The sequence below is a fragment of the Micropterus salmoides genome, unplaced genomic scaffold (genome assembly GCF_014851395.1).
Source record: "Micropterus salmoides isolate LMB-PRFRI ecotype aquatic unplaced genomic scaffold, ASM1485139v1 Ms_hic_scaffold_10, whole genome shotgun sequence".
In the NCBI taxonomy this organism is placed as follows: Eukaryota; Metazoa; Chordata; class Actinopteri; order Centrarchiformes; family Centrarchidae; genus Micropterus; species Micropterus salmoides.
This window is the reverse complement of record NW_024040041.1, coordinates 16328626-16468377: the sequence shown is the minus strand read 5'-3', so window position 1 is coordinate 16468377 and position 139752 is coordinate 16328626. Positions and strand designations below refer to the sequence as shown.

The 139752-nt window shown below is 41.0% G+C and overlaps 10 protein-coding genes, 1 long non-coding RNA gene and 1 pseudogene across 23 annotated transcripts; 6 read left to right on the top strand and 6 right to left on the bottom strand.

Moving 5' to 3' along the window:
- Positions 1-21050: 21050 nt before the first annotated feature.
- Positions 21051-48658, top strand: tnrc6c1 (trinucleotide repeat containing adaptor 6C1). 4 transcript variants are annotated; one of them, XM_038699111.1, is made up of 18 exons: positions 21051-22842; positions 29263-31779; positions 34150-34335; positions 34891-35057; positions 35164-35241; positions 35649-35867; positions 36483-36632; positions 36974-37093; positions 37366-37449; positions 37679-37919; positions 38015-38179; positions 38666-38842; positions 39359-39508; positions 39985-40095; positions 40498-40716; positions 42308-42381; positions 42478-42617; positions 42704-48658. In XM_038699111.1, the coding sequence occupies exons 1-18, from the start codon at positions 22833-22835 to the stop codon at positions 43098-43100; spliced, it is 5205 nt and encodes a 1734-aa protein (XP_038555039.1). In that variant the 5' UTR covers positions 21051-22832; the 3' UTR covers positions 43101-48658. The 4 variants fall into 4 exon arrangements, with proteins under 4 accessions (XP_038555039.1, XP_038555031.1, XP_038555022.1 ...); XM_038699103.1 differs by lacking the exon at positions 21051-22842 and adding an exon at positions 27238-27360 and having other exon boundaries at positions 36486-36632; XM_038699094.1 differs by lacking the exon at positions 21051-22842 and adding an exon at positions 27238-27360.
- A 7016-nt stretch (positions 48659-55674) lies between these two features.
- LOC119888530 (zona pellucida sperm-binding protein 3-like) lies at positions 55675-58772 on the top strand. The gene is made up of 10 exons (XM_038699132.1): positions 55675-56110; positions 56194-56309; positions 56387-56490; positions 56566-56740; positions 57251-57368; positions 57459-57541; positions 57633-57787; positions 57912-58073; positions 58236-58325; positions 58401-58772. Exons 1-10 carry the CDS (start codon positions 55718-55720, stop codon positions 58613-58615), a joined length of 1611 nt encoding a protein of 536 aa, XP_038555060.1. The 5' UTR covers positions 55675-55717; the 3' UTR covers positions 58616-58772.
- Positions 58773-58898: 126 nt separating this feature from the next.
- On the top strand, positions 58899-61698 carry LOC119888546 (zona pellucida sperm-binding protein 3-like). The gene is given in 4 exon segments (XM_038699152.1): positions 58899-60105; positions 60107-60136; positions 60212-60297; positions 61225-61698. Coding segments are annotated over 4 exon segments (309 nt in total). The 5' UTR covers positions 58899-59967; the 3' UTR covers positions 61280-61698.
- A 1830-nt stretch (positions 61699-63528) lies between these two features.
- LOC119888503 lies at positions 63529-66756 on the bottom strand. The gene is made up of 2 exons (XR_005441892.1): positions 64116-66756; positions 63529-64012 (listed from the first exon to the last, which is right to left on the bottom strand). It is a non-coding gene; the product is annotated as an uncharacterized LOC119888503 (long non-coding RNA).
- A 4435-nt stretch (positions 66757-71191) lies between these two features.
- On the top strand, positions 71192-73417 carry LOC119888494 (sterile alpha motif domain-containing protein 9-like). The gene is made up of 2 exons (XM_038699074.1): positions 71192-71291; positions 72116-73417. The coding sequence occupies exons 1-2, from the start codon at positions 71267-71269 to the stop codon at positions 73273-73275; spliced, it is 1185 nt and encodes a 394-aa protein (XP_038555002.1). The 5' UTR covers positions 71192-71266; the 3' UTR covers positions 73276-73417.
- Positions 73418-73576: 159 nt separating this feature from the next.
- LOC119917759 lies at positions 73577-76263 on the top strand (annotated as a pseudogene).
- A 1948-nt stretch (positions 76264-78211) lies between these two features.
- LOC119888477 (BUB3-interacting and GLEBS motif-containing protein ZNF207-like) lies at positions 78212-85462 on the bottom strand. Of its 4 annotated transcripts, XR_005441889.1 has the most exons (13): positions 85315-85462; positions 84833-84959; positions 84597-84735; positions 84156-84338; positions 83482-83557; positions 83301-83371; positions 82975-83129; positions 82711-82779; positions 81346-81573; positions 81005-81143; positions 80498-80685; positions 80159-80239; positions 78212-79574 (listed from the first exon to the last, which is right to left on the bottom strand). XR_005441889.1 is itself a non-coding variant. In XM_038699048.1 (12 exons), exons 1-11 carry the CDS (start codon positions 85353-85355, stop codon positions 80522-80524), a joined length of 1392 nt encoding a protein of 463 aa, XP_038554976.1. In that variant the 5' UTR covers positions 85356-85462; the 3' UTR covers positions 78212-80239; positions 80498-80521. The 4 variants fall into 4 exon arrangements, 3 of the variants coding, with proteins under 3 accessions (XP_038554976.1, XP_038554968.1, XP_038554990.1); XM_038699048.1 differs by having other exon boundaries at positions 78212-80239; XM_038699040.1 differs by having other exon boundaries at positions 78212-80685.
- Positions 85463-90443: 4981 nt separating this feature from the next.
- Positions 90444-96613, top strand: cunh17orf75 (chromosome unknown C17orf75 homolog). 2 transcript variants are annotated; one of them, XM_038699005.1, is made up of 10 exons: positions 90444-90808; positions 91294-91368; positions 91735-91860; positions 92384-92512; positions 92594-92654; positions 92749-92868; positions 93866-93930; positions 94457-94596; positions 94678-94781; positions 95119-96613. In XM_038699005.1, exons 1-10 carry the CDS (start codon positions 90666-90668, stop codon positions 95332-95334), a joined length of 1179 nt encoding a protein of 392 aa, XP_038554933.1. In that variant the 5' UTR covers positions 90444-90665; the 3' UTR covers positions 95335-96613. The 2 variants fall into 2 exon arrangements, with proteins under 2 accessions (XP_038554933.1, XP_038554941.1); XM_038699013.1 differs by lacking the exon at positions 91294-91368.
- On the bottom strand, positions 96294-99198 carry LOC119888464. Of its 2 annotated transcripts, XM_038699022.1 has the most exons (10): positions 98982-99198; positions 98818-98895; positions 98581-98613; positions 98136-98222; positions 97934-98022; positions 97521-97756; positions 97347-97436; positions 97153-97239; positions 96980-97045; positions 96294-96865 (listed from the first exon to the last, which is right to left on the bottom strand). In XM_038699022.1, the coding sequence occupies exons 1-10, from the start codon at positions 99042-99044 to the stop codon at positions 96828-96830; spliced, it is 867 nt and encodes a 288-aa protein (XP_038554950.1). In that variant the 5' UTR covers positions 99045-99198; the 3' UTR covers positions 96294-96827. The 2 variants fall into 2 exon arrangements, with proteins under 2 accessions (XP_038554950.1, XP_038554958.1); XM_038699030.1 differs by lacking the exon at positions 98818-98895.
- A 115-nt stretch (positions 99199-99313) lies between these two features.
- Positions 99314-120565, bottom strand: rhot1a (ras homolog family member T1a). Of its 4 annotated transcripts, XM_038698996.1 has the most exons (21): positions 120186-120565; positions 118117-118175; positions 117845-117926; positions 117659-117702; positions 117512-117565; positions 117336-117388; positions 116488-116596; positions 112450-112551; positions 112004-112102; positions 111663-111771; positions 111349-111469; positions 110026-110110; positions 109776-109921; positions 109482-109582; positions 109139-109269; positions 108510-108593; positions 108213-108335; positions 107908-108110; positions 105756-105878; positions 104611-104697; positions 102083-103695 (listed from the first exon to the last, which is right to left on the bottom strand). In XM_038698996.1, exons 1-21 carry the CDS (start codon positions 120220-120222, stop codon positions 103629-103631), a joined length of 2019 nt encoding a protein of 672 aa, XP_038554924.1. In that variant the 5' UTR covers positions 120223-120565; the 3' UTR covers positions 102083-103628. The 4 variants fall into 4 exon arrangements, with proteins under 4 accessions (XP_038554918.1, XP_038554903.1, XP_038554910.1 ...); XM_038698990.1 differs by lacking the exons at positions 102083-103695; positions 104611-104697 and adding an exon at positions 99314-100477; XM_038698975.1 differs by lacking the exons at positions 102083-103695; positions 104611-104697; positions 105756-105878 and adding an exon at positions 99314-100477 and having other exon boundaries at positions 108510-108605; positions 120186-120563.
- A 110-nt stretch (positions 120566-120675) lies between these two features.
- Positions 120676-126295, bottom strand: adap2 (ArfGAP with dual PH domains 2). The gene is made up of 11 exons (XM_038698968.1): positions 126006-126295; positions 125435-125559; positions 125227-125318; positions 124864-124952; positions 124472-124584; positions 123504-123653; positions 123314-123397; positions 123049-123111; positions 122648-122725; positions 122295-122523; positions 120676-122097 (listed from the first exon to the last, which is right to left on the bottom strand). The coding sequence occupies exons 1-11, from the start codon at positions 126091-126093 to the stop codon at positions 122069-122071; spliced, it is 1140 nt and encodes a 379-aa protein (XP_038554896.1). The 5' UTR covers positions 126094-126295; the 3' UTR covers positions 120676-122068.
- A 280-nt stretch (positions 126296-126575) lies between these two features.
- Positions 126576-139074, bottom strand: atad5a (ATPase family AAA domain containing 5a). Of its 2 annotated transcripts, none has more exons than XM_038698956.1 (22): positions 138677-139074; positions 137995-138058; positions 136065-137872; positions 135452-135536; positions 135146-135304; positions 134608-134752; positions 134261-134521; positions 133448-133596; positions 132925-133075; positions 132345-132656; positions 131854-131962; positions 131591-131673; positions 131363-131499; positions 131100-131277; positions 130762-130929; positions 130407-130649; positions 130240-130304; positions 129879-130068; positions 129033-129190; positions 128044-128915; positions 127727-127885; positions 126576-127495 (listed from the first exon to the last, which is right to left on the bottom strand). In XM_038698956.1, the coding sequence occupies exons 2-22, from the start codon at positions 138043-138045 to the stop codon at positions 127417-127419; spliced, it is 5562 nt and encodes a 1853-aa protein (XP_038554884.1). In that variant the 5' UTR covers positions 138046-138058; positions 138677-139074; the 3' UTR covers positions 126576-127416. The 2 variants fall into 2 exon arrangements, with proteins under 2 accessions (XP_038554884.1, XP_038554892.1); XM_038698964.1 differs by having other exon boundaries at positions 131854-131950.
- Positions 139075-139752: the final 678 nt, after the last annotated feature.

Below are 139752 nucleotides of genomic sequence, written 5' to 3'. Positions count from 1 at the left end.
ATTTCCAACACAGGTAATACCTTTAACTGAATCAATAGATGCAGTTGGGTACATTTTGACTTGAGTCTTGACTTGATAAATGTGTTTTAATCCCTGTGGCAAATGGAATTATTATCTTAAATGCCCTTTTTCTCAAAAATAATGTTGGATGACAGGCAACCTTTGCAAGAAATTATCTCATAGAATATTTGGTGTTTTGGGGTCAAAGGGACTTGCCTCCTCCATGGCATGAAATGACGCTTTCATTGACCCCCATTCTCACCATTGAACTTTACCCTCTTTCCAGACAGGTCAGGTGGCTGGGGTCATAATTTATCATATCAGATTAACATTAACTGGCTGCGTGCGCTGATCAATGCTGATAACGTCCACAGCAAGGGTAGATTTTCTTGCCTGGATCCCAGCAACTTAACACATAATGCCTCACACACACATACACATTTGAGATGCTTAATTTTAAAAGGCCACTTGCACTACAACTATACAGAATTCACATATTTAGACATTCATTTATTTATACATTCTTTGAGACTTGATGGTAAAGAAAGCTGCTATCTAGCTACTTTTTTTTTTCACGGTTGTAACCGAACAGTCAGTTTGCAGACACGGCCAGGGTTGCCAAATATCAGTATCGCTAATATACGTATATTCATATCTTAGCTCACTGACCAAGGACTGGTACTCCGTCCATGTACAGGTTAAAGCATAGTCTGTCTCTAGGATTAAAATCTCTCTTCAGCCTTTGTTTGCAAAACACAATATCAGGAGCTAAGAGAACAGGTCCATGAGATATTAATCCACGCTGGCATCAATTGGCATCAAAGAACAGCAAATACATTTACAGGTGTAAACTGGTTAACAAGTTAATCTACAAACCATTTTTAAATATAAATGCACACGTCCCCTACTGCCCCTGCACTGTGTGGCTGCAGACACTTGGTTGCTTTCTTTCTCAGATTTAATATCACCACTTGATCTAAATCTACCTGCTCAGAGTCACGAAAAAAGGCGCTCATCATAACTGAAGTACAGTGAAGAAGAGGACAGCTACCAGTGACCCATTTGTCTTCAATTTTTTTCCCCATCACTGTCCCATCCTATGAAATTATATGCCATGACCACAGTCCAATTCCCAACGACCACCCAACCAGGGTAAGTAGAATTAGTTTTCAATGTATTACAGTAAGCTCAATTTTTATTAAGTAGCTCAATACTCAGCACAACATCAATTAAATATATAGTACATTGCATCACACAACAAGCTGAATTTACAGACAGACAAATAATCAAGTTACAGTTCAGTCTCTACAGCAGCAATATTTCCTAAATACATCTTGAGCAACCCATTTCCGAGCATTCACTATAAGTCATGTTGGATAACATTTGTTGAACAGATCTTTTAATCACTATGAAGAGAGGGCATCAGCCAGAATGTGGTCAGAGGAACACCGTGGAAATGTAACACACACAAAGTCTGAAAAGGATGCAGTCAATAGATTATTTATATCTACTGCCAGGACACACAGAAGATTCATCACCAGGGTGCGTGATTAGTGCCTCCCCTCCCCTCCCCTCCCCTCCCCTCCACACACTTCTCTCCTTGCACTCGATCATCTTGTAGACTGAATAATTGTGTTTTGGCACCGTCGCTGTGATGCATATCTGTGACAGTATAATCCATATGCCCGTGACACCGAGTACAGATGGTTGTGTAATTGCAAGCACCCCCTGCTTTGTGATCAGATTCATAGTTATTTCTTGTGTGTGTTCACCATTTGATGTTTCCAGATTAATTCCGCCATCAGATGCCACTGACGTCTCATTTAGAGTGGGATTCAGTGTCTGCTAATGAGATACAGACAATGGTATTTATATACAGTAGCTCCTGATCTGGGTCATTGAATGGTGACATATTGGCCTGGCAGGCACTCCAATCCTACCTGTTGCTCCTCAGTTCTCTACATGTCCTCGTGGATTTCCCCTATTTGCGCTGTTCCTCCCTACATTACAAAGATACATGTATAGGTTAGGTGGTGACTGTAAATTTTGATGTTGTCGCTGGCAGAGGCGGAGCTAATTTTAATTCACTTAGGAAGTTTGGACCTGTGGTTCCCAACCAAGCGGTCGAGCCCCCTGCATAAGGCTCCAAGATAAATGTGAGGGCTCGTAGTTGATTAATGGTGTAGGACACAAGAAAAAAACTAAATTCTGCTACAAGAATTTATATTCCTTTCTCAGACTTTTTCTAACCTTTGCTTTTTTTTGTGAAATATTGATAGTTAATACTCAAGTATAGTAAGCCTACCTGTACTTAAGAACAGTAGCCTATTTGAGTAAATACTGAATTACTTTTCACCACTGATTCAGCATCACAGCACATTTAAAGTGACACAAACATGAAAATGACACCATAACAGCAGCACAGTGTGGAGTAAAGCACTAACATTGGTTTACAGTAAGGAGTGTGCCCTCTATCGGTGTAAAAACACAGCACGGGTTCCATGTTGCACAAACTGCAAGCTGAGATGCTGCTGTTTAACTTATCCCCACAGGACAATAGTCACTTCACACACGTATCTTTGTTGACTTTCTTCTTCAGCTAGCCTATATATCGTTAAGAAAGAGGGAGGAGGCACGAGGCCACACAGCTGCAAGCTCGAGCGCATCACCGCAGAGAGGGGAGTGATGGAGGGGCTGCAGTTGTCATGGAAACGAGGGGGGTGGGGCATTTGGGAAGTGGGACCAGTTTGTTTTGTTATTGAAGGTCACGTGGCAGCGTGAAGCGCCTCCCCCCTTCCCCCGTTACCACCGATTCAACCGTCTCGAGCTGCTGCTCCGGTCAGTTACTACAAAATGGCTGCAGAGGCTCCGCCGCCAACGAGAACCTCCTGAACCCTTCATGGTAGGATTTATTAATCCCTTTGGCCGCTTTGCACGACAGATTTGCACCATGTCGCTTTCTGCCTTCGCTAAGTATGCGGAATTTAGAAGTTACATACGGCGAGTGTGATGGGAAAGGAAATATTTTCATCCCAGCTCACTTTGACATCAATGTTTTCTTCGCTGCGAGTGCTCTTTATCGCAGTGGTCGGTGTTTATTTTTAGTTAGTGCATGGGTTGCTGACCTTAGCACGGGTTTTCTAGGTTTTCTTACGTGGCAACCTGGACTAGTTGCTCTAAACACAGCGGCTTCACAGCTAAAATGATTCAAGGGCACCCTTGTGTTATTGCTTGTTGAGCAGCTTGGCAGGCATTGGCTGAACGCTCGCTGTTGCATTGGTGTGTAGGAGAGTTGACATGGATATTGTTGCAAACCATGCTCCGTGCTGCAGAGAGAGCTGCCTGGATCCAACATACATCACCTGATGGGCAGTAAACGCATTAGCAAGCTGGGGTTTAATTACTGTACTCACGTCCACGTACGGTTGCTGGCCTTTGCTTGAAATGAATTGTTGGAGAGGCCACCTGAGGTTTGAGATTAGAGATCTGTCTTAACCAAATATTTCATTGCTTTGACATTATTATGGAAGTTGAAATTATAGCCGGGCTGTTTAATACTTAAGTATTTTTTTTATTTACGCGTTTTTTATTCCACACTTGCTTTGGTGCTGTTAAATGTATGTTTCTCTTGCCAATAAAGCCCCATAGAAATCAGTTGGAAATCTAACTTGACATGAGCATTAGAGAGTTTTGCAAACTTTGAGATATGATATGTCACTGATGGCTTCATGCATTCCCATCACCATAGAGAAGGCCATCATTGCCCTGCTCCTGCTGTAGCTTGATGTCCTCAGTAGTACACACTCCTAATGGAGAAGGCGGTGTGTACAGGCAGGGACTGCCTGCACCCTGATGCATGCAGAGGGCAGGCTGACGTAAGCTTTGAGGTCCACTAGTTTTACTAATGTGTTAGGGTCCCTAATTTGGGCCTGGTCCTGGCAAGGGATGAAGAGATTGTGGTGGAAAAGGAAAGGGGCGTGGGGGTCATTCCTGTCCCTACCGGGTCAGGGGCCCCAGTCAGCACCCAAGCCTCTGAAAGAGGCAGTGTGTGTTCACAGAGAGGCGCCAAAGGGGGCTTGACAACAAAAACAGTTTTCTAAATGCTGCGATTACTATACAGCTTAGGTCATAGCCTCACTTTCAGTTAAAAACTCTCGATGGCTTTTTGTTTAGCGCTGGGCTACAGGGCTCAGGGGCATTTTGCCAGATTGTGTCATTTGGTTTGGCGGGTTGTTTGGTGTCAGTGATCAGATGGTTAGCCGTACTGCTCTGTGGAAATGATGAGCTTGCATTCTCTAAAAAAGCAGTTTATTGCTGTCAAAGAAATAAGTTTCTGTTTCATTCCATCCTGTTTAGGTTATTTAGTAGTTGCTGTATTTTTTTGTACAGTTGTCAGTGCACCTATCTTTTTCTGTATTAAACTTAATAAAATTCTCTCTAATGGGGTATCAGACTGTTTCTTTTTGATAAATGCAAGTTAAAAGCATTTTCCCAATCATCCTCTACAGAAATGAACATCTGTAACAAACAATCGGTCTTTCTGTAGCTAGGTATGTGAGCTCTCCCTTGCGTACTACTTCACACAGAGGCTTGATTTTTTTTTTTTTCTCTAGATTTATGAAGACAAATGTGGAAACAGTGGGAAAACTACGTGATTGGACTTTAATAAGACATTTGTTAGTGATGTTCTTTGATCTGTTGGACCAATAAATTTTCATGCGGGCTCGTGACAGTGTTCCCATTACTTTTTGAGCAGACAACTGACATTGAGACTAGAGGCAGTGCTTTTGGAGTGTGTCCATACGAGTTATTTTAGGGCCAGTTGAGAGTGCCAGGAGTGCAGCAGAAGTTTTTCTTTTCCTTGTCGTCAGGCCGGGTCAGAAAGCATTAACATGACCACACTGAGAATAGCTTCAAGTACTTTAGAGAGTGAAATCCTCTTTGCAGAGCACAAGGACTTTGTCTGTGCTTACCCAGCAGTTTGTAAGCCCTCACACAATTTGAAAGGTAGTACTGCCTAACTTGGTCTTTTTGCATTCAGAAACCTGCTGAATACTGTGACATCCCAGATATTTTTCAGGGTGAGTTGAAAAAGCTGCGATTGCGCAGAAGAGCAGAGGAGGCTGCACATTCTGCCGTGGCTGTGGCGGCGGCTGCTGCTGGGGTTGCTAGCAAGCGTTCTCCCAAGGGCTCGCCGTGCTCTTGTTTGGCTTGCAGCGATGGCATTCCTGGCTCTGTGCCCAGCGACTGCCGTCTAGCGCCCCTTCCCCCATCTCTCACACATACACACAAACCAGCCCCATCAATTGTAGCCCCCCTCATGCTCCGGTGTGGGGCAGCTAGGCATTTACATGTCCACAATTCACCTTGCACACATTGACTCTCCTTCCTCTCCATCTCCTCTCAGTGTTCCACACATTTACACCTGCTTTTATTAGGCTGTCTTTCGTCTCTCCCCAGTCCGACTGTATACCCCCCACCCTGTCTGCAGAGTGTGTGTCTGGTTTTAAGAGGGACACCAAGCTCTAATCCTGTTGTTCTGACAGGACGGTGTAATTCCACAACAGAGCTGAGCCCATTGACCTGCGTCCTTCATATCAACACAAGCTGTGTTTCCTCATTACGGCTCAAACGGCTGCTCACGATGCACCTCAGCCCACTACTACGCGTAAACATCCAACGAGAACTGCATTGTTGTAGCCTCTGATTTTATTTTTTTATAGAATCATGGACTTTATGTTATTAAGTATTAAGCCAATGTTCTTATCTAATGTTCTTATTATCTGTTTAACAAAAGGAAATTTGCTTTTTTTGTCAGTTGTGTATGGTGCAGTTCTGTCTTACGCCTATTTACATAGAGCCATTATTGTATATTACCAGAGGTGCTGCAGCATCAAAATGGGCAGGAGGTACCATCACTGCATCCTCCCCATCTCACCATCAGTCAGCTCACTGAGTCCAAGGGACGCACATCTGTCCAAGCCAGGCAGATGTTTGGCAGCTCTCACTGAGAGAAACTCTCTCTCTCCCGCTCAGGGACCAAATGTTTCTTAAACTGAAATCATTTTGACGCTTTGCTCGGCACTCACTCTCGTCATCCGGGTTGGAGGCCGACAGCGGCTCACATTAACTAGAGCATCTCTGTTATCCTCTGATCCTACATGACACAAGCCCCACTGATGCCTTTGAAAGGAGCAGCACCAGCTATATTTAGCAGGGCAGCTGCACCAGTAGGTTCCATATCCAACCAGTGAGGGTAAAAATAAGTGCTAATGATGGTAGATTGGTATATGGGGGCGGTATGTTTATGTGTTGATGCAAATACCAAACAACCTAATCTCAGGCGCACAATCTGGACTCCCTGTTTATCATGCGGCGTCTTCTCATTGCTGCTCTTTACAACCACCAGGCCTGGAGTGTTGCAGGATTGGCTAAATTCAGTTTTCAGCTTCTACAGGCATTCAAGGCATGTGCTGAGATTGCCCAGGAGGCCCAGTGTGCTAGTGAGGGATAATGAGTTAATGTCTAAGCTTATTGATAGTACTTAAAGTGAAATATTGAGTTCAACTTAAATGTAAATGTGCTGAAATAGCTAGTCACAGGTTGTTTTTTGTTTGTTTGATCTGTTAGCAGTGGTAGCCTACAGGTTAATGAACATAACTCCAGTTGATATACAGTTAATTCAGATCAGCCATGGATGGTTCTGGTTTGACACTAACTAAATCACATCTAGACTACCAGAAATACAGTAAAACATTAACTAAACTATCTGGGTACATGGTAAGTTAGGGATGCTGGGTTGATTCCACTTGCCTGTTTATTTATTTAGTTGTTTATGTCTTTCTTTCACTATGTGATTTGTGCTGATCCATTGGCTGTTGGAAATGATGCAAAGATAGACTTTTCCACTAAAAGTGTAGCTTGATGTACACAGAAAGCTGAGAGCACACATTTCCCTTTTCAGCAGTGCTCTCATTTGATTCCCGACTTACTGGACCGTGTAACAGTTTCTCCACATGTGACGGCAGCGTTAAAGAGGATCTAAAGAACAGAGAAATAAATACTTTGGGGTCGATCTTTGCAGTGAAAGGGAGGCTTCCCCATGCTGACCCTTTGCCACCTGTTTGCTAGCCACTCAGTCTGAGAGCAGGGGTGACCATGGCCACTGCGGGACGGTGGGAGCAGCTGCTGTCGTCAAGTTCACAAAGCATAGCTGCACATTTTGCAAGATCAGATTGGGGTCAGCTCTTGTCTGCACAGTCCAGAGAATAGGTATACCATGATGCAATACTGGCATCTTGTTTGTTGTTGGTTTTTAGATAATTGATCACACATTTCTGCACACTTTCAGTCAGACTGCAAATGTTATAATCTATGCAGAACGCATTAATGTGCAGTGAATATGCACAATTATAAACTTCAGGGTCTGATAATCATACATTAGTATCGTCTGACTTATTCACCTATTTACACCGTTTTATATACAGTCTATGATTTACAAGGACTGAGGATACTGCACTGCACTGACACATGACTACTTAAATTTTAAACCAACCCTTTGTATTGATCCCCCTCAGTCTTTTCATAATATTCACAGGAGCTCCTTTCAGAAAACTTTGAAACTTAGGTGACACTTTATTAATTATCTTGATCAGGACCAATGACATCTTGTTAGGAAGCTCTTTCACCACAGCTGAAAAGTTTTTCTATGTTATAGAAAATGCTGACATCTTGTTAACAAGTAAAGCCGACTTGACATTCCCAATGCCTAATATAATACAACACTGCCTCCTCCTCAGACACTGTCTTAGAAATGGTTCCAAAGACCATACTGTGTACTGAATTGACATGATCGATCAGGGGTATTTAGGTGGCAGCCAAGTGATTTCTTTAAATGCTTGGTGTGCATTTCTGTTTTTGTACCTCCCTAATTTCTTTAGTAAAGGGAAGAAAATGACACAATGCTGGTGTCAGTAAAAAAAACTATTTGTCATAATAACATAGTTATTAATTGTCTTGCTGCCGAGGTTATCAACTTTTTATGAATGGTCTTTCATGTTTTTGATTGAATGTTTTACATTTGCCTTCAAGGTCAAAGAGCAGCCAGGACAGGGCAAAATGACATTGTTTTCAGTTCTATATTTCTTCTTTAACAATTTAAAAAGGCTCTCTTGAACCAATGCTTTTATGACACACCCCAAGCCCTGACTCAATTGCTTAATTATAAACTCAGATATGCGCCTCAGTTTTTGATGCTCATCAAAGTTCACCTTTTATCCAGTTTTTCCAGTACCGTTATTGAACCTGTACTCCACAACCAAACTGATTTCAGCGCAGTGCTTCAGGGCGCTGTCTGTCTCTACCTGACTGCTCACCAGGGCCTCGGGGAGTGCTTGTTGCCAGGCAATGGCACACACCAGCAGCAGCATAGGCATGGCAGGAGAAAAGGCTGATGGTGGTTTTATGTACAATTTCACATTTAAGGTTCAAGGAACTTGGTTCCGATTTACATATTTTTCCAAGGTAGTTCATCTCCCCTCGGTCCTTAAAACCCCGGCTTCTGGCTCTTATTTATTTTTTACTGTGTGAGGGATTAGGGGGATTGATATACAGTAGCTTTTAGGGATGCGCCGAAATGAAAATTCTCGGCCGAAGCCAAAACTGAATTTAATGAAAAAATATACCAAACACTGAACAAGTACATTCACACTTTTTCCATTTATTTTGCCTTTTTTTTACCATTGCATAAATTAAATAGTCAAAATGTGCTTTTTACTCAGTGTTTCCCTCAGGATTTGTAGAGACTATGGTGGTGGGTCCGAGGCCCGAGAGGGTCCGGTAAAGTAAATTACATGTTTCCATTTACTTTTAATGTACACATGTAATATGTTTATACTTTCTGTGAATATAATTCGATTAATCTTATTTCCATCCTGTATAGACACATTATTTTGAAAACTATATATTGTGTATCCTTGCGCTAAATTTATCAAGTCCGACTCAATTTGATAAATAATGTTGTATGCGTTTGAAGACTTCACAGCCTCTCTTCAGGTAGGACTCTCATACTGCAACACTTGTCTTTGTAAAGAGAGAAAATGACAGGATAAAGTCGCTAATCAACTCGCACGGGTCCGTTTCATTGGATTTACCATAAAGGCTTGAATACGTGTGCACTCCAAATTTAAGTGCGATTAAGCCATCTCAGAAATAAGTGACAGAAACACTCAAAGCGGGTCAGACCATTTGTTGCCTTTTCTAAGAAGTCAGCCACAGAAGAAGTAGATGTGCTAGGAGACAATTCAGCAGAACAGTGTCTGCAAATGACGATTATTGCGTCTTTAACAACGTAATTGTTCGGTAAATTTTGTTGACTTATTAGGCTGAACACCGAAAATGAGCTTCTTTTTTTGCTATTTTCGGTCGATTAATTTCGGAGGCCGAACATTTGGTGCATCCCTTGTAGCTTTACAGTAGCTGGATGCACTTTTTACATGAAACAATGGGGCATTGTCAGATGTTTTTTAGCTATTTTTTGCTATTACCAAGTAGTAGGTGAATAGACAATTAGATTAAAGGTGTGCAAAATGTCGTCTGTGTTGTGATCTGTGGACCTGAAAAGCCTCCCTAAAGGTTTCCAGAGCCAAATAAAACGCACACACACGTGCATGGTTGGCATGGTTTAAAACATCAGTTTGTCAAGAAATATGCTAGTTAAGAGGGAAGCGCAAAACAAACTGACATTCTCCTGCCCGGTGGTTGCATTAGTACTACGTATGTAGTCTTGTGTGTTTACAAAAGCAGCCATTGACAACAATGATTTTACCTTGAAGAGCAACAAATACAACAATGCGACTGAAAAAAGGCAAATAAGTCACTTTTGCAGGTGTTTACCTGTTGAGGCACAGTATCTTTCTCCTCGCATCAAATTCTCTCTCTCTCTCTCTATTTTGTATTTAAGCTGTGAGAAGAAGCAAAAAAAAACACAAGAAGAGAACCATTTGATGGAAGATAAGAAAAAGAAAAGGCAAGAAGAGAAGAAAAAGAAAGAAGCTGCTCAGAAAAAGGTAAGCTTGTGGAGGGCCCTCTCACTGGATTGACACGCACATAAACTCTTTAAAACTAAAACTTTTTGCTTAAATTGCCTCTGCCCGCCGTTTAATCAAAACATACATGGTCAGATACTGTAAGCCCCAGTTCAGTGTTGGTTCATGCGTGGCCAGCATCCTCCAGCAATGAAAAGAAATGCCGCCCAAGACACTTTCACTTCTTTTTTCCTCTGCCAATCTTATTGATGTAACTGTAAATGTTAGGCAGTGTGCAACCAAGTTCAGATCTCCAGTACGCTCAGGTGTTTTTGCTGCAGATTGAGCATGTGCTTTTTGTCACGTTCGTTTCCACAGGAAGCATTAACCAGAACTTTATGTTGTTCTCATCTTTTGTCTTTACCCTGCAGCCCCCCCACCTCTACCCCTCCCCATTTACTTTTTCCTTCAGGGGATCATCTGTTTTCAGCGTTAGCTTAACAACGTAGCCTGCTGCTCTCAGTTATATGTTTTAGATATCCTTGACCCTTTTTTATCAGTGCTGGGGAAAGTTTGTTTGTGTGTGTTTCTTAATGTATGAGACGAGCATTCGTGTTATCTATTTTACTCCCTCTCCAGCTACAATCCCGATGAACTCTTTCACCCCGTTGAGCAGTGGGAATGAACATGGACCTTTTTAGCATTTCAATAGATGAGCAAAACCAGCCCCAGAACATTTTGTTCCGATTGCCCTGGCTAGTTGCTCCAGCACTGTCGTGCAGCTGCCGAGCCAGTCAATGCGACTCAGATGTTGATACAGCTTTAACATATCCCATAATTTTCACTTAAATATTGAAAATATACACATTGCTTCATTGTAAGTTATTCTGAGTTTTCTCTCTATTGCTAATATATATTTTTTTGTCTTCTTTTCAGGCCACAGAGCAGATAACCAAAGGTGAGTTGTGGCTACTTGTAGTAAACTTGTTTATTTGGTGTATTCTGCCACCCCTATACATTTGGTACTCCACAATTAATCATTTTAGCAATAACACAACTTTTCTTATACTTTGCCAGGTTTGTCTGCCATGAGTTTGTGATACGATGTTTTTAAACAGTAGGGAGACTTATTGTGTGGGTGTATTAAATTGTGTATCCCCCTAATTAGATGGATAACTCCTATACAGGAGCCTCAATTTGCCTTCTGTTCACCGCTGTGCAATTTGGATGTGAAGCATTAGTTTTTATTGTAGTTAAACAGCTTTAACTGAAAACATTAGCAGCAGCCAGGTGCTTCATACTACTACCTGAGCCAAAATGGAGGCCAGGTGCCTAAGACTAATAAGGAGGCGTAGGGATGGTGCAGCTGCTCCTCAGGCCTCCCCGTGGGCTCCTCGGGCATACCTAGGAGGGTAGAGGTGAGGAGAAATCTCAGAGAGAAGACAGGAAAACGGAGCAAAAGAACCACAAAACAAAAACATAAGAGAGTTGAGTAAAGTTGACTATAAGGTGACTTCTGCAGGGAAGAGTGAGCTTAACACATTTTGAACTCCTTCTCTGTGGCAGCTGCACACCCACTCTTCTTCACTTTGTCTCCCCAAGCTAATTCTCTTAATGACCTGAGAGAGGCGGGTAGGCAGTGTTGGACAGTCAGTTAGCCCAGTAGCACATCTCCTAGTCGAAATGAGCAGGCAGATGGGAGAGGGACTTAATGTCTCGCTAGGGATGGGCAGGGCCAAATCTGATTAGAACTTCTGGTAGACCTTGGCAGCACGGACTTAATGACGGCAAGAGAATGGACACCTAATTACAGTGTGAGTGTTTTTGTGCCCGAAGCTGTGTCCAGACAAATGTGCTTCTGCGAGTTTGGTGGCTAATTTTGTTTAGATCGGTAAAAAGGAGTAAGCTTAGTTGTTTTCTCTTCTTGTGGGTGCAGACAACTGTGAACTCGCTCCCGTCTAGGGTCAGTACTTTGACCTCCCACTCTCTATCTGAAGGATGAGTTAATGAGACTGTAATGTCACAGAGGTGTCGCCTCCCACTCCTTATTTCTCATGTCTGAGTCACACTCAGTCCCTCACAGTTTGCTGCACTAAGGAATGTGATCTGCGTTAGCTTTGTTAGTATTTTCTTTGTCTCTTATCTACTTTGTGTTGTTTCACAGCATCCACAAATTGACCTATATACTGTGCTTTTCTCATCTTCAAACTAGGCTGTGAAATGCACAATTATTTTCCTGGCTGCTGCTCATAACAGGAACTCGCCGTGACCTCATTTTATTGAGATGATTACCCCCTTAGATGTCACATTTGGCTTTTTAGCACATTGTACATATTTGTGTACTCTGATGTGCTCATATCCATGGTCTTGGGTCGTGTGACACTGTGGTCAGTTTTCTGTTTGTTGGATCTACTTGAGTATTATTCATAGGATTTCTTCGTCTAATCAGTTGATTTAGTTAAAAAAAAAAAATGGTATTGTTTCACCACAGATACATTACTACAGAGATGCATAAGGATCCCCTAAAAATTTAAGCTCATTTCAAATTGAATAATATTTATAAATATTATTGTGAGGCCAGAGATGTTATTTTTATGACTGTAGATTAATGGTGCATTCATACATTCACCATAAAAATAATAAAATCCCATTTTTCACATAATGAGTGATTTGTTGACTAATCAACTAAGAGAGGCAGATTGTCTCTGATACTAGGCTACTGCAGGGAACTAATTAAGAGAAAAGGGCTCGCGCAGAGGCTGAATAAACAGGCATCCATACACTGGAGATCTCCAGGAAGACCCCGAGCACCATAGTAACACTACACCACCTCCTGTCTAGTCTAGCTGAGAGGCCCACCTTGGGACCAGCAGGAGGGGAAAGGGAGCAGAATGAGGTGGTCTGTAGGGAAAGAGATGGGATGAATAATTTTGTGCAAAGTGCAGGGAGGCGGCTGCTGAAACTTGGTGCCTTTGGTTGATTTGAGAGAGCTAGAAAAAGGCGTGCAAGAGCAAAAGAAACAGACGGAGCCATGTGAAACTGCGAGAATGCCTGCCAGTTTCCTGTTTGCCGGCACAGCTGAGGGGGCCCTTTTGTAGGTTACTTCTACTGGCTCACTTCATTGACACACACTCTCACTCTACAAGTCCTCTTTGTGGCACCGGCAGCATATGTAAATTGTGTGCTTGTGCAAACACACACGTGGTTTTACTCATATAATTTTACATTGCTACTCAGAAGTTCTACACAGACTCCCCTGCCTCACTAATCCTCACTGATCATTTCGGTTAAAACAATCTCTGTGGTGTTTGCGCAGGTGGTACGGTTCGTTTGGGGCAGGTGTCAAAGCTGTCTCTTGAACTCTGGTGAGGATTAGACAACAAGACTCCCTGAAAAGGAGCGTCTCGTCCACTCCCATGTGGACTCCGTTGTTGTTGTTATTCTTTTTGTGGTTTAAAGCAAAACGGACCAACCACAGGATTTTGTTATAGTAGATATGTGATTTTTAGCACAAATGCAAAGTATACTACTATTAAATCTATCTCCTGACCACAAACTGTTCAGGAGTTGATTATTTAGGAGATCTGTATGAGTGATGTATATGAGTGATGTATATATATTTATGCAGATCATTTTACACGTATGTGAAAAGAAGTTGAAACAGCCATGTTGAGCTTGTATGTTGGCATTTCATTAAAAGTGAGTGAAACATAGTGACCACTCAGTAACCACTTGTAATAGCACAAATAGAAAAAGATGACTGTTGTCGTCCTCTTCCTACCTGCCTGGACTTTATTACTCATTGAAGGAGGCGAAGTAGCAGTCTCAACACATACTGAACTACAGGTGTGAAAGCAACCTAAAATTATGCAAGTATCTCAGCATAACATGTACATCTAGTGACGCATAATATTTTACTTTTAACGTAGTGCCACTGACCAGCCCTCCTCAACAAAGTACCAGATAGATGAGTGTAATGGTAATAAGTATTCCCCCCCCAGCTATTGTGTACCACAGCATAGGTCTTCTGCCATCCTCAAGCTGTACAAGAGTTAATTTCTAATGGTTAATGGGCTATTGTATTTCTGTTCATGCTATGTGTTGTTTTTTTCTTGTTTTTTTTTTACCCCTATCAAAGATGGGGCACAACATACATAAGCATTAAGGCGGACATTTACATAGTGCAATAAAAGATAACATTATTCCAAAGTAGTGTCATGGCAGTAATTTCATAACAGATTAATTTGCCGTTTCACATTCACTTAATTACGCCCCGCGCTTTGTGTTGGAGAGTCATAAATTGCGGTGTGATCAGGGGGGAATTTATAGCAGTGTGTCTCCTGTTGTCATCACCGCCTCTGCTACATGTCTTATCCCAGGGAGCGCAGCTTAAATGGATGCAGCGGTGGTGATGATAAACCACATTTTAAAGAGCAACAGAGGTAATGTCTGGATTGTGCTGGACTGTGCATTTATAGTGTAACACTCCAGTGTTACACTATAAATTGTGCGCCTGAGCTTATTGTCATTACATGTATTGTCACTTTTTGTGGACGTGGTTTTGACATATGGTCTTTTCAGGGTGCAGCGTTCTCTGACAAAAAAACAGTTTTAAAGGCCACACAGATTTTTAAGTTAGGTTAGTTTGGTGCCTTACAATGATGGCCTATTTTTTCTTTTCTCTGAACATGGAGGTTAAGCAGGTCAGAAATGTGTGTTTATATTACATCGAGTGGTTTTAGAAATTGTGAATTAAAGGGTGTTATGAGAATTTCTGGAGCTGGCCGTAAAGGGATCTGTGATGTGGAGGCTTTGATGGTTGTGGCAAATCTGTGGTTATCCACAAAATGTCTAAAAATATATTTTGGATGAATTGACCTCTTTTTTATTTTTTTTAATCATGTTGAAAAAGGTCAACGAGATATTCCCACTCAGAAATTTCTAAATTTGAATAAACTGAAACTTTTAACCGGTTTCTCATAGAATGTGGTGTGTGGCATTATCGTCTCGCAGTTTCTGTATGAGGCTAATATTGCAGCTTCAGTGACTTGCATTGGCCCAGCAGGAGCTGCCCAGGTCAGGAGGACAGGACGTTCCACTCTCTTTTGCACATCACTTCCTCTAAATCATAACAGAGAGTGGAATCTGGTCTGCCTGCAGCTGTTGGCACAAAAGGCCAGGGAGAGGGGAGTGATAAGTCTAGGAAAGCTGTCTGTCTTCTGAGAGCAGCGGGCATGCAGACAACCCTACTCTTGTCTGTCACCCGGCTCTTATGGTGATGCTTGTGTGTGTTGATTAGTTCTGGCTAGAAACACTTATTAAAAGACGAGAGTGATTGTTGCTGGCCAGTAACCAGTGTTGACTTACAGTATAATGTACCGCTCAGGTGTGTGATTATGGTGCTCCATTCAGATATCTGGTTGCCATGCGATAAATGCCCTGACCTATATAGCCTTGTGCTTTCAGACATTAAGCTTTTAAATAGCATTTTTGTCTGTGTTGAATGTGATGCAGCAAGGGAGGGTTTTCCCTCTTAACTACAGTGTCATATTTATTCACTTCTAATTAAGCCCTTTAATCTTCTCTCTTGTGAGGCTCGCTGCTCGCATTTTGAAGCCCACAGGAGGAAAGAGATGGAGAACCCTAAAGACATGCCTCCCTTCCTCACTCATGATTTGTTGATACTCTTGCCGCCGCTGCCTCCTCTTTATTAGACATCTGATAGGGATCTAGTAATTTCCATGTTTCCTTTTCTATTCAGTTAGAGTAGATTACTGTGACACTTTGGCAGCAACACCAGATATGCGATACACTTGAAATAACGTGTGCTAAATAGATTCCATGCAACATGGAGAATCTGTAAAACTTGGATACACATGGATGAAAGCGCATGGATAGTCACCTTTTTACTGAAGAATTGATTATTATTATTATTATTATTATTGTGCTTACGTATGGGGTTTTCATCAAGTGTGAGTAACTCAATCTGCAGCCACCAGATTCCTCTAGATATTCTTTCTTTGTCCAACTATATTCTATTGCTCTGTTTATACAGAATTTATGACTCTGCTGCCATTCTGTGTCTATGACTATGTCTGTTGTTGAAGCCAGCGAACCTGCCCGCGTCCTACTGGACATTGAGCAACATTAACCTCGTTTAGATTAACAAGATGTTCCTTAAGTAGTTTGCAAAAGCTTCATTCAGGTCTTTACTTGGCCGATTAAAGGCTCAGCTGTGGAAAGCTTATAATCACTCACAAACTGAACTTTTGTGTGCGTATCAGCACACTACACACCAAAAGCAAGGTGATCCACTTTGATGAATGGAAAGCGGAGTCAGAATGGTGCTATAATTAAACCTCTAGGTAGAAGTGCTCTTGATGGTATTGGAATCGGCAGCGATCCATCTCTCCAAGAACTTTAACTCGGCTCCACATTTGAAGCTGTGCCAGTGTCAGTTGTTAAATGGCATGCACAAAATAAACTTTTCCCAGCAATCGAAAAATGCCCCCGACTTGAAAATGTTGAAATGCTTTATGGCAGTGGTCGGCAATAGGCGGCCTGCGGGCCAATAATATCTGGCCCGTGGCCAGATTGCTTTAGCAGAAAAATAAAAAATAAATAAATTGATAGCGGCTGGTGCTGAAATAGATGTCAGTCATGACAGCAACAGTTACTCACATAATCAGATCTTCTTAAGTGATTATGTCTACAAAATAAAAGCACAAGAATGTTTTTTTTTTTTTTTTCATGGTGAGTTTATTGAGCGCTTTTACTTTGAAAAGTTATGAGGACAATTAGTCTCTGGCTTGCTTGACACAACTCTGAAAAAGCCATCAGTAAACATGGGATTCCTCTGAATTTCGTCAGTGAAATGAAAATAAGCATCCATAGGTTTATCGATGCGGATCAAACGCCGGGACACGCACACACACTGCAGGACATGCTTTATTGTGAGCATGTGCAAAAGTGTCCTTATAATCAATTTGTTAAACAAGGGAGACAAAGAAAAGTCCGCCAGATGATGGGATCGATCACACAACTTTCCCAACTGGAGGCTCGCACTCTACCGAGCTTAACGTGCACATGTTTGCAAGGTTTGAAAAAAAATTGGCCTGATGCCAGACTTATTTCCCGACCCCTGCTTTATGGAGTTCTTATTAGCAGCACATTATTTTACAATTATCAGTCAACACTGAAATTTGAAGGCCTGTGTGCAATCAGGAGTGTGTGATCTGATGAAATTCATGTATTTAGCTTGTATAATTGTTGCTTTACCTGCCAATACAAGTCAGCATGACTGAGCTAAGCACCTCAAATGGTACTTGTATGGGCCCATAGGTTCTCCTGTGGGTCCTGAGCAGTTGCTATGTATGGACCTCCATTCACAAAACTCACACACGGAAGGACTCTTTATCCTCAAGGTCATTTGGCCTGTTTTTCTCCTTATCCCCGCGAGGGAGACAGAAGAAGACCTTCAGTGCTCTGTGCCCTCTCCTTCTCTTCTACCTACCGTCAACTCTCCGGTATCTTTGTAGATAACCTCTCCCCAACCTCTAGGTCTTAAACAGCCAGGCAAGCATGCTATCATCTTTTCTCTCTGAAAATTAAGAGCCCTTGTAAAGAGGAAAATGAGATGTCTCCCTCTGCGTGAAGTGCACACAGCCCCAAGGCCACGGTTTGATGTGCATCTTTGATGAACTGGGAATCTCCTGTGTAAGCACACAGCTGAGGACTCTGTTTTTGCAAGTGGCTCTGATCTCTTTTTACTCTATTTAACTTTTTTCCTGCAAAGTGCTGCCTTGTGAGACTCGTGCTTAATAAGCCACACCTTGTTGATGGCAGAGGTTTGTTGCTTTGTTTTTGTCTCTTGAGTACCTTCCTTAGCCTGATTGTAATCTCTGATTTACATCATCAGCGGAATTGCAATTATTAGAAATTCTTGCTTTAATGCGATGTCACTTTGATTTTACTAAATATGTTGTGTGTCATCCTTTTGAAAGAAAAATCCGGTGCGGCGTGGTATACTATAGATAAATAGTGTTCTAATTGTAAGCAGATTTAGACCGAAGCTGGTTTCAGGCAGTGAGACTCGAGTACACAGTGGAGCGCGCAAGGGGGTGGAGACTGTCTCACACACACACACACACACACACACACACACACACACACACATTCTCTTCATCATTTACCCTCCCTGCTCTACCTCTTTCCCTTCCTCCTGTATGTCAGCTCTCTCTTTTTTCACTCCCTCTCCCTCCTCGTCTCTTCCCTCTGATTGGCTGACAGAGCAGCCAGCCAGCTTCCCCCTTCCCCCAGCTTCCAGAAGAATCTACGTCACACACCAGAGAGTCCCAACTGTATTATTATACATCGTGGCACAACCACAAAGTCCTCTGTTTTTAAGAGGAAAAACGGCTCTTAAAAGCAGCGGGGAGAATTAGCCGAGACTTATTTTGTCATCTGCCGCCCCTAATACATAATGACAAGAGGATAACAGTGGATCACAGTAAATGAAGGGGAAAGAGAAGGGAGAGCACAGGAAGGTGGGGAGGGATGAATCACAAGAACACAGAGGAAATGGAGCAGATGTAGAGAAATCCGATGAGAGGCGAGCTCGAGCTCTAGAGCTTCCCCACTGATTCCTGAGCTGCAGAGGGAGACGCACAGACAGATACGGGGGAAACTGGATCAGACCATGCAGTCTGTGGTTGTAGCCAGTAGAGGGGCTCTGGCACTGGGGGCAAAAATGACATAGGAACCCCCCGCCCCCATCCCCCACACATGCATAGCAGATATAAACACATACAGAAAACTGAGGAAGAGGAACAGTTGGTTTTTATATGTGACTGAACACCTCTGTCAGTATTTACAAAGCTGTGTGAATGTATATTGTACGACACCATCCCGTCCTCTCCCCCCAGTGTGGGCCTCAGCATTACATAACTCTTTGTTTTTGTGTGTGTCAGGCTGGCCGCATGTGTGCGAGTTATTCATTGCTTCACTGCACACACTCGGGATGGCAGCCAATGCTTTATAACTCATTTAGGCCACACAAAGATTTTCTTTTTCTTTTGGTTGCCCTCCCTCTTTTTTTTTTTTTATTGCCAGCAAGAACTCAAATACCATTTTGGCTGAGTGCACATTATGTCCGGTCAACTGATGTTTGGGTTTGTTCTCGTACAGTATCTGTAGGTTTAAACACATTTTTTGCATCCTGTTTACATTCAGCAGCTTATTCTGTTATGTAATACATAACGGATTTAAGTGTCCTTTGTGTCCCATAATGCATCTCAAACAGCAGCACCTCTGTGACCCAGAGCTGATTATCCTGTTTGACTTAGTGGTTACCTTTAACCTTCCTCATTCAGCTACAGTATATTAGCCTGCTGAAGACGTCATCCGGTCCAGACTTGGCTTCTTTTTCTGGCATTGTTTACAAAAGAAAAAAAGTCACATTTCTTGTTCACATTTCTCTTTAAAATGGCTAAAATCGATATTTTTATAATAACAGGTTATAAAATTAATATGGGCAATGTGAGTGGCATCACATGTAGTGATGAACCTACAGAGAAATATCTCTCAAATCTACATGCCAATTCAAAGTTATAGTAATTGCGCCTCCTATTGGCAACAGAAAGTAACCCTTGTGTGATAATCATCATTTGATTTACATGAAATGTTCATTGTATGGTCCACACTTGATGTACTGAAACATAACGTATAATTAGTGGGTGTTCTCTAGCGCCACAAGGTGGACATGAAGTGGCATTTAACTCCTTTGTGCAGTGTCCAAAACGCCTGAAAATTCAGAGCCACGTCAACTGACTTCCAGTAATGACACCGTGGTTGCAGCACACCTCAGTTAATTATTATTCTTGTTGTAACGATTGTCATTATTAGTTTTTTTAAGCTATCGTTAATACTATTATTATTTTTAGTATTTTGTTTGCTTTAGTAATTTATAATCCCTGTCTTTTTATGCCAATAAAGCTCATAAAATTGGAAATTGACAGGGGAGAGAGAAAGGGCGCACTCTGTTGCTATGGGTAACTAAAGGTAGTGGGACATGTGGACTTGGCCTCAGCAGCCGTACAAGCAGTTAATAACTAACAACTTCGATAGAGCACTGAGAGGTGATCATTTCAGGGGCCATAACCTGCCACAAACCATTAATAGCTTAAGTTGATGGGGGTAAGTGCTCTTTACAGTACTGTCCTGATGGCGACAATAGCGCGCAATAATGCAGCACGCAGAGCTAAATCCATTACCTGGTACTTGATCTCCTCATCACTTCTAATCTGTGACCTGGCACCACGGCAGACTGTTAGAGTCTTGTGTCTTGGCCATCCCTAAAGGCTAAAGGTTTATTACACTAGCACCCTGAGAATATTACAGTTCTCTGGTTCTCCAAAGAGCATCCATGTGTTTAGACTGACCACTGCGTAGAGTCCAGCTTCAGGCAGCCAGGAGAGACGGCCAATCTACGACATTTATAGACTTCTCCTCATTTGCCTTTCTGAATTTAACATTATGGTCTACTTTCAAAAGTGACCATGGCTTTGAAAAGAAGCAGTGGAGGAAAAGCTCAACCACAGCAGCTTTCCAGAAAAAAAAAATTGTTTCTTTTGTATATGCGCTTAGGCAGCAGCTAACTTTTTTTTTTTTAATTGTCAAATACAATGACAAATGCAATTATTTTTGTGGCACTAGTGTGCACTCAACAACTCTGCTTTGCCTAATGCTCCTTTACCTTCATCCTCCCTGCATCTCTCTTGTTACCTGTCCCCCCACCACCCATCCACTTCTGCAGTGCCAGACTCTGCCAAGCTCGACCCCGCCCCTCCTCTTCCCCCCGTCAACCCCAGTGCCGTCCCGTCTGTACCCCCAAGCAGTGGCAATGGCAAGCGCGCCCCCTCCGGAGGCCAGCCGCAGACAGCACAGCAGCCCCAGACTCTGCTCCAGCAGCGCTACCCGCCCAGAGAGGTGCCCCCACGCTTCCGCCAGCAGGAGCACAAGCAGCTGTTGAAGAGGGGCCAACCTCTACCTTCCGGGACCCTGCCTCTCACCACAACGGGACGTCCCGCCACTACTGAACCTGCAGCAGCAGTAGCCATACACTCCTCTCCCTCCTGCTCCTCTTCCTCCACAGCCAGCCTGCCTACAGGTCAGCCTGGTTGGCCAGTCACTATCTTTTACTCACCTTTTTTGAGAATGCAATTAATGTATATTGCAAAACTGGGTAGTGTGCATGGTTTAGTTACGTGACTTTACGTTTACTGAGAGTTCTGAGTGGAATTCAGTAGCATATAGAGTAGTTGTAAGCTGGCCAGACACTGTGCATTTTTATTAGTCTTGTACGTTGTGTTAACTCGCACTACAAGTTTTAATCAGCCTTTTTCCCACTTTTATGCTGACACTGTGCAAATCAATTGACTGACCACAGCTTGAGTGCTCACACTGAGCGTAAGCATGGAACCCCCCGGTTGGTTTTGTGCGGTGACAATTCCAATAAAGTTTATTCAAGCAAGACAACTGTGTACTCGTCAGTGTTGACAAACAGAGAGAAAGGCAGTGTTATTTTGTACAATTCTACTATGAATGGAAAAACATCTGTTCTGCAGCAGATTTCAGTTTTTATATCACTGCAGTCTCAGTCAAGTCTATAGCTTTAGCCACAAAATGCTACCTACAAAAATATTAATATAGTTCACTACAGTTTATAAAAGATTTGTAACACATGTAACAGACAAACAAATCAAACTGCGAGACACTGATAGTTTCTGACATGCCCAAAATCCAACAGATCGTCTGAGAACCATATCGTTCAGGCAATTAATCAGGCGCTGCAAACAGCAACCAATATGGCAGAGATTCAGCCCAATTCTGATTATTCAGATGACCAATTTGGGCTTAAAATCAGACTTAATCCGCACAGTGTCTGCCAGGCTTTTGATGACTCCAAAAAGAAAATGTCAAAACACAATTTGCAGATACTTTTATAAATATGTAGGTCACTTGACAAAGGTCTTGCATAGCGTATATAGTTACACATGTTGTCATTTTATTTTTGACAGCTGGTTGCTAGACTAATATCAGCTCTAATTTGATGATACTGGCATTAGATTGCCACTCTTGTTTTTTGTATGGCACTGTGATTATAACTGTTCGGTGTACCTGTGCGACGGCACTTGCATCACAGGTGCTGCTAACTGTTGTTTATTTTCACTCTGCCTGGGGATTAGAAATGGGGATAGCGGAATCCAGGGGTAGAGGATGGAGAGTAAACACAGCTGGCTATTTCTGTACATGTGTGTATTTTCCTTCCTGAAGCTCAGCATGTCGCAGTAAACCAGGTTCTCATGTATTTACAACTGGTAAATGTCTATTCAGTCTTAATAAAGTGTCATCTGTTCTTGGAAGATGATGATGTTGATAATTCTTCTTTAGGGCACTTCTCATTGTCTGGGAAGGAAAGGAAATTTTACCATAAGTGTGTGTGTCTAAGCATCATCCGACCCCTCTGAGTGCAGTTCTGTCTCCATGGCGATGAGATGTTTATCCTGTCCTCCTTTCTTTCTCCTCCTCCCTCCATCATCATCATCCTCCTACTCTTCGTTGAGCATTGCTGACCAGCCCTACAGTATTTCCTGTTTTTGGAGGAGGAGCCATATGAAGCGAGCTAGTTGGCTGGGCGCCTCAGTGGGCCTGACCTGGCACTGATAGAAAGACTGAGTGAGGAGGAAAGAAAGAAAGAAGGAGAGAGCGAGCATGGCAGAGGTCCAGTACTGTGGGCTGAAGTGACTCATGGCTTACGGTAAAAGCTGCTGCTTCTCTCCGCCCCTCTCTGGCAGGCCCACTCTGCTCTGCTTTTGCTCCGTGTACATCTTTGAACTGACTGATTACATTAGGACAGACAGGCAAGAGGACCTTCCAGACTTAAAGAGAGATAGGAGTCCAGTGGGAGGTTTTCGCATATATACCTCTGCAGATATTACATGCTGAGCTGTAACATTAAAGGCAACTCAAAGGTGCTCAGAAGTTTTGCTCATGAGCATGACACTCGACTTTTATCTCCCTTTTACAGTTCTTCATGTGTCTCTCCAACAACCTAATGTCTCATCATAAAAAACTTGTCATCTTAGTTTCTGGTTTGTAAAATTCCCACCTGTCCCTAAAGCCTTGTCTGCTGATTGTCCCTCTCCCTACTTTCATTTCTTGCCTATAGCTAACAGTAGAAGCACACTAGCTGCATTCATTCCCGCCCCCCTCCCTCTTCTCTCCATCCGCTGACTCCCCCTCGCCTCACCCCCGTCTTTCATTACCCAGTCACATGCTGGCTCTCTTGAAAAGTAGGGCTGATAAACGTGGCCTGTGTGCCTGTATGTAAACACAAACATTCTCTTCCTCTGCAGACTACACTGTATGTGTCCACTGCTCAACCTTACACTTACAGTATTATTCTGTTGTAAAAGCAAGAAGCAGCAACCACTCGCATATTTTAATGGTTCAAAGTTCAGATTTCATATCAGTATAAATAGTAATAATATAAATACCCTTAATGAAGATTAATTGAAATGAAATATTAAACATTAACCTTATTAAAGGTATATAGTTAAATGGCATATGTAAATCCCTTTTTTAAGCATGTAGTTGTGTCAAATTAGCTAATCAAACCATTAGCTACTCCCTTTTGTATTTGTCCAACACCTCCTAGTTAAAGCCCATAAAGTAATTATCAAGGTTTTATGTACCAGTAGGTATTGTACTTGCTAAGCACAACAAGGGCTGAAAACCCCAAAAAACAAGGGAAGTAAAAGAACAGTGCAGCTAATGTGCTAATAGCTTGTCTAGTGGAGAACAGAGAGAGAGAGTGTATGCATGCTAGACTGGATGTGCTCTTTAAGTCTGCTGATGATGCTGTAAATGAGCCTTGGGAATCCCCTCAAAGAGGACTGGGACGTCTTGTGATGTGATTAAACATCAGCTCTCTGTTAACCACAAATGTTCGGCGCTCGCTCTTTTTTTTTTTTTTTTTTCTCTATCCTGTCTCGCTCGTCTATGCCCCAGCTCCTCTCGCTCTCTGCCATGTTAGTTGTTCGCATTTTGCACATGTGTTCACCTCCTCCACCTCCGCTGCACCAACACCTCAGCTCACACATACCCTCGCTGGCCCCAGGGCCAGCTAGGATTAGTCAGGCTGCACATACTATATGTATGTATGTCAATCTTCCCTTTATTATAGCCTTGTCCCTTGCTTGGCTAACAAACCATATTCCTTTCATGTAGAGGAGGCGTGAGAGAGCAAGCTATTTTAAGACTGGCATGCTGGAGAAAGCCCTTGACCTGGTTTATCCTTTACAGGAGGAGGAGAAAGGGTATACTCGCAGGCAAGCATGACAATCAGATGTCTGTGTATTTTTTTTTTTTAAAGACAGCCCAGTTTTGTCCCTCTGTTAGTCTTTTCCCTAGACATAAAGTTGAGATAATAACATTGCATTAACAGCAAATCAGCTGCAAAAAAAGCATCCATATAACACCGAATTTCTTGCATATATTTCTGTACAGCTTCCCTGTTGAATGATGATTACAGTTCAACCAACAAACCACCTGTGCCACTTCAGCATATTCCCAACAGTAGCAGAAACAAATAGCTGCCGAGTGTTCTGTGTGTACTGGGCCCACAAGAGCGCTCCTGGTTCGGCATACAGCTGATGGCAGCTGTTCTGCTTTGTCATTTTGCATCACAGTAGGAAGGCAAACAGGAAATGCTTAAATCTTTGTAACACAAATATCAGCTGGTTCAGTAGAGCATCCTCAGCACTTGCTTATACAATACCTCAATGTTTCACATTTGTGGTTGCACAACGTAATAATAATTTTATTATTCCATACTTTCATGCAGTGCTGCAGATTAACAGTCTTCAGTAGAATATACTTTTTATAAGAACTAATTGGACAATTAGATAATTTAAGTTGCTCTGAACAGAATTTAAAAATACTTTGTAATCAATTGTAGTTTATGCTAATACTTTTAGGCCTGCAACTGATTAATATATCTATATCGATTAATCTGCAAATTAATTAATGTATTGTTTTGTTAATTAAATGTCAAATGTCAATTCTTTTAAATTTCCCAAACCCCAGTGTGACTTTTTCAAATTGCTTGTTTTATCTGCTCAACAGTAAAAAAAATATATATATACGATATTGAGTTTACTATTATATGTGACAAAGAAGAAGCATCAAATCACCAAATCTGCGAGGAAAGAACCACTGAAGGTTGGGCATTTTTGGTTGAAAAATGACAAGCAAAATGATTAATGAATTATCAGTACTTATAGTTGCAGATTAATTTTTCATTAAAATAATCAATGAATTGTTCCACCTTTTCATGACATATTTGTAACAAATTAGAAAAAGAACTGTTTTAGTGCTGCAAACGTCAATGGATCTAAAACCACAATTGCCCTCTGATGATCTCTGTTGTCTCCTTAAAGAAAACTGCATCCATATATTTGGCCGACGTGGCCCTTGTTTTTTTGTGCTCTCCTATACAGTTATGTGCTGTTTTCAGTGCACCAAATCAGAAACAACTAGGATGTGGCAATTGAGACTGTTAAACACAGAGGTAGCACATTCCTGGGGTGTGTGTGTGTGTGTGTGTGTGTGTGTGTGTGTGTGTGTGTCATAGAGCTCGTTCATCTGGTTGGCAGCATGCATTGTCAGCTCTGTACCATCCTGCCTCTCTGCCCCTCGGGGACTTCATTAAGCCAGGATCAGTCCAGCTGAGGCCCACACAGCCCTCCTAGATTACTTCCTCCTTCCATCTCTCAACATCCATCTCTGTCCTTCATTTTCTGTGTTCTCTGTATTTTCATTCCTTATTCCTCTTTACCTGACCCTTGTCCCTCCCCTCGCTCCAAAGGCAAGCATGAAAGGAAGGTTTACTTACTGATCTGAACATTTAGGAAGTTGTTGCCAGTGTGTATGCATCCATACTGTAGATGCAGTGTCTACAATGTGTGTATGTTAACACACAGGGAGCGAGTGGCCATGCAGTAGTGGCATGACCTCACTGCATGTTAGGTCCTCACAGTGGAGAGGCACAGTGGGCTGAACCTCAGCCATAAAGGCACTCTGTTCTCTAACAAACATTGACTTATTGTGTTGTTGCGTGGGTGCCGGGATCATTTGTAAACAATACCAGCCTTGATCCAAGGGACTGCTGCTCTTTTTTCTTTTCAGTCTCCCAGCCCCTGCTATCCTTCTCCCTCCATGCCTTCTAATAAGTCCCATGCATGTCCTACTCTATTATCTCTGTATGCAACCTCTTTCCTCTCTGTTTGGAACTGGAGCTTCAGAGATCACAGATTAGGGACGGATCACCCGGTCTGTAATCGTGAACTATGACCAGATCCAAATGAACTTGCTCATTTCACGTCCATGTCCTGTGCCCAGAAAGCACCCCAATGAATTGGCAGTTTTCGGTCAAAGACTTGGCGCTGCTGCTTATAATCACGGCATTCCCGGGTAGTAGTCATACATGTAGACAAAAACAGACATTTGTGATCCTGTGGGATCAGATGATTTGCTTGTTCATACATTAACACATGCATGTGTGAGAAAATGTCATTCCAGAACCGGGGGTGCAGCAGGCTTTTGTGGTTTTTCTTTTTTGTTTTTTTTGCTTTCTTGCCTGCCACTGCTATTCAAGAGGCTTTGCATTGTGGGCGGCAGTACTAATTGTAGGTGGAGTGGTCTTGGTTAAATATTCAGTGACAGTTTTGAAAGGTTGAAAGATGTGAGGGTGGGGAGAGGTTATAAAATTCTTCCTTTTGTTTTGTTTTACCTCGTGCCTCATGAGTGCATAATGAGAGTCTCCAGCTTCATCGTTCAGCTGTTAACCAAGCCCCCACCACCACAACTTCTGAACTCCCCCCCCCCCCATCTCTCTAATACTCCCATCCCCTCCCCCAACCAGCCTTCTTTCAGTGCTTTTCTAGAGAGGGAGAATATCCTTCGCCAGGATAGGAATAGAGCATGATATAAATAAAGCCAGAGGGAGGCAATAGATAGAAGAGGAGAGACCCAGCAGCAATGTTGGTGGGAGGGACCAGGCACGAGGGGTGAGGAAGGAAGGGAGGGGGAGGGGAGGAGGAGGGGGGGGGGGGGTTGTCTCATGCCGCGCAAGAGCTGTGCAAGTTCTTGGCAGCATTTCAGAAACGAGCCTCAGAAGCTTGGCGAGCCGAGCAGACATATTGAGACAAGGATGGTCGCTGCGTCGCACAAAACCTAGCTCTTTACAGGATGGTTGGGAGGCACCTCTCCACAGGTATTTTCACTACTGTGTTTCACATCTCCCCTTCTTTCTGCTTCAATCTCCCTGATTTTTCTCTCTTCTCTGCCTCTTCTGTGTTGTTTTGGTGGCTTGTTTTTACACATTGTGTGGATGAGCACTTTTAAACATTAAAGCTGCAGCAACAGTGCATTGCAGGCATGCACTGTTGAGTTCTAATGTTTAGTGTTTATTATTGAGAGGGAGACATGCATGCTATTAAAGCAGCAGTGGTGGAGATACAGACGGTAGCTCAGAGCCTTTTTGGCTATAGTTCAGGACTGAGAAAATGGCGGTCCTGCACTTCTCAGCAGAGTGACGCTACAGAACGACAGCACTGTGTGTGTCAAAAACACAGTGCCCTCTTTTTCCCCCCTATTCTCTCACTGCCTCCACTCTCTCCTTTAGTTGTAAGCCTTGAAGTAAGCTTGAAAGTGGGGTGGGACACAAATGCTGTTACTTACCTCATGTAGTTGTGACACAGTCACTCTTTGCATACAAACTAAGCATGCATGTGAAGGCATATGTAAACAACAAGCCCCTGCAGCACGAGGGACAGTAGAAGTGAGGCAATGAGGTGAAGGCAGGTTGATCAGTGCAGCAATCGTGATCTGCAACTGGGGTTAGTTTGTTCCAACACAATCCATATGCACACTGGAACTCCAGGGAGCTCGCTCAACTCACTCCGAGGGGATCTACTGTAAGAGAAATAAGATAAGGCATTACTTTGGGTTGTCAGAGCAGTTGCCCAGGCAGAGGCCTGATGTGTTGGTGAGGAGACAGGGTGCCTAGGGCTAGTGCAGGGTAATTGTGCTTCATGTCAAGCAGAGGTCATAACTGCAGTGGTTAGCAGGTCAGAAGGTTAAAGGGATATTTCACCACTGGAAATATGGTCTCTTCATAAAACTGGGCTGTCTGTACAGTAGAAAGACGGACGTATTTTTGACATTGGTGCTACATGACCTGAGAAAAGTGGCTTTTGCTCAAAAGGTAGAAAACTTACAACAGACAGAATGCACTGGGCCCGTTGCCTTCCAAGGCCACTCCTACTCCCAAACTTGATGTGAAAATGTGAATTGTATGTTTTCACACATGTAACATTGACGCTCTAGTAACAAAGCACTGTTGCTATTGCACTTACCCTATGCTCAGATGTCTGCTGGTTTTGGTTATTATTTTTTGCAGGTTCTTTTTGGGATTCTGATTTATATCTGAAGCATTCCCTTGTTCATATGTTGCATGAAGCTTTGGTGTAATGCACAGCGACTCCACCCGCTGTTTCAATTGGCACATATTATCTGCAGCAGCACCACCAGTTCAGCTCAATGTAAATCGACTGTACTTTCTAGTCCTGTGACCACTCAAAAGGCTCACATCATCCATTCATACACATTCATACACTGAGGAATTTGGGGTTCAATGTCTTGCCCACCTCGACATGTGGCCTGGAGGGAAGCCAGTGATCAAACCGCTGTTCTACCTCTAAGGTACAACAGCTGCATTGTGAATGTCTTCTCATCTTACATCGTGGAGAGCACTGGCCCTGTCTTGAGTCATAGTATATTTGGAAACATTTGTAAAAACTATGCGTGACCTATAAAAATGTATAGTGTTCAAAAAGAGTGCACAAGTGTTTTAATTTGTTTTGTAATAAAAGCTCTCTCTGCTGTCATATTAGTCATTTTCCTCTCTGTGTTTACATTTTCAGAGTGGGTGGAATTTTTGTTAATAAAGCATCTTGTGAAGTCTGTGTACACAAAAATAGCCTTACATGTTGCCATGGTATTTCAACCTTACGAAGTATATGTGGGTGCAATGACGTACATATTACCTATACCTCTTTTTCCTTATCCTTATGCACATTCTCACATCTTGTTGTTTTTATTTCCTTCTATACAGAACTGCCCCCACAAAGCGGCCAGGGAGCCCAGTATGATAATCCCCTCTGGGGACACCTGCCAGCTAACAGGAGTGCCACAAGTGCTGCATCTTCCACCAATCTCAGTGGCTGGGATCAATTGATCATTGACCAGAAAGACACAGAGGCTTGGCCTTCTATTACCCTCAGCCAGAGCCAGGCCCCTCCAGGAGGATGCCCTTTGGACACTGACCCCGGTCTCCTGACCAGCAGCAGCAGCAGCAGCAGCAGTAGTACTAGTAGTAGTTGTAGTACAGTGAGTATGGCCACTGGGGCCAATAGCCAGACAGGCCACTTCTCTGCCAACCACCTTAGCAGCAAGGCCAACAGTGGGCCCAGCCCTGCCAATCATACTGGAACCAGCATGCTCTCTAGCCAGGTTGCAACCAATCGCAGCTGGGGCTCTGGGCCTGGACCCTCCCATTGCCCCCCTCAGTCCTCAGTGGGGAGTGAAGGGAAGAGTGACAGCCCAGTGGGGGGAGGAGGCAGCAGGGGCTGGGGCTCTTCTTCATCATCCTCCACCACCAACTTTAACTTGAACCTAAACCCTAATGCCAACCCTTCTGCCTGGCCCATGTTGGGGCATGATGGGGGTGGCTCAGGGGGAGGCAGCTCAGGGGGAGGCAACACCACTTCACCTCCTCAACCTACACCCAACCTCTGTAATCCCCCTGGCCCCCCACCAGCCCAGACCAGCACCTGTACCGGAGCCAACACTAACAGCAACTCCTCTGGGATTGGCAGCGCCTGGGGTAGCATAATGGCCTCTGACACATCAGAGCCACACTCCTCCCCGTCCACGAATGTGTCTTTCAGTTCAGAACCTCAGAACCTTAAAACTGATGGACCAAATCACACTAATAAGCAGGAACCCCCCAGCCCCATCCGCAACTTACCTGGCTGGGGTAGTGCACATGCAGGCTTGGGTTCCATGGGCCAGCCCCCACCAGGTGGCCCACAAGTAAATGGAGAAGATGGTAGCTCAGTATGGGGTAACAGTGGTGACTCAAAGGCACCTTCATCTAAGGAGTCACCTGGCTGGGACTCTGGCTGGGGCCGTGGAGGAGGTGGAGCAGGAAACTCTGGAGGATGGGGTGACCAGTCAGGTGGAGGCTGGGGGAAGCAGCACACTGAAGAGGTCCAGGGAGGCTGGGATGCTCCCAGCTCTCCTCCCCAGGATCCGCAGGCTAGTCCTTGGAACAGAGCTGTGAGCACAGCTGGTGCCAGTGAAGGGAGCAGTGACAGCATGGAAGGACATCCCCGGCACAGAGATCACTCATCCAGTGATAATCCAGCTCCTCTGCTGCCTGCCCAGGATCTGGACCCCAGGGTGTTATGTAACACTGGCTGGGGACAGACTCCTGTTCGCCAGCACACCTCCTGGGACATGGACGATACTAAACGCAAGAATGATGTAGGCGCTGAATCATGGGGCTGTGGCCCAACCACTCCAAGCGATGCCCAGGGGCCCTCCAACACTAACATGGGCCCTGCTCAGAGGACTGACCCTGGGAGCAAAAGTGATGTGCCTGGTTCTCAGGGAGCTTCAGGTTGGGGGGGAAGCATAGCTGCTACCAACCAGCCTAGTTCTGGCTGGGGAGAGCCACCCAACAACATTAAGACCCCAAGTGGCCCTGGTGGCTGGGTGAACACTCCAACAGGAGGCCCCCCCGCCACTGTACCGAAGAATGGGGGTCAGTCCTGGGGAGAGGAGAAGTCAGCTGGGTGGGATGATTCTCAAGTCAAGGTAACATCCCAGGGCTGGGGAGATCAACCCAAAGCATCCCACAGCTGGGGCAATCGTGGAGGGAGCAATAATTCAGGAGACTGGAGAGAACCAGAAGACAGCAAAAAGAGTCCCTCCAACCCTGGGTGGGAAGGAGAAGCAGGAGGCTGGAAGGAAAACCCTCGCAGCTGGGGAATGCCTTCTTCAGGACCTGGGATATCTGGAGCTGGAGGAAATGGGGGCTGGGGAGAGCCAGTTAGCCAGCGTCCCAGTGGCCCTCCCCAAGGTTGGGGGGGCAAGCCTCAGGAAGGGCCCAGTGGTAGTAGTGAAGGAGGGGCCATTAGCTCTTGGGGTGGCTCAGGCTCAGTGAAGCAGGGTGGAGGCTGGGGTGGCAATAAGCAAGAGTCCCCAGTTGAGGGTGAGCCTACAGGCTGGGAAGAGCCCTCTCCACCTTCAATCCGACGTAAGATGGAGATAGATGATGGGACCTCAGCTTGGGGTGACCCAGTTACCCATAACAAGGCAGTCAACCTGTGGGACAGGAACAATCCAGGAATGTCCCAGGCTAAAATTACTACTGGAGGCAATAACCCCCCAGGCCCCAAGAATAACCATCCCCCTTCTCACAATCACCCCTATCACGGGCCGCCTGCACCTTTACAAAACCACACCCAAAACTCCCAAAACCCAGGGCCCACCAGTGGGCCCATGGATCCTGTTGTCCAACACCAGTCTGTGCCATCTCACAACCGGGGTCCCCTGATAGCTCAAGGTAAGAATAGATAATGCGCAGATTTTGCAATGTGTAATAGTGCCACATTGCCCACACCTGTTGGTCAGATTTATTGGCTTATAGACAACAGATAAATATAATTTATCTGTATTCTGCATTCAGATTTTAAAGTAGGGCTGGACAATATGGCCAAAAATGTTATCACGATAAAGATTTTCATATCTTTCAATATCGATAATTATCAGGATATGTATCAAATTGTTATTTCTTTTGAGTTTAAAGGCTGATTTTTGCTCCTGAGTGGAAGTTGAAGAAACCTGATGGTTAATTGTGATTTAAATTATGTAAATGCTCTGTATCGCGCCTTTCTAGTCTTTTTGACCACTCAAAGCGCTTTTACACTACATTTGCATTCACCATTCACTCATGGAGTGCTCAAACAGAAACCAACAGTCACACACATACATTCAAAACAGCATCAGAGGCCAATTTGGGGTTCAGTATCTTGCCCAAGGACACTTCGACAATCCTGGAGGAGCCGGGGATTGAACCGCCAATTAACGGTTAACCCGCTCTATCTCCTGAGCCACAGCCGCCCCAACATGGTGGATACTAAACCGTTCACTTCACAAATCTGAGTTAGAAATCTTTGTCAACAAATATACAAATATGCATGAATCAAATTAAGTAAAAGCTTTTTTCGGTCCCTTTTCCCCACAAAATAAACATCTAAAAAAAGAAGTCCTAATTTGTGTATAATTCAAGAGAATAAAGTCAAACATTTATTGAATATTTATTGAACATTTGTTATATTGTTATTGAGAAAAATTATAATACGATAATTATTGTTATTGTTTTATTATCCAGCCCTATTTTAAAGGTGATTTGATTTCAGATATTCAAAATGTAACTCAAGGTAAATCATTTCTCCCCGTTTATCTTCTTCTTTTTAACTGTTCAAAGTAAAGGTGTCAAACATGAAAGCTGGTTGGCTAATTAGCACAGTGCACTGTTAAGATCCAATCTGTTGATCCACTTAAAGGTAAAATCTTGACCTAGTTTACCCTCTTTGGATTTACATCTAATCAACTATCAAAATGACTTAAGCAGTACCAGCCCTGTCCCTCCATGTGGCTCCTCACATTTCACAACACTGGACACGTCTGTGCGGGTAACACTGGCAACTTCTCATGGGTACCCAAAGCAGAAGAATGCTGTTTACAAAGTGCCTTGTGAAAACAGCGATTCACCACAAACTGTTTGAGACGGATCGGAAGTGTGTGATTATATGGGAGCCACCATCTGTCAGTAGTTGAAGGGAGGAGGTGGAGCAAGCCCCTTGGAGCTGAGAATGTGCAGACGCCCCCTGCTGTCCCTCACTTGACCCTGCATGCTGACTCCACATTGGATCAATTTGCTTTCCAAATAAAACCTAATGCTGCCTTTTGCTGGCATAATGGTTGTTGAGCATGGATTGGGTTAAAAAATAAAGAGGAATAACTGCTCAATGCAATTCATAACTAAGGACAGAAAGTGGGGAAAACATTATTATGTCTCTTTGTCCCATTATGCTCTTTGTCCCATGTTTATATCAGTGTAGCACTTCGGCCAGTCATACAAGAAGGTTGAATGTTAACTAATTTTGAAGCAGCCTTTAGGACTTGACCTCTCCCTGGCGAGAGAGCTAGGCTGAGCCTGGCACTGCCACAGGCTCAGAGAAAGCACTGTCTCTCATGCCAAATGGGGCCGGACTGCGCCAAATCTTAAATGGGCATCTTATCCATCTGTCAAACATCCTGCTAAGCCAAGCCCAGGTTTCTGCGTCCGTGCATGAGTGGCATATCCCACTCCAAAACAGAAGGATAAACCGGGTGATATAAGTTATATGCATTGCAGTTGAAGCTGTACAGTTATTCAAATGATTACAATAAAAATGTAAATCTAATTTTGAACATGTAGACATTTGTGTTTTGCATACATCAGTTTGATCCTTCAAGCTTCATACTTTGGCATTAAAATTTGTTTGACAAATGGCATGGCCAGTAAATTCAACAAAACACTTACAAAGCACCAAAAGGTCAGACAATGAAAAGGGCATGTGAATAAGCTTTTTTTCCCCCGCTGTATTTCTCCAGATTTTTCTAGAAAATGCAGAACAATTACCATTTGGAAAAAAATGGCTAATTTATTTCTCTCACTGTAATTGTTTTAGTTTGTAGTAGTTATTTTAGGTTTTACTAATATCTGTGTCTACCATCTTATAAGAAAATCTAAAAACAAAGTCATATGAGACAAAATACTGAAGGTAATATTTATGATTGTATCCAAAGTGTCTTATTTATTTATTTTAGGATGTTTGTACAGTGAAGTATTTTTATAAAAAGGCATTTCTCCTTGTGTGTCCCCCAGGTTGGGGAGAGCGACCCACCTCCCACACAAAATCAGAGAGTACTTGGGGGGAGCCTGCACCCCCTCCAGTCAGAGTGGACAATGGGACCTCTGCCTGGGGAAAACCTACCGGGGGCTGGTCAGACAGCAACCCAGACAGCTATGGCAGGGGCAACCCAGCGATGACATCTGCCTCTTGCAAACCTGGTAAATAGATTAACCCTGTACGGTTTCATGAATTATGAATTAGTGTGCTCCACTGCTGAAAAACATTAAATAATTCTTTCCTGATCACTGAAGTCAAGGGCATCAAAATGGTTCAAAGGAAGAAAGAGCATTGGAAATGTTACCCAGGAATCCACACTGACTCCTAGTGGTCATCTAATATTTTAGAGTTTTCAGCTTTGTTTCTGTAGTAATGTGAAACATGTTATTTTTCAGTTTATGTCAACTGTTCTTGTTTTCGCAGGTTTGAATTTTGTCACATTTATTGTCCTTCATCAAAGAGTTGTCTTAACCTTATATATATTTAAAAGCTCACGAGCAAGAGGGCAACCAGCTGAATGCTTAACTTTAACTTTAACCAGTTGGACAGAGTTAAATCTTTTTAATGAAAACACATCATACAGTCAAGGTTATATTCCTATTTTTAGACATACTGAGGAAAAGAAATATAAACATATACAAAATTATTTCAGTTAAAATTATCCAACTAAACACAATTGAGGCTTTCATTAATATGTGTGATATCATATTCTCCAGCCCCCAAACCTATGCAAGACGGATGGGGAGGTGGAGGTGAAGAGCTGAACTTGTCGGGGGGTCAGTGGGATGCTGAGGAGGGAGACATGTGGAACAGCGCTGCCTCCCAGGAGAGCAACTCCTCCTGTAACTCTTGGGGCAATGCATCTAAAAAGATCCCACAAAAGGTGTGAAGCAGAGCTTATTACGTACAGAATAGTCCCTTACATTTTCATAGTAATATATTATTAAGTGAGTGTAGTAATAATAATTTGCAATCATCGTCTCTCCCAGGGAAAGGTCCCAGGGAAGCAAGAAGATGCTTGGATCATGAATCGGCTCATCAAACAGCTGACAGACATGGGCTTCCCGGTGAGTTGAAGTGACACTAAACTGCTGTTAGTCAAATTAGGAACCCTAAATTTATGATTTATTTTTTTATCTTTTTTTAAACTATTAAAATATTCCAACAGAGCAGAATTAATGTTTGTTTAAAATAAATCTGTGTGTTTTGTTACTTGTCAAATTGATGGAAATTATTTCACTCTGGCAATGATTGTAATAAATACTCCAATGATTACTCAATTAATTTATGAGTTGGTTGACAGAAAATAAATCTGCAACTATTCATCTATTAATTGTTTTAATATTTATTAAGTTATGAGTTATTTGTGTCATGAAACATGATAAGGGAAGTTTGGAACAGTAAGATGTTTATACCGGACATTTTGGCATTGATTTGCTTCTGCAATGCTGATGCTTTCTGGTTTATTCTCCAGAGGGATCCAGCTGAGGAGGCTCTGAAGAGCAACAACATGAACCTGGACCAGGCCATGAGTGCCCTGCTGGAGAAGAAGACGGAGCTGGACAAGCGGGGGATGGGGATAGCCGGCCACGACTACAACAATGGGCTCATCAACAAGCCCATGAACTGCCCTCGGCCTCCACTTCTTTCCAAAGAACCCTCAGCAGACCCCCGCTTGCCCTTCATGGATAAGGTAATTCATTAATTTACATAAAAATATGCTGTACATGAAATAGTTTTTAATGTTATTGCTGGTTAGCTACAAATATAAGGTAGGGAATATTTATCTGGTGTGTTTGAACTGTATCCCTGATAAAATGTGTTGATAAAAACGTTTCAAGTTTGTGTAAGACAGTAAGTTGTAAGAAGTTTTTATTCCACATACAAACAAGCTGCACATAATTTTCATAATTCCAAAACAAATTAAACTTTAAATTGGCTCTATTTTCCCAAATGATCATTACCATTTTAATATAATAATAATAATCATTATTGTTAATGTTGGTACTTTTCAAAATCCATGTTACAAAATGCTTCACAAAGGAGGTGGAAAATTATATGTCATAAGACAAGTCATATGTTTAAAATAAAACAGGAAAAAAAAGGGGGGGGGAAAGACAGTTCAAAGAAAATGAAAACTCAAGTAAAATCAAGACAGGCTCTCCAATAAAAGTATGTTTTAAAAAGGGACCTAAAGGACAAAAGCCGAGACTGATTTCTTCGGGCAGGCTGTTCCAGAGCCTTGGGGACGTGACTGTAATCTAAAGCACAAGTTGACTATCTCTCTTTCGACTCTTCCTTTATCCAGCAGATGCAGAGTGGAATGTTTGGTGGTGGTGGAGCAGCACAAGCCCGGGCCATGCAGCAGCCGCAGCCGCCTCCTCAGCCGCCAGTGCCGCCTCTCAGTTCCTCTCAGCCTAGTCTACGTGCTCAAGTGCCTCAGTTTCTCTCCCCTCAGGTACACAGACGCACGTCGCCTCATTTCTCACTTACTACACAAACACATTAGTATGCAAAGTGTTTTAATGTATGCAATGATAAATATTTTACATTCAGATTACAGTCTTTAAAAACATCTCCACTATGAGTTTCTCATTTATTATGTATCAATTTAGACCTCTTTGATCTTTCATATATCAGTAAAGGGGCTGCACAGACCTTAAAATAGCATATTAATATCGTAATATAAGTTGACTTCATGTTCGTATAGACAGTGCATGTGCTAGCCACAAGTTCTGTTTTATATTTTAACTTTGTTAAAACATTGTCTTTTTTAACTTGTCGATACTTTGCCCACAGGTTCAAGCACAGCTCTTACAGTTTGCAGCAAAAAACATTGGTCTGAATCCTGCACTTTTAACCTCACCAATAAACCCTCAACATATGACCCTTCTGAATCAACTTTACCAGCTGCAACTGGTGAGCCTCGTATAGCCTTGTCTGCTTTCGGTTTTATTAGATGTATTAAATATCATTGCCTGTAGTAGAGCACACACGTCAAATAGCTAGGACCCCAAAACTACAAAGACCAAACTTATTTTTTAATTGCACTGTAAATGTGTACTTTCATGTTTTCAGTATACATAAATTAAGACATTTTTATTATTTTTCCGTCCTACTGAGTTATAACTGGATTTACAGACACAGTGACGTCTTTTAACATTGGAACCATGCTTATACCTGATACACAGGCATACCAGCGTTTACAAATTCAGCAGCAGATGTTGCAGGCACAGCGCAACGTTTCTGGTCCCATTCGACAGCAAGAGCAGCAAGTAAGTTTCCATCTTAACCTGCAGTTTTCTTTTTTTTCCTGCTCTCTTATTACTCACTCTGATCACTGAAAAATCCTAAATTTACCGAGTTACATGTATTTTACCTAAATAAAGTTGATTGAAGTAAAACTAATGTAAAAACAGTCCGGCCTATGTATTTTTCAGTTGTTATACCTAATACCTGCACATTATAAATCCTAAATGTTTCTCCATTGTGATTTCATCCCAGGTTGCACGTACAATCAATAACATGCAGCAGCAGATCCAACAGCACCAGCGTCAGCTGGCCCAGGCACTGCTGATGAAGCAGCAGCAACAGCAGCCATCCCACTCCCACTCGGGCATGCATCCTGGTGGGGCCAAATCCACCCTGGATTCATTTCCTGGTCACCCCCAGGCTCCAGGCCTCCCCGACCTGCAGACCAAAGAGCCGCAGTCATCTCCCAACACCTATAGCCCCTACTCTCTCTGTGAGTGGCATTAACATTTCACTTTGAATGGAAAATAGATAACGCAGCACTAATCCTCATAGGCTTGTGTAGTAACATCTGTCTTTTCTCCTCAGCTGGACTGAATCCAAACATGAATGTAAACTGCATGGAGGTTGGTAGTCTGTCTATGAAGGAACCACCCCAGCCGCAATCACGCCTGTCGCAGTGGACGCATCCCAACTCCATCGAAAGCCTCTCTGGAAGCACCTCTCCTCTGGAGCCCAACCTGGGCAAGCATGGTGAGAAGAGGAAGGGAATCCTGGGTATTAAAAATGAAGTCCCCACTAGAGAACACTTTGTTTTAGATCTCATGCAAAGTTTGTATTCATGATAATTATTTGCCTTAATTTTTAATATTTGCCTTTTCTAAATTAAATCTCACTTCCAGTATAAACAGCAAGACCCTTTTATGCCAAGGACCTGTGTTCAGCTTGCAAGATGCAGATTTAGGATGTGGGTCAGACTGGGAGTTTCTACTTACTATGTAGCAGACACCATAATATATGTAAGAAAGATGCTAAATCTGTTCAGAACAGAATGATTTAAAATTTAAAGATAATATAATTTAAATATAATTAGACTAATAAATGAAGAGTAGTGTGAACAAACAAAGCAAGATTAACATGAAAACTACACCTTTGATTGTTCACTTGAATCCAAAACTTTTCCAACATTTTGCTGATATAAGCCTCTACATTTTTTTGTTTTAATATCACTTCTCTCAGGTGGCAACCTAGGACCCCCTGGTAAGCCCCATCAGCTGGACGATTCTTACAGCCCCTACAACCTGATGTCCAGCTCAGAGTCTCCTACCAGCCCCCTGGTCCCCCCAGACAGCTGGGGGCAGGGCAAGAGTAACAGTGACAAGATGGCAAATGGGACCAATATAAACTGGCCACCAGGTTAGGAACACTTGAAGTACTCAATATTGATTGCCAGTTTGCCGTCGGGAGCCAGGTCACGGTCAACCAGTTTGTATCATCTAGTTAGCCATGTTTGTGTATCCCTCGCTCTCAGCGGTGCATTTTCCACCTATGTGAAAGGCACTATCATTGATTTACTTTGTTGGAAATAGGAAAAAATAGGAATAAAAGAGTGGCAATGTTAACAGAGTGGGGACAGCATGATTTGGAAAATGAATGCAGCAGTTCTGGATACTGGCAAAAATATTTAGCTGTGTAACATTTCCCATTACTGAAATATGGGGTATAATTAAACAGGACTACTATCACTCAGTGCATAAAGAGTCAAAATATAGTAACCATCCAGTTAAACTTCCGCAACCAAAAACTGATACCTGATTACCAGCTGGTTGGTAGCTGTTAGTTAAGATTTTATATCATCAATGGATCATCTTTAATATTACGCCATTGTGCAATTTTCATTGTCATTTTTAACATTTTCATTTTGATTTTTAGAATTCTGCCCCGGTGTTCCCTGGAAGGGCCTTCAGAATATCGATCCTGAGACAGACCCAAACGTGACCCCCGGCAGTGTCCCCAGCGGGCCCACCATCAACACCAACATCCAAGATGTCAACCGTTACCTGCTGCGGGACAGGAGTGGAGGTGAGAACATGGTCAAAGAGTGAGAGAAATGTCTGAAAAAGAGTCTTAGTAAGATACTAAGAAAAAATTTTTTTTGCTTGTATTGGTCCTGGCCAACAAGACAAGTTCCATGTCACAGTATAGTTAAACACAGTAAATGCAAGCAAAGGTCTTGGAAATCTGTTTTCCCCACTATCTGAAAAATACACTTACAGAACAAGATGTGTCCCTATCTAATGTAAGTCCACTAAAATGGTCTTACAGTATCATGCTGCTGCCACCAGAGAGCCCGCTTCTTATTCTTTTGTTCTTCATTTTCCTACTTTTAACTGCCTCTGTAATCATTCATTTACCAGTTTATACTTTTCTCTTCTTAATGAGCTGACTGTCGTCATTTGTAGTGCATTTTTCCTTTACTCCATTTTCTCTCTCTGCTATTCTTTTTTCCTTACTTGTTTGTGTCTGTCTATTTGTTTGTGTTGATGGCATCGGCTTAGGCTCCTCTCCCACTTCATCTCAGAACGAGGCTCTGCCTCCCTCCACTGATTGGCCAGTCAGTGCCTACACTAGCTCGTTCAGTCTGTCGTCCCCGGAAACGGACGATGCAGGTACACGGTTTATCCATAATGTTCTCCACCCCACATTGCAGTGGCTAACTCGCTGCAACACAACATTATTCTGTCCCTCTTGTTACTGTTAACAACCAGAGCCTCAGACGCTCACTGGAGAACCACATCTCTCCTTTCCATTCAAGTCACTGCTCCTGATTAAATATGATCCTCATTTGAGCTCTCCCCCTGTCAACTTTGCCTCTCCTGCAGTGCATATTTCCCCTGTGGTGTTAGTGTATCTCCTTCCTCCTTGTGTGTGGCATGGGAAGCGTTGAGCAAATATGAAAGAACTTTTTAGTCGAATCATTTTGCTCTGCAGGACTCCCTCCTATGGGAGCAGCTGTCTTTCGGTCACTTGGTTCTGCAGGCCAAACTTTTCTGTCTCTCTTTTCCCTCCAGGTAAACTGTCAGAGATGAAGTCTACTTGGTCTCCAGGCCCCATTTCTCACAGCCAGGCTTCTCTGTCCCATGAGCTGTGGAAGGTCCCCCAGGGCCCCCGGGGTAGCAACACGGCCCCTTCCCGCCCCCCGCCTGGCCTCACCAACACCAAGCCTTCCTCAACCTGGGGGGGCAACTCCCTGGGTCTGGCCCAAGGCTGGAGCAGCTCTTACACCACAGGTAGTCTTAAAGCGTAATATTTGGGCAGCCAGGCACCAAAGTTTTTGATTCTTCTCTCCTTAATTATTTCCAAATGCCATTTTCGTTTTTGTCAGAATCTGCTTATTTTATTATTATCTCTTATTATCACAAGAAATAGATTCAAACCCCTAGGACAGCAAACAATATATAAGAAGATAATTTTAATAAAAAAGCATGTATTCTGAATTGAGAGTGCCTACAAAGTCCTTCTAGGAAAGTCATGCAACTTGGCAGCCATCTTGGCAACGCCTCTGGGCAGCTATTTCGGACTAACAAGACCAGGCTCCTTTCTGAATGAATGGGGAGAGAGCCAGAACTAAACTTTCACTGGTCACCGGGACATAAAAACTACATTAATAGAATCAGCAGTAAAATCTAATAAAAACTGCTGAAAAAGTTGGAATGTTTGCCTCAAAATAAGGTTACACTTGTACTGCTGTAGGCCCCTTACATCAGGGGAACCACACGATTGGCTGAAATATGTTTCCCACCTCGGCTGTTAAAAGAAGACGATTGGCTTTCTAGCGGGAGGGGCGGGACAACCGTCATCTTTGGCGTTACGGGTTTTCCCTATAGAGTTGTATTGAGGATTCTTAAAGTGGCGTGTCTCTTCTATATAACGCCTCTGGTGCCTGTATTAATTACAATAATTATTTAATCAAACAGTGCAGTGGTTAGCGCTTTCGCCTCACAGCAAAAAGGTTGTGTGTTCAAACATTGGTCGTTCCGGGCCTTTGTGTGTGGAGTTCGCATGTTCTCCCCGTGTCTGCGTGGGTTCTCTCTGTGTGCTTAGGCTTCCTCCCACCGTCCAAAGACATGCGGACTAGGTTGATTGGTGACCCTAAATTATATTGAGTATGAATGGCTGTTTGTCTATGAGTGGCCCTGCGATGGATTGGCGACCTGTCCAGGGTGTACTCCGCCTTTCTCTCGATGTAAGCTGGGATTGGCTCCAGCCCCCCGCAACCCTGTACGCAGGATAAGCGGTTGACGATGGATGGATGGATGGATGGATGGATGTAATCAAACAGGACAATTAAACAGGCTTATTGGTTTGTTTTAGTACACAATGAATAGATTTGACATCCTTGCAATTCTTTGCTGACAAAACACATGTAAGACATATGACATGCAGTAAAAACTAATGTTTTTGTCCTTGTCCTCCTGAAAATATTAGACAAAAAAACACAAAATTAGTTAAGACATACTGCACAAAGTGTAAGCCATTTCTTCTGCTGTCGTGTGAGTTGTCTAAAGGTTAGACAATGGAACCACATTGTGATGGTTCGATGAAGTTTGCAGTGTGAGTGTACTCGTAGAGCCAGCACCCCTTTGATGTGGCATACAACCACAGGCCAATTCTGGAGGTAGAGTAGGCAGGACTGACAACGGCTTAAGAAAATCTTGTTGTGGTTGTCAACTGACACTGGGTGGTGGTTCTTTTCTCACTGTAGGAATCAACACCACCTACTCAGTTTTAGTAACTGACTCTGGTTTCAGTCGAGCTTCGTAAGCATAAACTTCACGCTAAGAAATCTCTGCCACCTTTGTGTCTCTCCCTTACAAACAGCAGGTACCACGTGGAGTACGGACAGCTCCTCCAGGACCAGCAGCTGGCTGGTTCTGAGGAACCTCACTCCACAGGTAACAGCTGTCTCTTAGCCTTTGAGCATTCAGGCCTCACAGAGTATTAACTGTATCTGTGCACTTACACTTTCTGCGGTCCTGTTTGTGTCCCAGATTGATGGTTCGACTCTGCGTACGCTGTGCATGCAGCACGGCCCCCTCATCACATTCCACCTCAACCTGACACAAGGCAACGCTGTGGTGCGCTACAGCTCCAAGGATGAAGCTGCCAAGGCTCAGAAGTCCCTGCACATGTACGCCTCTTTACGTTTTTTGGCTCAGTTCATTTTTAAAAAGTTTTGACCATTTCTCAACTTTTTTTTCTTTCATCCCCATCCAGGTGCGTGCTCGGGAACACCACCATCCTGGCAGAGTTTGCTGGGGAGGAGGAAGTGAACCGCTTCTTTGCACAGGGCCAGTTGCTTGGTGGAACAACCAGCTGGCAGGCCACTCCAGGCACCAATCAGACAAGGATGGGTGGGGCCGGGTCCGGAGCCTCCCATCCCATCGGACACTCGCCCCACTGGAACAACAACAACAACAGCGGCAGCAGCAGCAATAGCAGTGGTCTGGGAACAGGCGGAGCAAAGACGGGCGGAGAGTTGCTGTGGGGTGGCGTGCAGCAGTATTCCAGCCTGTGGGGACCCCCGAGTGGAGAAGAGGGACGGGTCATGGGGAGTCCCACCCAAATAAATACGCTGCTGCCTGGGGACCTGCTGAGTGGGGAGTCCATGTAGGACAGAAGAGCCCAGGCATAACGAACACCAACAGGAGCAAAAACATTGCAAATCATTGTGGAGATAATCAGTGTGGGTGTAATGGTGGAAGAAGAGACGAGAGGAGGGCGAGGCTACATCCTCGCTGCTCACCCTCGCCAACCTCCTCGACTCCTTTTCATTTTTAATGACATTTCAATTGCAGTTCTTTTGTGAATCTCACTGAGAGATTTTGGTCACAGTGTTCAGCTCTTACTTTTGGAGACAAAGGAAGAAGTCTTTCATTCGACAAGAAAGAGAACTTTTTACAGGAATGACCTTTTGAGAACTCGTCCGTGTGAAACATGTACTTTAGTCAAACTGACACACAGTGACGAGCTGCCATCTTTAAACTTGCGTAATCCCTCTCGGCCTTTTGAGGCAATCATACTGCACCTCAGAGATCCATCAAAAGGCATCATTCCCAAAGTTAAAACCCTTCAATCAGAGTGGTTGTCGAACTTTCAGCTGGTCCAGACTCAACTTTTGTTTCTCTCAGCACTAATATTAGCCTTAACCTCTTTCCTGCCCTGCTATCCTCACTCACTCTGTACTTGGTGAAGAAGCATACGGACACTTGCACACCCTTATTTCTGAGCCAGTGAAACCTGAGTGGAGAGTACATGCTGCTGCTGCTGCTTAACATAAGCAACTACAGCTCACAACTTCAGTGCATTTTTTTGCAAGCAGATTGAGTTCCCCACAGAACGCTCAAAAGGAATGATGCAACTCTGTTCGACCCGTGTTCAAGCCATTTCTATTTGTAGTGGGGTTTTTTTATTTTTCCTCTTAAACCATTGCAAACAAAGCTAAGAACTGATATTATTCAAATGTGTCTGTCAACCTTACCCAGAGGGGGGAAGAGAAAGTTTTTGGGGGTCGTCACATGTACAGTTATAGACCTGATGGATGACTAAATGAACCACTGCTATTACTATGGAGCTGTAAAGACAAATACTTCAATGCACCTCAACTCATCTGCGGGCAACTCGCAGTTTGGTCTCAGTCTCGGACCCGCTCACTGATGTTGTGGAAAACCTCAAGTCGTAAATGTTTCCCACCGGCGTCTAGTCAATGACCCCACTCCACCCGCAAAAACACCATTTCAAGTGACGTGCAATATAAGCCACAGACTTTACCGTCCAAGCACCCTCCCATCATGACGAGAGGAGACTATAAGGAAGGATTGAACTGCAAAAGCTCTATCTGCCCTGTAACCCCACCCCCACCTCACCTACAACTGCCACTACTACCCTTCACCCCCACCCTCCCCCCCCCCCCCCCCCACACACACACACACCCCAAGAGTGTGTGAGCTCAGGAGAGTGGCGAGCTGGTGTTCAACCTTCTGTCCAAGATACTAGGACGTACACGCAAAGCACTTCTTCAGCCAGCCTACTCTCCACACTTATGCCAGTGACTAGTTTTTGGGGGGGAGGATAGTTTGTGTGTGTTTGTTTCTGTGTATGCGTGTGTGCTTGGGGAGAAGGCATCAAACCAAAGTGAGAGAAGCCTATTTTCCTTTTTACCCAGATGACCCTTTTTTTGCCCATATTTGCGTATGTAGAAAAGTATGAAGCATTTGCAACATTTGTGAATAGGTGGTCTATCATAGCACTTAGCAAGAGCGTCGCAGCTCGTTATACCCTTAATGCCAACAACTAGAAGAAAGGAGAAGCAACACTGGCAAATAAAAAAAATTTAAAAAAAAAGACAAAAAAGCAATCTGCTTAGTGGCTTCTCTATACATTTATTTTTTAACTTAACATGGATGTGAAGATGCTTTTTTTGTTGTTTTCTTTTTGTTTTTTTTTCAATCTTCCTTCCCTCAAGTCGGTGAGACCAGGAAGGATGTCAAACATGGTAGCAAAGTGAAGGGAAATACAAAGAAAGAACTAACTCAACTGATGATGGGTGCAGGAGGGAAATACCCCAAAGCACTCATCTTTATCAAAGTAAATATCACTGTTACATTACATACTTCGAAATCTTTAGCCTTGGTGTCTGGAAACGCTCGACATGTTTATGTTCTACTGGGTCCAGCAGGGAGGATCGCCATCTTTCTTGTCCTTATTTTTTTATTTTTTTTCTTCTTGGCCCTGCCAACCTGTGTGATAGTGTGGCCACTGAGTGCCTGCCTGCTGCAGAGTGCAGTGCTCTGCAGCAGCCCTCACCCCACCCTCCCGCTCGCTCGCTGCCTCCCTGCGGATCCCTACAGACTGGCATCCCTCTTCCTCCTCCTTCCCCTCCCCCGGCCTCCAGGCCAAGAGCAGCTCTTTCAGAACTGGCCCACCTGTATTAAATTTACTACTACTGCTGCGCCAGAGTCTGTCCTCAGCAACCTCCGACTCCACACTCTCTCTGTCTCTCTCCTGCAAAGATCACTTTAGCCAGAGATGGAGGCATGTGATGTGTTTTTTTGTTTTCTTTGTTTTTTTCTTTGTTTCACTTATGGAATTGCCAGTGTGCATTTTTGTTGTATTGTTGTCATAAAGTTTGCTGATATTGTTGCTGTTATCATTGATGATATAGATAATGATTGTTTCCTGATGGTGATTTCACAGCTTTTTTAAATATTGGTCTTTATGCAGTGTTCAGCTTCTCTCCTGCCCCTCCCACTGCCTCCGAGGCAGAAGCAGCGTGTAGTTTAGAGGTACGCCTCAGCCGTGCAGCAAAGGCCATATGAAACACTGCAGATGTCAGTAGAAAAGGCTGGTGGGGGATATCTTTACGTGGGGTTGTTGGAAAGAGTCAAGTCAAGTGGGTAAAGGTAGTGTAGTCAAAGGTTCTCCAGGATAGTGAGCCAACTGACTCTGTTCATCCTGGAGTGCCCAACCTCTGCTCTATGTCGTCTCATAACGCACACACACGCTTTAGTGTTGATGGGCTTCACTCACGCTGGTGCTTTATGTTTAACTCTGGGAGCACTCAGTTACACTTAGAACCACCTCAACTGATGACAGCCTTCCATTTCTATGCAAAGACAAGGAGGTGTTTGTTCACAGCCACCCCCCCCCCTCCCCCTACATCTGCCAATCTTCACTTATCGCTCAACCTTTACTACCCGGCAGCTTCCCTTGAAAACCTCCCCAGTTAAAATATAAGTGGCACCGAAAGAGCCTCTCTTCAAGGGTTAAGTCTCCCACTGTGTGGACAGAGCTACTAGATAACACTAAATGACCTGCTGGAGGCACTAGTGGTTGGCCGTCTCTTCTTCAGTCTTGTGCCAACTGATCTAATATTATCTACTTCCACCTTGTCATATCCTAATTCATCTTTAATGTGATGAGACTTAAGTTTCTTATATTGCTGCAGGGGCGTACACCACAAGCTCCAGCTGTAGGAGGCTTGAGGAGTAGAAGGGCAGGACGGACGAATTGTGCTGTTTATGGGGGGTTTTTTTACCAACAAGGGACTGGAAATTTAGTAGAGAACCAGGCTGCAGGAGAGGGGTGTGTGTGTGTGTGGGGGGGGGACGTTGTTGGTCCCATGTGTCTGTGCACTGTTTATGGGTCACATCGGGTACATCTCTTTAAAAACCAAAAACATCTTTTTCTTTATCATCAAGGTTTTTCGCAAAAACTAGAAACTACAAAAAAAAAATGTCAGTTTCAGCTGTGCACTCCAAGGCTGAGATACCTGTGTTCTGTTTCTCTGCAAGCTGCCGCCTTCTCACCCCGTCTGGGCTCATTCTCTGGGCCACATGTGGGGAAGCTGTATCCAGGTGGTTCATTTTGGACCTCCAACCTGAAGGTCGACAGGTCATTTCTGCACATCTGGCTTTGGGGGCAGGGTCCAAGCAGGGACCCTGTGTATCAGCAGAAATAGGGACACACCTCAAGTTTGGTACCAAGTCTTAAAACTTTCGGGATTTGCCCTCTTCCAGAGTCGCTTTAGACTCACGTCATTCAACAAAACAATCACTATTGCCTGTGTTGTCTGTCTGTGTGTTTGTTTGTTCCTGAAAATCTGTATTTACTCCACACTGGACTTGAATCAAAGAACTGGCGTTGAAGCGGAGAGTCGAACAGGGTGGGCGGATGGGTGACTGGGACGGAGGTCGAGTCTCAGATGTGCCCCGGATTTTTTGGCGCAGCACCAGCACTGAGAGCCCCGGCCCCTCCCACACCCCTCCACTGCACTCTTATCTACCTGTCTAGTGTTGGAAATCAGATGCTCTCCTATTTTTTAAAGTCACAGGGACTCAAAGGCAACTGGATCTTGAGCAAAAAAATGCTTCTCAATCATGGATCAGACAAGGGTGTGGGGCAGGGGCCCCAAAAAGAGTTGAATTAGCAAATCTCTCTTTAAAAAAACAACAACAAAGGCCTGGGTTGAATATGCACATGCTAGTCCATATACATAATACAACCAAGAGTACATAATGGATGTATGTGTGTAAATGGCTAGAGCTCTCTGTTTTCCACTTAGCCTAAGCCCCCTCCCCTGCCCTGGCTTCAGCCCTTACCCTGTGTATCCTCCTCAACATTATATTTCCCAGAAGACAAGATCATAAACATATCAGAGTAATACAAAATAATGAAAACAAATACTTGAATCAAAAGAAGCGCCAATAATGTAATGTGAACACTTTTTTGTAGTGGTTTTTTGTCTCATTCACTTCAGAGATTTTTGATAGCATCGGTTCAGAGTGAATTAAATTTGAAATACGAGTGTTGTTGAAAACAGAGCGATATAAAGGCAAATTTACATCTGTTGTATTTGAGTGTTTGCACAAGGCTGCTTGTACTGTATGTTGTTTGAATGAATAGTGTGTGAGGTGAAGATACGTGTGAGAGCTCGTGATTACAGCGGAGGAATTTCCGCCTTGTGATTCTTTTCAAGTCAGTATACTTTTGTTGTTGATTTGTTTTTTTTTTTTTGTTTTTTCTTTTTGCTTGTCAAAAATATATTCTGATGTTAATGGTTACTAGCCTCTAGCGTTGCACTGAGTGTCGGCCTCACCCCTCATCCAGCTAAACGAACAACATGATACAAGTACTGAGGGGAGACGGGGACAGTTCATGTGTAAATGTTTACTCAAGGACTAAAATAAGTGTGTTTTTAAAATGTAATGTTTATCTACCTTAGTGGCTTTCATTGTGGAATAATCCAAGAAAGTATGGATCATAATTGAGTATTGCACCATTTTTCAGACTGTAAACCTAAAAAAACAAACAAACAAGAAAACAGAAAAAAAAATCACATATGTATAAAAATGCAGCAAAAAAAAAGTATTTTGCAGACCTGTGGCCATAGATTGGGGTAGAAGGACTTCAGCTCTCCCAAATCTGAGCAACGGAGAGAGTGAAGGACAAGACATCAGACTGAGCCTTGGCTTCTAGGGCTCACTTCAGAGGTGCCTACCTTTTTGGTTTGTTAGCTTTTGTTCTGTTTTTCACTTATGTTCAAATCACTCATGTTGTCATTTGTTTTCCTGCAAGGCCACTGACAGTTTACAAACACTTAGTTTTTTTCTGGAGTTCAGAAAAAAAAAATCAGCAACACAAAAGAATTGAACCATGGGAATGTTGGAAAAAGAGAAAAAAAAAAGGACAAATGCTTCCATTAAAAAAAAAAAAACAAAACAAAAAAAACACTTCACCGAATGAAGATTTATTGTGCTACTTTCAGAGCTCTGGGATTGAACAGTGTTGTCTTGTTCTGTTTAACCTTCTTTGTTCTGTGTTAATGTTGATTTCATGGATTATCTGAAGCCTGTATGTTTTATGTTGATTATATATATTTCCTTTATATAAAAAAGAAAAGAAAAAAAGAAAGACATAATTGCTCACTATCTTGCACACACACAAAAAGTGGATCTTGTCTCAGGAAGGCCAGGGTTCCAGAGTACCAACTCCACGCCATTTTAATGTACATTTTTATGATGAGTAAAAAAAAAAAGAAAAATGGATGATTTAAAAGAAACAATTCTAAGCACTGAAAGTTATGGATTTCAGAAGAAGAGAAAATACCTTTTGTTTCTAAATCCGTAGCAGTTACATAATAACCAAATAATGGACTTTAAATGAAAATGGAGTGCTTTATATATAAATCTATATATTAAAATTGCTTTACATTTAAAAACAAAAAAAAACGGTCAATGGTTTTGATTGTTTTAAAAAAAAAAAAGAAAGAAAGACAGACCGTGAATAACATGCAAAATGCTGTATGTTTGAATCTTTATTGTGTTTTCTTAATGAGGTCCCGTCCTGACTGAATCAGGAACATTGTGCATTACTCTTTCTTTCCTCTTTCTCTCTCTCTCATTCTCCCACAGCGGATATTATCAATAGATACATCAGACTTTTGTGGAACATTTTTTCACATTTTTGGAGGATGTTTGTAAAACATGAGCTGGTTGTAAAGGATCATGAAACTATGCACAAGTGTTTTTGGGGGTGGGGGGTTGGGGTGGAAGATGGGGGGGATTATATGGCCTACTTCTAAGTGGCTGATCTATTGCAGGGGTTTTTGGGATCCAATGTGTTTTTATTTGTCTTTGATTTTATTTTTTTGAAGGGGGCGGAGAGGTGACTCATGTTCGAGCCTCCCGCCTCCAGCTTCCTTCCCCTGATTCAGATTGACCTAGCGCTACATCGCCATGCTGTGTATTCCTAAAACCAATGAGCGTCTCACTCTTTAGCACTGTGGGATTCTAGCCTGTCACCCTCAAGGGTTTTTTTTTCTCAGTTAAGGTTTTCTTGGAGGGTGGGGTGGGGGGGTATGGGATTAGGGCTGCTCTTTTTTGGGCCTTTTTTTGTTTTGTTTTTGAAATATTAAGTAAAAATGTCTGTACTGAGATTTAATGAAAAGTCAGTGGCTTGTAATGTTTTATTTTTCTCTCTGTATAGCTCTTTCTCCTCATAGAATGTGATTGCTAAATGACATGCACCGAAACAAATGTTTTCATGAACTATGGAGCTTCTTTCAAATATTAATAAAATAGCCTTTTTTTTCTTGGCTGTTAAAAATGCATCATTTCCTTATTTGGTGTTTTAATTCTCCGCCTTGTCTGTCTTGTTTCCTGGACAAGAAGTCACCTCTCGCTTTCATATCATGTTGTTGTGGTAGAGCGGGTGTCATTTCCTGAACACATTTGTTGCGCCATTAGCTCAATGCCAGAAGTCACGTCAGGCTCTGAGGGCGAGCTGTCTGGGGCAGGCGTAGTAGTTGTCCTGTGGTTGTCGGATGTTTGGGTTAGCGTACACTGGGAAGTTGACTTCCTCCAGGTGTAAGGGGGCCTCGTGGTTATTTTGGGGGATCCCGGCGCTCTGCTGCTTCCTGGTCATTTCTTCATAGATAGGAGCAGAAGGTTGTGGTCTGTGATGATGCCTCGCCTTCACCTACAACACATTATTTCTGACTTTTAGAAATCAATTTATGTTGAGTATGGAGTATTAAAAAGCTTCTGCAGTTAATATTTAGGCCTGCTCCTTGTTTTTTTATGCTCAAGGCCTCAAGCCCCAGTATGTATTTGTTACTTTAAACTGTGTTTACCAGCTAATCTTCTGATTGTTGTCTTGTGAAAAATGTCCATAGTCCAATGTCCACAGTTTCCCAGAGTCCAAGGTGACGTCTTTAAAAACTTTGTAATCTTAGTAACCATCTTAGTAATTTGGAATGGAATTGATTGCTCTAAATTGTGTGAGATTTTATTCCTGCAGAACAGCAACTTCATTGTATCAGATGAGAAAATACGCGCAGAAATTGTCCTCAAAATTTGCAACCTTGCTACATAATTTAATGATTACGCTAAAATTAATGACAAGAGGATAATAAATTCTAAACATGTGGATGATCCTCATAAAATTGTCTTGCAGGCTGGATCTGGTTCCCAGGCTGCTAGGGTGAGTAATAGATGTGACAATAAAGTAGACAGACCATAGACCCTACAATGAACACTGATTTTGACTTCAGAAGATGTTGTGATTGACCTTGATGGTCGTCTGAAGGTGTAGTTCACTATATATCTGTCGGTATGGGTGAGAGTCCACATGTGACTGCTGATCCTTTGTGCTAATTCAGATTTCCTTTTGGATATTTCATATTGATTTTGAGAGATGTCTCTTGGCCACTTTACATAACGTGACAGATTTGGTGACTCACGCGCAGACAATCCCAGCAGTAATTATCAGGCGTCATCTCACTTCAGTTGCCTTGAAAACGCACTAAAACCGATGACTGTCAGGCCTCTATTAAAGCTGACACATTTATTGATATTCAACTTAATATGACTCACTTGCATAGCTGTCTTTGTACTTTTGAATTACAAAGCTCCTGAAAAGCTAGTGCGTCTGTCAGAAATACTGCAAAATGGTGTGACAAGAGGAGCTCAGCAACATTTACTGAAAAACACTCAACAGTATTGTTGCTTCACAACATAACAAACCTCAGAAATGAGCCATCCCTTATTAGTTTAAGTGTAAATACTCACACATTTCTTATGGCCAGCCAGCTGAGTATGAACAGAAGCAGCCCTGCTGTTGTAAAGACTGTCAAGAGCACCGGAGGGTAACTGGGAGAGCACTGGCATGACCTCCCTGCATCACAAACGCCAGTACAGGTTAAAGTCTGATAAGAGGCACTTGGGTTTAACGTGTAAGTACTGTATTGTGAGACATACCTGTCCTCTCAACCAACAAGAAAACCTTCTGAGCGCCGAGGAGGATCTGGGGAGAGCTGTTGTCCCCTCGGTAGCTCAGCTCCCACATGTACAGTCCCGTGTCACTGTGCTGTAAATGGGATATGGTCACATTGACCTGCAGGGAGTCCAGTCCTCCCCAGAGCTGCAGACGCCCCCTGTGCTCGGGGTTGACCCTGATCTTGACGTCCTTAGCCATCGACAGCAGGGTCGTCTGGCTCTGGGCACTGCGGTGGTAAAGGTGGAGGCCCTCCAGGCTGCCATGCTGCTGCTGATGGAAACAAGAGAGCTCCAGTGACTGGCTCTCTTTCAGTTGCCTGAAGATCAACTCTGCATAGGCTGGAGGAGAAAAAAACACTTATGACTTTTTTCCATGACTTTGGTCCCAACTGAAATATCTCACTATTGGATGGATTAAGATGACATTTTGTACAGACATTCATGGTTCCCAGAGGATGAAACTCCCTGGCCCAATCCCAATGTCCCCCCTAAAACCTAAGCCCTGAACCCTCACAGACTTTACTGACGTCACTTGGAAAGTGATTGAGTGCAAGAGGCTGCAAGGGCTCAAAATGCTGTAAACAGGAAGGGGACAGCACTTTGCCACTTTATTATGTTACCTTGACAACGCTGAAACACCTTGCACACTTTTTATTTTATGTTTTTGCCTGATTTTTAAGTCCTGCAAGCTCTTGCCCTGCAGAGTAGAGGAGAGGTAAAAGTCAATATATATTTGTCAATAATCAATACACTATTGTTGGTCAAAACAACATCATTAAGCAAAAACTAAAATAAATAGTTTGTAATAAGGTGTTTGCATTCATCTGACTTCATGTGATCTATGTACCATCATAAGTTAAGGAAACTTTCAACAATTTTAACATCAGCGTTGGTGTCGATGCTTGTTTGTTTACCGTTTTTCTTCTTTTCTTACAAGGATTTGCCATGATTTTTCTCTTGCTTCCGGGCTTCCCTTGGTAACCCCCCTGTTTCACGCATGGTTTCACGTCATACCGCTATGAAGTGTGGGCAATTCTCTCAGCCAAAGTCTGCAGAAATGCGGACTTACGAAAAGGTGTATAAAAAGGGCTCAAAATGTCCGCGAGAGAGCCTCCCGGGAACGCGGCTCAAAGTCTGTGAGGGTGGACATTGGGATTGGGCCCCTGACTTTCCCTCTAACGCCAGTGTGAGTGATATATCTTCACTATTGAATGGATTGCCATAACATTTTGCACAGACATTCATGGTGCCAAGAGGAAGAATTGTAATGACTTTGGTGATCCCTTAACTTTCCATAAAGCACCATCGTGAGCTTCACATTTGAGCAATATATCTTAACTATTAAATGGATTGCCATGCTCTCCTCAGGTTGAATTGTGATCATTTTGATGCAGTGGTGAACAATATATTATTATACATTTTATATAATTATTATGTATTAAACAGCAGGTTAGCATTTAGCTCAAATCAGCACTGTGTTAGTGCTGTCACACAGTGCTGTAACCAAAGCCACAGCATGGTTCCAATATACCTCCTCAGTAAATAAAAACAAATAAGACTGTATAACCTGCACATTATGCTGCAGAAATAAATGCTTAATGCCAGGATAAAGAAGTAACGAAATCAGCAACATTCTGACTCTGTCACAAGCAGAAATAGTTGACTATTACAAAACACTAGTAAGTAAAATGTGAATTTCTCTTACCTTCAAAGAGCTGAATGAGAATGCATGCCACGCTCCTCCTCATGGCCTTTTCAGTTATAAAAGAACTGAGATATACCGAAGCTAAGTCATACTGTACTCCTCCCTTCCTTCAGTTTACTGTGATACTTTGGGGACAGCCTCAGTGTATTTATTGTTCTTCACCTCAAAGCAGGAAGAGGACTTCAAAGCAAGAACTGCCTTAAAATACTGGTCTTGTACACACAGAGATTGTCAAACTGAGTTTTAAAATATTTCTCAGACTCAGGATGTTAAGCATCAGGCTTTAGAGCCTTCAGTCACTAGATACAGTATAAAATTATTTAATATATATTTATTAAATATAAAAACATTGTTCCACCACCTAAAATACTAATTTTGTACCGAGGGGTGTGTTGCATACCCTGATAGTGAACAGAATTGTGCAAAAGACTGGTTGATTTCAACAACCAGATTCTCATTTTATCAAGTCAGAAAAGAGGATATAAGAATCAAGTATCATTCTGTGTCACCGGATATGTCTGGTGTCTGGTTTCTGGTGTGTACACGATCAGTGTGAAGTGCAGATCAGAGACAGTCAGATGGACAGTCCTCCACTGCAGAGAGGATTGTTGTTGGTCGTATATTCAGTGGTTTTTACATAAACCACAGCAGCAGTCAGCACTAATACATCCTGTGAACACACACATGTACATAGATAAAAGCACTGTCTGTAAAGGACTTGCCAGTTCATTAGGTACACAAGTGCAAGCCAATACAGCAGCCCTGCAATAAATTATAAATAGATAAAACTTTGTAAAGCTTATAATGTTCATTTTCTTGTTGACAGTATGTCTTGGTACTTGTTGATTCAACCCTGTGCTCATTTTTGAGTTTTTTCAAGCACTTATTTTAATTGAGTTTTTAAAAGACAGGAAACAACTCTTGATGAGTAAGACAACAATAGACAACATGAAATTACAATAGGCAGTATAATGTGATACAATTATGTTTTTAACTGATATGAACAAAAGACAAAAAATGAAACTAAAATAAAATAAATAAATAAAGATTAGCTAATCAAGCAAATATGTAGTAAAGATAACCATCCAAGATAAGGACTTTATTTTCTCATTCTAAGTGCATCAGTACCTCTCTTATCCCGTTTCTGTGGCTACGAGCTGTTGCGCGCTTTTATGTTAAAAGTTAAAGTTGGTGGTGTCAAAATTTGTTATATTGAGAAGTGTTTCTAATGTCTCGTGTAAGGGTGAGGTCCAACACAGCACCACCACTATGAGATTCATAGGATTTCTTCATACATTTATTGGAGGAATGTTGAGTTGGATTTTTAGATTAACTTTAGATTGTAAAAGCAAATAAACTGGTCAATCTGTATACAACTTCTATTGGTCTCAAAGTGATGGAAATGTCTGTTTCATACACAAACAAAAGTAAATGACTAAATGCAAGTTGTTTAAATATCATGCTGATTTTTTATTAAGATATATTGAGACACAAATAGTCAAACTTGACCATTTTAGATGTGAATGCTCACTGTGATTTATACAGGTTAATGCTGATGGATCCTTTTATTGTAGTTCATAGAAACAAAACATTTTTCAACATATGATACATTGATACCACTGTATGCAAAAAATATGAATACGAAACAAAAATAAGAAAACAAGTTTTTTTCTCATTTTACTTTCTATTTTTGTAAATTTTTGTACCAAATTTGAACTTGTAAAGAAGAGAAAAGTAAATAACTGCTGGGTAATTTTGGTCTAGATACTTCCAGAGAGCAGGGGCCAGGAATTAATTTTCATTTTACAGCAGCATAGGAAGCAAAATGAATATCTAAAGTGGAGTTGCCATGACAGTAAACACTCACGGGATCAAGACTACTGTTGCTGTGCACAATATGGATTTATATTTTTAAGAAGTGACTAAATTTACTTAGCATTTCTGACTTTTAGCTAACATTTTGATAAACGGTAGCACTTTTTTTTACACTGAATTTAAATTTCTACAAAAACAAGCAATGAAGCAAATATGTGTACAATTTTAAACATATCAACTTCATATAAATCAGACTTTAGTCTCGAGTGTCAGTGGGCGGGAAACCAATTGTAAGCTGATTAGCAGTTGATTAGACTCAGGTGTGCAGTGTCTGCATAAAGTTTAAAATGCCCCACGGCTCAGATGGTTTACTGCCTAGTGGGTCAGATGGGACCTTTTGCAGTCTGAACTGGGTTGCTGTTTTGAGTGGCATTCATGGAGACCTTGTATTTTTGGGTTTATGTCCTAGTTGGACTCTTGTTGCCAGGGATCTGCCTCAGGCCATCTTTTGCATTTCCACACAAACGTCACAGACAACATGATTCCTTTCTAAGGGCTCCCTTCACGGGGCACTCCAAATACACTGTGCATGGGCACCAAAAGGCTCCAGCTGAGGAACGAGAGCAGGTGAACACTGTCAGAGTGACCTGCCACCCAGACTTGCTGGAGATCGTTATCAAAGCTGACCTGTTTGGAGTCGGAGCTCCTGTTGATGTTGATGAGATACGCCTCGGAGTGAAGCCCGATGAGTTCTGTAGAGCTGCAGCATCTTCAGAAGATGAGTACAAGATCGTTGTTGGATTAGTGGACTGCGGGACCAAACACTGGGTAACAGTAATTGTTATTGCAATTCAAATAAATTTATTGTGTATTAATACTTTTAGTTCTAAACCTATATACCACCCACACAGATGGATGAATCCGTTCTGGCCTACACAAACCTCCTCATATACTCTCCTGTGGCCTCCCCAGGTGGGGTGACTCGAATGGATGAGGCTGTAATTCCAATTGAGTGTTATTACAAAAGGTCTGTTTAACTTATCTATATCTAGAGATAAGATCTGTGGGCAATGCTTCACTTTTAAAAAAAAATACTTTCCTCAGGAAATACAATTTGTCTAGTTCTTCGCTCCTGCCTACCTGGATCCCCTTCATGTCTACCCAAGCTGCAGTGGAAACCTTGGAGTTTAACTTGAGAATTATGACAAGTGAGTTTTGTTCACCTCTGGCATTGTGGGTTTTTTTTGTCATGTCTGTTCTTACTACTATTGTGTTGTGTGCAGATGACTGGCAGTATAAAAGAAGCTCTAACGTGTTTTACTTCGGGGATCTCATCGGCCTCGAAGCCTCTGTCAGAGTTGGGTATCACATGGGGCTCAGAGTATTTGTGAGCAGCTGTGTGGCCACACTTGACCCAGACATAAACTCTGTTCCCAGATATGTCTTCATTGAAAACGGGTAAGCACTTGAAATACTTCAAGGCTCTGTGTTGAATTAAAGGGTAAAGTACATACATTTTTTTTTTTTCCCCCTTTAGTTTGCAGCTCTTGGAGTAACGATGCATACCACTGCAGCTAGGCTAGTATCCATTTTAGCAGGACTAGTTTTTGTTTTTGCTCTCCAAGTCTAGCTACTCCTTTTGGATATTGAAAGTGGATATTAAAAACCAAATTACTCAAGCTGACAATGTGGGTAATTGGTGAAGGCTATCTTAACAACTTGACAAACTGCACAACTTTTATATAATAAAACACGTCAGAATCTTCTGTCTGACAGATTAGCTGTAGAATAACATGAATCTTGGTTGGTGGTCAAATTGTAGTCTGAGTAATGTAGACACTGGTTTTGCCAAGTAAGAATGTGTGGAATAAATGATGATACCTGTGGTTCGGCATTGTTGGTTAGCATAGTCTTTTTGCACGTGTACAGTTGTTGTGTCGTCCCCCCCCCCCCCCCCCCCCTTCATAGGTGCTTGGTTGACTCCATGGTTCCAGGTTCAAAGTCTCACTACTTAGTCAGGACACAGGATGACAAACTCCACTTGATGATTGATGCCTTTAAATTTCATAATGAGGACAGAGCAGAGGTGAGGACTGACTTGAATTGGCTCAAGTCATAACTTGCACATGGACAGTTTTGTGTTTTATCCCCACACCTGCCTTTTCCTTTCTCACAGCTCTACATCACATGTCAACTGAATGCTGTGCCAGTAAATGATGCAGAGGCACCAAATAAGGCGTGCACTTTTGTCAATGATAGGCAAGTGCTACCACATCTGAAATGTGCTAAATTACATTTAAACAAAATGAGTAAATGTGGAAATATATGCTGAGATGACAATCCTTTTCAGATGGAGATCGGCAGATGGTAACGACTACTTATGCCAGTATTGTACAAATCAAAATATAGGTGGCCAAACCCACCATAAGCCCAGCAGCTCTGGCAAGTTTGGTAAGGTGGCTGAATCCAAAACCTTCTGGGAGAGCGGACTGAAGCGCAATGAAGGTAGGGTTGCTTATAGAAACTAGAAAAATGGGAGCCCTACAGTATTGGCAGTGTCCAGCCAATCTTTAGAGGTGTGTGTAAATAAGTCAGACTTCACACTTGGCTTGTCTGTATCATGTCTTAGTGTGGCATCAGGAGGCAAGACTGGGTCCAATGCTGGTCTTGCCAGGTAAACAGAAGACTGAGCATCTACCTGTAGAAGAGCTTCCTCCCATTCCCAATAAAAGCAGCAGACCTGCACTGTATGGCAGCCAGTGGAGAGGTGGAATAACTTTCAGAAAAGACGGTAAGAGCTGAACTCTAAATCACAAGAACAAGATGATTAGCGTTGATCATTCAGAGCACTTCTGAGTCTATGAAGATGATTTTTGGCCATAAAGAATTTTCTGCTAAAAGGTAATTTACAATGGCTCAGCAAAGATCTTGAGGCTAAATTGTTTCCCCTTAGAGATGGGACTGCTTCCACCTACACCAGACCAGGTGGCTGAGACGTTTTCTTCTGAACAGAAAGATGTCAAAACTGAAACGGATCTAAAAGGTAAAGTGTAAACTTGACTTTTATTTTAAATGTCACTCTGGGCTTTTTTAACTAAAAGTTGTTTTCTAATTATAGATGAAGATGCAGAAAGTGAAGTTGCTGCATCTCTAGAAAGGTTGGGTCCTGAGGTTGACTTGAAAGCGATAGAGGCAGCACTGGACCCTAACGGCACAGCAGCCCTCAGTGATGTCATCCCCACGGCTCAGTTTACGATGGATGTGACTAAACTGTCAAACACAACTGCTACAGAATCTGACCTTTCAGCTGCAAATGACCCAAAGAGTGAATGAACAATTAAAAATAGTTTGCTTTCTGAGGTCTAATTGGCAGTAAAGTCCTGATGTTGCACAGGTTTTTTTTTTTTTTTTTTTTTTCCCTGTTTATCTGATGTAAATCAACTGAAACTTTAAAATGCCACTCTAAAATTAAACTTTGGAGAAAGCAAAATGTTTGCATTTATGAGCCACTGACTTTTATTTGAATGTCTTTGTTTTTAAGTTCAAGTTTTCACTTAAATTGGCAATCTCTAGTATGCATCCTGTCTTTTCCAGTGTGAACACACTTCATACTCAACCTGCCTAGAATTGGTAATTATGTGGGACACAACAGTCATCACTACTATGGAAAACTATAAATACAAGCGTTTGCATGAAAAATGGTTCTATGGCTTAAAGCATGTGCACTGAGTAACAGTAAAATGTAAATAAACTTGTCTGCTGTTTCCACCTACTGGGAATGTACATTAGTGAAACCATTATGCTTTAAAGTTATGGAAGTCCTGAGATGTTCAAAATGTTTGACTCTCATACTAAATGTGCATTGTCTGTCAGGTGTGCTCACAATCTCCTGAATGATTTTTGAGGCAGTGAAAAATGAGGAAGGCCAGATTGCAAAGACTAAGTGAATGCAAATAGACGGTGTCCTTTGTGTCTGTGTTCAGTAGATTAAAAGCTAGTTTAGCAGATGGGACTGTTTAGACTTCCAACTCCCGTGTGTATTGCGGACTCCTCCATGATTGTGGTGAAGGCTGGCGGTACAACAACGGATGTTACTCCTAGAGAGCTTTTCTTGGGAGAAGCAGAACAGTCAGTGCTGGTGATGCTGAGTACGTCATTGAAGCTGGACTGCAAGACTGTGGCTCCAGACTAACTAAGCGGTTTATGGATTTATTTTTACTTGCTGTACATTTTTGTTTTAGATATTTGTCTCTAGATATCTGAGGACTCTGATTTACTCAATCTGATCTCTCCAGCTGCTAGTTACAATGGCATCACAAGGATGACATGCTGTAGTTCGTGTTTCCTGCCTCTCTAAAAGGTGAAAGTTCATCACACTCTTGTACAGTGAGGGCAATTTCACTGTTGTAGACTTCTTCTGACCCTCTCCTATTCAACAGTCTGCCTTCTCACTCAAGCTGATGACAGGTATGTGGCTCTTATGGTTTGTCTTGATGAAGCGTGCATGCAGTGATGTTTGTCTACATGTTAGATGATTGTTCAAGTGAGATGTTCTCCAGCGTCTTCTACCTCAGCGCATCTTACTCTGGTCCTGATTCAGGACAAAGGCAGCTGTGCTGACACCTGACGCAACATCAGTGCCCACATAGTACTTCACTGATAACCACAAGTAAGAGGAACTTGGTATGTGGTTTGAAACTACATATTGGCTTTCGCAGTGCATGAGGAAAAAGATTTTTGTCAGGCGTCTCGCTGATGCAAAAGAAGGCTCAAATGCACTGTGCCAACGCAGAACGAGGACTTCTTCGCTTCAGCTTGATGCTTTTCCTGTTTCAGTGGGATTCAAGGAACTCGGTGAGCCACTTAAAAACCTGCATGAGTTCAAATGTTTTATAATGAGAGATGTGCTTCTTTTTTCCCCCCTTTTAGATTTATATCACATGCCAGCTGAAAGCTACCTCTGAAATGTGGAGCAGCAGTCCCATCAACAAGGTCTTCAATTATGTACATTCAAGGTGATTTAGTTTTTCTTCTGTATTTTGTAACTCCTTGCTACAAAGCCTTGTACAGGTTTGGAAAATTTTGACTCTACTAGACTTCTAGTGGATCATTTACAAAGGCACGTCTTCAAAACATGCCACCAAACAGTCTTTATGGACCACACCTGGTTCAAATTTCATAGTCATAAATTATTCTAAATGTTTAGAGAATCAAGTGGCTTAGGTTTACTCCATCAGCATATGATGTTTCTTGTAATTCTCTAACTTGTTTCTCTTCTAGGCAGATATTCTATTTTGCAAGAATTTCAATAGATTCAGTATCATCAAATTTGCCGTGATGCGTCAGTCGGTCAATACAGAAAAGCACTTATAAGGAATGCTATTTTTATCTAATTTTAACTCGGAGCGTTTCAGGAGTATGTTATGCATGTATGTTATTGTTTGCCTTTAATCTAACATTTTGGATTTCAAATGAAATCTTCAAGAGTGTTTTGAGAGAGTTAACAGATTACTCATGAGCCATATGTTTAAAAAAAAGCAGCAATTTCAGATTTGTGTGTAAATGGCCTTAAATTAAAGTTTAAAGTCAGCCCTCTAATGTTTGTCATTGTTTAATCTGAAATCTAATACAACACAGCTTAGTCTGCACTATATATTTATTTAAATGCTGACTCTAGCTTACTGCAGATGGAAAAATGTCCAGCCCTTTGACACTGATTTTTTTGTCAATCTAAAGTGATTGAGATAGAGTTCCTAAAGTACATTTAGATTAAAAGTTAAATTAAATTTTTAATTCAACTTTTAAAGTATTGTTTATTTATTTAAACAATACTTAAATTGAATATGCCAAATCACAACTACTGTCTACTGCAAGCATATTAAAGCAGATGGTCAACTTGTAAAGCTTTTTATAAATTTTATATCGCCTACTTTTCTCATCAGATGGGAAAATGTGGATGGGGGAGATGATGTATGTCAATGTTGTCGCAACACTTAGAAAGATGAGACAAATCTGAGACGTCTGATCCCTGAAGGTATGTCATGCTGTAGGTCCCGGAAAGAATTTCATTACTAGTATAAACTTGTGGTATTTCTGTGCAAAAGTCCCAACAAAAATGCTCTCCTATTAACATTTTGATTCATGTTTCAGATACCATGGCATGTGACACCGTAACCCTTTGATTTTCCCCAGCAAGTAGACAAGATTACAGTCATAAACAGTCAATATTTGAATTGTCATTAAAATGTTATTGACATGTGAGTAACATTCAAATCAACCATCCTGACTGAAGAGTCAGTTTAAATACTGACTAAGGTCGGTCTTTTACGGCAGATCAGTAATATGATTGTTCACTACCCTCCAGTGGTCACAGTGAGGAACTTCAACACTGAATTAAACTGCTTAATGTTTCAGTATCAACTTTTTACAAATTATGTAAAACTACTACCTTAATATACTAATGTGGTCATTACAAACAGCCTTGCCAACAGTAATTGTAATATTATTAAAGGGCTGTTTTATTTAATACTGGTGTAGAGAGACCAGTTTACCCAAAACCAACCTACCAAGCCTACGTTTCAATAAGCTCCTACTTCTGTGTGGGCTGATTTTTGTGTCGGTACAGACTGAATTTGAATCATTTACAACTGAATTTGAATTGCTCAACTTGAATTTGAATTTATTAGTTTGAAACTGAATTCCAATAAACTCGAAATTGAATGTGATATTATGAATCTAAACTGAAATTGTATTCGAGCCTCACTAAAAGTCTGTGTGCTTTCACTTTCAGTTCTCTCAATTCAAATTCAGTTCTCTAAATTCAATTTCAATGCACAAGCTTCAGTTTTAAGGTCACAGGCAGGTCAGATGCACAGAGCGCTTTTTCGGCCAATCAGCAGACCACTTCCTGTAATCCACGTAGGTAGTTATCCTCAGTGTTTCCCCTTTCAGACTGTATTTTCAACTTGCCAGAAAATGTATCCCCATCCATAACGAAGTTGCTAGGCTGTCTGAAATAATTTGTATCCCACTATACCTTTTGCTAGGAAAATAGAAACATCTCCATATTCACCCCTGTTATTAGTCATGATGTGAAGAATACACATAATTAAATACTTGACAGTAGGCCATCATCTGCATTATAAAGAGGGGATACATTTTATGGCAAGTTGAAAATACAGTCTGAAATTATTTGTATCCCACTGTAACTTTTGCTAGGAAAACAGAAACATCTCCATATTCAGCCTTGTTATTAGTCATGATGTGAAGTATACACAAAATTAAATACTTGATGGCAGGTAGGCCATCATCTGTGCATTATGGAGGGGGAAACATATTTTGGCAGACTGCATGTCCAGCCTGGTAGGACCAGTAGGCTACGGTTATCGCTTTTTGTGTATGAAAAGTTCTGTTTAAATGCAATGCATTATTAAATTGTTATGATAATAATTTACCCTTTAAGGAGGGGGACAATGTCCAGCAATATCAAAAGTCCATGCATTGCTGACCATTGTTTAACACAGGTAACCCCTCTGTAAATACCAACACAACCAGTTTGGACCAAATACTACGGTCTAACTACCTAGAAATGAAATGCATAGTATTATATAACAAGATAGATTCAAGAGTAACTACGGTGGGTGGGTCATTTTGGCATTCAAGACTAAATGTATCTGCAGGTATACATGACTGACCTGATGAAAAATAACAGTATAATGTTCAAATAAAAGTGACTGCCATGTTTTACAGCTCATCTGAGTGACATGGTGAAGCTCGCATTTGATGAAATGTTCCTGGACCCAACACACACTACTCACACTCTCAAAACTCAGGACGATATTACTGGGCAGACGTCATGCTTCAGTCAAGCACCTGAAGTGAAGACAACACAGCGACCAGCAGCAGCAGAAAGTCTTTGTATCCACAGGAAGACGCCTCAGGATGACCGCTGTGATCTCAGAGCTCCGTTACCAGCCGTCGCATCTTCAGTATACAAGAAACCCTCGATTTGTGTTTCCATTTCATTGGCTATGAATAAAGTGATATTTTTTGAGAGGGTTTTGGTTTCCTTAAATTTAGTGTTAAGCGACCTGGGGTTTTAGAAAAATGTAATTCTTCACAAAGGTTTTCTGAAAAATGTATTTAAATCCATGCATATAGAAGGCTTGAAAAACCTGGTCCATCTCAAATCTTTACCATGAAAATGTTTTGCAAGTAATTTAAGTAGTGACTCAGTAAGCCAGACATCTCATTTCATGAACTTTATTATGGCGTTGACAGATCACAATATAAATTATATTCTTTGTAACAGTTTGATAAAGTATTTTTAAACATGCCAATGATTGTCTGACAAACTTTAAGTGAAAATATCCAGGTTAATTTGAAACATACACATGGTTCAGTAGCTGCAGATACTTTGATTACTGAGCTACTTTTCAAGTAAATAGTACACAGTAGCACATTACTTTGTAAGCTCAGTAATTCAGCTATGCCTATTCCGTGCATGTTTCTGCCTCATGGTAAGTGTTAGTGGTCCAAAGCAATAATCATAATCACTATTTATCATTCTGATGACTTTGCACATTTATGGGGTATCTTTTTACTAGAAATATTTACATGACTAATGTTTCACATCGGACATCCTACCCTGACAATTACTATCGGCCTCAGTGAGTGCATGTAATCTGAGAATCTAAGCTCTGGAGGTCACTGCTCACAAAATCAGGCCACCTGTAAAGACAAATGTAAGACAGGTTGTATGCTGGTTTAGAGAGTTTTGCATAATTACTAAGTTAACATTATGTGCCAGAGAAATTTCAATAGCAATATCTACCTGAGGTTAATAGTTAGAAATAGTTTGAAGTAGTCCTCATATATTATACTGGAAACCTGTACTTCTGATTCATCTGCTATCCTGGTGGTTTGTCTCTGTGGTGGGTCTGTCTGGTCATCTCAAATTTGTGATTATGGCAACAGACATACAAACAAACATTTGCATTTAAATATTTATGCTGCACCATGCCATATTCTGCACAATAAAGGAAACACTACTGAGCAATAAAGATATTTAAAGTTCCATACATGTCTCTTGCTCATTTAGCCAATTCATAACATCCCATTACTCAATTTACAATTTGGCCTAGCGGAGCTAACAACAACCTCTTATGAAGGTTTATTTATTGTAACAATTCAAGGTTGCAGAGCTCTTGTAGCAATGGCTACAAAAAGTGCAAAAGAATTGTAACACATAATTTTTATCAAGTATAGATGGAAAATGAATTACACAGAGCATTTGAATCTGGCTGTAAATGGTGGTGTGACTAACCAAAAGCTCATTTATAAGTAAGTGAGACTCTTGTTTATAATGCACTGCCAGGCTACAGGAATGTAGCAGAAGAGCAGTTTTCCCATATTTATTACACTGGACCTGTAACAGAGCTGCAGCATTGTCACTGATACTAGTATCACACACACCGTGTCATTTCCTCAATTATACTGTCGATATCAAAGCACATATTGGAACGCAATTACGTCTTTGGAAACATCGAAATCACGGTTAAATAGGCCATTAGTTGTTTTTTTTTACCCAAACATGATCTTGAATATGACGCTTTTATGATCAATCTGTCATCGAGGTATGGACAGAGAGCTGGACATTGTACATTTAATTTCAGCACAGAATAAAATATATAAACTACACTGTCCTTTATAATACAGTGACTCTGTGGACATTAAGGTAAAACACTTACCCTGCGCTACAGTAATGACTGTTTAAAGTAGACTGTATAAAACTGATCAATGAACAGTAACCTTTCATCTTAAGTTGTAGTCGCACTGATTGAACATTCCTATCGTAGTTATCAACTGGATATGATGTGAATATTTCTGAGTGAGGATGACTGTGGTGCAGCTGAAATAATAAATAAATGTAGTTTAAAAGTGAGTTTTTTATTATCTGCTGTCTGAATTTGTTTTGACAGCATTTCATAAAATACAAAATGAGCACGATTTTATTATTCGAACATAGATGTCTAAAACTTCACAGTCAGTTTGAACCTAGACACATTTTACATTGCAAAAAAATCATTAATAGGCCTACTGAGTCTGACTGTCACTTTACAATCACAGATTAGAATCTGTTCGATTAATATTTTCATCTTCAATTATTCCCACCAGCATTTAGTCCCGTCAGGTTACAGCTGAATAAACAGGCCTGTAGCTGTTTAAAATGTAATATTGTTAACGTATCGATCTTGCGTTTTGGAGCATTATGGTCCACGTTGGCACGCATTCACATTTCTAGCTCCACCGGATTAAAATGGAGTTTCTGCCTTTATTTACCCGTTGTCGTGGTGAATCGCAGTATCGGAGCTCCATTGATGATGGCTTTTTTCCATCAGACTCAACATACTCAGAGTTGACTGAACTTTCTGAAAGCTCAGAGTTCAGGTTTACACTCAAGAGTTTGTTGAACCTGCTTTCTGAAACAGGGCCAGAGTCGATCAGGCGACTTACAATTGCTATACATGTCAGAGGTCGGAACACAATGGCGGCTGGGTCACAGTGGGAGATTGAACCCGGGTCTTTCACACCAAAGGCAGGCGTCTTATCCATTGCGCCATCACCATGCATATCACAACAGACCCACATAACGTTACCAGCGAACATCGACAGCTTAATAAGAAGAGCTAACGTTAGCGTTACAGTAGTTCCACAAAAAGTAACCGACTACTGTGGTGTTTTGACGGGCTTAATGCTAACATGGCTAACGTTAGCCGTGTTAGCCGCGGAGCTAATGTTAGCTTTGCAGAAAAATCCCACTAACATTTACCACACCTACTAACGTTACTGTGGTTATTTAATTTACTTCATACAAGGCTCAACATTCACACAATTCCTCCATAGTGTGTGGAACAGACACTAACCACATTAGCCTCGCAGCATGCTAGTGGCAAGTTATACATACTGTATAACAGTAAAACTGCATATAAAGTCCACAACTTACATGTTCCAAGTTTGAAGTGGGCTTCATCCCATCCCTGTCCTTCAGTCCTGAAATTAATCCTGGTTTGTTATGTCACTGGTGCTCTTTGTGAAATGGTTAGTAACTTCAGTAACTTACAGAGGAGGTGCTGAGCAGCCTGTTACAGCAGATGTGTTCAAACTTAGCCTAGTTAACTTACATAAAAACTAAGAGTTAAAATCACACAGGCTAGGTGTAGAGCTGTCACAGCATTATACTCACTAATGGTAAAACTGTCGTTTTTCTGCCCCTCAGCATAACATTTCATTAACTGCATGTCATATAGCTACACGGTAATCCAGTAGAGACCGAATTTATTGATATGATATTTCAATATCGATCTAGCTTACTATGATGTGCTAAGATGCCAAGTTGCTACCTAGCCAGAAAGCTAATGCACACGGCCAGTTGCCATAGTTATGACTTTACGCCCAAGTTAATCTAGTGAAGGTCTGCCCAAGTAATTGAGGTGCAACCCATATTAGTAGCTGATTTAGTTACAAAGTAGTAGTTACGTAACCTCTAGTGTGGGCTTTAGGAGATAACTTACACACAGCCGGGGTAACAGGCCACCGGTGTGGAATACAGGAAGTGGTCAAAAACTAACGTGCTGATTGGCCGAAAAGGCGCTCTGTGCATCTGCACTCAATTGCTCTTCCTCAAGGACCCTGACCTGCCTGTGACCTTAAAACTGAAGCTTATGGATTGAAATTGAATTGAGAGAACTGAAAGTGAAAGCACACAAAGACTTGAATTTTTAGTGAGGCTCAAATACAATTTCAGTTTAGATTCATAATATCACATTCAGTTTCAAGTTTATTGGAATTCAGTTTCAAACTAATAAACTCAAATTCAAGTTGAGCAATTCAAATTCAGCCTATACTGACACAAAAATCAGCCCATACCTTCTGCCAAAATGTATCTAGTCATGAGTGCACTGCCCTCTTGTAGTGACATTGAGTAACTGCATCTGCCCTGTTCTCACATCTCCATCCAGGTGAAAAAAGCTCAAAAACAGGCTGTATTTCTTAAGGAAACATAAGTTCTTAACTTTTACAGATGAGCAATAGCAAAGCATCCTGACTAGAAACATCACCAACTGCCATGGGATGTGCACGGACAGAGGGCTCTGCAGCAGGTGATTAAAACAGCTCAAAAGACCATTTATACCCATCTACCCAGTGGTCAGCAATATCGGTGAGGTGAAGTGCCTGCACAGAGCCAAAAGTATAGCCTACTAAAATACAGGACCCACCCCAGCCTGTTCACTCTGCTGCCGTCTGGAAAGACACAGAGAAGTATCTGCTGTTGTACCACCAGACATTAGCACTGCATCATGTCAATCAAATTGTTTATTTCTGTATATAACATTTTCTTTGCGAGTAGCATAAAGTGAGCTATTAACGTCATCTCAATATACAACCGTGTTATAAAATGACAAATGTACTGTACCTTATCTCTGCACTGACTAACAATGATGTCGTGTAGCTTTTGCTGAAACAGAGCATTATTGCTGTTCTGCTCAGCCTAATAATTTCTTCTAATGCAGTCCATAGGTCCATTTTATTATAGTAGGCCTGTTTAATAGTGAACAACAGGTGGTTAATAGCATATAGATTATTCAGTGACACAGCATATGAACATAAAGGTGGGATTCATAAATCTTATCTATTGGTGTGTTTTCTCTGTTTCCTGAGGGCTGTTTCACAAAAGCAGAATTTATAAATCCAGGATAAGAGATAAATCTAGGCTTGACCTAGTGTGATCAGTGTATCCTGGCTTTATCAATTTCACAAAGGCCAAACCAGGCTCAGGAGGAGCAACAATGTCAAGCCAGGTGTAAGTAATTCAGATAACTGGGTGTCAACGTCTTTCTTTACGAGACCACACGGTCGATCACAGATTCATTGATGCTGAAATGGAAAAGATTTATTTGTGTTGAAAATGGTGGGGTCATAAGGGCTCAGATTAGGGGTGTGCACAAAAGAACAAGACGAGAAAAATATTTTAACACTATTTTGAAGTAATATTCAATGCTGAAATATCTGAGTGGGGAGTCTGGGGGTCCTCCCCCAGACGTTTTTAACGTTAAACACTTAATTTCCCCTGACTTCAACAGAAATATTCTGCACCAATTTATGGTGGAAATTTCTTTATTTATATGAAAGGAAAATTCAGCTTGCAGGTGACAGTTCAAATACACAAATATAACGCAGTAATCAGTAGCTTGTTCTTTTAGCTTTGTTACTTTTTTTGGACAAGGCACATTTGTTTCTTCTAGGTTTACATTGCATTGCACATTTTCTTATTGCACAAATAAACCTTTCTTAAAGCATTTTCAATTATTTAACATTTTTCATTGCAAGCAACATTTTTAACAAATGCTTTCAAAATGTATATAGGCTATATATAGTTGGCCTTGGCAGAGAGGCTGGAGGTATGTCAATTTTGTGTGAAAATAGTGTACTTGTTTAATCAATATGAATAATTGATAAGAAGTCAGAGATATGGTGCCCATAGAAAATGCTGTATCATATTTGCAACTTGACCCTGAGGCTGTAGTCCTACAGTCTGGCAATGTAGTAAGTATACATCCACAGGTGCACAGTTCATGCTGTGCTAATTCATATGTGTTTTACAAACTGCCAGATGTCTGAACTGCACACACTTGGAAAAAATTAACAAAATAAAATATCAACAAAAACCCCGGCAGGACTTGGACCTAGATATGGAGATAAAAGGAGGCACTGAGGAAATTGGAAATCCAGCAACTAGAAAGAGAAGTGATCATCGCAAAGCACACTGTAAGCATGACTGTAACACAATGTAGGCCTATTAATCGTTGTTTTCTCTCCCAAGCTCGCAGCAGATGAGTGATTCCAGAGAAAAAAAGGTTGAAAAAAACATTGTGGTGTCCTCTCCCTGTTGTTTCTATTTCAGCCCCTCTGTCCGGCCGGGTGGCAAATATATACATATATATAATTAAATAAATAATAAAGAAGCACTAAATAAAAACTCCCTTGTCAGAGCAAAATCTGTCAGAAACAACATGGTATCCAGCTACTCATACTGCATACCAGGCTGCTGGGCAGGACAGAATTAAAAAAAAACAAATCTTATCCACTGAATTGTAAAGCAAAGTGAAAGAGGCGAAACTAAATATACAGGAAAGGTATTGATTTAGGAACCTCCCAGTTTCCTTGTAATCTAGTGACACACCTTGACAATAAAATCAGGAAATGTGCACTTGTTCTGTACAAACCTACACCTGCATCACAAATGAAGGAAGTGGTGTGCTGAATACAGTCTACCAACGAGATAACAAAATTGGTAAGTACAATAAGTTAGCTTATATAAGCTTGGAATCTTAAATTACTTAATTTAAAACAAAAAGTGTGTTTAATTGAAGTGAAATACTACATAATGAAAGTTTTGAAATCTTGTCTTTCTTTATAGTTATACTTTGATACTATTTTTTATACTATAATTGTTTTGATGTCCTTTGAATCTGTATGGCCTTTATGTCCTGTTTTAGACTCTGGAACACTGACCACAAAGTTATCATTGAGAAACTCACATAGGCGCACCCACATAAAAACAGTGAATCGGAGGAAAGCGATTCATGTTGTGTATGTAGTTTGCAAATTAGGAAAAGAAGTCTAAAATTAAGGTTGGATTATGCCACCTGAAACTAATTACTTTCCCTTTGCAGTAAGGTACAGTCAAACTGTCAGTTTCTATTTAGTGTCAGTAGTTTTCAGTTTTAATTCTCTGTCAATGTTTGGGCAGAAAGATTGGAGGGTAGAAAGAGGAGTGTAATTTTCATGTAATGTACTATCGAGAGAACAACACTCTCCTTAACCAGCCATCTGAAGAATGTTCATCACACCCCTCCTCTCCTCAAACCACGCCTCTCCACACCCAAACAGTGATGGAGAATTGAAACCAAAAGTAACTGGATGTGAATAGAAACTGTGAGTTAACAAAAACTGCAATGAAAAAAAGGTTAAGAGTAAGATCCATTAAGTAATGGATGAGAATGCAAAAAAAATACATAAATGCCCAAGTTTTATTTTTCAGTGGAAATGTTCTCAGTGCCGGTAGGCCTACACCTTTTTCTAGTGTTTCAATAGTAATATTTCCCTTTTCATTTCAGGTTTAGTTGTCAATGCTGAATTTTATTGTTGATGAAAAAAATTGTAATTACTGTTATTGTTACTGATTAGATTAGAGGTTAAGATTGAATTGGAGAATGGTTGCATATACAGCAGTTGGTGAGAAACTAATTTAACTGACTGACAGATCAAGGGCAAAATAGACTAGTTGCTCTTTTCATGTCTATGCCATTCTTGCCATTATTGAGTACTTCTGTAATATCAGCAATATCAATTCCCTTGTTTGTTAATTGATTATTTTCAGCATTTTTCCACCTTCTAATGTGCTTGATTTACAAAGAGAGACACCCTGGTAAAATGGGTTTGGCTTAAAGCAGCATACCAGTGCACGCTGTAGTTTAGTGAAATAATAGGTTGAATGACAGAATCACAGTTAGTGCCCAGACATTCACACTAAGTGTTGTTTTAATTTGATTCCTAGAGTCAAGGTTTTTCATTCAACAAGAGGTGATATGAGGTAATCTGTGGTAGAGTTTTGATACATAGACGTTCATTTAGTCTACTGATCCTACTGATGAAGATGAACTGTAGCCTGAATAAAAACTATGCTTTAAAATATGCTAAAAATATAAATATAAATTACCTACTAAAATAAACATTGTCATAACATTCTGTACACACAGTAGGTGTTTGGGTTTAATTTAATAGTTAAAAAACTAGTGAGCATAGTGTTACAAAGTGAAGGTGTTCTAACACTGCTTTTTCACCAACAGAGACTCTGAAAGACCGAAAAATTATCAACAACGATACCAGTGCTCTAGCGATCCACACAAACACCCATAAAAAATGGAAAGCAGCTCCTCAGAGATGGGTAAGTATGAAATGTTGCCTATCATTATAGTATACTAGAAATAAAGGCATGGTTTGTTGCCATTAGGAATGAGTGACAATTCAAGAAGATATAATTATTTTTAATCTGTGTCCAAGAACTCTCAAATAATGTTGATTAAACCAATGTACCACTTCTAATTGTTGTTTGTTTCACATGTGAATGTAAAACCATCACAAAACCTTGTGACACTCCCATTTCATAAAGATGTACATTTCTTTTTATCATACTGTAAGGTTACTTTTATATTTTATACTGTAACATTTATATTATACAGGCACACACACAGCCACATTTACAATCAGTGACAGTGTGACAGATTTTTTTATTTAACCTTTATTTAACCAGATGATCTCATTGAGATTTAGAACCTCTTTTTTAAGAGAGACCTGGAGAGAGAGAGGAGTGCAACTCAGATACATATCTTATTCCTACATACACCCAGGCACCGAATTCTGCCATAGCAGTTTCTATGTTTCACAGTAAATGATGTTCAGTGCTAACATCACAGTTAGGTGTGGGCCCTAATAAAACAGTATCAAGTGTAATGGGCTTGAACCTTTTAAGTAAGTGCAGCAGTGCATTTCCTCCTACCTTTTACCAGATAGCAGGTATACTGTATGTTATATTTGGAGTACAATCAGAATAAATGACAAAGCAAACATCATAGCAGAACATCAAAATAGTTGAAGCCCACCACCAGTAATTTACCACTGTGTGTTGCAACAGTACAGTTACAGTGAAACGGTCAAAGATGCATTAAACTGATTTTATATGATACTTGATTTTAACATCTTGTTCTGCAGGATGGCACGATCTGTCCTGTGACAGATGGACAGAATCTCATGTGAGCTCCTGGTTGAGATTCATTGGAATAAAAAAGAAGTACATAATAAAACTGGAGGAGGAGGAGGTGACAGGACCAGTTCTCACAACTCTACAGAGGAAATATCTCAGTACTACAATTGGAATGAAAAGTGGCCAGATTGAACACCTGCTGACGAAAAGAGATGATCTTTTTAAGTCAGAACCGAACAAAATGGATACAGGAAGAGATTTAAGTGCTAAAAGTAGAGATGACATAAAAGAAAATGTGTTATGTCTAGGACAGGAACCCAACCCTCCTTCACAAAAACCTTGTGACATAGCAGAAAGGGATAATATTCCCATGGAGTGCAATGACAACTCAACTTCTACAGAAGTATCTTCATCTTTCTGTGACTATCAGAACTTTGACCAGCATGAAAAAAACTATAGATATGTCAAACACAATGTGCTGCCTCCAGAGACAGGAATTGAAAACATGATTGTTCCATGTCATGAATATAAGTCGCTGGAGATTGCGCACAAGCTAGACTCAAAAAGGCTACAAACGAAAGTAGCATGTGAGGTGTTAAGATTTGCTTGTGCTTGCATGAATATGCGAACCAATGGGACAATTCATTTTGGGGTTATGGATAAAGTAAGAGGCAAACATCAGCATGGTGAAATTATAGGAGTACCTGTCAGGAGTCAAGAAGACTTTGTCAACGCGCTAGACTACATTGAAAAATGCTTCAAAGGATCAAAGCAACAATGCGATGCTAGAAGTTGCATAAGGAACCCCCGATTCATTGAGGTCTTTGACAAGGAAACTACTGAGAAAACATGGGTCATTGAATATGATGTTGTCCCAAAAGCAAGCATTGTAAAAAATAAGCTGTACTTTGTTTGTGTCCCAAAATTCTCTGAGAAGGACAAAAAAGTCAAATGTGAGGAGAAAGTTCCTTATAACAGAGTAGGAGCTAGTACACCACGCATACCTGATGATGACCTTGTTCCATTCATTCAACGACTGAGAGAGAAAGACCAACAGAGAGAAGAGGCAGAATCTTCAAGCAGTCAAATGGCTGTTGACTGTAGAGAGGATCAAAAGAGCAAATTCTCTATCCTCTTAACATGTGGCACAACTCTCTGTTTTACATAATAGTGACCAACAAATTTCAACCCGAGCATCTCGACAGTACAAGCTTCTTGTTTCATATGAATCTATTCTGTGTGTTTGATTTTGACACTGACCCAAAGACATCTGGTCTTTGTAGTAGATCTAAAGGGCAGGTTGCCTAAACCTTCACTCTCTTGATAACTTCACAAATAATGATGATTTTAAAACTGATGACTTTGCTGAGTCTTTTAAGCTTTTTGATAGTACAAGCTGGATTTTCTGCAATGAAAGAAAAAACTTCGCTGGTGGAGAGGAAAACTGTGATGAAAAAATCTGGATCAAAATGAGAAAGAAGAAACTGAAAAAGGTGGTGTCTCATCTGCAATGACATCCTTCCCAAGAGTTCACTAAAGCTCTACATGGCCTCTCGCCTTTTTATATTTCTGACCTTTTAGTCCCATACACACCAGCACGTACCTTGAGATCCTCGGGCAGAGGTCTGTTGTCTGTTCCAGAGTCTCGACTGAAAACTAAAGGGGACAGAGCGTTTGCTGTCAGGGCCCCGAGGCTCTGGAACAGCCTGCCCGAGGAAATCAGGTCGGCTGAGTCAGTGAACTCTTTAAAGTCCCTTCTTAAAACATACTTTTATAGGAGAGCCTTTCCCGATCTTATTTGACTTTATTTTATCCCTTTTATTTTATTGTATTTTATTTATTTTATATTTATCTTAAACGTGTATTTTAGTCTTTTCAATGTTTTCTTGCTTTTATCTTGTATTGTTTTTGTATCATTGTCTTTTGGGTATTATTGTCTTTACACTTGTTAAAGCACTTTGTAACTTGTTTTTGAAAAGTGCTCTACAAATAAAGATTATTATTATATTATTATTGGGAGTGTGAACATATACCATGAACCAGGCAGTGGTGGAAGTACTGTAGTAAGACAGATCCTCTGGAGTTGGAGAAAGAAAGTACAATGTACAGTTGTTAAACAATGTAAGGAAATCACAACTGTGTGCGAGCATGCAGTGAGACTGAGAGAACTTGATGAGAGAGACAAAAATAACTGTTTGCCAGTGCTCTTGCTCTTGGAGGGCTGTAATGCAGATTACATAGATGATGTCAGACGAGAGCTTGGCAATGTCATTGCAACAAAAAATAAGTCCCTCTGTGCTGTGCTTTATCCTCCTCATCTGCAACAGGTCAAATGATCCAGGAAAAATGTGCAGAGCATCACCATCTCAAACAGTAGCAGTCACACATAAGCTCACAAACATAGAGAAGCCTTTATTCTCAAAAAAGTTGGAGCAACTCAAACTGCTGTTTCATCCAGAATTCATCCTCACTTTTGTGCTGATGAGTAAAGAGTTTCAGCCAAATTACATTGAGGATTTTATGAAAAACCCTCTTAGTAACATTGATTATTCTTCACCTATCACTCGCCTCATCAGATTTATGGCTCTCTTGAACTGCTATGTTGAAGACATATCTGTCTCACACTGTGAGGCATCTCTTGGCATATCCGCTACCGAGCTCAGTACCATGCATTTGAGGATCTTCTCAGTGACAAAGCTATGCTTATTTTCATCCACCTCAAATAAAGTTCAACACACATCTCATCAATACGGATTATTCATCCACTGGTGGCAGAGGAAATTCTGAGTCTGCTGTCTGCAAATTCACCTCAGAGTGATATTGCCATGGATCTCATCACCGACAAGGTACTTATCAATCATAGGTTTGACAGAGACGAGTTCCTGAAGTTCATCAGAGCTTTTTTCATCAGATGCAAAAAAAAGAGCAGAGGAGATCTTGAAGACACAGCTTTTTCACCCTTTATTGAACATGTCTGCACCCAAATAGGTGGTGTTCAGAAAGCTGTTGATCTCATGAAAGCTGCTTACATAGCTCTGGGAAAAGATCCATTTGTCGCACAACAGCTTGGCTGGCTGCTTTACACATATTTGACATTTTATGTGAGTCCTTAGAATGGGCAGAGGAAGCAAAATCTCTTCTTCCAAATGATATATTTGTCCATGACACCTTGGGACAAGTTTACAAGAGGTGGTTTTACCACTTGTATGACCAGCTTGAGGAAAAAGAACCATCCCCTGAATTGGACATTGAAATTATAAGCACAGCACTCAAAGGAATATCTGCCTTTTGGGCCTCAGAGAAAACACCAAAGAAAGAGACTGTCACCCTAAGCAGTTCATACTACGGGGAAGTGGATTTTGGGTGCAGGCTGCTAAAATTCCTGTCAGAAGTAGATGTTTTTTCAAACAGTACTGGGAAATCAGAGTTGATACAGTACTTGTTAACACACTAGAGGTCAAACAACCCTGGCAGAGGTTTCATCAGCAGTTGAAAGGATTACAAAAGAGCTTGAGCCATGCACTTGAGTGCATTTCTGAAAACCTCAGCTACACAAAAAGAAAAATCTGGAGAAATAAATATTCTGATGGTTTATTTTCTGAAAGCCTCGACTGAAGCTGGACAGACTGAAAGATGTTTTTTCTTTTGTCCACAAGTAAAATATGCATTGGAATCGACTCAAAAGATATTTTAAATGGACCATTAGACTTTAGATTTTAATTATGCACATCTTTAAAAGCACATATACTGTGTATATAGAAAGATGCATCCAGTGTCACAGCTTTTACTACAGTATGATTCTCAAAAAACACAACTTGTGGATCTGTTGGTACTAAAATGATGGTGAAGACGCACATTCGTATCTCAAATTATGAAACACAAGATTAAGGGTCTGATCTAATGCAAGTAGTTATTTTTTACACAGTATTTACATTTACAAAATTTTTGTTTAATATTTGTTTTTTTCTGAGAATTGTAATTGAATTGTACCAGTAAACAGAAAGTCTGCCTCATGTTTGTGTATAATAAAACAGGGTATATACAGGAATCCTGAAGTAAAATTCAATACCTTTTTCAACATATTTTAAGACTGCCACGCCACTTTGAGCTGTAACTGATTAAATCAGCCACACACCTTTAAAAGGGACATTTTAGAGTTTTTAAAAGGAATTTAAGTATATTTATAACATATTTATTGCCTATATGTCATCAGGTTGTAACGCCACCTAAACATTGAGGCATTCACCAACTTTCTCAGTTGCCTATAACAGCCTGTATGGGCCAACAGTTTTCTATGTGAAGGACTGGTCAGATTTCCTGCGAAAAGCAACTTTCTTACATAAGCTATGACGTTTATGTACGCAACATTACAGCAAATCATGTGAAACACAGTGTAATTTTGCGTTTTAGTTGGTTTAAACTATAAACCAATTAATAATAATATAATGTGAGTTTCATAATGTGAGCTTGCCTGCAATGATGTGTGTGATAACTTTCACCGTCCACTTGATCAATAAAACAAAATTCAAATAGGCCAGGAGGGAACAAAGATGAAGAGAACAAACTGAGTGATGAATAACCTAAGTAGTGTAGGCGGTGTAGCACAGGCACAACCTGGAGGAGGAACTAGTCTAAATGTGTAACATTAAATTGAAAGCATATTGTTAATTTAATAGTAAACTGTAAGCTTGAAATTAATATATTCATTATGTTACTATATTCAATATAATTTCATATAATAGTATATAACATACCACCAGTATATTAATTCAAATTACAGCTGCTTCAGTTTGGGGTTGTTTTTTATTCATTAACTTTGTGCAAGAAAAATGCTCTAGGCTACATGACAGTCTCCAGCCTTGATTTTTGGCTACTAACTCGTCAATAATCATAACCGTTTATGCAGAGCACTGAGTTCAACATTTATAAAGTTTGTTGCAGCACATCAAGCTTTTTTTAAAATCCCTCTCCATCCAGGCTGTGAATGATTTGTTCACAAAAAGTGACAATAATCAATAAAAAGCACCTATTTAGCTAAATAGCCAGCTAACGTTAGCCAAACCCACACGCTCCTTGGATTTTCCCTGTTTTCTTCTGTCTTACCGATTCAGCTGCTTGCGGCGCATCCGCTCTTGTTTTTCAGGAACGGGGCTGTTCAAAGTGGCCACAGAGCGACCGGCCAACCGGGTTAATCCAGTTACTCCTGATCGCCACTCCGACTATGTTTTGGACGATTAGCATTGCGGGTCCGGTGGGGTGGGAAATTACGGGAAATAATATTTACTTTAGCTGACATGCCTGAAGATAATGTCAACAACACAAACATTGACATTCAACAGCACGTAAGAGTGAAGGCCCCTGGTAAGTAATGAGAAGACAGAAAATGGGACTTTCCACAGGCTAAAACAGGACTACACAGAGACAGGGCCTTGGAAACACTTAGGTGTACAGAAATATTTATTTACACTAACATTTCTAAAAAATGTATTTATTTTGCATTTACAAACAGCTTATAAATATCCACTTTCCTATATGCAATGTTTCATTAACGCATCCAGTGATGTGGCCAAGGTCTGATTGTCAAAATTAGATTGTGGAGGTTTGTGGAATCAGCTCAATACTCGTGGACATACAGTATATTGAGCTGATTAATTACTGAAAGAAACTAAATTAGCTCAAAAAACAAAACAAAATAATTGTGAACAGCCGGACATGTTATATAAATAAATAGCTCATAATGTGTATTTATACTCTGTAAATTGCATTTTTTTTTAATGGTGCTGTTAGCAGTTAACTTAAATACTAGTTTGGACATGTGAGACACAGTGAGATGATGAATATGCCAGATTTCTGTAGATGAGCATAAAATAAGGTTTTTCTGGAAAAACACGACACCTATGTGCCATCAAGGATTTTCACATACAGTTTTCCTTATTGAATTACTACTAATATGATCAGGTCAACTACTGAACGTAGGAAGACTGCCTTCCACTAATTTGCAGCTCTATAAATTAAATGAACTACAGAGGATTTTGAAACTTGAATGTCTCATCTCACTACCAGAACTTTTAGACAATGTAAAGGAGATACATCAAAAAGACACATTAGTATTTACAAACTGATTTATTAAGGAGAAACAGTAAACATTCAGTCATTGGCACAGAATTCACAAATAAAATCATTTAGAGTCCTTTAAGGGACAGACCTAAAACAAATATTTATGATTAAGCTTCAGTTTTTGACTCGGAGCAAAAAAATCTCTCTTCAAAAGCTTCTAAGCTGTATGAAATAACTACAAGTAGAGGAAAATGTATGAAATCTTTTTATTAATTGTAATCTTCAGCAGGTAAAAGCTTTCTAGGCAAGTTTTTTTGTGTACTAATAAATAAACAGTTTCATCTTGGTTCTATATTTTCTTACACAGCAGAGTTTAAGCAACAAATTGTTGAATATTAAGTGGATTAGCATATTTAACAGAGGTGATAATGAGCCCATACTTACCAGTGTAGACTCAATCATTAGTTTTGTTTTTGGTGTGAATAATCTTGATTTGCACTATGTTGAGATGCTGATCACATGAAGCAGAACTAGTGGGGGGGGAATGTGTTGCACACTCAAGTACTAAATATCATTTTTTAGAGTTATTCCTCAAGATCATACTGAATGATTGGCTGCCATTAGTGTAAAATGCTTAAGAATGGTTGTTGTGGATTAAAGACCTCCAGGTGACAGACATTAAGATCCCAATATGTGTGCACACAGAATACAGGCCGACGGAAATTTAAATTACAGCAGTGGTACTTACAGCTTTAACTGACCTGTTACTGGTAGAGATTCTCCTTCATGTAAGTAGTTAAATTCAAATGATCAAGTGAGGAAAGCTGATGAAACAAACAGGATTAAGTGGTAATTTTACAAGCATTTGAAAAGTCATTTGTTAATCACAAACCTCCCAACAAACATTTAATGTACATATGGCTGCAGGTGACAGTTAATGGTGTCTGTATGTGGGGGTGTTAACAAATGATTTGACTTCTGACCAAGCAATCAGTGTTTCGGAAAATAAACTGCTGTGGACTGTACTAGTTTATATCACAAGCTTCTAAAGGAATACAGTTTTATTTAATAGCTCTATACTTTCAGTATAAAGTTATTAGATTAAAACAGAGCTTCCTGATGCTCTCACCAATCACCAATGGAGGACACAGGTTCAATAGCACATAAGAGCTTAACAATAAAGAATATAATTCACATGAGCCAACATGCCTGAAAAAAAAGGTTCCTAAACGCAACACAAACAAGGGCCTTCACCAAACTTGCTGCAAGTTTGGGGACATTGAGATCCAACAGCGTGTAAGCTGTGAGGGCCCCTGGTAATGAATAAGAAGACAGAAAATGGTGAGACTTGCCTCAGGCTGAAACAGGGCTACACTGAGACAGGGCCTCAGCCAGTCCCCCATGGCATTGCTACAGGGAGAAGAGAAATCTGGGTTTTAGCACTGCAGCCACCAGCGACCCGGGAAGTAATGCAGCTGTACACAATGCACTCAGTGGCTAGTCTGCCTGTGCCATGTACAGCGCATCAATAAAAAAAAAAAAAATGTATACTGCCTGTAGCCAAACGAAAACAGTTACCAACATTTTTAATTTTAACTCAACAAACGCAAAAGCATAGATGCACATTTCTGCTAATATTGTTCATCTTCAAGACAACAAAAAAACAGTGAGTATGTAGGTATAACTGGAGTACAAACCTGCTGTGACGTCTCTTTTCCCACTAACATCCCGCAAAGAAGAGTCTTACATTTTTGCCACATTTTATTACAATACAGTTTTACAACAATACATATACCATTTCATTTAGTGCTTCATCTATTTAAGGTTGAGGGAGTATTTCCTCATTAAAACTATGAATAAAACAGAATAAATGCATAAACAGTTGTTTGAAGCCCTCACCAAACAATGTTGGGGACACTAAGTCCAACAGCACTACGTGCTGTGAAGGCCTCACTGTTTAGTTTAGAACAGAAATGGATTTACATAAAACTTGCCTTGATTAAGGGTGTGTACTGCCCATGTAACTCCAGCGCCTTCACAACACTACGAACCATATCTACTACACTTCTATACACCTAAATGAAACATGAGAAGGAAAAAAAGCCACAGAACAGAGATGGTTTGAAACAACAGTTCAAAGTCTTGGTTAGGTACAGTGTAAATATTTCCCATGCGCTCTGAGATGCTTCTATAGCTCTTTTGTTTGCTGTTTATTCAGTGTCTCTTCCTCATAGCTCAGTAGTAGAATAAACAGTATGTCGTGGTACTAGCATACCAATACTGGTGTGTCTACTAGCAGCTGAGGACATTAGAAAAGGGTTGAGTGTCCAAACCTATTGAAGAGAGGAAGGCAGGCTTCAGTAGCGACCTCCTGGAGACATGACAGGAGGTCTCATACCCATGGGTGGCCGTGGAGGAGCTCCCTGGTAGCCTGGGGGGACCACAGGAGGGGCCTGTCCGTATGGAGGCATCCCTCCTGGCATGTAGCCTGGCATCCCCTGGGGTGGACCACCATACTGTCCTGCGAGAACACAGGTTTGTAGGCTTTTTATTCAAAATTCAGTAGCAAAAACAATTTACTTTATAACAAGAGTCCACAGCCATGCCTCTGTGAGGCTGTACTTTCATGTCATATGGGATGGAGGGCAGTGATGGGAAAGATTCACATGCTAGCTGGTTGTGTTAAGATTAAAGTACTGTGTATGCTGACAATATAACACCATATCCATTAAATTTAGGTTTAATTACATTGAACGACACACTTTGGCTGATGTGAGGCCATCAACAGACAGCTCTGGTTAACAGATCATGCATAAAATGTAAAGGCAGGCACTGTATACCAGGTATGGGATGCCTCATGCCGGCCTGCTGAGGAGCCATCATGCCACCCACAGGACCCACTGACGGGGCAGCAGCGGTGGTCTGGGCTTGGCGGGGAATACTCCGCTGGTACCTGGGCAACTGAGCCCGCAACTCTTCCTACAGGACACACAAAGCAAACCAGGAGGAGGAATTATTTGACAGTGAAATTCTGTAGAAATGAAAAAAGAACATTAATAAATCACTTTTATTAAAGAAAAGCCATTTGTTGACTTTTTCCATTATTAACAAACAATTTTTATTAAAATGCTACTTACTGTAAAAACTATAAAGAGAGGACAGTTGCAGCTGTACTACTTACCAGTGAGATATCCTCATCAGGGTGGATCAACTTACTGGTTGCACTGGTGGTGGTGAGGGTGGCGGGCTTACTGGTCACAGTAGAGGGAGGTTTGGAGACTGTACTGCTGCCAGCGTTGGGGCTGGCCACAGCTACGGTGGCCTGAGTGTAGGCCGGGAATGTGGGCTTTGAAGGATCAGAGGAGGTAGAGGGGGGAGGGTGGGGGGACCCTGACATTGGCTGCTGACTCTGAGGGAGGAACAGAGGAAAACAAATTAGAGAGACTCTGAAAATGCTGAAAGGCATGTAAATTTCTCAGGGGGGACACTTTTAGTCATACTTTGAGGTTACTCCCATTATTGAAGTTTATATTTAGTCAAATAATTTAGTTTAAAGCGAATATTACTGTTTGTACACAGGCTCATCTCATCTTTCCCTTAATATTTGCATTGCCTAAGTCTCTTTCTTTACAGGGTCAGTTCACCAAAATCAGAAAAACATTCTCACTTGACCCAAATGTGATGAAATTATTCAATATTAAATAGGAAGTCTCTTAATTTGCAGGGCTCAAATAATTGAAAAATGAGCAGCATGTCTTTCCAGAATGTATTTTTTACTGTAGAAATAGATTCAAATCAATTTTTACTGCCCTAAGTAGTGGCTGCAAGTGTAACTGCCAATCAAAAGGTAGAGCAGCCTGGGAGGTGAAACCCAGGGCTAAAATAGAAAAACATTATTTTTATTTAACATCTCTCTTTTCTCATCTGGATTAGACAGAATGAAAATGGTGTTCAGAGAGATTTTAGTGAGTAGAAAGTGAGGGGGACATGTCACTCGCATCCCAATTGGAAACTACGCCCTTGTCAGAGCACATCAGGCTTTAATTGTGCTGTGCTCTGCAAATTTGTATTTGCACTGCATAATGACACGTTACCACCACTGCTGTTACACACATGGGAGCGTAACCCTGTAACGTATGACTAAAGTAAAAACCTATTTCATCAACCCTGCAAGAAAATAAATCCAAAACAGCATGCTGTGCTACATTGCCCTATAGCAGTTTAGAAATAAGAAGCCCACTTTACAAATCTGCATAACTAATTTTTTTATTTTGTTGCGGTCATGAAGTAAATCTTTTTTGGAGTATTCTATAAATGCAGATTTGTAGGAAAAGAAAAAGCAAACAAAGGCATGTTGCTAGGACTTACAAAATATTTAAAAAGTATTTTCTAACAACATAAAAGGTTGGATTTCATCATCTATTGCTAAAATAGATTTGGCAAATAAAATAGCCCAAGCGCACCACAGGCAAGCTATACACAATTGTGTGCATGCCAATTGTAAAGCTGCAAGTCGTTAGAGTAGAACTGGCAGACAGCTGCGTACTTGTGATGCGACAGACTGAGAGTCTGCACTTGATGAGCCTGCACTTGTACTTGCAACGCGACTGCCCATCTGTAGCACAGGAAAACAGTAAAGAATAGGAGATGTAAATAAACTCTTCACTTAAAGGCATTGCTCGATAAAGTCTCCTTAGAAATCAACCTATGTGAGCACATCGAGCTACTCAAACATTCCTCATTCATCAGGAGAAGGCCCCGTCAAGACTGCTGAGACAAAAAGTGTTAAGTGGTGTCAGAAAGACTATACCTGTCCAGCAATGGGGAAAAGAGGCTTAGTGACATCAGGCTGGGCTGAAGGGGCTGCTGCAGCAGGAACAGCAGGTCTAGTCAGCATGTTTGCAGCAGGGGGGACCTGAGCCATGTGTGTGATGCCTGGACGGTGGCCCACAGGAGGAGGCATGCCTGACACCAGCAGAACAAATTCATTATAGAAGGGAAACTGTAAATGCCTCACCACAGCGGTGATACAACATATAAAAAAAAAAAAAACTTAACTTAAAATTAATAATTCACATCAAGGCAATGATATGGAGGTAAGTGCATTCTGAAGGCGTACACTGGCAGGGCATTTACCTGGTGGCACACCTGGCATCATTGGAGGCATCCCTGGACCTGGAGGCATCATCCCACCCATTGGGATCATCCTAAATGCATGAGGAAAAATATCCATGTTTAAAATACAAGATATAATGAGGATGGGATTAAAAAACAAAATGACTGATTAATCTTTTGATTAACAATCCAAAGCATTAACCCTGGAGGCATTCCTGGCAGTACGGGGGGCATTCCTGGCATCATTGGAGGCACACCTGGCATCATTGGGGGAATTCCTAAAACAAAGAGATTCATTTTTACAAACTAAAGTGTGTTACCAGTTAAAAAAAATAGTTTATGTAATTTATGTTACGCATTATGGTTCTTTTGACATTAATATTCCTATTTAACATGACATAAACGGTGCCTAAATGTATATATTTATATTTTATATTATTTAATAAAAGGGAGAATTCTTCATTTTAATCACAGCATTTAAACTTGTTTCCACCTTGATCAAACTATGACTATCACAGTCTTTGAAACATTTTAGGACACATGCTGCAACACAAAGTGCAATCAATGTGCTAACAAAAACATCTATTGTCTGAATCTGAATGAAGTCTCATGTACAGCTGTAAAAAGAACAGCCCGAAGCAGAGCAACTACGAAAATTACAGCATTGGGGTCAACCGTGTAAGCAGTGGGTTTGAGGTTAAATACAAGACAAAAAACTGAGGTTCCAAAGATACAGGGGGCACTTCTGTTGAGTAGCATGACCATGAATATGAAAACTATAGCTGTATAATCTTTGTAAACAGCGTGACACCAATACAGTGTTATTCAGGATTAGCTCAATATTTGACTTTCTCAAGTAAAGTCACTGTTTCCCACCTGAGTAGCTGCCCGGTGGTATCCCTGGAGCACCAGAGCCAGGAGGCATGCCGTGCTGGGTCATAGGGGGGATGTAGCCTGCCTGGGGCTGGCCCACGGCAGGCTGCTGGAAGGAGGGACCAGGCTCGTCATCCTCATCGTACTCATCAGAGTCATCCTGGTTCTGCTTCTTCTTTTGAGTCTCTGAATCCAGAATCAGAAATAGCTTTATTCTAAAGTTTTCACACTTACAAGGAATTTGCTTTGGTGACTAGGTGCTTAACAAGAAACATATAAAAGTATAAAATTGACAAATTATACATAAGTTACATCACAGCAGAAAACTTAACAAAAATATGACAAAACAACCTGCACCAAACACAGAAGCAGCAATCCTCCGTATAATAGCAGCATACAGACCACTAAAAAAAGAAGTACATTAAGGTGTTTTGGTGTCAGTACCTTGGTTCTTTTGTTCTAGCACTCTTCTTCTCTCTTCCATGTCTTTTTCAGGAATACCCTCCATGCCATATATTTCCAGCTCAATATCTGTTCTTCCAGGTATTGCATTAGGAACCCCATCAATGGTCTCTTTGTGTACCTACAACAGAAGTGATACAGTGAGGTGTGTTTCTTTATATATAAACAAGTCATTTAGTTTGATTTTATGAAGAGGGTTCGCTTTAGTGTTTCCTCACCTGCATACAGTGGATTGCAAGCCCCGGGCCCGTGTACAGCTTTTTATGACATATGTGGCACTTGAAATGTTTGGCCTTCTGATGCTGAATGAGTATCTTTTCATCATCAAAGTCTCTGTTACAGTACCTGAGGTTACGGTTTAGGAAACTCACTGTAATGCCAATGTAATGTAACATTAACGTAATAATAACTTTGCAGCTAGTCGTGTCCTGCATTAACATAACTCAAAAACACCTTGCTAATAACAACAACACATCACAGGATGTCAAAGAGCGACAACGCCTGTATTTAAAATCCTCTCAGTATTTTCTTCGGAGCTGGTCATTTAACTAAAGCAACTCTTTCTGGCTAACATAACGTTACATGTGAGCCTGCTAACGTTAACGTAACTGATTATTATAAGCTAGCTGAGTAAACAGAGGACAGCGATGCTGCAACACATAACGTTATGAAACTAAATGTAACATGTGGGAAAGGATACCAGCACCAAGGCTTCATTTGCTTTTTCTTCTTTCTTCCCATGATCGCTGTACTGACAGATCCCTGCCTGCTCACATCCAGTAAAACAAAACAGCAGAACGGAAGTGAAGCAGCTGAAGATGGCGTCGTGTCTCTCCAGCACCGGAGCAGACTCTGCGGCCTCAATGCGCCCTCTGGGGTCCAATAACAATAAAACAAAAGGAGCAGAAAACACATTGTATGAGGGAGATAAATTAATACATAGCCTATAAATTGACTTTTTGCTGAGTAATTTTCCAATTATGAAAGAAGTATGGAGAGCTTTTTTGTTTAACAATAATTATAATAATAATTAAAATAGACAGAGTCGAAGATATGTTGTAATTCAATATAAAACAAGTGAAAACTAGGAGGGGTTTAAAGCGTTCTATGGGTGTGAAATTTGCCAACAAGACATCATAGTTTTAGAGTCAGTTTAAAAATTAAGAAACAAGACCATGTCTTCCAATATGGGTGTTAATGTGTTAAAAAATTTAAAAATCAATAGAGCAACTTCTACCCAGAATTCTTGAGAATAAGTACAATTAAAGAAAAGATAACTAATGGATTCAACTTCGAGTTTACAGAAAGAACATAAAGGGGAAAAATCTGTTTTAAATTTGTTTAATAATGTATTACATGAATAGTATGTAAAATTGTCATATGAAATTTATTTGTAATGAGGAGTCTATGATATCTTGACCAAATATTCTCTGCCTAGAGTTCAGAGTTTAGTTTCCATACGAGAGCCTATTTGGGAAAATTATTATGACCGGAGATCAGTAGGGTGGCCTACTTTTCAAATATGGCGATAATTAGGGTACATATACGGTTAAAAAGATATTTTACCACCAAGAGAGAGAGAGCCTGGGGATCTCTACTTTCAAAGTACCATATACCAATGCACAGTGCTGGTGTAACACCAAAATCTGTGACCTATCAGATTCTGTGACTATACCCAAACAACAATGTTTTCCTAACCATAACCAAGTACTTTGTGTACCTAAATCCAACCAACTAGTTTTGGTGCCTAAACCCAACCAAACTGCAACCGCTTCACACCTGACATCTTACATCGGTTTTTGTGAGGACATGTGTGTGCCGACTAAAACCTTCCACACATACAACAACCAAAAACCCTGGTTCACAGCAAAACTCAGGCAGCTTCGTCAGACCAAAGAGGAGGGCTTCAGAAGTGGGGACAGAGTCTTGTACAACCAGGCCAGGAACACGCTGACTAAAGAGGTCAAAGCTGCAAAGCTGAAAAGCTAAATAACAGCTTTGCAGCCAACGACCCTGCCTCAGTGTGGAGAAGCCTACTCACAAACTACAAGAGACCATCCCTCAACACTGCTGGTACTCAACTACTGGCAGACGGGCTGAATGGTTTATACTGAGGTTTGAAAAGCCCAGAGTCACACCTCTCCCCCACTCCAACGCCATCTTCAAACAGTCACCTTCCCCCTCGGACCTCTCACCTGCACTCAAGATCTGTGAAGAAGACGTGAGCCACCTCTTCCAAAGGCAGAAGATCAGGAAGGCTCCTGGCCCCGACGGTGTGTCTCCATCCTGCCTGAAAATCTGTGCGGACCAGCTGGCCCCCATCTTCACTCACATCTTCAACAAATCACTGTGTGAAGTTCCCTTCCCCTGCATCATATCCTGCAACACCTCGACTCTCCAGGGACATATGCTAGGATCCTGTTCGTGGACTTCAGCTCGGCGTTCAACACCATCATCCCGGACATCCTCAGCACCAAACTCACCCAGCTCACTGTGCCAGCCTCCACCTGTCAGTGGATCACAGACTTCCTGACTGACAGGAGTCAGCAGGTGAGGCTGGGAAACATCACATCCAGCTCCCGGACTATCAGCACTGGCGCCCCCCAGGGGTGTGTGCTCTCCCCACTGCTCTTCTCCCACTACACCAACGACTGCCCCTCAGGAGACCCATCTGTCAAACTCCTGAAGTTCGATGACGACACAACGGTCATCGGCCTCATCCGGTACGGTGATGAGTCGGCCTACAGACGGGACGTTGATCTGCTGGCTCTCTGATGCGGCCAGAACAACCTGGAGCTTAACACGCTCAAAACTGTGGAGATGACCGTGGACTTCAGGAGGAGCCAATCCACTCTGCCCCCCATCACCATACTCAACAGCCCTGTGTCTGCTGTGGAATCCTTCAGGTTTCTGGGTTCCACTATATCCCAGGACCTGAAGTGGGAGCCCAACACTGACACCATTATCAAGAAGGCCCAGCAGAGGACGTACTTCCTGCATCAGCTCAGGAAGCTCAACCTGCCAAAGGAGCTGCTGATCCACTTCTACACAGCCATCATCCAGTCTGTTCTCTGCACCTCCATCACTGTCTGGTTTGGATCTGCCACCAAAAAGGACAGGGACAGACTACAACGGACAGTCAGGACTGCAGAAACAATCATCTGTGCCAACCTGCCCTCCATTCAGGACTTCTACATTTCCAGAGTCAGGAAACGTGCAGGAAACATCACTGCAGATCCATCTCACCCTGGACACAACTGTTCCAGCTCCTCCCCTCTGGTAGGCGCTACAGAGCACTGTACGCCAAAACCAACAGACTCAGGAACAGTTTCTTCCCACAAGCCATCACTCTGATGAACAGCTGATTTCTGACTCACAGTGTCAGGAACAATTCCTGTGCAATAACTCAGTAACTCTGTCTCTAATCAGCACCTGTTTACTGGTTTCCACTTATTATCTATTTATTCACCATTCTCTATTTCAGTGCTGTTCATACTATGTCATATTGTATATACTGTATACCAATACACCTACCTCAGGTCATAAGGTCATAGGTCTTATTTATTTTTTCCAGCATCCTTTGCGCTATGTTCTATCACACTGTGTACATGTGTACATGTATGCATATATGTGTATGTGTACCTGTATATCATATCCACCTTCTACATGTTCATAATGAGAATAGTTTACTCTGCATCCTTTGCACTCTGATCACTGCACTATTTGTCAATATGTCTATATTGTTTTGTTCATAGTGTGTATGTTAGTGTTGTCTATTCTGTAGTTTGTGTCTGATTTTATTTTATTATTATTTTATTATTGTGTTATGGTATTTTTGTACAAGTAAGCACATCGTGAGCCGAGTCGAATTCCACGTATGTGTACACATACCTGGCAATAAAGCTGATTCTGATTCTGATCGTCAACAAAGCCTCTGGCACTTAACTTGCAGTTTCGGTCACAGAATCTGATAGGTCACAGATTTTGGTGTCTCACCTGTATGGCCTGTGGCATAGACAGCTGTGGCGAGTCGTGTCATTGTGTAGAGAATATAAACATCTAAAACCTGAGATGCAGCCTTGCTCTGTTTGGGACTGTGAGCTGCACTTTACCGGAGCTGCTGAAGTTAACGTGTGTGTGAATTTGTGGCGAGTGTTTTCTAGATGGCAACATGCAGTCTGTACACTGTCTTGGTCAAAAAGTCTAAAGGGGATTATTCCTGCGGAGCAAAGAGTAGCCTAATGCACAGCAGCGTATAGGGCAGGTAGAATTAAATGATGTTATGAATTCTCATCAAATGACGTTAGTCTCTTAATATTAGCCTGCTCTTTTGTTCGACATGTCAGAGAACACAGATGTGGGAGAGATTCTGAATGTGCAGCAAGTTTTGAACATGCTAAAACACAGGAAGTCCAGGAATATATAACTATAAGTTATTTGAGGTGAAAAGGTGCCACATGCATGCACATCCCCATGCAAAAGACACAAAAGAGGAGGGAAGACTGAATCATGCCTGCATGTGTGCTGACTCAGCAGGGATTTTATTAAATTAGAAAAGTTGATCTACAGGACAAATATAGGCTATTTAAAAGCAATAGCTACAGAATGTATGAAAGCCTTACTGCATTATATTCAATACATTTTTAATATTTTGAATTGTCACCTGCTGCCCAAATTTTATATTCCCCTTTACATAAATGAATGACTTTTCCTCCATAAATTGAGGCCAAAAAGGCAGAAATTTTCACCAGAATGCAGGAAATGAAGTCCTCGATGCTTAAAATATTCTGGACCCCCGGACCGTCATCTTCATTTGAGTCATCTCCACCATTGAAACTAAACCAATGCTCTTGCATTTCTAGAAATACTCCAAGAAAACAGTCTCTGGGTTGACTCACAGTTTCTGGAGGGGAAAAGGTTTGGTCTCCCAATTTAGGCTATGATGTTGAGGTTGACAAGTATGCTGATTACAATTATTCAGTATTGACCATGATTACTGACTTGGCTTTTCATCTGTACATTCTGAAATTGTGAATTTGGCTGCTGAATGTTTAAAATAATTCTTGAGGATAGGGGAGCGATGGCTCCAACCCCTGAGGTGCACTTTTTAGGCTTGGGCATAGGGGGGGACTCCGATTTAAAATCTCGCCTAGGGCACCAACATTGGCAGGGCCGGCCCTGCCAATGCAGTTTTAAGCAAGAACAGTTACTTTGTTACTTTGGAGATATGCTTTTTAACATTATCATATTCTTCTCGAGAAGTGTCCAAGCCCAAGCCCTTGTTACGGACAAGATCCTCAAATTCACAAAATTCCGCCTCTATCAGTGGGTACAAGAGAAAAAGGACACACCTTTCTTTTATGTATCTGGACCATAGACTGTATATAAGAAATCTGATCTGCACTTGTCTCTAAATAACAAATGTTGGTTGTTCCACCAGCTCGTTTGTTTGTTTGTTCAATAAAACTGCCATATACTGAACTTCTCGCTTACTACAATCCTTAAATGTTTTCTTTTACTACTACTAAATGGACTTCCACATCTACCTTTACCACTTTTCTGCCATCCCGTTCTAGAGGTATACAATTTTTTACACAGAGATTTTAAAGACGAAGACGTCTTGACAACAGAGTTTAAATATAATATAATAATGAATACACACACACATATATATATATATATATATATATATATATATATATATATATATATATATTATATTATTACCTTCAGTGACGGAACGTTTGGCCCGGGAACAGACATAACAAATGAATGTCATAGTCGAACATTATTGAGAACGCACACAGATGACGGTTGATGATGCGCATGCGCACAATGCACATACACGAGAACGGGGATACCTTTTGCCCTGGTGCAGCTGGTGCAGCTGGTGCAGATGCACTTTTACAATTTAAATAACAGCCAGAGATATCCCAACGTCAGTAACACCGATCTACCAACACAGCACTGCTAAACAACAGAAACACGTCTTTGTTATCTGTTTATCCGGCTGCTAGCTTTGTGCGTGCAGCGGAAGGTAACGTTAGGATCATGTTTACCTCCCAGACCTCGTCCTTCCAAGACTCAATTGATGTGGAAGAGAGAGATGACTTTGACAGCGAAGAAATTGCTGGATACAGCCAGAAAATTCAGCTGAACTGTTACTACACCATCTATCTTTATCAAGGCACAAGGTAATGATCGACATTACTAGTCCAAGTTTCTGTTGCAGCTAGATGCACCGCTGTGCCACAACTTTCTGTTTATTATTATAAATAATGTGAATTTAAAGGCAGTGTATCCTTACGTGTACTACGAATATTGACATTATTATATAATAATTAATTTATAACATGAGTTTAATGGGTTTTTTTCTAATTATAGATTTTTACTGTTGGATTATTTATTATTGTTCACACAATATGTAGCACTTATCCTACAGGACATCACACAATTGCTATTCTTTTGTTCCTAAAGACAACCAGGTCCCTGGTGTGTAATGAGTGTTTCTTTCTGTATCACTGTTTAAATTATTATGCAGTCTAAGATTCTAACCCTAAAGCACTCTTTAGTTTTTGTAGTCCCTTCTGAACCTCCTGACAGTGACACTCGTGCAGGTAAAACCAGACTTATACATTAAAAACTAATCGGATGATGAGTAAACTGTCAATTGTCTTAGATCTGAAGCTTCTGGGGAAAATGTGGCATGGAACCAGAGACGAGCAGACTCCACAACCAGTCAGGATGACGTTAGGTAACAAAAGGAGCCATCCGCCTACCTTCTCCTTGCTTTCAGTGGTCGTTTATACTTGGCTTTTCACTGTTGTTCATTGGTGCAACCACGGGCTGCCACAGGGAATCAACATGGGCTCAGTGCTGTTTTCATTCGTGATTTTGGTCATTGCATTGCTGCGCTGAGTTACATGGTCTTTAGGTCTCAGGTCAAGTTGTCGAAAAGTGGCACAGTTGCAGCTATGTGACTCCGTTGTGTGTTGTGTTGGTTGTGGCTAATGGTCATCAGCTTTCTCCATCTGTTCTCCATTGACTTGAGTGGCTTTCAAATTCCCCATTACCCGCACTGGCTGCCTGTATCCACACTGACTCTCTGCACGCCCCACAGCCTAACACTAATCGACAGCAGCCTGCCATCAGAAGCCGAGCCTGAGCTGCGGACCTACATTTCAAGGAGGCTGAGCAAAGGAGCCCTGCTGGGAGGCATGGGCAACATCGCCACTGTGGAGCTCAGGTAATACTTTTACATATTCCCTCACAACGTAGTAATGCTAATACTAACCAAGAGGCATACAAAGTCAAGTCATCATGACAAAACAATCTAAGATCATGTTTGACTTCATTCTTCTTGGACTGATGAGGATCAGGTTTGACTGGTTTAAGAGATGGGAAATCATATTATCAAAACAAGGGAAAGTGAAATTGTGATTATTCATAACCCATTATAGAAATTACAAAACCATCAGAGTTATGGGTGAACAAATAGGTATACCGGGTAAATTAACCTGTTCTTATTTTCTATTTGACTATTATATTTCCCTATATTGCTTTTATGTTTTATGTAAATCACTTTGAATTGCCTTATTGTTGAAAAGTGCAGTTAAACTTGCCTTGCCTTGATGCAGCACATGATTCATTATTATATAAATGTTATCATCATGGATGTATCCTGTTTGGTTCCATTGCATTAATAAGATGAATTTAGCTGGAAATGAACAAAATAAGTAAGTTGATTAACACTAATGTGCTCTTCCCAGCATCCCAGAGCAGGCAGTCGGCTGCTACTGCTGTCTCCTGGAGCAGGAAAGGTCTCCTGAACAGCCTGATGCTGATGGAAATGGATATGTCATCTGCTTTATGGGCGGCTCTGAAAAAGGACTGAACCTATATCCTTTATGAACAATTTTCTTTACTGCATAGCGTCCTCATTAAATTAACCTTACTTCCAATTCCTTAACCCAATACACATTTAGATTAGAGCTTGATAAATACGTCCAAGGCCTGCATAGCAGCCTGCAAACCCCAGAGGTATGAGGATGTAAAGTGATAACTCTGTCATATGAAGTTACATATGTCTTTACATTAATAATGCAATATTGATTTGTCTGTATGTGTGTGTCAGCTGCAGAACCTTGAGACAGAGGTGCGTCCCTATCTGAGCCGGTGGTACGAGGAGTCTGTGATGCACATTCATCGGGTGGTGCAGCTGGTCCAGAGCAACATCAGCTTCTTGCTGCATGCTGTGAGTCAACTGTCCACCTATAACCGCATCCACACAATCTGATCTGTGCAATATTAATTTCATAATGTATAAATCAATAGGTGATTGTCCTACGGATTGGAGTGTGCAAATGCTCTTTTATATCGTTCCACCTCACTTTTGTAGCAGCAGTTCCTTTAGATAATCTGTTCTAAAGATTGTAAATATTATTGTTGTAAAACCACAAAACCTTCAAGAATATATAGTACAGGAAGTTCCCTTTATACTTGCTCTAAAATATAGGAAAAATAGGATGATTTAAAAGAAAGCTAAATAATGAGAAGCAGAAAATCACCTCAAAGGAAAATCTTATTTTTTCAGATAGCTACGGTGTTATTTGCCTATGTTTGGAAGCTCATTTTTGTTTGGTTTTGCATGTTAGTTTTCTTAATTTTTCTATCATATATCTTCCCTACTCAGAAAGCTTTAATGAATTTCTATTAGTTAATTGTGGTATTGCCTTATGTTATAATTCTTTGTTGTTGTTTTCATATTCTTCTATGTTTTTGTAATTGACTCGATGTCATGGTAAATGAGGGTCACCACTCAATGATCCCCCTAGTATATAGCAATAAAGTTGAATGAATGGTTTGCAAACCGCTAAAATTATTTAACATTTGATAAACTCAACACCAGTTTTTTTTTCTTTCAAAATAATATAACAGTTACTTGCACTCATTGTGAACAGTTTCTTTTTCCTGTAAGGAAGTAATAGAAAGTGTCAACAAAACGTCACAATGAGGTCTGAAGAGCATTGTTTATGCTGTTCATACGGTTTGAGCCACAGCAGAGAGGTCCAAGCCTCAGTAAGTTACACCAAAACTATCTGGATGTATTGAACCTGGGTAAGAGGAAGTATCACAGTGTAAACTGTGCATGTATTGAAATACTGCAATCCAATTGATTTATTTTGTTATCACTCAAGATGAACATTTTCTCCAGAACAATGCATCTCAAACATTACATTTTCTGTGTGCAGGCTCTGAGTCACACACATGTGGAGGTCCATAATTCAGATGAAAGGACAAAGGCTGATGTGTCCAGGTGAGTTAGGTAACCCTAACCCTCATAAGTACACTAAACTATCCATAACTTTTGGGGGGGATGCTCTGTCATGCGAATTCTCTCCTGTTGATGTCCTGATAACTAATTAGTAAACAGTAATAGATTCTGGAAACTCACAAACAGTGAGGATGTGTCTCTCTTCCAATGATTTGTGCTGCGCGTCGCGGACAAAAAGTTCAAGACAATTCAACTCTGGCAGCGGGCGGGCGTGTGCGTGAGACGAGCACAACCGTGACAGTTTCACGGGAACACACCAGCTTGTCGCTATCCCCGCTCCTCGCTTCCTACACGCTCGCCTCTCGTTGAAAATTAATTACGAGGTGCGTTAATCGCTTCCTGTGTGAAAAGGCCTTAAGGCTGCTTGTGCCTGTTCTTCTGGCACAAGAATTTCCTTCAGGATAATAACAATAAAGTTTTGTCATATCTTATCTCATTTCCATGTAGTACAGGATGTAATTAACCATCTGTTTGTTAGCTGGTAAATGTCTGTTGTACTCTGTACCAGGTTCATCAAAGCAGCCAGTTGGCAGGGCCTGTCCCAACAAGACACTACAGCAGCGTCTCTGTGTAAAGCTATCTCAGAGGACACACACTCTGACCTGATCATAGACTGCTCCACCAGTCCACCCACACTCTTTAACACTGGTAAGTCATGCTCCATGACATAGACTTGATGAGGAAAAAATATTTCGTACAGAGTCTAATAAAGATGATATCTCCCCCCAGTCAGTAATCGTTTCTGTGATGACTGGATTCAGGCATTTCTAAACGCTGCAGAGCGTTGTAATCCTTTCCTGCTCAGACAGATTTTGGAGAACTTCAAACTCAAGGTGAGAAAATATACAAATATATACACTATAATTGGATTTCCAAGCTTTTTGGGGCACTGGATCCTATTTTCAGATCCTAAAATTTCCAGGACCCCAGCAGTTAGTCTTATATTTGTAAATTTGCCATGTTAATTCGAGTACAGCATACTTTTGTATATTGTGTATAATTGTTATGTGACTATATATTCCTTAAAAAAAGAAACTTATTTATTTAAAGAAACTTTGAGCAATGCCTCTCAGTTCCTCCTGGCAGACTAATTTTTTTTCTCATCCTGATCTCTCTTCCCTTTTAAAACTTGTTTCTTCCTCTCTATCAACCACTACTCTCACTCCGTAGGCCATCCAGGACATGAACAGCCTCAAGCGTTTTGTGCGGCAGGCAGAGATGAGTCACTACGCCTTATTTCGCTGCTGCCAGTTCCTACAAGGCTGCGGAAATGGGGACGTGTTGCTGCAGAATGCCAGAGCAGAGCACAGTGACCTGCCTGAAGCCTGCAGCATCATTGCTGTCCTGGAGGAGTTCCTCAAGGAACAGTCCCAGGCCCAGGCCTGATTCCATAACAACACTTTACTCCTCCCTACTTCTAAACTTAGCACTACATCTTATGTTAAACATCAGTTAGCTGGATGAAAATTTGGCAAAATTAAGTTGAAGTTATAAAACATACATTTCCTCTGCTGGCACTAGTGCTGCTTCTCAGCTGGAAGAGTGGTGGTCAGATCTGGAACATGTACAGTAAAACACTAACAATTTACACTCAGCTTCACTCAAACTATTTTTGTGGCTAATAATAGTTTGTTGACTCTGTATCATCAAGGTAACTTGTTACTTGGGGATGATGGTAAAATACTGGCAGACAATAAATATCAGTTTAAATCTAGTTGTAGATTGGCACTGTCCCAATCTATTCCTTTAGTTATTTTAGTGTTGCATGAGTGTGTGTAACAATACAATGAACCAAATATTATTACTAGTATTTTGCTAACTGACAATGATCACAACACAGATCCAAAATTAAATCTTCTACTCATTAGAGTGGAAATATCTATTGCATTGTTGATGTCCAAATATGATTTTATTATTTTGTATTTTATGTGATTGTACTAGTTTTCTTTTGAGAAGAAACATTGAGAATGCACAAATCACTTTTATGCATTGCTTATAATATAGGCCTTGTTTTTTTCTTATATTTCAACCCAATACATGCACTACTATATTATTTTTGTCTAATAAATACTGCTACTGTGTATATGTATGTCTGTTCAGTGATACTAGATGTCAGTGTAATCCTTCTCTGGGAATTCAATACTGTAGGTGAAGTGTAATTTTTGGAAATCATTTTTTGTTTACGTACATTGTCCCAGCCTTCACCAGCTCAAGACTTCATGAGAAAAAAGAAAACAGGCACTATATGACCAATCAGTCACTCACTACACTTTCTAAGCATTTGTTTGTTTAAAACGTTCTGCAATATAAAAAAAGAGAAGTAAGAAATTAAAATGTAATAAAAGTAGATGATATTCAGTTTTATTTCCCTTTCATTGTGTACCTGCAACAAGACAAGTTTCTATATTCCATTAAACCCAAGCTCAAACCAGTCCAAAGTGTGTAATACAGCAATATCAATGTTTCAATGTTGGTGGTGTTTACTTTCAAACTGTGAAGCAGGTGACATGTAAAGGAATCATTGTACTATTCTGAACTATATAGTGTGACTGACCCACAGTGCGTGTGTAGATATTTCCTGTACAGCGTGCTCTCTATAGTTATAAATGGTTGTGTGGTTCTCTTGTCTTGTATAAGAGCTGAAATAAATACCACAGTTGAAACATTTTTGTTGTGCATGTTGTCTAGCATATAGAAGTTTAACAAAGCTGACAAACATTATTTAAACTTGTTTTATCCATTGAAATACCACTCGTTTCGCTCAAACCTGTGAGAGAATGAAAGACAGCTACAGATATTAGGCAGCGACAGTCTTCTGTACAAAGAATTGTGTCTTGTGGGTCTAAGAGGCCCATCACTCGTGTCCTCAAAACCGGACCTCATATCCTCCAGTAGAGTCCGTCCTCCTGCTGGTCATCTGCAACCACACACAAACAACAGAAAGCTTAGGACATACAGAGTGTTGCATGTGTGGCTTCTGCGAAATTAATCAGTCTGTGTAAATTCAGGTGACTAAGGCAAGAAGATGTACCTGACATTTCATCAGACAAATTCCTCAAAAGAGAGCTTGGTACGTCATAGATGCTCTCTGTGGGATCTGAAATGGATTAAAAAAGGCACACCAAACAACACATTTATTTTGGTGCAACCAAGCATTTAAAAGCTAGTCCCTGGGAAAACAAAAAAAACAACATGTAATCTCACCCAGAGCATCAGAAGCCCTCCTGTAAGAGAGAGGAAAGTCGTACACGCCCTCGTCCATCTCTGGTGCAGTGTTGCTCTCACATATATCTAAAGAGTTGTAACACATGATAGGGCAAGTTTGGACATTTACCCATCATCATCCTGCATGTTATGTTATAGCAGATGATACATTTTAAGTATATTTAAAATCATACTTTTTCTAAGTGGTAAAACATCGTAGTCTCCTTGATTTCCCTCTGCATTGCTCAACCCACTGGACCATTGAGCACTGTTGAGACTGTCACCTGAAAACAGTTGACAGTAGTTGGCACCATGTACCTGAAACTTAATTCAAGACTTGATCAACAGTGAATTGAAACAAAAGGTACCATTGTAATGCTGGTAGTTACAAACTGGCAGTGTCATTTGGAACGTAGCCCCCTCGCTGTTCAGCTCCTCAGACAGGCAGCTCGGGGGGGTGACGCTCCTGACTTCGTGGTGTATGTGGCCTGTGGGGGCCGGGGCAGAGAGGGGCCGAGCAGGCAGCAGCTCCATCACACTGTCACTGTAGGAGCAGATGGGTGCGCTGCTATTTATTCTCTCTCGCTGCTCGCACACTTCATGGCTGGGAAGAAGAGACATGGTCAGTGCCCGCCTGCCATCAAGGAGACTATGTGCAGCTGTTTTGTGGAAATTTCTATAAATATCACCCAAATGCACGACAAGACTTAAGGTCCAGTTGACAGAACATGGATTAGTTTAGATCAGATCTATCATGAAAAAAAGCCCAGTCCTTACTCACTGTGTGTCTGAAACCCCAGAGCTAGAAAGATGCATGGCTTGCCAGAGGTATCCTATCCACTCCTTTCTGAGAGCTGCAGTCTCTGCTGCCTACACACACACACACACACACACTGGAGGCAGTTGACCAGTAATGCCATACTCGCAGCCGGCAGATTGACAAGCTTAAATGAGAACACAGTCAAACCACAGAGGCGACTTACCAACACCTTTCTCTTTCCATTTGTCATGATGATCTCAAACATGAAGCGCTTGCTGTCACCTCTATTGACCTCTCGCACCGACTGCACCTGGCCCAAGAGGTGGACAGATAGACAGAATGATTTAGTATCTATCTATCGTTTCCCAACTAGCCTGACACACAGTGAGAAATACTCTTAAGAATGAACATGTTCAAAACTCTATTTAAGTCAAAGTCCATTAGTATTAGCATCAAAATATACTTAAAAGTACACATAATGCATTGTGCATTTTCTGATTATACTTTGTATTGAAAAGTACAATTTGTAGTAGAAGCACAAAGTAGCATGAAACTGAATTACTGGAAGTATATCCTCAAATATACAGTAACGCAGTCATTTAGTAAAAGTTGTTCTTTACACAACTGCAATGTCTCATTTCAACTGTAATACATGGTGGAGGACTTACTGTGTAAATGTAGTAATAGCCTCTCAGGTGTGACTGTGAAGAGAACAAAGTCAACAAAACAACTTTTAAATCATTGAGATCTTTTAAAAAAAACTAACTGGCAAAGTCAATTTTTGCCTGCACTGTAACCATCCTTTAATGGATTGTTTCAGGCTTTAGAAATAAGATTACTAAGCAGGACATGGACAATAAATTTGATAGACTGAGTCTGAATTAAATTCACTTGTGTCAACTTACAGCGCTGCCGTTCTTCTTTGTATAGAAGAACAAGGTTGTGTTTTGAAGCCTGAACCAATACATCACCCACCTTATTTTCTAGACAGCAAAGAAAAAGAAAGCAACCAAAGTCACTTTTTAATAAACATATTCTCACATTAAATACCAAAAAGGATGTAACTTACCATAGTATCTTTTCTTTTCTGCAGGAAGCCCTCAAACAATAACTTTGTCCCATCTATAGACATGTTGACCCTTAACGGTTATCTCACACAGTGGGTCCCAGCTGATGTAAGTCTATCTACCTGTATGTGTGGTGCGACTTCCTCCTCACACAGGGTAAGAGCAGTATAATTCACAGCCACATCATTTACTCACTTCTCTATTCTGATATGCTAAAGTCCCAGTTGTTCACAACAACAGTTGATCTTACACACATTTCACACATCTACTTTTGAAATGAGCAATCCTAGTACGGCTCTTGTAGGACAAGGACACACAAACACAGTGACATCATTGGGTGTAAATGTCATTTATTACAGATATTTAAAACCATTTTATTTTCATTGCTGCTGCTAAATTAGCTGTCATTTCGCCCAGTCACACACACCTAACAGCTGTGCCAGATCATACAATTTTTATTGTAAATGCTGGAAAAAAGAATGAGAAAACACTTTTATAGTTTTAAGTGGGAGAGGTGCGCTGAATGGCTGTTAATAGCATAATCCCTTGCTCTATGGTGCCACTAACTTCATAAAAATATGAGGAACAAAGCTCTATTTGAAAAGCAGAAAATTAAAAACAGAAGCAGCTTTGAAGCAGGACAGCTTGGATAATACTAAATACAAAAATACAAGGAAACTGTAAATCCCTCCATCTGTTTCATGCAGTGCACTCAGAACAGACAAGAAAACAAAGAAACGGGTTAATAAATTAACACACAAAATAAACAAGTGTAGGCATCCATGACCTTTCTAGTGTTAGACGTTATACCTCCTGTAGGTGTTGCTTCTTGTGGTGATTCTGTCTATGGGTCCGATCCTAAAATTCTTCAGAAATACATAATATACTGCATATACAATATCTATAAACAGATTCAAGTCCCTTTGTGGTGTTTCTGTATATGGCTGCCTCGCTCCGCTCACCAACCATCTAACTTATAATACTGACCTGAGGAAAAAAATAAAGGAGCACTGGATCAGCTGAAAACATCCAGAGTCTAGTAGTGTTTTACTTGGACTAGACCAACAGCATTTACAAATTGACATGTGAGACTGACAAGTGATATTTCAAACGTAACATGCCCGTTTCCCTTCAACATAAACAAAATAACTAAACCACTTTTTTCCTTTTGAATGCGTATAAAATGTACCTATGATTTTGTTCATTTTGTCCGTGTTGCATTGTGGGAAGGGGATGACGTGGATTTGGGGGCTGAGGCAATGTTCCTGGTTGGTTGGTCAGCCAGTCTTTTGTTTTGTTTTTTGAGTCTTTCAGGTCGGAGGGAAGGGGCAGAGTCAACACAGGGACCAAGGGAGGAAGTAGTTGTGTCATGCTGTCTGATCACCGCTGTTTGAGAAGTGCTCTGTACATGGCAAAGCCTAGCACGGCACACACTGTGGCGCCGACGCTCGCTCTTAGCCAGAAGGTGGAGTTCTTCAGGTCCGCCTGAGCCATGTGCCTGCAGGAGTAAACAATAGACAGAGAGCAGGTGAGGGGAAGGGGGAAATGCTGCAAGAAAAAGAAAGAGCAGCATCTAACTCGATGAGCGCTGCGGCACAATGTTTTCTCCATTGTTAAAGCCGCAGCGGGATGAGTTGCCAGATGACAAAACAAAGTCATGTGCTCTGTCTGGTGGAAACTCCCCGAATCAAGACCATCAATGACGAACATCAACGCCCTGTGATACGAGCTTGAAACAGGAACACATGCTTTCCCTTGACATTTGGTTTAGTTGTGGTTTGGCGAACGGGCAAGTCAATAAAGCAGTTGGGTGAGAAAAAAAAAAAAAGGAGAGGTGTTGGACTATAAGAAGCAGCTAAGACTAGCAGCTCGCACTAGAAGGCAGAAAACTAGATAAAATAATTAATTAAATTTATTAAAATTGTGTTAACACCTACCCTACCAAACACAGATATAGCTGATCTGGAAAGAAACGCAAACACTGGGGAACTATGCAGACTGCAATGAAAGCAAGCAATGAAAAAAAAAAAATTAAAGATACCTTAAATAAAAAAAGGTATTAAAAGGAGACAGCAATGTGTAAAAACAAAACAACAAGGGAAGACAAAATGTTTTTATATTAGCTTTCAACAGCAACTTGGTTCCTATAAATGAAATCCCGTGGATCTCAGCACTGACTGGTCTACAGCTTCTATGACACACTCTAGGACCCTGGTTCATCTGTAAGATCAGAAGAGAACCAGCCCGAAAAGTTCCCTCTAACAGAAGGAGAAAAAAGGCCAAAAGCTGCCTTTAACCTTGAAGGAATTCTTTGACATTTTGGAAAGTTCCCATTTTCACTTTCTGGTGGAGAGTTAGATGATTAAGTCAATATTACTCATATTGGTGAGACAAGATCACTATTTCTTGGCTCTGAGCAGTTGCAAGGAAATTAGTGGAGTCTCCAGGAAGTTACTGTTCCCAGTCAAAAATTATCCGGCATTAAACCCACCGAGCAGCAATATCATCATTTAAAGTGTGTTTTTTGTGTGTGGACAAGATATAATTAACGAGCTTTACAGGTGCTGGTAGGCAGCACCTGCATCAGCTGGTTTGCTTAGCTCGGTTGGTGGCGAGCTAAGCAAACCAGCTGATGCAGCTTCATATTTAAATGGACACAAATGACAGTGATATTTATCTTCTCCTCAAACTCTGCACCGGAAAGTGAATAAGCACATTTCCCAAGATGTAGAACTATTCCTATAAAAACTCCAACACGTCTCTCTACATTGCTTCAGGACTTTGGCAATAGCTGTTAAAATAATGACCAGGAAACCTGCTGCTGAACAGAGGACAGCTGCACTTATCCAACACAAACTCGCCAGTCGGTCCACATGTATAAAACTAACTAACACCCTTCTCTCTGTGGATGTGGTTTCTGCCTTTACCTTTCTGGGGGAATTTGCTGCTCAGCAGAGGCCTCCATAAAGATGGACCGCTCCACACTGGAGACGGCTGAAACCTGCTGTGTCAGGCTGTAATCCTCCTCTGACAGCAGGTCCCCCCCCCCCCCCAGCCTCCACCCAGCACAGCAGCCTTCCAACCCCCCCGATTACACAGTTGGCCAGGGTGTGCTCACTCACACACACAAAACACACACAGAAACAGCGGGTAGAGCTGGGAGATACTTAATTATACATATAATACTGACTACGGCTAAAAGTAACTACTATTTGTTTAATTAGCAAAAACTTAACTGCCGAATACTTTCTTGATTAATCAATTAATTTAGTCCATAAAATGCAAAGAAAATAGTAAAAATGTCCAACATGAGTTTTCAGACCCCGAGGTCGTGTCCTCAAATGTCTTATTTTGTCTGACCAACAGTCTAAACATGAAAGATAAAGTTTATTATCATTGCAGACAAAACCAGCAGCAAATATTCACAATTGAGACACTAAAATAATATTAATTATTAATATTCAACCTTACAGCTGGGAGACAACATCAAAATAAAATTGATGTGCTCTAAGGCTATTTATCATCTGGATTTTGGTTGAGTGAGATTCAATTTCTTGGCCATGATTCTTTTGGGCAGTTTAAATATTTTTTGTTTTGGTATTAAGAGTTACACAAAAAATATTTTATCTTAAAGAAAGAATATGAAGTAGAAACTATTGTGATAATGGATTTCATCCATGTCACTCAGCTCTACCCAATGTAGGGAACAAAACCTTTAAGCACAAGATCAACCATGACTAGTCAAAAGGTCACCACACATTTCAAACAATGACAGAAAAAAGCCCCACACACACACACACCCACCACATGGCAGCCACACTGAAAATATTGTGCCATTTCAATAGTGAATCTCGTTGTCACCGGGTAAAGTAAAAGTCAGAAGATACTTTTACTAACATTTAAGTGGGAGTTTCTTTGGAAATATGATACATCTCCAGTTTGTTTTCATTCAGTTGTTTCATCCTTTCTCTGCTGAGAAAATGACATTGTATCAATTTTTTGATTGGAGACAAATTGAATTGGAAATCAATAGAAATCTCTAGAGACTCAACTTAGTATTGTTGTTTGTAATTTTGGTGACCTAAGAAGTTATTTTAATATTGCACACTGTCTAAAATGTGTTGGGTTGAAATGTCAGAGAAAATTAAAGAAAATAATCTAACCCTGTCAAACTACCCACTTTTCAGCAAACACGCTGGGCGTTCAATGTGGTGTGTCGGCCCCTTGCACTGCCAAGCCTGGCCTTTTAGGAGTCATGCTATTAATAGTGTCAACAACTCACAGAGATTAAAAGGGCATCAACACAAAGGATTAGTGCTGGATGCAACACTATAGCGTTTAACTCTGCCTGTCCATGAAAGCCCAAACCGAAACTCTCCATTTTATACCAAAACAAAAATAACTGCTTATTTTCCACATTCAGCAAACACACTTCTGCCCAGTCCCAACACCCTTCAAACCCTGCACTGTGGTTCAATAAACCTCCCCCCTCTAATTCAAAACACCAAGCTCTCTTTACTTCAGAGATGTACAGATGAGAAACGGATTCCTAGCTGCCAGTAGATGGCAATGTTTTGCTAAAGACCAAGACCTTTGGTTACCCAGAGAGGCAGAGAATAGGTGAGCCATGCAACATAACAGCAGGCAGGTTAGCAGAGGGTGAAAACGTGCAAGAAGAAGAGGAAGAGAGGCAGCCAAAAACATGTGTGTGAACACCTATAGAGTGGGAGGAAAAACACAAAGAGGAAATACAAGATAGAGAAAAACAGAATGAAATGACAGGGTGGTACAGTACAATACGATCAATTTAAACATCAAAGAAACACATTCTGAATTTAAACATCAGTCTGTCAAATTTATGAACTCTCAACCCACAGGAGAAAAAGTGAAAAGCAGTTTTTATTTTATTATTATGTACAGAAGGGCCACAATTCAAGTGTCTCCTGCAGGTGTAGACTTCAGGGTTCAGAATGGAAATGAAGACAAAGCGAGACTGAAAACGTCATAGATAATCAATTAAGCACTCTTTGATAACTGATGAATGCCATAGAGAAATTAATAGGCATGAAGGATATAATACTTAATATAAACAGAAATCCCCTTATCAAACATGCCGACTTCTATGAGGTTTTCAGTTTGAATGAAGCACAAACCAAAGACAATGGCTGTGCTTCGCTCATTTATATGCTTGTTAGTCAGGATTTACAGTTCGCATATCCACTGCAGGACAGGAGGAAGCAAACACTTAAATGTCAAAATGCACACCTAGAATCCATGATTAATGTTTACGACATAAAACCTAAAACATCTTTTTGTATTTGCAGTGCTTCGTAACTGGACTTGATATTTTGTCAGCATGATTAACTGGCTGAACAACATGGATGTGTTACACAAATTAGTAAATTCATGCACTCAATAATTCATGTTTAATTAAATATAGAAATATACACAGAGCTATCCATCACTATCCAAAAAAACATATATGGGCCTCTAAATGAAATGAAATTATTCACAATTAATTTTACAACAAGTTTGTGTTATGTACAGGAGTAAGTATTAGGAGTCAAGTGTGCACTACACAAGCAGATAACATGCATTTGTTCACATGGGTTCCGACACACTGTCACCTGCCTGGCTAGCAGCCTGCTTGTTAGCTGGCCCAGCATGGTCACGCCTCGCTGTGTCAAACTGTACAGAGAGCGGGTGGGCTGGCTGGAGCTGGAGCAAAGACCAAGACACCTTACATGACTAACATGGTGTGTATAAAAAAAAAAAAAAGTCTAATAATCCAGTTTGACAAAACTTTAGTCTACACCAAATACTGGTGCATAATAAAGGTCTGGCAAGGCATTTATAAACTTCTGACTCTGATAAAGTGAGAAAAGCAGCAAAGTCACCTCAAACAACTGTATATCTGAATTTCTTTAACCAAATCACACAAATTTAGGCTATTCTATGTGATCTCCCTTTGATAACTAATAACGTAATAATGTAGTGATGTAGGCCTAATATTTTTTCATTTCATTTCCTTCCTCTGGAACTGTCTGGAGCCCCCCTGGGGAGGCCCGCCTCCCACTTCGAAAACCTCTGCTCTAGACTTCCTTCAACTCTCTCTATCTCAGACTAATAGCACAAAAATACTTTGTCAATAATTCTCAGGCCAAAAACGTAATAGTTCTACAGTAAGGACTGATAGTTTCTCCTAACTCCGCCGGTAAGAAGCTACTTTTCACCTTATGAGGTGTATTCAGCCTCTGGGTAGAAATCACATTTCTAAAGAACTGGGTTTTGATTTGTATTGATAGTTTAAAAAAAAAAAACCCAGCGGAAATAATTAACTCTAAGACAGATGGTCGATCTCTTGGATGGACTGTATGGACTTTGTCAACAAGCATCACTTTGCTGAGGCAAAGTTTAGTAAGACTGTAAAGCAACACTGCGGCAAGCAACAGGAGAATTTCCCAGAAAGTAAAACATTATAATTTTCTATTTACATACTTTAGTATCACAAATAGAAGGCTACTATATATTTAACATGTTTTGGCGCAAGGTATCACATTTAATATTTCCTTTTCCCTACAGTGGATATGCAGTGTAAACCTGACCCTGAGCACTGAAGGAAAGCAGAGGGAGCTGTCACCATCACAGTGTTAGAGAGCTTGGGTGAAAAGGGAACCTCTCTGTGACCCAACCTGGAGGTCTAACCCGAGGGTGGGAGACACAGAGAGGAGGAATGAGTCTATGTTAAAACACTAGTGCTTATTCTACGTATGAACCTGTTGAAAACGACCCTGCGGAGTTGGGCCTTAATACTGCGCAGCAGCTCCAACTTGAGGAGGTTCTGACACAGGCAATAGGTACACCTGTTGCAGGCACACATGCAGCGGAGACGGGAGTGGCTGCGGAAAGACACATAAAAACGCTTGTATTCACCACCATACAAAGACAACACACACAGAGGAGGCGGCGGCCAAAGCCAGGAGGATAAAAACCTATACTTTGTTTAACCACTAGGCTAGATCAAAGGACCCGAGTTAAGAGAATACATACTTCTCTAAGCTGAAATCTCCACTGCTGCCATTTACCTTTACCTCCTCAACTCAAAGTTAACAAAAGTATAGATAAGGAAACATCTAAAATAAACTAATGTGTCTAAGACTTATAAGGAGAATAAACACAAGGAGACATCAGTAGAGGAAAACCACAAAGAAAGGAAGAGAACAGTCACAACAACTAACAAAAAATCTGAGGGTGGTAAATAAAAAACAGGAGCTCTCTAAATCCTTTTTTTGTCTCCGACCACTGGAACCTTTCTGGTCTGGACTAATTTCCCTTGACAATAACTATTACTGGATTATGAACATAAAGCATCAAACACTACCAAGAGGGGAAAAAAGAAACAATTCTTTTGAGACCATGGGCTAGTTTAAAAAAGATGTTAGGCTCGTCTTAAATTTGCTCTTAGATTTGACTAATTTGACTAAGTTGGAAAGTTTCACAGAAATAAAGATAGACTTATTTTAAACCACCACAGACTAACTCAGGACTAAGAGCCATGTTTACCCTGGTAACAATCAATGACACCTGCTGACCAGTGGTATCAAATTACTAAAAAACAAAACAAAACAAAAAAAAAATTGTGACTTTTAGAAATGCTGAGGAGTGAATAATGCAGAAAGCAATCGCAGTAACCCAATGGAAATTTACAGCAGTGAGGACAATGTCCGTTGTTTGCAAACTATCCTGAGCCTGACGGGCGTGTTAGCAGAAGTACTGCCACGTTAAAGACGCAGCATCTCAGCTCTGCACTGCCATTTTATGCTACTGGACATTTTTTGATTGTTGCTCCAGTGAAATTAATATATTTTCTGCTGAGGTGAGTGGTTTGACGTGGTTGCTTAGTCATTTATCTTCTTCTCTTCAAGAACAGCTTTGTGCACGGATGAATTCAGAAATCATCTGAAATACTCTGATCCGAGTCACAGTCAGAGTCTATCTTTGTTAAACTGGCCACAGTTTCATAAAAGGTTGGTATAATGTAGGTTTATTATGAATTTATGTAGTCATGGTAACCCTAATGCTAAATGTGTAAATTTGTTTCTACAAGAAGTGATGCTTAGCTCAGTTTAGACTTTGACAAACCGTTGATAAAGTGCATTAAAAATTTAAAAACCACCTCAGAATGGAAAACCTGCGTCGAGTTGTCAGCTTCCACAACTATTTTCTGAATCATTTACTTTACATCTAACGAACTCCCCCTCAACCAATAGATTAATTTACTCCTTACGGAGCCAGGGCAAGTCACAGACTCTCTCAGTCAACAACTTTTCTTTACATTAAAGCCTTACTAATCAAACACATGCCCTAGAGTGCATCAGATCTAATAGTTTCAACTTTTATACAATAGGATTTGTGGCCTCCTAAAATGAGATTTAGTGGGTACGTCCCATTGAGTGTTAATTAATCTAATTTGAAATCTAATCTGATCAGAAAGCTTTGAGGAGTTAAGACACCCTATAAAGGCTTAACCTCAAAGAATTTCAGGCAGCACAGACTTGCTTGACTGCACACACAGACATACAACACTGACTTAGTGAGACCCAGAAAGTTTATTTTGTTTTTGGTCAGGAAACGCAAGTCCTCATCTACTGACTGAAGTGGCCCAGAGGAGCCAAAATTCAATGACTGAACAAGAGTGTTAAACTTCCCACCCAGAATAAACATGTTTACACATTACACCGCATATAGAGGGTCTTTCTTTGAATACTAAGAACAAAATGTCCCTGTCAGATACACACACACACAAACACACACCCACCCAGGAGAGAGGTGGAACACAGGAAAAGATGGCATGGTTGATAAGGTTACAGGACTTACAGAGGTGTAAAGGGTTAACTAGAGGAGACCACAAAGAGGTTTAATACTCACGGATACATGGCCATGGTGGTGAGTCTAGTGTAGATGTCTTTGCTGAGTGCGTCGGTCGTGTTGCATGTGAACGGCTGGGGTGGGTGGAGCTTGTGCTTACGGCAGAACTCCTGCGGCGAGAGGCTGTAGTGCTGCCGTACTTCGTGCAGGTCCGACTTGGCGGCAATCACCATGCATGGCGTCTTACTGTCTATGAAGTATTGCTGCCAAACACAACCGTTTGTTAGTTAGTAGAAGACTGTATATAGCAGGTCTTACAAGCCTCAGGGCATCTGATGAGCACTGCTCCACCTTCTGAAACATACCTTGTACACTTTGGCGCAGTATTCAAAAGAGCGTGGATTGTTGACATCATACACCAGGCAGACCACATCACAGGCTAGGTCCGCCTCTGACAGGAAGTCAAAATCTGGCATCACCTCATGGAGCTTGTAGGTGTGCAGACAAGACAGAGAACAGAAAGCGAGAGAGAGAGAGAGAGAGAGAGAGAGTGTGCAGACGGAGGGATCAATGTTTTGCAGAGAACTAATGCTTAAAAGGAGTAATATACTCAAATTATGGAAAAGTAATCCAAGAACAAACGATTGGTAATTGGTTCTTACCAGCAGGTACTTCTCCTGACCATAAACATAGGTTGTGCTGATGGCATAGAAGGACTTGTGGTCTTCTCTAATCCGCCTCTGTCGCTGTGGTGGATACTAAACAAGGTCAGTAACAGACACCCATCAAGACTATTGACATGTTTATAAGTTGGTCCTCTTCGTCTCTGGCTTGTTTGCTCCAACTCTGGAAGTTCACTAAATTACACACAGTTTAACAAGCGCTCTGGTCTTTGGTCTAGTCCAAGGTGGATCAATTTTCACTTTTTGTATCTTGTTTTGTTTTAATGTGGGCTAAAAAATTACAAGCAAAATAGACAAAGTGACAAAAGGAGTCCCCCCCCCCCGAAATGTCCACCAATAAATGCAATAAATAAATATTAACTCATCTTACCACTAAACATCATTTTCACCATGTTTGGCAGAAAACAAAACTAGCTAATACTCTTATACTATACTACTTATTTTTAAATTAGTATCTCCTGTAATTAGACTATTTTGAAGAGTTAATTTGAGACGCAATATAAATGTAAAATGTTGTCCCACTTGGAAGTAATCCTTCTGAAACTGAGTGTGTGTCCAGCAAGACAAACTGCTAAAAATGCCAGCATGTAGTCACGATTTGCACCGACCTGCAAGTTCTTGCCCAAGAAAGCTTGAAGGAAGCCGCTCTTCCCGCTGTCCCGAGCACCCAGGACGTTGCAGCGAAAGACGCTGCGCTGGGTCTGTTTCTTCTGCAGGTCGATACGCTTGTTACGCGTCACTGAAAGAACAGGGATAGCATTTTTCCTACGCGAGATGATACATGAACAATGGCAACATGCAGTAAAATTCATACATTTCTTTTGTATTTAACGTTCAACAACAAATAAAACTCCAATGCCAATTTAAAAATGTGTTTATTACTATTTACTACTTGTTTTTGTTAGTCAATCTACATACAGTGCTGCTGAATTGAATATTACATTCCCTTACCTGTAATGGCAGCTGCTTGGGACTCCTGCTCACAGATGATAGAGTAGCCCAGGTAACCCAAGTACTCCAAACTCCGCTGTACATCTAGATATGTTGTTAACCTACCACAGAAAACACATACATCATGATGAGTCCGATGACATGAGAGATTTACAGCATGATATTGTAAAATTATCTGTGTTCTCAACATAATGATGTATGCCTACCAGTTGTGTGACTGTATTCAGGTTGTATAAAGCTAAAATATGTCCGAGTGTACGTGTGCGTGTATTAATAGATTTGTTCCACACTCACGTCCACTGGGAGAGGTATCCCTGGTATGTGATCCATCCCTGGTCGTTAGTGCAAACTGTGTTGTTGACATCCGGACCCCAGGGCATGTAGGGAAACACTTTGAACAAGTCCTTCACCTCCTCTGGTGACAGTGCACAGTCTCTGTCCTGGATCATGACAAGTGCAAATACATTATTACATTAAATTTTAAAAAACATGGCTTTTTACCTACAATGAATTTATTAAATGTTGAACATTTCTAACCACTCACTTTGTCATGTTTGTCAAAGACACTCTGGAGGAAGAGGTAAGCGTTGTGGTTAAGCTCTGTGGTGCAGTCTGGGGGGATCTTTATCCTGCAAGACAAGGCAAACAGAGACAATAATTTTACAGAAAGCTCTTGACCATTGACTTGAATCACACATTTCTGACGCTGCCTTCAAAAGTGACAAGGAAGAAACAATCTGCCTGAATTACTTAAGTGATAAGGATAACCAGACCAATTCAGTAGAGAAGTCTCTTCAAAAGAAGAACAAGACATCAATACAAGTATGAAAGATAACATAACGATGTTATTACCTGCTAAACCAAAAAAAGTGGTGTTTTTTTGACCACTGCCATATTCTCAAAGGCTTGAACACAAAACTTGTTTGTAATAAAAATCAAGCTTTGTAGATTGCACCTTTAATACATTTAACATGAGGGCTGTAATGATGCTACCGTTATAAACCTTTAAGTGTTTTTGTGCTAAACTGCAAAATGTTCAAAATTCATACAGATTGTTCATAAAGTGAAGAAACATAAATAAAAGTTGTTTTCCTGCGAGAAATGTGTCACTTTACTTAAAGCAAACAATTACGTGTTATAAGGTCTTATAATTAGTTCATATGGTATTATGTCCACCTGTAATATATTATACAGGGATAGATATTTTAACACTTTACTTAAAGCAAACAAAGACATGCTATGTAACTAAACTTTATGGTCGTAAATGGTGACTAAAGATTCTTAACGCAGAGTCGGTGGTTATAATGTGTTATGGAACATGGTCGGAGATTCTTGTCGCACATTGATATAAACTGGTATTATTATTAGCTATAAAACATTAAATCAAAAGGTCATAATACGTTATGAACTTTGCTATAGCGCCTAATGCATGTTTGTAAGTGATTATAATAATTGTTATAATGTCTTATGGACGCATTATATCGTGTTATAAATATATGCATAAGTCATTATAGCGATGACCTTCAGCAACTGCACATAGTTTTTGTGCTTTTCTCAGCATAAAACAAAAGATACACACTGCATTAGTAGCACAGTCTGGCCATTTTTATATACCCAATGATGACCACACAAAGAAAAACTGAAATTTAATCTCTTAGTTTCCAATGCTTTTAAACCCGATTAGCTCGACATCTGGCTAACACTTGTATAATCAATGCAGTGGAATCATCAAAGAGGACCCCCTGCAGATTTAACGAGATAAAAGTTCTGTTCAGACATTTAACTTTTTCCCCGTCTCCACCATACAGTCACAAAAAAAAAAAAAAAAACATGAATCCCACCAAATAGCCTTTGAGTCTGCACTTACAAGGGGAACAGGTATTCCTGCGTGAGCTCCAGGTCATCGTCATAACCAAACCTCCTAAGCACAGTCCAGGTGGTCTCGTGTCGCCCTCGCTGTATAAAGAGGGTGTGCAGAAACAGGAAGCCTGTAAGTGAGAGCCAGGGACAGGAGAATGGATGAGGTCAGCAGTCAGCAAGTGTCTTACAGAAATGGACTAAAAAGCGAGCAGAAAAGAAGGATTGTTGAGGGGACATTATGAGGAAGGATGAGTAATGAAGAAGAAGGAGGGAGGTGTAAGAGGAGAAATATGAAAACAAGAAAACAGGAGAGTGCCTGACCTTTAAGTGAGAGTCCGTTGTCCTTGACTCCATCAGTCATGTTCCTCCTGACCACATTCTTTACATCTTCTAAGGCCTGAGGCGCCAGGGGTGTATTGAAACACGTTCTCTATAGACATACACAACAAGCGATACTTTGTGGATACTTTGAATGTACCAGGAGACCGTTTTTCATTTAAAAACATGTTCAAACCAGTTGATCTCTGCTACACAGCTTAATGAGGCCTGACAGAAATCAGGCTCTCAATGTTGTGCTAGTGATGAAGACTTTCACAATTTTTAACTCTTATGTGGTCGTGAAAATTATACTCACAGTGACACTATTAAGTGGAAAAAATTACCTGGAAGAAGTTGAGCTCATTGTCATTAAGGATGCCGTCGTTGTCCAGGTCAGACACTTTAAAGATTCTAGTTAAGGACTTGATGCAAGAAGGCTTCAACTGTAATACAGAAGTAACATTTAACATTTAGGTGAGTACATGCACTTACTGTATAAAGCAGAAAGATTTAAACCAACAGTAATCATTGTGACAGCGAACTTAAGGATGCACCAATCCAACTCAGGGTATTTGCCAATACTGACTGCGCACAAATCTGATCCTAGTGCTCTCTGTATACCTCATGAAGTGGAATAATTTTTATGTAAGGTAATATAAGGCCAGTGGTTTCGAGTTTTGAGTTAAGTTGAGTAGTAGGCTCGTATTATTAGGTTTATTATATGATCAATTTCCTGTTCTTTTATAAGTCAAAATGTCTGCTGTATCTGTGTCCACCATATAGACCTCACCTCCTTCTCCTCCGGGCAGTACAGGGGTCCTGTCGGGTGGAGAACGGCCTTCTGGGCGTAGTAAAACAGCTCAGAGATGTTCTTCAGGTTTTTGGCAGAGCACTGAGGAAAAAGAGCGCACGTGTGTGAATGCCCTGAGCGAGCGCAACTCTGAAGCAAAATTATCAGAAAGCTCATCTACACAGACTTGAATAGCTCATAGGGTTCTTATTATTTTAAAAGTATTTTATCTTTACTTCCCAAAAAACTAATGGAGTTATTCTCACAATTTAACAGTGTCAAAAGAGAGTCAATGGTCAAAGACAGAGTTAATAAAAAACAATGGCGCAAAGTATGGCGTGAATGTGAGTGTGAGTGGTTGTCTGTCTATGTGTGGCCCTGCGATGGACTGGCGACCTGTCCAGGGTGAACCCCGCCTTTCGCCCAATGTCAGCTGGGATAGGGTCCAGCCCCCCTGCAACCCTGTACACAGGATAAGCGGTTGACGATGGATGGATGGCGCAAAGTACAGTGCAGTACTTCAGTACAATTAAGTTGAGTTTATACATCTACTATACTACATTTGAGAGGGTATTTTTTTTAACTCTACTACATTTATTTTGTTATTTATTTAGATTTTAACCCCTTTCCAACATATCAAACACAATACATTATTATACAGAAATTAAACTGCCCAACAGTACATATCAAATGAGTAAAATTAGCTTTAAAATGCAACTTATGTGTGACTGCATCAATGATAATAATCCGATATTATAATAAATATAATATTTTGGCTTCAGGACATTCACTTGTGACGCAGTATTTCTAAATGGTGGTATTTCTAAATTATTTCCTACATTTACATGTAACCGATCTCAATACTTCTTTCACTACTGATAAAGAAACAAAGATTACACTAGAAATGTAAGTAATTTGGAGACACAGGACATACAAACAACACCCCCACTCTGTATGTGCCTTCTCTCACGTCCTCATCATCCTCTTTTAACCTTGTAAATAATCCACCTGAGGAGGCCATGACTGAGCCGTATCATGCGACAGAGGGAAATTTGAAGTGAACAGTAATGTAGACAAGAGGCCAGCTTCCTCCTCGACAGCCAAGCAAGTCAACATACTCTCAGTCCATCAGTCAGCCGGCTTTGGCCTGAGAGCGCGGAGTTCAGTAAGATAAATCTATTAATGACTCAGTCAGAGTGTAAGTGGAGTCACAAGCTGGACTGCAGCCAAAGAGCAGCTGGGAGCCAATGTATCACCGCTAGTAGGGCTGAAACGATTCATCGATTAACCCTTAAGAGTTCCTCAGAACATTTTGTGCCATTCAGTTTTTTTATTTTCAAGCCATTTTGGCTGTGTTGAATGTATATAGCTCAAAGTTGCCAGAGGATATTCTTTTTAAAGAAATTTTCCAAATGTTGTCTCAGTTCCTTAAATTTGCTTAAAATGGCTAAGCTATGCAAAAAACGACACATTCGCCCCTTACAAAAAAATGCCCCATTGAAAATGGCTTTTTTGATCCCGCATTTATCCTAACCTAAATTGATGCATTACTTTATGTTAATATTTCATTTTGCACTACTAGCTTTCAATTTTTTATATCTTGATTGATGTTGGATGATGGTGTCTGTGTAAAAGAAAGGTCTGTGTCTGTGTGCACGTGTGTGTATGCAAGTCTTTTCTCTTTGAAGGCCACACTCTGCATTATGAACTAATCCAGGAATGAAAACGATGAGCAGCGAGAACCAAAACAAAATTGGGACATTGATTTTGTTCTCATTCAGGTTGTTTATGCAGGTGCACTGCAGCCATGGTTAAACGCTCACCGGCCATTTTATTAGGTACACCTTACTAGTACCGGGTTGGAGACCCTTTTGCCTGCACAACTGCCTATTCCACACGGACGTGGGTATTTTTATAACAGGAGTTTTTCCTGTGTTTCAAAAAAAATCTCTGTCTACATGAAAATGCAAAAACACGCTTTCAAGCGCTGCCAAGAGCATGCCAAACCACCAGGATGCAATATGACCCTAACCGTGAAGCCATACTGGCCAATCAGTGCCTAATAATATCAATCAGACATCAAACACAGCAGATAACGGTGCACGCACTCTTACATCGCAAGGCAAAAACTCTGGTTTTACTGTCAACACAACACTGCAACATTTGCAGCATTTCTTAAAATCTTCACCCTGGCAGGGGTTTTCAAAAATGTTTGTTTGTTTGTTGGACACATTCCTAAGAGACTTTGGTCGTACTGACATGATAGCATCACGTAGTAGTAGTAGTTGCTGCAGATTTGTCAGCTGCACATTCATGATGTGAATCTCCCCTTCCGCAACATCCCAAAGGTGCTCTATTGGATTGAGATCTGGTGACTGTGGAGTCCATTGGAGTTCAGTGAACTCATTGTCATGTTCAAGAAACCAGTTTGAGATGATTTGAGCTCTGTGACATGGTGCATTATCCTGCTGGAAGTAGCCATCAGAAGATGGGTACACTGTGGTCATAAAGGGATGGACACCGTCAGAAACAATACTCAGGTAGGCTGTCGTGTTTATACAATGGTCACTGGGGCTCAAAGTGTGTCAAGAAAATTTCTCCACCACCACCAGCCTGAACCGTTGATCCAAGGCAGGATGGATCCATGCTTTCATGTTGTTTACGCCAAATTCTGACCCGACCATCTGAATGGTGCAGCAGAAATCGAGACTCATCAGACCAGGCAACGTTTTTCCAATCTTCTATTGTCCAGCTTTGGTGAGCCTGTGTGAACTGTAGCCTCAGTTTCCTGTTCTTAGCTGACAGGAGTGGCATCCGGTGTGGTCTTCTGCTGCTGTAGGCCATCAGCTTCAGGATTCAACGTGTTGTGCATCAGAGATGGTATTCTGCATACCTTGCGAGTGACAAGTGGTTATTTGAGTTTGTTACCTTTCTGTCATCTCGAACAAGTCTACCCATTCTCCTCTGACTTCTGACATCAACAAGGCATTTCTCGTCCACATAACTGTATATTTTCTCTTTTTCATACCATTCTCTGTAAACCCTAGAGATGGTTGTGTAAATCCTAGTAGATCAGCAGTTTCTGAAATACTCAGACCAGCCCGTCTGGCACCAACAACCATTCTGATGTTTGAACTCCAGCAAGTTGTCTTGACCACGTCTACATGCCTAAACGCATTAAGTTTTTGTGAAGGAGCCATTTTTGGTCACGAGGGAAAATTAAGTTTTTTTTAAGGAACTCTTAAGGGTTAAATCGATAAAATTGATTCATAAAATGCTTCGACACAAATTCTTTGCATCAATGCTTCGTTTAATCCATGTAAGTGTACAGCACAGTGTTTCGCAGGGACATTTATTACTGTCGCACATCGCGTTTATGCTGTGAACACGACGTGATTATGATGGAGCTGTTTGCAAAGTGGAGGAAAAGAGAGAAAACAGCGAGGGACAAAAAAGAAAGTGTCCAAAGTATGGGATTATTTCAAGCTAAAGAAAACAACAACTCTGTAATGTTACCGTCCGTCCACCGTAAAACGAAACTTATGTCACCTCGGCAACAGCACGACGGCAGCTGAACAAAAAGCAGCTGGTGTTCGGCCAGCCGACCACAGACATGGTAACAGTAACAGCAACTTTAGCATTTAACTGAAATCATGACTGATTGTTGAGTTGAAGGCTAGCCAAAGCAAACCGCAGTTCTCAGCTGAAAATGTGCACACGTGCGTTTGTTGTTCTCCTTTTTGGGCCGTGAGTTGCAACCTCACAGTCATGTGTTAATTGGGTGTCGGGGAGCTGCACCTTTTAACTCACCTGCAGCAGGCGCCAAGCAAAAGTACTTCTTAAACGATGAATCGATGAAATAATCTATAGAAGCTTTGAATACTAAAATCATTAGCTGCAGCCCTAACCGCCAGTGTTGGATTTTCACTCAACCTTTCATATTTCCTTTGCCAATTCATTGCTCTCAAGTGATTCATCAAAGTGGCAGCCCTGCCTCAATGGATCCAAAAGGTTTATACGTGTGTATTGATCTCTTACCTCTACACAGGTCTCGATATCCTGGTATTGATTCATGATTGGCAGGATGGTCTCCATGCTGCTGTGTTCCACCAGGTCTGACTTGTTCCCTACAAGGATCAATGGAACCCTGCAATAAAACCATTCATTGCTACATTATAGAGCTGCAACGATTAGTCGATGAACAGAAAAAGTATTTTGATAATACATTCATTGTTTAAGACATTTGTTTGAGCAAATTATAAACTTATGTCGCCTACTGCAACAGCACGACGGCACCTGATCAGAAAGCAGCCGGTGTTCTGCCAGCGGACCACAGACAAGGTAACATTAACAGCAATTTTAGCATTTAACTGAAATCATGATTGATTGTTATGTTGAAGGCTAGCCAAAGTAAGCCGCAGACCTCAGCTGAAAATGTAAACATGTGCGTTTGTTGTTCTTCTCGTTTGGCTGTGAGTTTGGGTTTAACATCACAGTCATGAGTTAATTGGGTGTCAGGGAGCTGCACCTTAGTATAACTTGTGTTGGTAAAGCAGTTGTCTGGTTGTTGGTCTGATGTTTTCTGTATGACACACTATGAATTTCCGAAAAGGACTAATAAATATCTATCAAGGTACACAGGTGATTCCGTTACCGGGGTGGGGGGCGACGCCACCGAACAAAAGTACTTGTTAAACGATGAATAGATGAAATAATCTATAGAAGCTTTGAGTATTAAAATCATCGTTAGCTGCAGCCCTACTCCCCATTATACCATTTAACACAAGGGGTTTAATAAGCCTGAAGATATAATACCACCAAACAAGCTGATGTGACCCACAGACACACACACACACACACACATCTATTAGGTGTCCTGAACACACCTGCTATCCTTGTCCGTCCTGTCATTTATGAGGGGAATCCAGTGGCTTGTCACCTAGGAGAGTAAAGCACAACATTAAACACGGCAGCCGGGCAAACACAAATTAGTTTTCTCAGATGAAGCATAGGCAGTGTCAAATTTCAGACATACTGCTGTAATGAGAAAAACAATGCTCACCTTTTCTATGGACTTCTTATTGTTGACTGAGTAAACTATGCAGATAACATTTGCCTGTAAAGACAAATAGCAACATTAATCTATGGAAAATCTATGGGGTATAGACATTCAAAGTCCAGATAAAAGTAAGACTTAGATCAAACCAACCTTTGATATTTCTTGGTACAGCTGCTCGTCTGACTGTTCAGCCTCTAAAAATGTGTTATCAAATAAATTCCAATTAATTTGGAGTAGGGACCTTAAAGTATTGGACTGGGCTTTATATAGCCAACACCAGTAATTTAAATGCTATGTATGGTCATGATGTGTGTGAGTAGCAGGGGGAGGTTTTACCTGAGTAGTCCACAATGTGTGTGGGAACCCTCTCTGGGGTGACATCCGCTGGGATGGTGATCTCCTCAGCTCGGAGAGGAACCTGGAAGACAATGATGCAAACTTTTTAACCTCATGATTGATGACAGTATTCACAAATCAGTGATTCACATCAGTCAGCCAAAACTAGAGTATTAACTGTCCAACTTCAATATATATGATTAGGATGCAACTTAACAGCTACCAGGATGATTCCTACCACCTCAATCATCTGATTTCCTGTTGACACATACCTCATCAGGAAACTCCTCGCTGACCAGAGACATTATCAGTGATGTCTTCCCCACCTTGGCTGTACGGGCAAAGGAAACAATTTTTGAAATCACAATCTGGCATTACACACGTATTTTGCTGACAATTGGCATGTGACCTCTCCACTGGGTTTTTTTGAGCTGTCTGGGTAATGTCATGGCATGGACAAGAGCAGCTCAAGACGCTTAGAGCTGCAGCCAAGTGCCAAGGTTATCAAGCAAGCACTCACAGATTTCCAGCACAGCCACAATACAAAGTGGACTGAAATTTAAAGCCGTTGATAGACAGATTGGCCAGAGAGCTGCACACTTATTATATCACTACCGGTATTTTAATAAGTGTAATGTTTTATTAGTATCCCTACAGTTACATTTCTGGCTTTCCTTTCTTGCTTTGGAAAATGCAAAACTCCAACTTTAAAAAGGGAAATATTACTATTAGTGCTAGTGATGGCCACCACATTATAATATATATGACAAACTAAATAAGTCTGACATAAATTCACATTATGATTTCAAAAAACAAAGAAAACACTTACATCTACACTGTAACTAATGCTAAAAAAAAAAAAAGGCACAAAAAGGGCACCCAAGAGAACACCCAAATACACCCAGTACAAAACCTGCTATTTGAAGACATCTACTTGGTCTCTGGAAACTTGTGATGGTCTTCTTTCACATTTTAGAGACCATTAATTGGAATGAAAAATAATCCTTAATGCAGGCCTAGTCTGCAGTACCTCTGGCCCCTCAGTGTCTTGACAGCATCTGCGTGACCCTGCCAACTCCCCTCTACTGAACTTCACAACACTGAAGTAGGCATGTAGCATTTTGGCTGCACCTTTCTCAGGAACAGTCAGTGCCAACTCCCCTAATGTGGGTCAGTGTTTGCAGTCCTGCATAGCCAAAACTGAAATATAAATAGTACTGAGAACACACACATGCTTTAAAATGAACAAACAGAACTGGTGAAACACAGCTAAGGGAGGATGGATCTGTTTCAATTTTGGCTTAATTCTGCCCTCCCTTTAGGGTCCTGGAGAAGGTCAAGATCTGATCCTGTAATCACAAACTATTTACCGTAAAACTTCACTTAATAGCCTGAGCTTTAAGTTGCTTCAATCAAACTCACTCTGCCTATATTTGGGACAGGACTTTTAATTTTATTTTTTCATTTGTCAAAACCAAAACGTGAAGCCCACCAGGCCAGTAAAAGGGACAGGCAGTATCCATAATTCTGCATACTGTCAATATACAGTGCAATCTCTGTGCCAACTAGAGCTAAACCAATTAGTCAATCAACAGGAAATTTATCAGTAGCTATTCTGATAATTACTTAAACAATTATTCTATTATCAAAAATTGGGATTTTCCATTATTATTTTATAAAAACAGTTATCAAGAAAACATCTATAATCAAAAAAAATCTCAGCTTCAGCCCTAGTTCCAATAATACTTTTATTTAAAACTGCATAATAGATGTAACTGCAATTAGCTTTGTACACTAGTCTACAGTTTAAATACAGTTTCCCGTTTATATTATTTAGGTCTGCTGGTACAATCCAAGTCCAATACAACAAGCCTGCAACAGTTAAATACCTTCACAATGAATTTCATTGCAATGAAATTCATATTTACAACCATTTTGAACAATTTAACCATTTAAAGCTAGGGGGGATTGTTATGCATTACTATTCAAACTACAGTTTGTAGCAGCCTTGCGTATTGAGGATCAAGACATGACAGTACATGGAAATACTCGTGAGACAGTTATCGTGCACCATGTGATACTTCATTTGCCATCAGCACCAGATAGAAACCACAGCCATTATTTATTCTAATGACACTTTGGATAGTTTAGTCTCAGTGTATGACTATTATACAATGTGGGATAAGCAGCCCTTTGACTTTCACAGCCCCTCACTGCACATGTAATCACACTGCTTGATGAGACCTATTCAGTGCGTCTGCTAGCTAACTTATAGCCTCTAGCTCCCTCACTAGCATAAAGCTAATGCAGCACTTCGGGATTAAAGGCACATGCTACTTACGTTCCCCTACAAGTAGTATCCTCACGTCCTTCCTCATCTTTTAGCTTGCTTCCCTCTACAGAAAGGACAGTCTTTTTTGTTTCATGTAGTCGTCTGAACGCCGTCCTCCTCCGGCCTGCGCAGTTCAGTCCTGCCGCTGTCAAACTCTCGGCGCCTTTGTAGGACAAAACGGACGGACAGTTTTTGTTGCTCCTCGCTGTTTTCTACACGCTTCCTCTCAACTTGCGACTTATCAGCTCAGCGTACATGCAATTTAAAAGGTAGTTTGTGGCACATTTCCCTGTAATTTCATGTTAATCACAGTATTTTCGGCGAAATTCGCAGTGAATGTTTCATGAGCATGCCCGACCTCCAGCACCCGGCAGCTACAGCAAGCCATAAAGGACAAACTACATATGAAATTTAAAAACGCGTAAAGCTGCTCTCTGGCGCCAAAGAGAGGAAATGCACTTATTTCTCCTATCTTCCTTCATCCACAGACTGTATTTAGTTCTTATTTTTCTTTATTAACTCAGGATAATAATATAGACACAACATATAACAAGAATCGTAGCAATAAAGTTGCAAAAGATACATACAACAACGTACATATAGTGACAACCACATAAAAAGGAAAGGGACTGAGCAAGGATATACTGTATTACAGAAAGATCTTCAAACAAGTACAGACATTAACAATCTTCAAAGCCTTTTTGTTGGAGGAGAAATCATTCTAAAATAAAGTTTCTTTTTCAAGGATTAGAAACAGAGGTTTTAAATTTAAAATAAATTTGCAGTTGTGTATGTGAAATTTAGCCAAAAGCGCCAAACCAAAACAGGACATTCTGCCTAAACAAAACCTGAAACCTGATTATATACGATAATTTAGGAATGTGCAAACGTCCCGCCAAAATTGTTTTACATAAACAAAATGCCAAAACATAAGCCTTCACCCCAGTAAATGATCACAACGGTTACTAACAATACTTAACATGACAGAATATCTGTGACATTAGTGGAGGGTAATGCCGTAAAGATTAAAAATTTAATTCCCTTTTAACTTTTAGTGTTCTTACTGTGTTATATGTTTGTTTTTTGTTATGTTTATGACAGAATCAAGTCTAATGTAATCATATTTTGGAAACATGGGAAAAAGTTAAATAAATGTAGGAAAAAATCTAAATAATAAATTATAAACACATATCCATAATGGTTGCCCCAAGGTTAGAGGTCATATTTTAACATAATGAGGATTTATCAAGTCCCATTTGCATTAAAATTCAGTAGTTTTGCCAAAGTCATGTATGCTAAAAAAGTTATGTATTCACAGCTGTATAAAGGGCAAAAATGTAGGAATTAAATAAAAGTTTTATCCAAACTGTCCATAACATGTAATCTATGGATTCAACCACACTGTTGTTTTTTTATTTTTTTATTTTAGGGGGGTAAGAGCGTTGTGAAACATGTTCACTACCAAATGTTAAATTGTATGCTTATTCGTTAGGAAATTTAAATTATATAAAAATAAAAAACATCATACATCTCTCATGATGTTCTGCAATGTTTGTAACCTATCTTCTGTTACAATATGTGATCATCAGTGTTGTATGTTTGGTCATAAGAGTGGATTTTACATAATGATACAATACTTTCTGAAGTCTGAGATTGAGTATCAGATCCAGTGTCAGTTATAGGGAGTGCATGGAAGTCTTTAATCCACACAACAGCAAAGAGCACAGCCAGAGTCATGGTCCAAGATGCTTTATATGCAGCAAAAAGATGAGAGTCAGTATTGGGAGCAACATGGTGAGCAGTCAGTGCTGGTCCAGCGAATTAACAGCAGATCACTGTTCATCTGTTGTACTACTGTAGTTCAGTCAGCTGTTGACACACCTATCGGTAGTTCATCTTTTATACCTGATGTTGGCTTCAACTGGAAAGAGAAAGCATGTAAAGCGTGGGGTCATACGTATGTATAATGCAGAGTAGGACAACTTTCCATGGTGCTGTGTACAGGTCTATGTAAGCATTAACACATATGTGAGTACAGGTGCGCTGTCTGGGCTAACTTTGCAGAAACAAACCTAAAATTAATTAGGCACCCTAGTGGTATTTTCTAGCCTTGCTTACTGGTATAATCCTGTGGTGCCATGGGCCTGGACAGGACCTGTCTCAGGGCGCCCAGCCACTCCCTCTGCTCCCTCTCCTGTTCACACATGAAGACAAAGTGTCGCTCAGGCGTCTCCACCCTTACGCCACATTTCCACTTGTTCCCCCGAGTATGCTTTGGGACACACTCCTTCACCGAGTAGCCATTGCTCTCTGTTCCAATAAAAATGACCCCTAACTCTTCTGCATCCTACATTCACAAAAATGAAAACGCATTAACATTCATAACATAATCGTGGTTAAAGTCTTGACAATGACATTGATTACAGCAGTGCACAGCATTGGGTTAGAATGGGACCAGGTTTTAAACTCACCAGTTGGCCTTTGAAGTAGAACAACTTCCTGTTTTGAGAGTCCAAAATAAACCACCTCTTTTTGAATGGCTCCTTTTGCTGTTAAAAGAAAACTCATTTAATGTAACCACTTTACCTGAAAAATGACAATATAAATTTGATCATTTTCTGCCCAAGCTCCATTTCTCCAACTCTTCTATAATACCAATAAATTTTTGGGTGTGTTTGTGTATGCAGGAGGAACAGAAACTCTACTGGTTAAGACTGTATTAAGACTGTACCTAGACTGCCTTTCTCAAAGTATGTGTAAGTCAAAGTATCAGTTTAGTGCTGACAAAATAAATAATAAATAAATAAATGTACAAATATATCTCATATAAGAACACATATCTGTTTAACTTTGTTTTTTTTATATAACTTACCAGTGGCCCTGTCTTTTCCATGTATCCCTCTTTGAGGTAGTTTCTTGTTATCTTTGGTATGAGCTGAGAAAGAGACGTAAAGGTACACACGAGTTAAGCTTTAAAACATAAAAGTGAAAAGAGGCAAGTTTCTGTTCTTATTGCTATTGAGTCTGCTGAACGTGAAAGTTCACTGCATTAGCTGTAAATAAATTGCAATTTTTCTTTTCAGTTACTGAAAGGTGACTATTAAGTTAATTTGGTTTTGAGAAGGTTTGATGCGTACTTCTTCATTGCTTCCAGTCGGGTAAGCTGTCATCAGGTACGCATAGCGAGCAGCACGAATGGCGTTGTACCAGGTGACTATTTCCTAGAGTAGAAAAAGAGACCCTGAGCTTCTGCACAGCCCCAAAGCTACTGTATGACATTCAGTATAAGACCTGCTATTTAGAGTTTGGATGATCATGCAATCCCACCTCAGGACTCTCGTGATAGACATAGAGGTTCCTGATGTGATCAAAGTCTTGGTAGGTGATCTGCATCCCATGTGGATGACCAATCTTCTCTGGCTGAAAGGTGACGTTTAGGTCCTTGATGGAGATTACAGCTTTAGGGCCTTTGGACTCCTAGATCACATAAATGTAGATGTACACTTCAGAGTTGGTAGAAAGGATACAACAACTGGATTTAATCAGCTTAATGCTGTTTGTACCCTCATTTATAGCCATGCTAGTAGTACGGCTCGAGGGAAGACAATGTTGGTCAGCTGGGTCCACCCCTTTGGTCTAAACTGAAAAATAAATGTATGGATTGCCATGAAATTAGGTACAGACATTCATGGCCCCCAGAGGATGAATTGTAATAATTTTGGTGATCCTCTGACCTTACCTCTAGCGCCATCATCAGGTCAAAGTTTCAGTTTGGTAATCTTTGGTGTATGACCAAATACTTGCCAAACTAATGACATTCCCATCAGCCTTAGCTGTACTTTATGTTTAGTGTTTACTCGCAAATGTTAGCATGCTAACACGTTAAATGTTAGCATGCTAACACGTTAAATTAAGATGGTGAACTTGGTGAACATTATACATTACAGGGTGTTTGCATGCTGACGTTAGCATGTGGCTCAAAGCACCACTGTGCTTCATGAAACTGTTGGCATGGCTGCAGATTCTTCAGGCTTATTTTTCTTTTTTTCCCCTTTCGGTTTTTGTTTTAGTGGAATTGCTGTCAATTAAACGATAAGGTTAAAAAGTTAGTTTAAAGTTACGGAGGAAAGAGATAAAATCAAATCAATGCAAATACCTTTACATCACACAGATATGAAATATTAATATCAACCCCACATGTTGCAGTATTAAGGAATTGAAATGGTTTTCAAAAGATCATATTCATTCATGTTGGACAGTGCAGTTCAACTGTGTCAGGGCTGCAGGGAACTCACATTTTCTTTGTTGTAGTAAGTCAGGGTAAATTCTCTCTCTGACAGTACAAACTTCCTCTTCAGAAAATGTGTGTTCTCCTTCCCTTTCTTCCACAGCATCCCTTCGTAGAAACCTGGATTCAGTACAAGAGTCACAGGTGCTTCTATACACACAGCTCTTACTCAAAGTGAATATGGTTTGGTTGCACAGCCAAACATTTTGCAAAGAGTGACAATCTGGGAAGTTTTCACTTCCTGGCTGTTTCGTTATGCAAAGAACAGGTTTTTCTTGCACAGTTCTGCAAGTGTATGAGGAACCACATTGTTAATAACATTTTTACACCAACAGACTGAGAAAGATTTATGCTCTACAGTACACACACATGTAAGCAAACACTGAAAACATACATCACCTGTGGTATAGGAAAGTGGTGGATACTTGGTTTCTCCTGTGAATTCCTCCCTTTCATATTTAGCCCGAATCCACTGCTCTCTTAAGACCCTGTGGTTTCAAGGGCAAACACGCAGTTAAACAGTTAGTCAACATAAGCTACAGTATCAAAACAGGAGAACATGATTCATTAAGCTTTGATCTTGCTGCAGAATCCAAATTTCACTTCTACAATTGGTAGTTGCACTTCTATTTTTTGTTGCACTGCCTTGTCAGCAGTCTGTGGTTGCTCATAAATGTATAACCAAATATTCCATCATGAAGACATCAACCAGTCACAAAGACAGTTTTCTGAAGAATATAAACATCCTGGAGAAATACTTACACACAATCATTTTCTTGGGGCCGATAGTAGTACACTGGAACAGCTTTCTCATACATAGCTTGGGCGCTGGCATTGCCATTGGATTTCATGAACTTCCCGGGTCCCAAAAAGACACACACAGAGATTACACATGGACACAGCCAGTCCGTCCATTCACTTAACTGATATGCTAGCATTGCTATAATAACATGACAAAGCAGTACCATACCTCCACATGCTCATCCTCCCAGAAATCCAGCTTTATGGATTTGACCCGGCTGTGGAGGCTGCGATGGATGCCGGAGCAGGTCAGACACACAAACACACCCAGCTTGTACGATGCCCAATCTGGATCTGAGGTGTGTAGAAGAGGTGAGAGTCAAATGGAACACAATTATATCCGCTTTGGGGGCCCCTATTTTAACCGTACATGTGCCTTGTACATTACATTCCTGTGCTAGAATATTACAAAGTCCCAGTTTTGCATGTCTTTGAATAATCAAAAATTAATTTAGGAATATGCACCATGAGTACAGTATTTAACTACATTTTGACAGAGAGACCTTGTGTGGGAGCTTATGATGAGGCAACACAGCCCTTTGGGTTATTATGATAATAGCAGATATCATAAGTAGTAGGCCTACATTCAAATTCAAAATTATAGTTAATCTACCACAACAGCGTACCTGCTAAACAGTGAACACATTCTGGGTCAATACATTTGAAATAAGCGGAAACATAAAACTTCTGAATGTAGGCAATCACTGAACACCAGTGAACTGACTTTGACATATGCTTACCGGGCGCGCCGCAGTCAGCGCACCGACTGTTGTCCGGCTGCTTCAGCAGTTCCAACAACATCTTTTTGTTTCGCTCATGGTTTGACATTTCGCTACAAAGTCGGGGTCTCTTCTCACACTATAATGAATCCCGCTGTCGACACAAAACATGGTGGTCACATACTTCCACGGATGCCGGAATGCAGCTGACTAAATGTCCATATGAAAACTGGAACTTGCGCCAGTTTTGAATGTCACAACTGAAAAAAAAAGCAGACCGCCCTCCTCCGGAGCGTGTCCAGCTGCACTGTCAGAAACAATTCGCCGCGCTTTTTGTCATTAGAGGGTTGCACTTTTAAACGATCCACCTCTGCGCAGAGCTCATATTCTAAATAAAACGCTGATGAGGCATTAATTCATGCCTTTGAAGACAAACACGCCTGAAACCTACCCGCAGTGCAATGGCCAAAGTATTTACAAACGTTAAGCAACCATCATTTCATCAGCCGTCAATCACAGTCCCATCAGGATGGACACTATATTTGCCATTTTAAATTTAGCACATTAATAGTGAGACAAAGTATTTTTTTGGTTGTGATAAACCTTTATTTGGTCACAACAAAAACCAAAGTAGCCTAAATAAAGTGTACATGAGATGAAACCGCCCCCCCCCCCCAAAAAAATACAAATAAAATCACTGTGAGGAATGTGAAAGTGAGATTTAGGGCTGACAAATATAGCAGAAATTTCTGTCAGGAGTGTTCTGTTTTATGAACTTGAACAGAAATGCAACAACAGTACTTTTGAGTGGAGACATTTACACACAGACTTTACAAACACACAACCAAATTCTATTTTTCATGTCAATCTCTTACAAATCATTTGAAACTTGCTTGCAAAAGCTAGTTCTACTCAATAAAAACACTTTGCTTCAAGATATATAAAACACTACTGTACAGAGAAAAAAAAAAAGAAAAGAAAAACACACACACACACACACACACACACACACTCCAGTACAGCTTAATATTACCAAAAAAACTTAAAGTAGTAATCTTTAGTGCTTTGAAAGCACCAAAACCTGTGCTGAATCAGACGACATCTGAGGTTATTTAGCTATGCGAGCTTCAGGTGAGAAGACTTTGTTTCTGTGTTCAGTGATTAAGTCATTTCCATCTTAGAAGAAATATGTGGAAGCATCACCAGAGTTCTTTGTGCGCACACACCACTGACGAACTACCCATCTCATTTCATGACACGGTCAGGACCATCAACAGATAAAAGGCAACACTGATTTATGTTGTTGCCCAATTAATCATCCCTGTGCCACAACACAACCTGTACATGTGTTCCTTCATCAATTTCATAACCAAAACCTTTGAACCATAAAAGGGTTCCTGATCACGAGGACAACTCTGATCTCCTCTATGGTTTAGGGGAAGTCTTCGGCAAGGTGCTGTAGAGTGCTCTTTTCAAGACCCAGGTGGATCGCGTCTAGATAGTGCAGGAACCTAGAGGACGGAAAAAAACCCATCAGTTTTCTGTGGGCCCATTTCAACAGACTTGGCAGAATTTATAGCGTAGGAGTTGCATGCAGGCAGTGTCTTGCAAACAAATACACTTTAACACATTTATTTGTAGCCTTTCGGTCATATGTGCTAGGTTGAGGAACTTAACCACATCCTGCCCACAGTGATGCTGCTCTCCAAGTGTAAGTTTAACTATGGTTTCTTCATGCTCACCTTCGTTTAATCTTGCCCTGCTCCTTAAGCTGCTCTGATCTGCAGATAGTGCGCAGGGCTGGCAGGTAGTCCAGAGCAGCTGCTGGTTTGTTACCCGGAGTACCGAACATCCCTTTGAACATCAGACTCTCCATCACTTCTGTCCTCCGTTGGACCAGCCTGGAACATATCAGTACACATTACCTTTCTTTGAACTTGGTTTAACTGGTCAGGGTTATAATTCATTTATTCTGTGACCACTATGCTGTCACAGTACATTAAGTTTATATTGTACAAAAAGCTGGGACCATTGTGTAAAGAAAGGCTGAAAGACTCACTGTGGTTGACAGGGGCCGTCCTGAGTGAAACTGTAAACTTCACAATGAGCGGCCACAGGGAGGCTGAGTTCGGCTGCGGCCTCCTTTCCCAGCTCCCCTTCTAGTTGTTGGGCTTTGTCCCAAGCCTCCGCTACTGAAACCCGACACTTGTGGAAGCTCAGGGCCTCCACAGCAGCCGGGACCTCTGAGATGAGCTCTCCTCGCACCCAGCTCCCTCTGTCAGTCTCAGCCCGCAACTCATCTGTCATCCCATCTTTCACTACTGCACCAATCAGTGACATTCTTCTGTGGTTGTCACCTCCTACGGGATGAGCAAGCAAGGAGTCCGTGTAGGACATGTTGTCTAAAAAGTCAGCAATTGATTCTAGACACTGGGAGACTGGAAGACTTTTTAACCGCTCCTCAGGGGTCAGTGGCTTCTTCTTCACCGTGTCTGAAACTAATCTCTCTTTGACTTCCTCCTTTGCCTGAAGAACGCCCTGCGGCTTGCAGAGAGATGGGAAACCGTCTTCTGAGTCCGAGTCAGAGTGCGGTCCATCCTGGTCAGGTAGACAGTGCCGCTTCTTGTTCTTCCTCATTCTGTTGGACATTTTAACTGGACTGCTATCGTCTGAGCAATCTGCCGACTCTTCTGTGTGCAATAACCTGGCATGGGCTGGCTGCTGGCAGGTGGACGGCAGCTCATTTGGATTAACAGACGGATGGTCTTGTGATGCAGAAACAGATTGCTCAGGTTTGTAGGTAGAGGTAGTCAACTGTGTGCGTGGTAAAGGTAAGAGAGTCTCCATGTTGGAATAGAGCAGGTCCACTCCTCGCCGCCTGCTGTTTGTCAGCAGCTCCCAGCATAACGCCTCCTGCACCAGACTCTGGCCCTGTTGACAACACATACCTGGTCAATATCTTAAATCAAATGCAACATGAATCTGCAATGGAGAAGAAAAAAAATATATGTGGTATAGTATAGTATATGTGGTAAATGAAGAGTTTACCCTGAGCAGCTTCCAAATGTCTCTTTCAGGTTCAATATTCAGCAGGCCCAGCATGCTCTCAGTGCAGCCGCTGTCACAGGGAGGGAGAGTGGACGCGACAGTCACTGCACACTCAGACATGCCTGCTGCCTCTTCATCGGTCTCTGGCTTTAGTTCAGCTTTTAAAAGAATGATGGGAAAAATACTTAAAAGTTAAAAAGGGAAATTTATATTAAGAAAAGTGCAATACAAATAGTTAACATAATTACAAAGTGATTTAACAAATGACATGAGAGACTAATTAAATTATACAGTTAAAAAATAAAATGAGAGAATGACATTAAATAATAAATACTGTCTACAGTAGGAGATCATACAAGACTTAAAAAAGGTGCATTTTAAAATCAAACAGATGTCAAAGGCAATTACACAGTTTGGGAAAGTCACCCTTGATCTTTTGCTGACCCAAGTGTGGGCCGTTGTACATAATGAGTTTAGCAGGTCAGACATACAGTTTGGAGCCAATCTATTTAACGCTTTGTGAGTGATTAATAAAATTTTTAACTGTATTCTGGTAGCTTATCAAAGCAAGGCGATGAGGGGTTTCTAAAACTGCGGTAATGTGTTCTCTTCATGTGGCTCCGGTTAAAAGCAGAGCCGCTGCATTTTGGACTAAGTGCAGATTACTTAATGTTGTTTTTTTTTGTTTTTTTACTGAAACAGTAAAAAAACAGGATAAAATAAAGCATGAATATATTTCTCCACATCACCAGCAGACAGAAATGGTTTAATTTTCTCAGCTGATTAAACATTAATAAAGCAAAACCAAGTTATCAGTTTCAGTATTCCTCCAGCTCATCTCCTTACAAGCTTTGCCAGTGTGCGTCAATGGCCTGGTTACATTACGGCCTCCTGCGCTGCGAGTCCAGAACTGCAGCTGCAGTAAACTCTGCCTGATGTCACAGCCAGTGAGTCTCAGCAGAGAGCTGACGTCCCATAAATCTGTCCTCATGTCTTCCGCCAGACACAACAGCCGCAGGAAGCTGCCCACATCCAACTGTACCAGGGAGAGACAGACAACTGAAAAACTGACTGATTTCACAAAAATACAGTTTTGATCAATGATCTCTCCCAATTGATTAGCATCTCAAGATCAAGTCACATTAAGACAACCTTTTCAGTCAAAAACATGTAACAGTGAAACATGTTTTAGAAATTGTCCACTCACCACTGAGGGCGTTTTGAAAAGGATCTCTTCAAAGTTGCCATCAAACATGGTGCTGAAAGCAGGATCTACAAAACATAAAATATTTGATGTGAACTCAAAACACCACACACAGAGCATAAACAAATACAATCAACACACGCAAAGCTGCCCTTTCTCTTTTTGCTCACCGCTGGTAGTTAGGATGACTGGCCTCTTGGTAGTGGTCATAAATGTCTTGATGGCAGCCAGAAACCCTGAGTCATCATCAAAAATAACATCCACTTCTTCAAACAGGATAAGCGAGGTGGCTGTCTTCTTGCTCTGCTCTTCATTGTTTTTCTCTTTAGGGGTGGTAGCTGGTGGTGATTTGACTGCAGGGTCTTTCTGCTTATTGGCACACTCATTTGCTTTTATAACTTTCTTGGAAGCAGCTATATGAAGAGAGGGGGAAAAAAATATGTTAATAAAGTCCTGATAAAATAATTTCATGAAGGTTACATCATCATTTAAGTGAACAATTGAACACACTGAAGGTGCATTTACCCGCTTGTTCACTCTTTTTGGTGTTAGGTGTCTCCTTGTTGGTGGGTAGGCCCATTTTGAAGAAGTTGGCTAAAGAGGTGGGAGCCAGGCCTCCTCTTTTAGCACCTCTAGGGGACTGGGGATGTTTCCTGGGAGATGAAACCACCCTACGAGGAGAATTAACCTTTCCTAAAAGATGAAGAAAACAATCAACAATCAATTCCCAAAAGTTTGTGTTCATCTTGTAATATTGATACTGTATACAAATCCAACCATGAACAAAATCTGAATTAAATTTATCCTTGCACAAGAAAGCAACTCATTAGAAGCAGTGGCATCAATGTCAGCTCTGTACATACTGGGGGAGGATCCAGGCCTGGCAGCGCCAAGACTGCTGCTTGTGCCGTAACTGTTGAAATAGGTGGGTTTGTGGGCGTTGACCCCCTGACTGTCCACCTGGTGTGACTGAGTGGCTTCCTTCAGCTGGGACAGAATTAGACGGCCACTCCGCTGAGATGAAGCATTCACCTCAAAAACCTTGGGAGACCAGAGGGAAGTTAGGAAACGAGAAAGCTAAGTCCTACTCAGTGTCTCACAGTAATGTACCTCGAAGCGTATGTACCTTGAAGCCCAGCTCCTGGGCACAAGCATAGACTGCAGCAGTCTTTCCAACGCCCGTGGGTCCCGTGATAAGCATCGTATTACACAGCATGTCCTCTCCATCCTGGGAGTCGTCTTCTGCGCAGTCCCAGTCTGAGTCTGCACACAAAGAGCCATCACGCAGTCAAAACAAACCTGCATCAATGCAACAGAGGTAGTCAAGAGAAAATGTGCTTTTCTAATCTCCCACCATTGCTGCCTTCCTCTTGTTTCTTGACTTTCTGTTTTTTTCTTTCATCTCTGTCTGCACGGAGTTTCCATTCCTTTAGCCAGCTGTACAAAAAACAAAACAAAAACAAACATGAAACATTTACCCCATGTTTCTGATATAGAATTTCTACGGTGGTCCCAAGCCCATGCTGTGCAAATTTGCATTATGAGTGGATACTATTTAAGGGATACAGTATAAAACAAATACTGGTGTTCTACATTAAAGCAGTTTTAGTTCCTCACCTGTGCAGCCTCTTCACTGAAGCGATGTTGCCTATGACGTCACTGGAGTGCTGAGGCTGATATTTGTCTGTCCATAAAACGTCCTCCTTCACCACATCTGTAAAACAAACTAAAGAGTTTGAGGCTTTAAATTTTTGTAGCAAAACCAGTCTCAGCCAAGTTTGCAGACACCAGGTGGTTTTCTTCAACAAACATGTAAACAATGAGGGTGCAAATGATGTCTTACGAGGAAACCTCTCGTATGACCTGTTTGGCAGGTGTGTTTTCCTCTTTTAAAGATAATTCTACATTGTTGTGGTGGAGTCAATGACAGAAGGTCTGCTTTTAATACTTTACTCAAAGCACTTGCCCAAGCTTCACTATCAGAGCCAGTCAGTCGTGGCTTTTATAACGCTGCTTGTGCAAAGCAAGCAAATACTGGAGGATAAATTTAAAAAACATTGGATAAAGAATTGTTTATTGATTTCATATCACAATATTTGTAATCTCACCTTGTTTTCCAGTGTCCTCTGCCAAAGGCAAGTCATCAAGCACAACCACAGAGTCATCTTCAGTTCTGACTGAAGCCTCGGCTTTCTCATTCGCCTCCTCCTCCTGCCTGGATCTCTGAGCTCGTCTCGTCCGGCCTCTCCTTTTTGTTTGCTCAGGCTTAGCTGTGGAACTTTTCTCTTCTGAAGAGTTGGCCCGTTGCTTCTTAGCCACCTTCACCGTCATTTCCCCTTCATCATCCTGCCTCTTCCGCTTTCCTCCTACTGGTTCAGCTGGCAGTGTGGTGCTTGTGACTCTGGTTACAGCCTCTGGTTCTAGTAAGTAACGTGCAATGATGTTGAGAATAATATGGATGTTATGCTCTTATTCTGCCTCTATTTTATTTAGTTAATTTTAAATAGCTTGTAAACATTAACTGATTAAAATACTGCCCCAATATTTGGGGGGAAGATTGAATCATTTAAAAACTAATGAGCATTTGTAAAACTAACTACTAAACAGCCTAAGATAAACTGTTACTGCAACACAACATATCTACTTTTGTTTAAGTGTGTAAGTGCAAAAACTGCCCGTCAGACTGACCTGAGGCTGTGCACTGCTGCTGGTGGTCAGTGCGTCTCTTCAGAAAGCGAGTGATGAACATCTGAACAGGAAAGGGAGGGTTAGAGGTGCCGACCTCCTCCATTAAAAGCTGACGAACACTTTCAGAGATCTCAGGCCTCCAGCCAGAACCCTTCAAATTTAAAAATATTTTTATTAAATAACATGTCTGCTGACTCCTGTTAAACCTCACATTAAGTCTGCGAGAAAATGTCCTCATAACACCACAAATGTTTTTGTTATTTATATAAAAAGGTATAATCAAACGACACTACCAACCAAAAAATACAAATTGGACAGAAATGAAAATTTAAGTGTGGTTTTATGTATGCTCTCTTAAATTCAACATAGCTATACTGGCTGACAAGTAGCAGATATAATCTAAACAAATCTGCTCTAAATTACTGATCCTCCTAAACATGTAACTGAATCCACAACAGGTCGATGCTGAACATTTAGGAACAGGTGCCAAGAGAATCAGGTGATTAGAGTCATTTCAACATACCCGTTTAGAAAAGGCTCTACGAGCTGGTTCTGTCCTCACACAAAGGGAGCCACTAACAGACAGCAGTGGGTTGGAGTTTTGGCACCAAAGTTCTTTCAGGTGGCAAAGTAAGGAAGACTCAGGCCACAGTAGACTCCAAAGAGGGCAATCTGTCAATACACAAAAACAAGTTTCACTGGGCTCTTGTCCTTCTTGATGTATCTGTACCCATCAATCCTTCATAATAATAATAATAATAATTAGTTTAAAAAACCTGATAGTTATGGGCTCAGATAATTCACTTAAGTAAAAGTAGCAATACCACACAATAGAGATATTCTGGTATAAGTAAAAGTCATAGATTGAAAATTTTACTCAAGAATTCGCATCAAAATATACTTAAAGTACCAAAAGTAAAGAACTCATTATGCAAAATGGCATTTTTCAGAATAGTGTATATTATAAATGAATAATAATTATTGATGCCTTAATGTGTTCATCACTTTAATGTTGTAGCTGGTAAAGGTGGCCTACTTTTAATTAGTTTATAAACTGCTGGGCAGCTTGTGAATTACCGCCCTGGGTTCAATTACAGTCTATAATACTAGATCATTTATTTGTTGATTATGTTTTGTATTATTAATCTGAAAAGTTTCTAATAACTGGGGTTATCAAATACATGTAGCGTAGTAGAAAGTAAAATATTTTTCTCCCAACTGTACGAGTAAAAGCATCAGAAAATAAAAATACTAGTACCTCAAAAGTACCTTACAATTGTACTAATTTCCACCACTGTCAAATGAAGATGACAACGTGTATTTCTATGAAGCCTACCGTTGGGTGGTTGCTTCACGTGTATTACTGGTTGAAAGGAGGAACAGGAGAGAGAGTAAGCCTCCTTGGTGGCAGCAGTCTTGGCCATCTGTTTCCTGAAGGACTCAGGCAGGCCACTCTTCAAGAACTCTCTGCGTGCCCTGAACTGCTCATCGTCCTGAGAGTTTTCAGAGTCCTCGCGGCTGCTCTCATCAAATATGGAAATCACAGCTGACCCCTTCCGAGCAGTCTTTTCTTGGCCCATTGAGGCCACTTTGGAGCCTGTGAGAAAGAAAATATAGCACCAATAGATGAGAATCCAACTAAATGCTGAACAGTGAATGGTCATTTAGAGTGAGATAGACTACCTGGGACCGCCTTGGTGTCTTTGCCAACAGGTGTGGGTTTTCCCAGAACATCCATTAGACTGCGTAAAGGCTTCTGGGTTTTACTCTTTTCTGGTGCCACCTGAGGAGACGCGGACTGATCCTCCTCCAGGCAGATAACAGAATCCTGACAAAACAAATCACACGAGAAAAAGATTGAGTGAATACACAAATTAGGTTTTTGCTTCGATGTTTGTGTTGTATTGAAGGTGATCTATCGTGACATGGTGGGGGCCCCTGAAATTCCCCAGTGTTCATGTCCAGCTCATTAGATGAGACAAGTATTCAGATTTGATCAGTTCAAATACTTGAACATCCCTAACAATCCTTTAATTGGTTCCAGTGGTGAATATATTGATTTTGTGATCCTTTACAGCACTTCATAAATACTCATCTGCGACTCGGCTTCCAATCCAAAAAAGAGTGAAACATTTATTCTCAATATTCATCATTGTATATTACGCTGCTATGCCTTTGAGGACGGCCAGCGTACACTTATTTCTGACTTGATTAACTGTACCTCATTTTCACAGTAGCTCTTCTTTGTGGAGGCCTCAGCTCGTGAGGAACGCCTTAAAATGCCCTTTTCCTCGACAGCAGCTTTTTTGCTCTGTTGAATCACTCTGGCTTTCTCCACCAACTTCTTCGCCTGCTTTCTTTTTTTAGACTCATTTGATGTCTGAAAGAGATAAGAGAGTTTTTCCATCATCCTTAGCCCATAATTATGATCATGTTCATTATGATGTTCCTTGTCGAGTCCATAAACCAATTAATTAATTACATTTAGAATTTGTAAAAAATAAATAAATAAATAAATCATACTTACTTTAGTAGCCAAAGTGGTTTTTGTGTCACTTCCACCTTCAGCCTTGGTCATGGAATCATTTTTATGGAGTCTAGTAAATCTAATCCTTATGAAAAAAGAAAATAATTTAATCAGAACATGAAAAATGTAGGCACCTTTAAGAAGAATTGCCAGTTTATTGGGTAGCTGAAAGGCAGCCAAATACAACAGTCTTGCAATAAATCTGACCTGCATGAAGGTCAGATTGATTAAACTGTTTTAAAGAAGGTATGGATTCAACTCAGATTATTTTGGAGGATGTAGTTTGTGGTGCTGCTGAACTGTATTACTTTGCGTTACTGACAAGAGTTTCTATTAATTTATATCAATAAGGGCAGGTCAAAATAACAGAAACACCTCTCTGTATAATTCAATATGGCTCACCACCACATACAACATACTTCAAAATGATCATACAGTTGAATCAACACCTCTGTTTCACCAAAAAACGAACATGGTACATGTAGTAATTGTTGTATTAGACTGCAGTAGTTTTAGTTAGGTGTAAACTGGCAACTGAGTGTATGAATGCATCCCATAATGCTTTTCATAGAATGTGTAATAGTATTATATCATAGCTGTATGCATGTGTCACCTGATAGGGCTTCCTTTTGTGTCGGGTGGGCACACCATCTCTGCTGCGAAGACACCGTGTTTGGACTTGCGTATCTTTGGGGTGGACATCTTTGCAGGGCTGTCGTTAGGTAAAGCAGCAACATCCTTTGACTTGTTTTGATTCCTCGTTTTTCTGATAGGAGTTGCTGGGGTGGCCTCAGGTGCTTGCCTGACTACAGCCTCTCTTCTGGACCTTCTCACCGCGGGGACAGACGCAGTTGAGGTCATAGGGGACTTCTCTCTTTTATCATCAACAATCGTGGCCACTGATTCTTCTGCAGGAGCAGCAACAGGTGTGGTGGTGGTGACTGCCTCCTTTTCTTCTATATCTTTCTTTCTGCCCTTTCTTGCTGGTTTCTTTTTAGCTACTTTGTTTTCCTGAGAGGTAACAGGTACTTCCTCAACAGAGGGTGGAATAACAGTGTCCTCTTCAGTAACTTTGTCTGCATCATCCAAAACCTTCTCTCCAGGTTGCTTCTGTTTGCCCTGGCTCTTACCAGGCTTGGTTTTGGACCCATCCAAGCTGGGCTGTTTGAAAGCAGCCATGAACTGCTTCCTCTCTGCCTGACTGCACTTGGGCATGGATTCACTCTCAAGCACAGCCAGCTCTAGATCTTCCTCTTGAAGAACCACATTGGATTTCCGCTTGACAGTCAGAGAAGTGGAAGAAACTTGGTGTCCAGCCTCCATGTGAGGAGACGATACTACCTCTGCAGGGCTCGACGCCCCTTTTCTCTTGTTGAAGATAGAAGCCAACTTCCCTACCGCCTTGGCTGCTTCCTGGTTGGATGAGACAACATGCACTTCAGCCTGGATGGTGAGGGTTCGGGGTGATACTTGGAGAGGCAGCTCCACAGAAGCTACATTTTCGTCAGATTTAGGGATATCCAACTGGTCAGCGTCCATTTCATCCGCCTCTGTTGGGATTTTACTTTCATCTTCTTTGCCCTGTTCATCTTCTATGTCCTCTTCACCCTTGCTCTGGCTCCGCACAAACTCCTCAAAGGAGATGGTGACTGTGCTGGTGTTTAACTGCGAGGCCTCATCCACATTGACCTCCATACTAACATCACACATAGAGCTCTCTTCTTCTTTCTCCTCTGGTTCAGAGTGCTTTTCCTTCTGTTGCTGCCTCTTCCTAGAATTTCGTGCAACAGTTTTGACTGGTTTTACTTTATCTTTTGAAGGTACGATTGGAGATAATTCAATACTATTCAGTTCTGGTTTAAATTTAACATTGTTTACACTTTTGGAACCATCTTCATGATGGTCATCTTTTTCAGCCTCTTTATCACAGACTGTGGCATTACTCTCTGATTTTCCCACAGTGATACAAGCCTCAGTGCTAAGCTGAGCTAACAGGGCTGCTGTATCACTACCAAGAACACCACAGCTGCCGACTGCATCTGCTGCTGAGCCTCTGTTATCGTGTGGTTCTTCTACAATCAGGCAGCTCGCCTCCTCTGTGGAGCTAACAGGTTCAACCTCCACAAGTTTCCTTGCAGCTCTGCTGGCCTTTCTACTCCGTTTCTGAGATAGCTGTTTCACTGCTGCCTCCTGGCTGGTGTGTGTTTCTGGAAGCTGAGACGTCTGACAGTTCTCTTTCGACTGTTCTGGTGTGCTGGTCTTTTCCTTAGGGGACGGACCTTTCCGGCTAAAGTAGTCCATGATGTTGTTGGAGCGTGGAGGAGAAAAGGGTTTCTCCACGGGCTTGGGCACAGGAGAGAAATAGTTTGTGATTGTCTTGACAACGGGACTGCCACCATCTTTGCGAGATTTCTTGCAAGGCTGTGAAAGGAGTGACAAAGTTTATCAAATATGAGAATGCATACTGTATGCAGGATGAAGAAAAACACTTTGCAGCAGCTACAGCATGCTATGCATAGCCCAAATCAGTGTCACAGAAATACCTGGGTGTCAAAGTCCTCAATGACAGATGCCATAGCCACAACACCAGCCATAATTTGAAGAGACCTTGAGCAAAAGAAAACACTGTTACACACATGGAGGTCTGAAAGAGCAGTAAACCACTAAACAAAACATCAAGGATTGTGATAAAGTATTAACTAGTTTTCCTGGTGGTTCAGTGGTCTAGGTTGCATGCCATGTAAAATCATTGTGCCTGGATCAATTCCAGCTGTGAAGCTTCATCATATTCACCCTTCTCTCATAAACCTCCCTGTACCTCTTTACCAGAATTATTGAATAAAGCCAAAATGTCCATGCGAGTTATCTTCAAGGATAAATACCACAATGCAAATTTCAAGAGTTAGAACACAACAACCAGCAAATAAACACTTGGTTATATTTTACGCAAAGTAAACGCCACCGTATCTGACACTGTTAACATTGCAAATATTGAACAACCCTGTACAACACAGTACTGTGAAACAGCACCAATGCTTTAGTATGCAGGAAGTTAAGAGCTCTTCTGAAGTCAAGTAGCTTATATACAGCATATTTATGATTTTTTTAATGGGGTCAAGTAACATTATTTTTCATGACATGGCGCCCAGTGCGTTAGCTCTTCCAGTGTTTGTGCCGTATGACAGACGGACAACCAGAAACACACAGGTCGAGGAAAACACTCACCAATAATGCTGAACCAGAAACTTAGTTGCCGTAACTTCCGAGACTGAGTTCACGCTTTATTCACTTCCCCGTGCGTGTGAATTAACAACGGCGGCGAAGTTCATTGTGTGAGGCAGACAGCTGTTTGTTGCCACCTGATATGTAACGTTAAATTTCACTAAACAAAACAACAAGCTAGCAGCAGACTTCGCTAGATGCTACTCTCAAACAAACTCTCCTCACGGGTCCCAAAAGTGGTCCAAACATTTTCCACGTCAGCCACGAGTAAATGAACGCAACGTGAAAAACGTTACACGGATATTTTCCCAATTATTACGAGCAGGGATTCAAAATACATGTTTCTGGACGTATGTTGCTCTTTCAAAAACGCGCCAGACTGGTAGTGAATGCAGAGCGCCAAATATACGTGACCTTTGACATGACCGAATTGCACCAATCATAGGACAGAAAATGCTTTCGTCACCGTCTGACGTTGTTCGCCCATAACAAAGATGGCGTGTGGCGTCGCATTTAATGAAGACGAAAAAGTGACAGCTACCTCTACTGGCTGGGAAAATTAAAACATGATATTCCCACTGGTTTTAATGGTCAACACAAACATGAAACACTTGACTTTATATAATAACATGCGAAATCATAAGAATGGTGTAATATATGTCAAGGTAAATTACAATGAAAACATTACATCTCAGAGGTCGCACACCTCTGGAGCAACTAGGGGTTAAGTGTCTTGCTCAGGGACATAATGGTGGATGTCTCACAGCGGGAATTGAACCCAGGTCTCCCACACAAAGGCAAGCATCTTCTCTATGCGCCATCACCACCCACAAAACATTCTTGAACTCTGTTCAGTAATCTGTGATTGTTTTACAGGCAATGCTTTTATAAAGTTAAAATTATAGCTTCAACTAACAGTTATTTTCATCGTTTATTAATCTGACATTTGTTTTCTCCATTAATCATTTGGTCTTTTAAATGTCAGAAAGTAGGCCAAATGGAAAATGCTCATATTTACCAGAGCTCACAGTGATTTTTTCAAATGTCTTGTCCAACAGTCCAAAACCTAAAGATATTCA

Bases quoted from the DNA above. Each gene is read 5' to 3' on its own strand.
- LOC119888464 (XM_038699022.1), bottom strand. From the start codon at position 99,044: ATGTCTATAGATGGGACAAAGTTATTGTTTGAGGGCTTCCTGCAGAAA. The intron at 97,046-97,152 runs GTGAGATTACAT...AATCCATTTCAG, and splicing joins GAGGGCTTCTGATGCTCTGG to ATCCCACAGAGAGCATCTAT. The intron at 96,866-96,979 runs GTACATCTTCTT...GTGTGGTTGCAG, and splicing joins TTTGTCTGATGAAATGTCAG to ATGACCAGCAGGAGGACGGA.
- tnrc6c1 (XM_038699094.1), top strand. From the start codon at position 27,336: ATGGTTGGGAGGCACCTCTCCACAG. The intron at 35,242-35,648 runs GTGAGTTGAAGT...TTTATTCTCCAG, and splicing joins TGACAGACATGGGCTTCCCG to AGGGATCCAGCTGAGGAGGC. The intron at 38,180-38,665 runs GTGAGAAGAGGA...CACTTCTCTCAG, and splicing joins GCCCAACCTGGGCAAGCATG to GTGGCAACCTAGGACCCCCT.
- adap2 (XM_038698968.1), bottom strand. From the start codon at position 126,093: ATGTCAAACCATGAGCGAAACAAAAAGATGTTGTTGGAACTGCTGAAG. The intron at 125,319-125,434 runs GTATGGTACTGC...GGACCCGGGAAG, and splicing joins GGGAGGATGAGCATGTGGAG to TTCATGAAATCCAATGGCAA. The intron at 123,398-123,503 runs GTGGGATTGCAT...TTTCTACTCTAG, and splicing joins TCTATCACGAGAGTCCTGAG to GAAATAGTCACCTGGTACAA.
- rhot1a (XM_038698996.1), bottom strand. From the start codon at position 120,222: ATGAGGAAGGACGTGAGGATACTACTTGTAGGGGAAC. The intron at 109,270-109,481 runs GTAAGGGAATGT...CTGTTCTTTCAG, and splicing joins CCAAGCAGCTGCCATTACAG to TGACGCGTAACAAGCGTATC. The intron at 108,111-108,212 runs GTATGTTTCAGA...TGTGTTTGGCAG, and splicing joins ACTGCGCCAAAGTGTACAAG to CAATACTTCATAGACAGTAA.
- LOC119888494 (XM_038699074.1), top strand. From the start codon at position 71,267: ATGGAAAGCAGCTCCTCAGAGATGG. The intron at 71,292-72,115 runs GTAAGTATGAAA...CTTGTTCTGCAG, and splicing joins AAGCAGCTCCTCAGAGATGG to GATGGCACGATCTGTCCTGT.
- LOC119888530 (XM_038699132.1), top strand. From the start codon at position 55,718: ATGGAGACCTTGTATTTTTGGGTTTATGTCCTAGTTGGACTCTTGTTG. The intron at 56,491-56,565 runs GTGAGTTTTGTT...TGTTGTGTGCAG, and splicing joins TAACTTGAGAATTATGACAA to ATGACTGGCAGTATAAAAGA. The intron at 58,326-58,400 runs GTAAAGTGTAAA...TTCTAATTATAG, and splicing joins AACTGAAACGGATCTAAAAG to ATGAAGATGCAGAAAGTGAA.
- atad5a (XM_038698956.1), bottom strand. From the start codon at position 138,045: ATGGCTGGTGTTGTGGCTATGGCATCTGTCATTGAGGACTTTGACACC. The intron at 135,537-136,064 runs GTGACACATGCA...TTTTTTCATAAG, and splicing joins ACAAAAGGAAGCCCTATCAG to GATTAGATTTACTAGACTCC. The intron at 130,305-130,406 runs GTGAGCAAAAAG...TATGTTTTGTAG, and splicing joins AGTCATCCTAACTACCAGCG to ATCCTGCTTTCAGCACCATG.
- LOC119888477 (XM_038699040.1), bottom strand. From the start codon at position 85,355: ATGGGAAGAAAGAAGAAAAAGCAAATGAAGCCTTGGTGCTG. The intron at 83,130-83,300 runs GTAAATGCCCTG...TGCTGGTGTCAG, and splicing joins GATGCCAGGTGTGCCACCAG to GCATGCCTCCTCCTGTGGGC. The intron at 80,686-81,004 runs GTATACAGTGCC...GTGTTCTCGCAG, and splicing joins CATGAGGCATCCCATACCTG to GACAGTATGGTGGTCCACCC.
- cunh17orf75 (XM_038699005.1), top strand. From the start codon at position 90,666: ATGTTTACCTCCCAGACCTCGTCCTTCCAAGACTCAATTGATGTGGAA. The intron at 92,869-93,865 runs GTGAGTCAACTG...TTCTGTGTGCAG, and splicing joins TCAGCTTCTTGCTGCATGCT to GCTCTGAGTCACACACATGT. The intron at 94,782-95,118 runs GTGAGAAAATAT...CTCACTCCGTAG, and splicing joins TGGAGAACTTCAAACTCAAG to GCCATCCAGGACATGAACAG.